The sequence below is a fragment of the Xenopus laevis genome, chromosome 4L (genome assembly GCF_017654675.1).
Source record: "Xenopus laevis strain J_2021 chromosome 4L, Xenopus_laevis_v10.1, whole genome shotgun sequence".
Classification (NCBI taxonomy): Eukaryota; Metazoa; Chordata; class Amphibia; order Anura; family Pipidae; genus Xenopus; species Xenopus laevis.
Window position 1 is genome coordinate 66388895 of NC_054377.1, and position 144179 is coordinate 66533073.

Sequence of the window (144179 nt, forward strand, 5' to 3'; positions counted from 1 at the left end):
GTATGTATGGTGTTAGGTTGCTCCATTGTCACTGCATTGTAGCAATAAATTATTAATTTTGAAATAATTCAAAATAAAATGATGCTAAAGACCTGGATTCAGTGCCTGATTGTAAGCCTTTCTTTGAAAGTTCCTGGGTGCCCTCTAAATACTGTATGTTTTATTGATGGTTTCACTTGCTCATGACATTGCTAGTTTCTGACTACTCCAATCGCTGCCTGATCTGCCCTTACCTGTTTTCTCATTAAACATTTAATGAAACCCCTTGATAATGAATTATTGGCCAGTTCTCCAGTGTCAAGCTTCTTCTTTGGACCCGTCACCCAGACATAAAAATCTGTATAATAAAAGTCCTTTTCAAATTAAATATGAAATCCAATTTATTTTTTATTTTAAAGCATTCATAGCTGTTGTAAACTCATTTAAAAATATCAGCTGTCAATCAAATGTTGCCTACCCCGCCTCTATGCCTAGGCATAGAGGCGGGGCAAACAATTACTTTCACTTTCCATTCAGCACTTCCTAGATGTCACCGCTCTCCCTGCTTTCCCCCAGCTCTCTTAACGATTTAATTGTGTAACCAGGGCATGGGGATGGACATTGGGTCACTGTCCCCTAGTGCACAAACAAGATTCTGAGATGATACAAGGCTTGTCTTAATAACAGTGTCCACAAAATGGCTCCTTCCTGGTTGATATAATTATGAGTTCCCAGACTGATGGAAACAATATTCAAATAATTTATACAGTGTAATTAAAGTTCATTTTGCTTGACTAACATGATAAAATAGGATTTGGAATAATTTTGTTTGGGTGACGGGTCCCCTTTAAGCCCTGACTTCTGCTCAAAAGGACAGGTGGCTTTGACAGCACTAAAGGGAATGCTGTCTCACTTGGAAAAAACACTTTGTGGAACAGTAACTTGCATGGAAGTCTATGAGGACTATGCCTGTCTGCTACTTGGATAATCTAGTACAATCCAGTGCAATGATATCCTTCTCTATTCTAGAGCAGTGATCCTAAGGCATGCAGTGTTTCGTGAACTAGTGTCTTATTTCAGTTTGAATTCTGACTTCATGTAATACAGTAGTATGCAAAAGTCGGCTACATTGTCTCACTGTACAGGAGCAAAGCAATGGAACGGATGCCCCCACTCTAGGAAAAGATTGATCAATGTAATGATTTCTGAAATTTCTCAAAAGAGTGTTTCATATACCAGTCTGTGTTGTGACAGCCTCCTCTTGCCTCTTGCACATCCGCCAAGTGAATCACAGAACCAGTCAGTTTGTTATTGAATCCCACACTCTTGCCTCTAAAACTGGCTGGAGCATTGAGGTTATAGTGGTGCCATATGGGCAAGATCTCTCAGATAAAGACACTGCCTTGTTTCAAGGGATCTCTCTGAACAGCTGGAGGACTTACTTGCTCTCATGACTCTCCTCCATGAGCATCATGTGGAAAAAGTACATGGCAGGCAATTACAACCCATACTGGCCTCATGTTACCAAAGACATTGATAAAGCCTCCTGCTAAACTTTCTACTTCTGGACATATGCCAGCTGGAAGAGCATGCCTCAGTTTGCCAATAGCTGTGCATTTAAGCAGGGAAACTTCAGTGCTTAGGTAAATTATAATCATCTCTGCAGTATTGAATCCTCTTATCATGAAATCATGCACCAATCCTGCTTTCTGTACTGTTCCAGCTGTGTGCAAAGATCATCGGTTTCCCATACAAATGTAGGGGGGTGGGGAATACCCTAGAGAATGACAAATATGGGGCATTATTATGAAGGAGGTAGTGTAGATAAGGAAATGCAAAAGCTCTATATCCACTATATATCATTATATATCATTATGGACACACACACAGTACATGTATATACAGAATACATATAATGAGGTGTAACACACAAATCTTTACAATGTACATAGAAATGTTCAATATTCAAAACAGGCTCAAGCTGCTTGTTGGTGAAATCAGTTGCTAAGGTTAAGCAGGCCTCAGTCCTCTTTGAGCTTACTGTACATGTCTGTCCTTGAGTGAGAAGAGCTGCGTGTGGTGCATGTGTTAATTGAGGACCAAGTAGACACATTCCAATGGGAAAATAGAGCACAGTGCAAAGGTGCTAGAGTAGCTCAATCTGTAGAGGAGAAGACTGTGTTAATTAAGGTTTGAGAGGTATTGGCACCATGTTTTGACAGTAGCGAGACTAATGAATGTTCCACTTACCCCGAATGTTCCAAATTAAAATGGTTTCCAAATGAACTGAAAGACCGGCTCTGGTTTTGTAACTTAAGAGTTGCTCTGTGTGTTATATAATAGTTGAGGCTCGTGGAGAGTGACCTTTACCAATAATCTATAATGAGTGCAATTAGCACCTGCAAAGAGATGTGTCCAATGGGTGGGACCATGGCATGTCTGCTGATGGGATATTTTTTTTTATAAAGGTAGCCAGCAGAACATGTAGCAAGTGCATTTCAGGCTACCGGTCCTTCTCTTCCCTATTCATACTGCTTGAAAAGAGCTCCTTGCTGTGATAAATATATATACTAATTACATATTTTAACATGACAGGCACAAGAAAGAAAAAGTAAGTATAGATATTCCTTGGTTATTATTTAGACACATTCTAAATATATATATTTGTATAGGGTTTTCAGGTTGGCTTGACAATGTTTTATATATATATATATATATATATATATATATATATATATATAAATAACTATATATTTTTTATGAATGAACAAATCAATGAATGATAATTTGAGATAATTTTCCTTTAATCTGTAAATTACTGACTGTACCTTAATGACATAACAACAAACCTGCAACTGGAATGCAAACATGGTCTGAACAAAAGTATTATATTTACAGACTACAGCCAGCATTAAATCTAATCTAATATACAAGTATATCCACTGTATTTAATCTCCTCACTTAACCCTGTGTTGTGACTGTTTTTTGAGCAGGAGTTCATTATGCAGGGGGATTATTTGGGCACTGGGAATCTGATTATCTAATCTGCAAGGACCAAAAATGGAGTAGCTTCAATTTCCCTATCGGCAAAATTAAAAAAACAGGCAGAAATTATGTTTAGCATAAGCCCTATTCATTGTACTCGTGTTGAACAAATGCCCATTTAGGTATTTATAGAATGGCCTTCCTTCTGTTAAAAGGAAGAAATGTAACCTTATAATTTCCTGCTATGTATTTGCATGGCAGATTGTTTTCTCCTGACCAAGAAGAAAAGGGTGCAAATAAAAAACTCCCCCATTCAGCTGTGGAAGAATATCCCATGCCATTACAGGTGAGCAACCTTTTTTTCTGAAACTCATACAAATTGTCATAGATTTGCACACCAATTTGAGTTTGAGTTTGCTTCCCATTTCATTATTGTGACTACAACTCCCAGAATACACCAACATATTTTCAGGTTTTATAGCAAGTTGGACTCCTGCGTCATCAGGGATGGATTCTTGTAGCAACTGTGCTGGATTCTTGTAGCAACTCTGGCCCGAGTTTATCGTCAGCAGCAGCCCAGTGAAACTATTGGACCCACTAGTGAAAATCCTGCATGCTCATGCTCCTTGGTTAGCTCTGCTGCCTCGCATCAATGGGGTCTTAATATTGATTTTGACTTGGATTTTCACTAAAGGGAGTTTACATGTTCTCCCTCTGTTGATGTGGGTTTCCTCCCACATAGGGTATGGCTGTTAGATTGGAAGCAGAGAATTATGAACAATTATGGTAAACAGCTGTCAGCACTATATTAAAAAGAATAATAATACTTTACATACTGTTATTATGTTACTAGTCTTGTGCTGCCAGTGTTAAAAGGAAATAGTGAGACCAAACAAAGCAGTGTGTTCTCATTTAGCCCGTAAGAGCACCTTAAAAGGATAATCTTTTGAGTATAAAAAGGCTAAAGGATTAGAAAAGCAAGTATTCCTATAGATTGTTTGAGCTCTTGACCTGCAGCACCATTATCTCAGTGGCAGGAAGCTGCAAGCAAAGAGGCAGATATTCCCCTTTATCAGAGATAAGGCAGGGAAATGGCGAGGATGCCTAGTGCGCAGTCTGATAATGACATTCCTCGGCTATCAACTAAATACTGTTGTTCTAGAACTACTGAGGCTTGAGTCCTTTTTATTTCTCAGAGGATTTTTGGCTTGTTGGGTGGCTGCCATAGGAGAAATGGGAACTTTATATCAAGGATCAACACTTCACAGGTCTATTCGACTGACGACGGGAGGATTTAGCGTCTCTGATTACATAAAGAGATTTGCGGTAATGTCTGCACCCTGAAACAGCATTGTGTTTAGCAAATTCTAGAACAAAATCAGGGGAAATGTTAGGGACCCTTCTGTGCAGGATAAGAAAGCCATCACTCATCTAGAACAATACAAAGTTCAATTTATGTGTTGTGATCAGTAGTTTCTGTTTTAAACATCTCATTGTGTCTTGTGTATTGAATCTAGGCTACTGTTTATAGAATATAGCTGTGAAATGATCCAACACTTGTCTACAAAAAAAACTGGAAAAGCAATTCAGATAATGTTATTGATTGTTGCTCAATTTTTTCTCTCTTAACTGAAATTAACTGAAATTGATGAATTGAATACAATATATTTACGTTTTTTTGGCTTTGTATATATGTCAGCTTTCAAATGTTTTTTTGTTTGCTTTCTATTCTCTATATTTTACCATTTTTCTTATAATTCAAGTTCCAATTGACAAATTAGTTAAGATATGTTTTAACAGCTGCAATAATTGCAGCCTCTACTGAGCATGTTTTAGGAGTCTGCAACAATACAATTGTTAGAGTCAATGTATTGGTTGTAGACATGTATGGGTTTGAAACCCACCCCTTCCCTACCTGTCACTAGGGTTGCCACCTGGCCAGTATTTTACCGGCCAGTAAAAATGATGCTTGGTGCCAATGTTATTAATAAGGAAAAAAGATAAATATATAGGAAAGCCGGTATTTTTTTTCCAGAAAAGGTGGCAACGCTACCTGTCACCCAAACCAACAGGTGGAGGTCATTTTCTGTCCATACTCACCTTAACCCAGGGGCCCAGCAGGATTCAGGCTGACCCACAGGTTACCCACAAGTTACTTTCTCTGGCTGAGCTTCATGGAACATTCATCAACGAAATGCAGGCGCCGAATGTAATGGGAGTGTTGGGACAGTCGTGTTGGATACATGTAGTTTATAATTGAGATTTTTCTATCACTCCCATAATATTTGGGGCCTCAGACTTGTCGCTTGCACTTCGTCGCAGCGCGACAAACCGCTCGCAATCGTTTTGTGGAGATCAGCCCTAATGCTGCTGAAAAATATATATAAAGAGCCTGAAAAAATTAAATGAATGAATTTAATTAAATTAGTAAAACATAAACACCCTCTATTTTGCATTGTATGCCCAATTGAATCCAGAGGCAGCCTGAGGGCTGTTTTGAAGGAAAAAAACCAATAACAAAACATTTTTTTTAACTCTTTTAGGCACCTGAGTAACCCCCTCCCCCAGGGTGCAGCCCTAGACATGTACAGAAAATATGGGCCTGTGTATATCTTACACAATTAAAAAGTATATTTCTGCTTTGTGTATATGGTTCTACCATATTACCACACATTCATTCTTGAAAAGACCCCTCATGACCTCTTTAGATTGGTATGGTACAACTCTTTAATAAGGAATATCAATCATCCCTAAACTCTAATACCTGTGCCCCTAGCTCACCAAAGTAGACATCCATGGCTTAATTAATTGCAAGAGGATTCTCCATTGAGACTTATGCCATCTCTCTCTGCTTGGGAGCTGAATATTTTATCAATAACAAATAAAAAGCATTCTGAATGATTCTTCCTGATCTGAAAGAAATCAATCCTCCAGAAAACTGGTAATTTGATGAAAATGGATTATCCAATTAATAGGAAGGAATATTTTTTAAAAAGATCATTTGGACAGTTTGGGTGACAAATTTGGAAGGCATTGACAATTATCAACATTGATTTATATTTATGGAATTGATTAAATTGATTGGACAGTTGGGTCGATGTTGTCAAATTTGCATTTATCAAATTCCAAATTCAAAATTAATGTAACTTTTCTGGAGTAAGCTTTTTAAATGTAATAACAGATGCAAAAGGATCTAGTAGTCTATCTCACTGTTATCTACCTATTAAGACAAGTGCAGTTTTTGCTTGCAAATATTACATTGCACTGCAGCTGCACAAGTTCTGAGATAGCACAAGCCCAGTAGTGTGGAAAATGGTCATAAATTAGGCCATGGTTCTGCAGTTATTAATTGCATGGCACTTGCCTATTGGAGTATTTCTGCCTTGCTTTTGTAGAAGTAGACACCCACATGGTAACAGGTGGAGCCCAAACAGGGAAGAGGCGTGTGTTCTCTCCCATTAAATAAACTTCAGGCAGTAAATCATACTATCCCTGAGCCAATAAAGGACACTGTCCTGACAAGGGGTATAAGTAATAGAATCAGTGAAGTAACGAGCGGCTGCTGGGTCTGGATGCAGGATGTGCATCCAGACACCCCACCCTCTGGGTTTGCCCACCCCCTGCCCTCCATACACATGCACATAAATAACTCTCCTGCCACCAGGCTGGTGATATGCCTTATCATGGCTCAGAAGGCCTCAAGGTTGTTCAGGCCTGGGTGCAATTGTACCCCCTGTCACTGGTAGTTACACCACTGAATAGAAGCACACTTACAGAGCCAGTAGGGGAATTAGCCCCTTAGGACCTTTACATTAACATGAAAGCAGAGCCTTGCTCTGATTTCTGGCATTGCACCAGTAAGGTGCTAGTAAGCTAAAGTATAGGTTGCTTTGTAGATCTGTGTAACGTCATAAAATCTTAGGCACAATATCAGACAGACACACAAGGTACATGGCTATTGTCTGCATTGTTTAATTACCTTAATCATTATATGTAATGCAGCAGAAATTACACTGAAAAGCATGTTTCAGTACAAAAGCTACGTTTATTAATTAGTAAAAATTGAACAAAAAGAAAATGAAGAGAGCTTGGTCCTCATCTTGTAATTATTATATGAACTGTCTGTTGATCATCTCTTAGATATTACTGAGCTTCAAAGAAGCATTGATCTTAACTGAGCTGAAAGACAGATTGCCATTAATATTCTTTTCCTGCAATCTAGCGACAATGTGGAACAACATTAGCCCAGCAAATGAAAAGAATCTGAAAGAAAATAATTAGAAGCACAAAGTACAAGTGCAAAAATAGAGGCAGAATTGCATCCATTCAAATTCCATTCATACAGGTACTTTAATGCATGCTTCTCTATGCTTGTGCAGGGGCATAACTACCAGGGGTGCTTGGGGTGCAATAGCACCCGAGCCCTCACCCCCCATGGGGCCCACCGGAGCCACAATAACGGTTAACGCAGGTGGCTGGGCAGAGTTTACAGCGCGCACGCCAGCATCACTCCGATACGAGATGCAGGAGGGCCTGACGGGGGCCCAGGTGCCAATCCTGTACCAGGTCCCGCTGGCAAGTAGTTACGGTACTGTTTTGTACCAACCTGCCGGATGCTTCTGTTTTGCTTAACAAGAAGCAATGTGCCAAGTGGATATCTCCTGAGTTTAATTCAATGTAAAACAACCTTTAAAAACTTACTGTAACTTGAAACTAGTTAGAATTTTCTTTAGGTTTAATGTAGGCAAGAGCAAATCTCTCCCGTCAAAAAAAATTGCAAAACCATGGAAAAAAATTAGTGAAACGGCAATAATTAGGCAAATGAAGCGCAATGAAGTCAATGGGCAGTTCCACAGCGAAATTTCTGAAGGTTTCTAGAGAATATTCCACGATGTTGAAATGTGAAATTTTTGCAGGTGAAAAATACTGCTTATCACTAGTTTAATGCGCAATTTCTCATTGGCTAAGAATCAATAAAATGTATTGATGTGCAGTTTATAAAGAAAACTAGAAGTGGGAAAAAGAGCATAGTGCACAAAAGTGAAGAATTTTTCTCTGCAGTCCAAGGATAACAAAGTTCCATAATTTACTGAACTGAATGTAGCTTTTCTGCAGCTGTGCATTCTATACATTTTCTATATATGCTTCAAGTAATTCCAGGACTAATTACTAAAAATAAGCACATGCAAGTGAATATGGTGTTCATTTTAGGACATTTTACACCGATTACTGTCTTGCATGATGTTATTCACCCGATTCAGCCGTTCTTGTGCATCGCATGCGTTTTACATATGCTCAGAGTGTTCTCCATTCTTCTGTAACTGTAATTCAATATTTATCATTAAGTTCTATTCCATTTTATCTTCTCCATTCGCTGTCATCCCTCTTACATGTGTTTTACATGCCTGACTTAAAGTTATGGTCATGATGGATAGTGCAGGTGGTATGACAGAGGATGGAGGGAGGAGCATGGGGTTAGGCTGACCATAGAAGTAGGAATGCATATAGATGAAGAATATAGGGAGGAAGTATAAAATACAACAATCTGTGCAGAGGGCTCATATGGGATACCTGAGAACTGACATTCAGAACTGACAGGTGGGATCACATGTAGAACAAAGGAATATGATGTTCTTACATTAATACCATATGTGAAACTCTTATCTAAAACAACACATGCCCCCACATGTAATAAAAGGCACTAAGTTTGCCCAGGAGCAGTAACCAGTAGCAACCAATAAGATGTTTGCGTTTAAACACATGACCAGGAAATTCTACCTGCTGATTGGTTGCTATAGGTTACTGCCTCCGGGCAAACTTAGTGTCTTTAATTACATAACCCCAATAGTATCTTATCATTGGTTCCTATACGGTGGAGCGTTTAATCACAAAAATGACTTTTGCCTACAGATATCATCAACTAAATCAACTAAATCATATAAGTGTAATCTACACACATAAGTCTCTTACAAATAATGAATTCCATGGCAGGGGACATTTTCACACATTTTCCATCCGATTACTTTCAGTTAGACAATTAATTCAAACACTATAAAGTACAAACTTCCAGGGTTGTATGGAACCCATTAACTTTTCCACTGCCCAGAACAATATTTAATTACATAAATAGAGTATACTGTAGATCTCCCATGCAGGAATGATATTGGGGAACAGAAACAATAACCCTCTGTGATAGCATGTCCTAAGAGCAACATTATCCAGGGGACAAGTAAGTATTCTATGTATATATATATATATATATCACCTGAAAGAGATAACGGTGATGTATTTCCATCAAGTTAATTCAGTGAGAGCATCTTGTCATTGTCAGATAACTGGCATGACCCAATGTCAGCATAAATAGGAAAGCATGTACAGTATGAAGCTTCTGACTTGTTTAGACACCTTTATCTAAGTTTAAAGGGGATCTAAATTCTCCATAAAAGTATCCAAATATGCCTCTTGGTTCTCGTAAAAGGTGCAACAGGATTCTCCAATGGGAACCTCTAGTACATCTTGCTGTCATGTTATATATGGATACTATTTGCATTAATTTTTGGAGATGAATATATTGCTGTTATCCTGTGATAGAAAAACTGGGTTAAAAGCCGCCAGCTCTTGTAACAAAGAACATGGAGCTAGGTGTACACAGATCAGGTGGGAATTAATGGAGCTATTGGACCTGGAGAGCTGGGGAAAATGTTATCTTTAGTGGACTACATTTTTCATCATGCTTTAATGATTGATAACATGTTAAACTATACTGGTATTTGTAGCCCCCCCCCAATCCAGGGCAGTATATATCATCAAAAATTAGGATGTGAGGCCAACTCTCCTTTGTATGAACATTCTTGTAAGGCCCTATAGGTAATTATCATGAATGTAAAACATGCAGAAATCATTGGAACTCCTGTGTATATGCAAACAGCCAAGCTGTGACAGAGTACATATATTAACAAGCACATACCCAACCCTAAAAATATTCATCATAAAAGAACAGGGCATGCCCTAATAAGAAGGCTTCATTCTTACATTGCCATGCTGTATGCCCCTTTAGGGCCAATCACTTTTCAAGACTACTAAATGAAAGAGTGACAGAAGAATGAAAGACGTCTGTAATGTCTGTCTCATCAACTGGTCAGAGCTTGTAATGACCTCTATGATTTCACATTGATGTTCTACTGATGAAAGGGTGCTATTGCCATCTGATGCCAGGAAAAAATTCTAGGCAAGTACAGCATTACAGAGAAACTGGAGCTCTTTTTATTCTAAAGTCTATGTAGGGCAGAGGTTTTCAACCTCTATTTTACTTAAGCCCCTCATTGGTGCTTACAATTTAGTCAGACACCCCCCCCCGGCAAAAAACTTGACAACCGACTACAGTGTTTCTTTTCTGATGCTCTCTCTCTCTTTGCAAATGTTTAGCACTTCTTGCAGTGTAAAATCATTTGCTGGGAAAAATTATATCGCTAAGCAAAGGTTAGTGTTAACACCTCCTCTGGAGTTTCATTAAATATATACAGTACACTGCGAATGTTCGCAAAAGTCAAACTCTGAGAGAAAGTCGTTGAGGTCTGTAATCGGTTAAAAAGCACACAACCCTGGTCATTCACAATAGTCTTTGGGAACATTTTTTTGCACTAATGAAACATATTACATAACCCCCAACAGGACTGCTATCAGAAATCACAGGGCCCCATACGACAAAATTTCCTGGGCCCCCTGAGCTGCGCCCACCGCAAGCCCCACCTACAGGTCCGCTCTCCCCACCCCACAGGTCCTCCCCCCACCACACAGTAAAAAAACAAAAAAAATATTGGTGGTTAGGGTTCCACATATTAAATAAAAAGATATCGTGGTCAGGGCCCCCCCATTAAAAAATATTGGTGGCTAGGACCCCACATGAGAAAAAAAATTGGTGGCCAGGCCCCCCCCACATTATAAGAAAATTGGTGGCCAGGGCCCCTTAAACGTCCATGCCTTCCTGAAGTCAGCAGCTCTCAGAAAGATGGGGGGCCTAGCTAATCAAGTAAGTGTGGCATGGCCGGGCCCCCCTTACCCTCGGGGCCCCCTACAAGTCTCCCCCCTGTCCCCCCCTGATGGCGGCCCTGACCCCCAATATGGAAGTCAGGAACCCTTAGTATTTTCTGAATTCAGTAGCCCCCATGTAAATTATAGACTGTCCAGCAGTATGTTGCTGCATATTATCTTATGCACTATTTTTCTTCAAGATTTGTAAAATAACCTCAATCACCTCCTAAAACTTTTTTTTTTTTTAAAGTCTGTTCTGTCCAACCCTAATCCTCAAGCACCATAAATAACTAGATATTAGATTTACCTTCACTTTAACTGCAGCAATTGTACAGTTTCCAAGTTCATACTAATTACTGCTTCTGTAAGTGAATACCAGTTTCAGCCGACTGTCTCTTAGACAATTTTTAAAGAAATATAAGTCTGGACACACTGCAGTTTATTGGTTTGAGTGCTAGAAAACGTTGGTTAATGCCTCCAGCAAGAGTCTCATGAGGTTAAGATTAAGGAGTTGGGTCTGCGTGTAAACACAAGGAAACTCAGGGATTAAAAACTGCCCTGGAGAAAATGTTACTTCTAGTCCTTCCTTTTCATGATTTGCTGGCACAGGTTGATTCATAAATGTGCCCTTAATGTGTTTTATATTAGTAAATGATTTTATTTCTCTTTTGTGAGCGTCTCCTGCACGTGTTGGACATCACTGGTCCATTTTCTGGAAAATCACTTATTATGACATCCCATCAGCTTCTTTCTATATTTAGCTTACAGGACATGTTTACTTATTTCACGTCTGTAAAGGATTAAGTGTACATTCTTGTTGGTATGCTCACCGTGTTGCTTACATTGTAGTTACAGAAGTAGCCTTATCCAATTCCACTTTGGCTAATAGCTTCTGTTCCCTCTCTCAATAATCAATGCTCAGCATGTGTGGCACAACCTATAAGTTTAAGTATTCATTAACAAGTACTTAGAGCACAAATCTGTAAGTAAGAGGAGGCAACCAGCGGAAAACAAGCTTCATAATATATTGCTGAAGGGGAGGCATGCCCAGCTAATAAAAATTGTATGGGTTTCTTTCTGCTCTCCTACCATTCCATTTGTAACCTGCACTGTAACTAGAAACCCAGTGAAAGACATGACTTTTACAATAAAAATTATTCCAAAAAGCCTCAGATAAAAACGTCAGTAGGAGATTTGAAACTTGTAATAGTCCAAATTCCCCTTACAATTGGGTATGGGGTGATCTTTATTAAAGATCTTTATTTAGAATTTGTCTTTACAGGATCAGATGAACAGCGAGCAGAAAAGCATTGGTGGACAACAGGGTTAATTGATTGCTAGTGAGAGGGAGGGATAAGTGACGTTACTTCTATATACAGGTATGGGATCTGTTATCCGGAAACCCATTACCCAGAAATTTCAAAATTACGAGTAAGCCATCTCTTATAGACTCCATTTTCAGGAGATTAGAAAATCTGCACTACTTAGGGTGGTGGCACACGGGGACATTAGTTGTCCAGGGACAAATCTTCTTTACTGTGGATGACTAATCTCCCCGAAATGCCTTCTTTGTGAGTCAACTTTGGGCAATTTCGGAAATCCGAATTGATTCGTATTCTTGCTGGCGGGAAGGCATTTGGGGGGATTAGTCTGCTTGCAGCAGCAAAGATTTGTCGCTTGGTGACTAAAAAATCCCGTACCCCCCACCCCACGTAGACCCTCCTCCCAGGCTAACTACCCCCCCAGGGGAAATGCCCCATACACCATACTTACCCCTCGTTGCAGATTCTTAAAGCGAAGTTCAACGCGTCCATCTTCTGCGTCCTCTGTAATGCACAGAAATACAGATCTCCCAGTCATCTTATCGAGGACGTGGAAGATGGATGAGTGGAACTTCACTGGAAGAATCTGTAAAGGTCAAATATATCCATCCTATTTATTTGTACCATAATATAAGCAAATAGAAAATCTAGAAAGAACTTGTTTTGTTTGTTTGTTTGTTTCCAGTATTTCTGTAAAACACTACAGACATTCTCTACTGCCCTTTACAGAGATTATCTATTACTTACATCAGACCCTGCCCTTACGATCTAGGGCTCCTATCACATTCAAATACACATTTTTGTGGGAGAAAACCAGAGAACCTGGAGGTGTGTGGGTTTTCCAAGGGAAACATACAAACTGCAAGGCAGAAATGCTACCCACTGAGCCAGCATGCTGCCCTACTCTTCTTATAATTGGTTTATAATTTCACTTTAATCCTATGATTTAGATTAATCTAAAATGCTTTAATACCCCTTGTTCTTTTGGAGTTAATTATCTGAAAAAGGAGTCACACAATGTGTGGGATTTTATTTGAGGCTTGTATTATTATTTCCAGGTTCTCGAGTTGCCTACTCAGTTTAGCATTGTACAAACAGTAGGCTGTGCTGGCAGCAAACTCTAGCTAGTTGTTTGGCCAAAATATGGGGGCGAGCCCATATGTTTTTAAAGGCAGGGGCACATTTAGAAATGTTAAATATATTCATGAAATTACTTGCTACTCAGAAAGCAGAATTTAACTGTTTTTGACTTCCAATGCCTGCAAACCTGCAAAATAACGGAGACATTTGATTATGGATTGGATCTGAAGAAACTGAGCAGGAAATCATACAAATGCAAAAAACAATAGTGCTATGCACTTGCTGTCTGCGTATGGCTGTTGTTAAAGATACAGCAGGCACCTCAAAGACACATAAACATTTAAACCAATTCTAGTTCTGAAGCACTGTGTGATATGTCAAAAACCTAAAGATAACTGCTTGATTGCACCTTGTGATGAAGCAAACCCTGATGTGTTTTTACTAAAAAAGCAAATACTGAAGCTATAGATTGAGGGGCAAATTCACTAAAGGGCGAAGTGACTAACAAAATTCACCAGCTTGACATCATTTTGGAACGCTAGTGAAGGAGATAGACTCCAGCAGCACTTCACTCCCTAACGCCAGGCGAATTTGCGCTCTGGCAAATGGGCGTGACTACGCAAATTTACTAAGATGCGGATTTTACTGAATGTTATCTCTTGCGCCAGACTTGCCTTTGCCACCTCAGACCAGGCAAAGTGCAATAGAGTAGATAGGAATTCCTCAAAAAATAGTTGAAAATCTTTCTAAGTCCCAAAAAATGCTGGCGTCTTTTCCTTTTTTCAGGATGATAGGCTGCAAAAGAGTGTAATTTTTTTTTTTGTGGTAACTGGCTTCCCCCCTACATTTGCTAACATATGGCACATAAACTATACACTCATACGCTCATGTGTAGGGCAATATAACAACATTGTAACCTTTTGGCTTGACAATATTAGACACAGGATTATCCCCCTTTCACATCATATGTGTACTGGAATAACTTTGTTTTAGATAGATAGATAGATAGATAGATAGATATTGTTTTTAAGTCTGCTAGAATAGATCATTACAGCTCCTGTTTATTTCCAGTGTTCCAATCATTCAGGTCATAAGCATGAAACGCGTTAGGCGCTCTAAGGGGTTTTTCTAATGTTTTTTAATACTTTGATGTAATAAACTATATGTTTTACTTACAAGCATGCCTTTGGAGAATTATTTAAGTATATACAATCATTCAGGTTATCAGCCAGAATTAACAATGTTAGGTGGTCATACACATGTATTGCTACCTGTATCCATATGTTGTAGCCACAGGCCTATCGGTCAATGAAGGATCGCCCAATCTATGGCCACCTTTACTCTTGATTGTGTAGGACAGAGCATTTCACTGATGGTGTCACAGCAGCCCTATGACAAACCAAAAGAAAATTGGGGAGGGGGGAATAAATACCTGATGTAAATACTAAAAACACCTATCAGACATGGCACAATGGAATAATACAGAAAACCATTTTTTTCCAGCCTTTTCGCCTCTTCTATATCTAACCCTGATAAAATAGTTGGTAACCATTCCACAATGGTATTCCTTAAAGGAGAACTAAACCCTCAAAATGATTATGGCTAAAAATGGCATATTTTATATACTGAACTTATTGCACCAGCCTAAAGTTTCAGGTTGTCAATAGCAGCAATGATCCAGGACTTCAAACTTGTCACAGGGGGTCACCATCTTGGAAAGTGTCTGTGACACTCACATGCTCAGTGTGCTCTGAGCAGCTGTTGAGAAGCTAAGCTATGGGGTTGTCGCAAATAAAATGAGGTTGGCCTGTAATAGAAGCTGATGCTGCAGGGCTGATTATTAAATTCTGATGCTAATTATACTGGTTTCTGTTCTGCCATGTAGTAATTATCTGTATTCATTACTAATCAGCCTTATATTGATAGTTGTATCCTATTTGTACTGTATATTTTGAGTCGGCCGCTAAGCACAGAGCATGTGCAGTGAATCAGCAGAAAAGAAGATGGGGAGCTACTGGGGTATCTTTGGAGACACAGAGCTTTACTGCTAAAGGGTTGTGGTTGCATTGGGCTGGTACAGAAGCACAAAACTCAATGTACAATGTTTCTAGCCTACTTCTTTAGTTGAGCTTTAGTTCTCCTTTAAGCTTTAAAATGTGTGTGTAACTGACACAAGGAAAATGTATATTGGCTCTAAAGGGCTCTTGTCATTAGCCTTTCCACGTTATTACATACCATATGTAAATGACATTAAACTTGCTAAATTTTCTTTTTATTTCTTCTTCAGTTGAGATTGTTATTTGAGAAAAGAATGGCTCGTGTAATTGTCTGGCCTTTTTAAAATGCACAGAACACAAAGGCAGTGAAACGTTTCAGTTTACAAGGATGTCCTAGCGCCAGATCTTTGTATATAGCTCATACCCTTGTCATTGTCATCTATTTTTAACCACAAGTGACAGCCAATTTGACAAGCTTTTCAATTCGAGACATAGGTTGTTCTTTCTTTAATAAGCCTGTTTCCAGTAAAAATAAGTCATTCTTTTTTCCCCTGCATCTACAGCTTGCCTAATTTGAAATGTGTATAATGTCAGTTTAACTTCTTTGTTTGTGCCATCAAGGATGGAAGGGGGTGTTAAAAACAAGATTTTAGAGCGCTTTGACTAGTTCCTCTAAACATTTTAGCTTTTAGCATTGTCAATTCTTAACATGCTTATCCATCAACAGCCTCTCAGGAAAGAATTTAAAATGTCTCAGTGACGTCAACAGATCCCCCCCCCCCAAAAAAAATGTTACATGCCAAGTTTAGCCAGTTGTTTAGAGGTCTCACAGTGCAAAGGCTGATAGCGTAACTTTAATCTGCTTGCAGTCAAAAATGTGACACCCATCCATTTATAATTTCCAGCGTATACTCACAGATTGACTATAAAGCCTCCCTATAGAACAAGAATTAGACGAAGGATTACCTGCATTAAGGCTGACACTCCGAATAGACTTGGGAGGAAAAATGAGTAAGGAAGACTCATTAGCAACTTGTTTGGCTAAAATGTATGAGAATAAATTTGAGCAATCAAAATCCATAAACAAGTCTCCAGGAGGGGTCTACAATATGGACAAAAAGTTAAATCTGCTAAATGAGAAAATGGACAAGCTTTTACATTTTCAGGAAGATGTTATGGGAAAACTGGAAAATGTGCATCACAACATGGACATGTTGGAAAAAGGAATGGACGTGCTGGTGGCATTACGTGGGCCCAGTCAACAGATTCTTCATGAAAATGTTGAGATTAGTCAGAGTCCTGGACACAGTTCTTGCTCAGAATTAATAAGACTGCTAAAATCGATACATGAGGATTCTGTCATCCATAGGGAGAAGTTGGACAGTCTAGAAAGAATGGTGTCCACGATGGACAAGGTGGTGGCGTTTGTGGGGAGTACTCTAAGGAACTCTAAAATTGTAGACTTTATTCTAAAGGGTACGGTGCCATGGAAAAAGGAGTCCAAAGATGAGGTTCGTTCGGAACATTTTTACTGATATGAAATTGGAGTCTATTGTGTGAAGCTCTCTAAATGCAAGCATGGCAGACATTTGTTATCTGCAGGTTAAAAAATCGAGTTATTTAGAACAAACATTGATATTTAGCATAATTTGTTTAAGTTTTAACTTGTTTGAGTTGATTTAAAACCTCATTCATAACATCAGTGTTTGCTGATTTTATTATTATACCAAACTACTAGGCATATTGTATGCTTATTAACCTGTACAACTACTACCTCTGTGATACAAGAAATAGCTAATACAAATCTTAAATTCTGTACATCAATGACATAATAAATTACTCTAGGCTAGGGCACAGTTATCTTTGCCAAGTAGGAGCCACTAAAAAAGCCAACTGTGTGACACGTTATCAAGCACATGGGTAATGTCGTATTTATTGACTTGTTGTTTTTGCCAGTTCATATCTTATTTGTCCCTGCAGCTTCCTTCAATCAAAAGACATGCATATTATTATATTTCTCCTTCCTTAACTTGATTTATATATAACAATGCAATGCATTTTTATTAAAATAGCTTTTTGATTTTTTCTTTCATTTGACTTCTTAAACAGTAGTTCATTCAGGAAGTATTTTTCAGTCATTGGTTTATTTATATCAATAATTTTTTATTGTGCTTGAATGAGAATAGATTTTTTAAGACTGTAATGTTTTATTATAAAACATGTTTCCTATCATTTTGAGTTAATGTATATCTGAGATCAGCAGGGTATTTATGGTTCTTGGATCTGCAGAGATAAAATTGTGTGTTGGTTAACAGGTACAGTAGTTTTCAGTTATTTTTGTTCCTAGGACTAAAAGCTTTTTCACCCATGCCAACCTATGGGGAACTAAATTGGCCCAATTAGGTCCTATTCACAATGCACTTGTGTCCACGGGAATTATGGTGCAGAGGGCAATGCTGGTGAAGCAGCACCTTGCGGAACCCAGTGTTCCAAGCTTTTATTTGAATGATGCGCAAGCTATGAGGCATTCTGACTGATCTCTACCTACCTTACCCTATGGATGCATTGTAGTAAAACGGTAGTGTAGCCAAAAATGGTCAAACATTCAAAATGCAAAAAAGGGGCACTTTGAACCTGTTGTTTGTACATTTTACATTGTCCCATCCTGGTAAATGAGTAATCAAGGGGTCCTGTTTTGTGCAGAACTCCACCTATCACTGGCCTAGCAATCAGTGTCCCCTGCTGAAGTGCATACTGGGAGCTGGAAAGACACTGGCTTGTTATACCTGCTCTAAATCATCTGAATAATATATTAGCTTATTAAACTACATAGATAGAAACACACACAAGTAGCGACAACAACATAAAGCTGTAAAATCTTTCCAATTCAAGCTATTTTTTTTTTCTTTTTCTAAAAGATCTGATCTTAAGAAAAATGTGAAAGAACTAATCCCACTGGAATTATAAAAGCCTTCACTTGCCACATTTCTTTTTGAAGTACATGTAACTTCAGAGAATAAGCACAAATGGAAATTCAAATGAATGCTATCATTGATTCTTTGTCTAATAGTTTTCAAATTTAACAGCTAACACCTTTTTTTCTCTAAAGCAATTGCTTCCAAGGGGGAAACAAAAAAAACAATCTATTTTGTTCATCAGAGGTGACATGCTTCTCTTTGAATCTCAGCTCTGAAGAACCAATCCTATAAACTCATACCACCATTTTTTAAATTAATAGATGTTAAAATGCAAAACATATGCCATAAGAAAAAAACATTAGGTATGCACATTTAAATGTTAGTTTTGGTGACATGTTAGGTTGGTGATCTGAAAGCCAAACCCTAATTTGCATATGTAAATTAAAGAACAATCATCACAACAGTATCATCAGTCAACTATGTTTCACTCTCAGTCACCCAGAGCCTTAGGGTACAGTTGAACAAAGGATTTCTAATCTAAACTTTACTGGGAGTTTGCCAAATTGTGAACTAAATCCTAAAAACTAAAACAGTAATACTGACCCAAGTGGTGGTATGTTTTCACTGGTAATTAGGCATCCAGCTGACATATAGCAGACCTTACACAGGCTATGGGGAAACCTGTTGTTGCAAAGATGTGCTGTACAACCCTTCAACCTATGTTAACAGAGTAACATTCTCCAGCTACCCAAACTTAAGCAATTAAAGCATTCTAAAAATGTTAATTTCTTTGTAGCTGTACAAAGACTGGCATCTTTAAACTAGGCATTAAACACAGCATTAAACTACCATCAATACAGAACATCTACAAAAATATTCATGTGTTGGTATATGCATGGTTGATGGTACAATGCATATTCTGTAAGTTTTATATGGTAATTTATTATCACATGGCGCAGTGAAAAGTGTAAAAAAAAAAAACCGATGTGCCCATCCAAATGCTATTCACAATGGTTCTTGTGTTCATACAGTACATTGTCTTTGATACCGGCAGGTTTACAGTTTTGAAAGACTTGCTTTTAAACAAAATTAAAGGACATTATACAGACAGTACTAACATAAAAGTAAATATTTGAATAAAATGTATATTATTGAGCATTAAGGTCCAATAACAAAGCGTAATGCTTTACTGCAGGTTGGAAAAAAAAAATTATTTGTGCTTGAAAATAATATGAAGTATTTTGAAAAGGGGAGAAAATACATTCTCTATGCTTATGTCTTCATTCTCTCACAGAGCAGCAGTTCTGCCATTCTGATTATCTTTGTAACTGAGCATTTTGACCCTAGTGGTCTAAATCAAATTTGTACATCAATGTAGCATTCTGAGCAATTAATATGTTAAGTCATTGAATAGTAATAGATAAGAAAGCCTTACAAGACAACAAACAACTTTATAGCCATTTTCAATATATTATTTTATGTTAAGTAGATATTTTTAGTGTCGCAGACTGCCCAGAGCTGCTGAATAATCCAAGATGTATAAATTCCAATACAAACATATTACAAAGGAGTTTTTTTGGGTATGATCATTTTCCATTACTGTTGTCTTTATCACTCCACTAGGCTAAAGACAAATCTGAAGAGAAAGAAGTCAATACAAAGCAGGAACTTAACAGAGGAGTGGGGCAGGCTGAGGCACAGAGATTTACTAAAGGTAAGTGCTTTTCATCCTTTAAAATCTCTTATTAACAATTAAGAAAAGAGGTGAACACTACCAGCTCTAACTGAGCTGCCAAGACAGTAGTTGTATAACTACTGTAAACGACCTTTATTTCAGAAAAGGCTAGATGGAGAAAACTTAAGAGATTCCTCTCCACTATAGGGACGCCCACTCACATTCCTATACAAAGGAACTAGTGATGTGTGGGCCAGTGCCAGCCCGATACCCGGGGGTCGGGTTGGTTCGGGCCGACCTCGCACCCCCACTTTCCGGGTCCAGGTTGAGCTCTTCTGACTGCTCTTCCCACCTGCGACCTTCCAAAAGACTTCAGGGTTGAACTTTTATAGACGCACTCCTCTCAGCCCCGCCCCTTTGTAACGTCATTTTAGGGCGGGTGGTGGCGGATGCGCGTCGGGAAAAGTTCACTAAAAGGAACCTCTGCACCACCTGTAGCAATAATTTGCTTATCTCAACCCACAATCCTTACATGCAATCACATTTTGCTTATGATGGTTTAAAAACATATAGGCACCCTAGTGGTAGACAATAGACAGACCCCATGAAGGCAGGGACAGGACATTTAGATGGTAACTTGTATTCTTATGTTGGACAGCTGGCCACTTGGGGCTGATGGAAGGTTAGCAGCTGGCTGGATACCTACTGCTTGAGTCACTGACTGGGGATGGGATCTTATCTAAAATAGCAATAATGAGGTGACAGGTTGAGCCAGTCAAAAGACTAAGACAACACATAGATGTACCCATAAGGGCAGTGATAAGTCACATGGAAATGTGCACCTACTTCTATACAACAGATCAAAAGATTCATGCAGATGGTCACACTGTAAAATGGGTTTAAAAACAGTGATGTTCTGATAAAGGGAAATAGCATAAAACATACCATGTAGTTCTTCTTAAATATAAAAAAAGACATCTGTAGTGCAGCTTGTATTTTGTATCAGGTAGAGTAAAGTTTGCGTTTTCTTCTACAGTATGTAATACATTTTAATGTTCCAGATAGCAAAAAAAGCAGCACACTTGAAGATCTGAGCCAAAACTCTGCACAGAGTCCAACCATCAAATTCGACTCCAAAGTATTGAACCAAGAAACATCTAAATATTGTGAAAATGCACAAGGCTCCAAAACATGTGTGCAGAAGACAAAGAAGGAACATTTTGGGGTGGAAGCTCAGCACAACCAGGCTTCTACCAATCAAGTCACAGAGCAGAGCACTAGGCAGAAGGACTATTATTCAGGAACTAAGGAGGAAAATCATAGTTCTGCATCCATCAACAAGTCTGGTTCACTGTCAAAACTGAAACAACCTAGTAAAGAACAAGTTCTAAGGTACCAAAATATGACTTTATATTGTGGGATTAATACATCTTACTTACTAAATATATTTCACTACATCAATTAATTTGCCAGTTAACTATACTATGTTGCCCCTGGGCAGCTCATACAATCTATTCATGGTCAGATAAAAGTTCCACTATGCTTTGTAATGCTTTGTAATGAACCCTTTTGATAAATCAACAGATGGTTCAATCATATATTATTTTTATAGTCTTCATGTGTTGTGAAGTTTCCACTGTTTGTAGCACACCAGATGCAATGAAGTGTATCATACACCCTACACTTTCTATGTACCGGTATATCTTCTGTCATGCTACAAGACAGGACAAATACAGCAACAAAATATATTCTTTTTATTAGGGCAAAGTTGTTTTTAGTATAGGTGCATGCTTTCAACTGCACTTAAAGTAGAAGGAAAGCTGCCAAAGTAATTTATTTCCAATAGATTAGCCCAATAGTGCAAGATATAACACTATATTTTTTCTGAAGAATGCTTTACCATACCTGAGTAAACATCTCTAGAAGCTCTTTCTGTTTGTTTAGGATAGCAGCTGCCATATAAGCTTGGTGTGTAACTTCCTGCCTGAGTCTCTCCCTGCTCAGATTACATCAGGGAGGGGGGGAGGGAAAAGGGAGAGAGGAGCAAACTGAGCATGCTCAAGCCCTAGCCCTAGAGGTTTATGCTGAAAACAGGAAGTCTGATACAGAAGCCCATGGGTGCACAATAAAAGGAAAGACATGTGGTGTTTGACAGAGGACTCAGAGCAGCATTACTTTGAGGGTTTACTGGTGTATTTATATACAGTAGACCTTTCTGATAAAGCTTACTTAGTTTTAACCTTTTCTTATGAACAGTCTTATTCATACAGTATACTTCTTACACAAACAAGCAGCACAGGTCTATTGATTGTTATGTTAAGAACAGTCCTATAAAGTATTATGTCAACATGTTAGAATATACTGTACATATAAAAGGGGCAGCACTTTTAGTAACTCCCTTCTGAGATTCTTCTGAATTAAACATTAAAAACACCATAGTCCAGGACTTCCATAGATTCCAAAAGTTATGCACTGGGAATGACTACTTGGCACATGCATGTTCCTAAAAATAAAGAGGTCTCTTGATAGTGACCTAGTCCGAACTTGGCTATGTTCATGCATAACAATATCCTCTAACCAACTCTTAACATTTGAAAACAACACGTGATTTCTCAGGAACTGTACACTTCTTTGTGTAACTACAAAGGCAAATTAATATTTAAATCTGTAATTATCTATTAAATGTTTCATTTAAACAGTATTTTACTAGATGTTGCTATGTCTAGCCTGCTAGCACTTCTTGCTTCTTGACAAACCCCTGTAAATTAAATAAAATACAACTACAGGAAAGTAGTACAAACATGTTACTATTTGTAATTTGTGTAATCATCACTCCAGTAAGTGGTGGCATATAATATTTTACTATCATTCTGCATCGCTAAATAATCAGTGAAGTGCAGAGAATGTGCATATGAATACATTGATCTATGGTTAATATACCACATACCACTAAGCTAAATTATATTCTACATAACAGGGACCTATATTATACTCCATGAGATGCGTTACAAAGGTTAATCAATTATACAACAGCACTTTAATTTTATTTGTTAGTGCTTTAGTCAACACCTATATGCTAACTAAAGGTCAGGTAAGGTACTTGTAGGATGCAGAAAATAAAAAAGTGCAACAGCATCTCTTATTTGGGGACTGTGCTTGCATACTCAAAATGCTCCTTTTAATGCAGACTCTTAGGGCATTATAAATGAACCAGTAAACCCCCGATTCTCTAAAGAATCGTTAATGAAAGAATGGTAACAACAGTGAGGCAGCAAAATGCGATGGGTGCTGATTCACTCTGCATCCCCAGGCAGCAACTGGCGACGCTAATTTGTGGGGATGTAGAGTGAATCTGTGCCTATTGCTTGTTATTACCTATCTGCTATTAGAATTCTTAAATTTTGAGTTTATTGGTAGTAAAGTGTTACTGAAAAATTTCTTTATAAACAACATTTTTTGTGAAAATGTTCTCCTGTCCTTGAATGAGTTCTCCCTGGTGAGCTGTACTTAAAATCTTGACTTTAACATCAGATGAACGCTGCACTCTTGAAAATGCAACATAAAGTTGACCATGACCAAACACAGGCTCAGATAGGTAAATGCCGACTTTATCCAATGTTTGTCCTTGTGATTTGTTGATTGTCATGGCAAATGCAGCCTTAATGGGGAATTGTCGTCGTTTAAGTTTAAAAGGTAATTCCTGGTCAGAACTGGTAAGGTCAATTCTGGGAATCAAAACAGTATCACCGCTATGGGATCCTGTAAGCACTTCTGCCTTGATAACATTTTGTCTCATGCTCTTCACAACCAACCGTGTACCGTTACATAAACCTTGCTTAGTGTTAGGGTAGGGGCACACGGCGCGATTTCGCCGCGATTCTGCGCTGGGCGAGTTGTCGCTGCGTTTTTTAAGCCGAAATAGCTTTGCTAACTTTGGCGCTGGCGTCAATGCAAATCGCGGCGAAATCGCTGCGCTAATTCACACGCGGCGATTCTTTTTCTACTGTCGCCCGGAAACGCTCAGCGAGGCAACTTCGGACGACAATAGAAAACGAATCGCCGCGTGTGAATTAGCGCAGCGATTTTGCCGCGATTTGCATTGACGCCAGCGCCAAAGTTAGCAAAGCTATTTCGGCTTAAAAAACGCAGCGACAACTCGCTTAGCGCAGAATCGCGGCGAAATCGCGCCGTGTGCCCCTACCCTTAAGGTTTCTTAACAGCATGACTATTGTTCCTACTTTGAGTATAAGATTGTGTTGTGGTAATCCAGCATTGTTGATAGTGTTTAAATATTCTAATGGGAAGTTAAGTTTCTCACTTTCGTCTTCAGAATCAATACAGTCAGTACTCAGAAAGACACAGCTTTGTCCAGGAAGTAATGCAATCACTTGGTTGTTTATCATGTCAACATCAATATTTTTTGGAGATAATATAGCCCGTTTTGCTAAAAATGGCCACCCACGCAGGTACGCAACCGGTTCCCCTCCTAGAGTGACGCTAGCGCCGCCATTAGACAAACTTGCAAAGGAGTAGCAAGATGGCCGACGCTTATACAGACTTTAGTGGGCGGATGACAAACTCGCAGAGGAGTAGCAAGATGGCCGACGCTTATACAGACTTTAGTGGGCGGATTTGGCAGTGGGCGGATGACAAAGTCGCAGAGGAGTAGCAAGATGGCCGACGCTTATACAGACTTTCGTGCAGGTACGCAACCGGTTCCCCTCCTAGAGTGACGCTAGCGCCGCCATTAGACAAACTTGCAAAGGAGTAGCAAGATGGCCGATGCTTATACAGACTTTAGTGGGCGGATGACAAACGCGCAGAGGAGTAGCAAGATGGCCGACGCTTATACAGACTTTAGTGGGCGGATTTGGCAGTGGGCGGATGACAAAGTCGCAGAGGAGTAGCAAGATGGCCGACGCTTATACAGACTTTCGTGCAGGTACGCAACCGGTTCCCCTAGTGTGACGGTGAGCGCATCTGCCTCCCTAGATCCTAACCTTCCAGCGGTCGCCGCCTGAGTGAGCAGGAAAGAAGAGGCGGCGGGAGGCAGAAGGAGACGGTGAGCGCATCTGCCTCCCTAGATCCTAACCTTCCAGCGCATCTGCCTCCCCGATCCTAACCTGTTCTGATCCTAACCTTCCAGCACATCTGCTAATCGAAGGCCGCATCTATGTCTTTCGGCTGAAGTTGCGCGCGCATCTCATAGATCCTAACCGAAGTTGCGTGCGCATCTGCCTCCCCTCCACTCGGGACATAGATAGGCCTTCGGTTAGTATATAGGATGTGTTTAATTAATCGTAGCCCTATAAAATGTGCAATGTATTCATTATACACAGTTATCTTTTCAGTACCAAGTATGTCCCAATTTACTACAATTTGGCATTCAGTGAATAACATATATGTTAAATGTGGAACTAAACATGTTACCACTACTGACTAAGAAGTTCTGGGATCCCCTGTATATGTCTCTTAGTGCACATGGTCCTGGTTGTTGTCACTGCCAGTAAGTCCGGCAGCTAAACGTGGTTGCTGCAACCGACAGCAGCTCTGCACTTGTGTAGGAGGTAAAGGTACCCGTGAACTTTATTTCCCATTTAATATAAAAAAACTTTGAGAATCAAGGCTGTATTGAAAGATTATGGTTAATTTTTGCAGGACAGATACTTCTGGACAACTTATAGAAAAAACAGAAATAATGACTCCAGGAATAGACACGGTGAAACAAACGTCAGCCTTTCATGGCATTGATATTTCCCAGGAAGTTATAGCGGAAGACAAACAACCCTCTCTAAGTGTAAAACTTGGAAATGTTCAGCCATCATGTAACAAAAACACTAAGTGCATGAAGAGGCAGGAGAGCTGTGATAAGAAGTCTGTCGGACAGCAAAGGTCTAGTGACATAGACCATGCACAACTAACAGAAGACCATGGAAAAGGAGCTGAAGAATATCAAATAGGAGACATAGCTGAACAGAAGTCAGATGATTCTGAGGAATCTTTTTTACATGTAATTGGTGAGTGTTCTGCTAAATGGCATTTTGGAACTGAGCCTAAGGATGGCAAAATAGAAAACCTGCAAAAATGTTTTTTTTCCCCCCCTTAAATATTTAAATGTTCTTTCAGGTTTCCAGAATGACAAGGGATCCATTCCTTTAACTGAAAAAAGAATAGATGAGTTTGGAGGTGTAAGCCATTCAGTTGTAGGCATAACATACTGTGGGGTAAATTTATCAAAGAGTGAAGTTCCGCCACTAGAGTGAAATTCCACAGCTCTCAATTAATTTCTATGGGATTTTGAAAGGCGTATTTATCAATGGGTGAAAGTGAAAGTTCACCCTTTGATAAATACGCCTATAAAAATCCCATAGAAATTAATGGAGAGTGGCGGAATTTCACTCTAGTGGCGGAACTTCACTATTAACTTCACTCTTTGATAAATATACCCCTGTATGTTGGTGCGGAGGTTCCCAGTGGTACAGGGATGTAGCTGGTGTCCTCATAATTGCAGGTGAAAGATATGTTAATACTGTTGGACTCCCATCATAGAAGAGGGTAAATGGTGCAATGAACCAGGGGTAAAGTATACTCCAGGAAGGAAAGAACCAATGGGTAAGATAGCACCACAATTGAAGATGGAAAAAAGGACCCTCATGAATAAGGGCTACTTAGGTAGTTGTCACAGGAAGCCAAGATGATGAAACATCTTTCCTCCAGCTACTATAACAGAAAAGCACTTAAAAGTGATAACAGGACTGGACACTTGGAAGAGAGGCAGAAGGGCTACAATAGCTTCTTTGGCAAGGCATTTTAGTGTTAGGCAGAATCAAGAACTGAAGGAAAGAAAGAAGAGAAGGAAAGTCAGTGAACAGGCAGAAGGTCAAACTACCGTAGGTACAGCAATACAGATGGAAATCCAAAAAACAGGCTGGGTCAATAATGATGCAGAAAACAGAGTTGAAGGCTCAGTGTCACTCTGGTGGCCTATGATCACTTTACAAAGAGTAATATGTTTAGTTGTTCATTAAGATCAGTCTTAAGCGCCACTGAGACGGGAAGGGGGTTAGCCTCATTGTTTTGATCCCCCATTGTAAGGTCTCAAATGTGGAGTTTGAGGGTTGTGGAGAATCCATTGACGTTAATCTTGGAGACCCTGGTACACTGTAGATTGTATGCCAGAGTGAGTACTACATTAGTCTGTAACTATTATCTCTCTTGCATTAACATATTGTAGAAATTTCCTTACCACTAAGTTCCATCAAATAAATTGTTTAAGAACCACAGAGACCCAGATCATTGAGTGAGTGTGCATGTGAAGCTGGATAACAGCTTTCATAAAAAAAAGATGAGGACCTGTTTGAGTGGCAAAGAGTCCTATTTAACCCTTTCTATAAAGTAGCTAGAAGGATGTCCAAATAGCATTATAGAATGAGTACATGGAACCTCTTATTTTCCTATTTCACCCGACCCTGTCTGAAAGTTTCTAGGGCATATTTTAAATAGATTCATTTAGGGCATTCCACAGCTTTACTACTGATACTGGAAAAAATGAACAACTCTATGTACATACTTGGCAGTGGGGTTGATCTGCTGTTCTCCAAACAGTGGCATTTGGGCTGCCAAAGAGATCACTGTCGCTATACTCTGGCTTTAGTTTATATGGGGAGCTTAATGACATTTCAATTCAAGTGACATCCCTGACATTAATCTTACTTATATGCAAGATAATTCAATAGCAATACATCTATTTATACACCCCTGAAGGGCAGGTAAGCAACAGCCCAACAGCTTTTCTTATTCATATATCAGTATCTCTTTAAATGCAGATAGGTGTTTTTTTTATGTAATTGGCCAAGCAATTATAGCACTAAGTAACATACACTGTACCAATATTTCTGGCAAATCCATGCAACATAACTTTGCTAAATATTTGTTTATTATCAGTTGATATCATGTTTTCATAAAAACAACAAAACAGAAAGTGACGTTGCTTATCTAATTTGTATCTATTATCTTCATTTAGATGACTGTCCTCCCCCGCCTGCACCATTCAACCATCGCATAGTGAGCATTAAGCAAGCAATCTTGTCGTCATGTTATTCTGTCAGCCAACATGAGGTCTTAGGAGGGTAAGTTATAAAATGTGCCAAATTTTGATGCCTGCCAAGAGAATCAATTGCAGCTCATTTTTCCCTTTCTTTCCCTGCAAGTGTGAAATCCATTGTAATCATTGATTTGGATATAATAATGAAACTAATATATGCACAAATGTTATTCTTGATCAATCGTGTTTAAGATATGTCCTTACTTCAGGGGCACCATTCCTTTAAAGCAGAGGTTTTTCACATTTATGGCGCCACGTTTCTGCAGGTATCTATAGCTTCTAAAAAGATGACAGATGTTTAAAAATATTGCCATAAATATCCTTCAGTGAGTATCCAGGACAGAAAATAAGCGTTTGCTCCAACTCTTACACCAACCCTGGGAAGGGGTTAATAGCTTTTCATCCATGAGCTCAGGATAACCACGACTAGTTGTTTCTGGGAACTCTAAAGATGCTCAAAAACACATTAAAAGAGTTTATGTGCAAATATTGCTAAAGTCAAGTAACACACAGCAACCAATCAACAGCAAGTTTTTACATGAATAATAAAATCAAGCTACACTCATGGTATGGATACTGCAGAATATTTTGAGAGATCAATTATAGTTTATGAAGGACAGCTGTGACTATGACATGGTTGTTTTTGGAACAGTCACATGAGGTTCTCTGTGCCTTCTTGAGACACATTAAATTGTTCTACATAAGTTGTCAAATATTAGATGCCCATAAAACATTTTAAAAATAATCATTTACTTGACTGTCAGAATACTTTCCTGCCTGCTATACATCATAGCAGTTGATTGATATGCAGTGAAATTTGCTCAGCCCTGGAGTTATTAAAGGAACAGTAATGTCAAAAAATAAAAGTGTTTTAAAGTAATGAAAATATAATGCAGTGTTGCCCTGCACTAGTAAAACTGCTGTGTTTGCTTCAGAAACACTACTATTGTTTATATAAATAAGCTGCTGTGTAGCCATGGGGACAGCCATTCAAAGGAGAAAAGTCTCAGGTTACACAGCAGATAGCAAATAAGCTCTGTCTGTCTAATGGTGGTATCTGTTATCCATTAGTTAACCTGTTCCATATAGCCGTTTTTCAATTTCCGCCATTGCTCCACACCAGCTTGTTTATATGAACTATATTAGTGTTTCTGAAGCAAACACATCAGTTTTACCAGTGCAGGGCAACACTACATGATATTTTCATTACTTTAAAACACTTATATTTTTTGGTGTTACTGTTCCTTTAAACACTCTTACAAAACCTCTAAACTGTCAATGTCTGGTGGAGCCACCAATCCATATTATTGGATTGCCCCCTGTCCCTACCAAAACAAGCATGGGAACACCAATTACTATACACCCTATGCAACTTCACTGAATGCTAGCTGTTCAAGACAAAGAGCAAAGAGCATTAGGTTTGTATGATGCACGCACCATCGTCAACCCTGCATGCAACTGCTCTGCTGTGCTGGTGTTTTGCTTGTATTTTCATAGTTACATAATTAAATCATAGTTACATAGTTAAATCGGGTTGAAAAAAGACAAAGTCCATCAAGTTCAACCCCTCCAAATGAAAACCCAGCATCCATACACACACCCCTCCATACTTTCACATAAATTCTATATACCCATACCTATACTTACTATAGAGTTTAGTATCACAATAGCCTTTAATATTATGTCTGTCCAAAAAATCATCCAAGCCACTCTTAAAGGCATTAACTGAATCAGCCATCACAACATCACCCGGCAGTGCATTCCACAACCTCACTGTCCTGACTGTGAAGAACCCCCTACCTTTGCTTCAAATGAAAGTTCTTTTCTTCTAGTCTAAAGGGGTGGCCTCTGGTACAGTGATCCACTTTGTGGATAAAAAGGTCCCCTGCTATTTGTCTATAATGTCCTCTAATGTACTTGTAAAGTGTTTTCAGAGAAAACAACCCTAAACTTGACCGTCTACCCTCATAATTTAAGTCTTCCGTCCCTCTAACCAGTTTAGTTGCACGTCTCTGCACTCTCTCCAGCTCATTTATATCCCTCTTAAGTACTGGAGTCCAAAACTGCACTGCATACTCCAGATGAGGCCTTACCAGGAACCTATAAAGAGGCATAATTATGTTTTCATCCCTTGAGTTAATGCCCTTTTTTATGCAAGACAGAACTTTATTTGCTTTAGTAGCCACAGAATGACACTGCCCAGAATTAGACAACGTGTTATCTACAAAGACCCCTAGATCCTTCTCATTTAAGGAAACTCCCAACACACTGCCATTTAGTGTATAACTTACACTTGTGGTAAAGCCACATAAGCATTTGCAGAACAATTCACCTGGTAGTGACGATACACAGAGTACGGCACCAATTTAAGTGACACATGGAAAGCTGAGGCTGGCAAAATCCTGGCTATCCCATCAGTACTGCTCTCATTTCTTTGTAAGTCTGGCACCTCTGTGGAATGTATACCCTTAATATATAAGCGTGCCTTTGTCCAAAAGATAGAGTAAATTCCAAAAGTTCATCACTCATCTCCCGGAATTAGAATGGAGTTCCTGCCTTAACTCAACTAATGGGCATAATTAATCCACTGTCAAGTTACTGAGGTAACCAGAAAATTCCAGAGTGCCACACCGATAGCTCTAGATTTATTATCTACCATTATGTACTCATCAGCCATGTCAGTGTCATTTGTAATAAACAGCAAGCTAGTCAAAATGGTATTACTAGGATAGTTTTAGACCCTCTATGCATTGGTGAATTATTTGGAAACCACACTGCTGAATGTGTTGGAAACTCCGATGTTTGACTGTATTATGGTAATTAAAGGGATTGTTCAGCTTTAAATTAATTTTTAGAATGATGTAGAGCAGGAGTGCCCATACTTTGCTAATGCAGGGTCTACTTTTAGTGATGTTGCGCTATTAGGATCTACATTCATAAAAGCATTGTTAGCATTCTGTTCCATGGAAAATGTTATTTAAATTTTGATTGATGAGAAAATGAATATTGCTATATTTAACAAACAACTATTTCTTATGTAATCTTAACATAATAAATATGTGAAGGAAAAGCATGAAGAAGGTCGGATGATTTAGACAAGCTGTTGACTCTACAGCATGTATGCGCCGATCGCAGGTAAAATGCAACATGCTGCGTCCCAACCTGCGTTTGGCGTTTACATGCGTCTTTGTGAGTACAGCCCCGAGTTTAAGAGCCATTAGACAATTTGTAATTGGTTTTTATTTTTTAATAAAATATTTTTTATTTTTTGAGTTATTTAACTTTTTATTCAGCAGCTCGTCAGTTTGCAATTTGAGAAGTTTGGTTTCTAGGGTCCAAATTACCTTAGCAACCAAGCAATGGTTTGAATAAGAGACTTGTATATGAATAGGAGAGGGCCTGAATAGACAGATGAGTAATAGCAATAACAATACATTTATAGCCTTAGTGTTTTTTTTGTTTTGTATTGTTTTTACTGTTTTTAGTTTGGGTCAGTTAGAGTTAGGTGGCAAATAATTAAAAAAAAAAAAAAAAAAAAAAAAAAGAAGGCCAGTTGAAGAGTTGCTTGGAATGAGTCACTCAGTATATAGTGTAACATACTTAGTGGCCTATTTATTATGATGTGTAAAAAACAGTGGGATAATACAACACACATCCACCAGGCTTCGTTGTGTAAAAATCAGCATAAGATGTTTTTTTGTCTTAAAGTGACTTCCGCCAAAGCAGTGTAAAATAGCAGCGGCACATCTGGCGTTCGCATGACGTAATATAACACACACCTTCATAAATTTGCCTTTTATTTTACACAGCTTTTTACGCCGTTTTTTCGGTGAATTTCGTTTTACACAGCATAATAAATATGTTACCTTAAAGGTGAACCACCCTTTTAAACAGGGTATTAAATTGTGTAAAACGGTGCTCCTTTTAGATTTCCATATTTGCTCAGTGACAAATAAATGGTAAAAGTCTTCTGCAATCATCTACTGCCACACATGTCTATATTTCCTATAAACTTGCTCAAAATGACATTTTCTTCAAAAATGGAGGCTATACATTTTATGCAGGTACTACACTATGGGAAGCAGTGATGTTGAACTAGAAACACAAGGCCACACACACACACAGCACTGGAGTTGCTATTCAGTTCCCCAGAGTCTGGTTATGAAATCTAAGTGAACAAAAGATACATAGCATGTTTGCCTTTGTGGGACAGCTGGATAAAAGGTTGCTTTTAATCCACTGTGCACAGCAAGATTTATGCCATTGGCCTTTCAGAACAATTTGCTGGGTGCCATGCTATTTTTACAATACAATGCTTTACAGAAATAGTACACAAGACCTTCCCCAAAGCATAGTAAATATAGCTGTATACTGTTACTATTTGCTTGTCACAAAGGGCTTCTGTTCCCCATGGAATCTGACAAGTCTTTTTTTTTTGTCTATATTTTAGGACCTAAATTTAGTTTTATATTTACTGTGACTTTTTTTTTTTTTACTTACACTATTTTTTTCAGCAGGGGACGCTTTGGCCAAGTTCACAGATGTGTAGAAAAAGCAACTGGGCTTCAGCTAGCGGCGAAAATAATCAGAGTCAAAGGAGCAAAGGACAGGGTAATCGATGCATGTTCAATTTATGTGTAGATTTTTCAAACAACACCATCAGTCATGTATTTCCATGGAAACCTTTTATGATAAGAGCTTAATTGTTAATTCGATTTTCTTTACATTTTATTTTCCCTCCAAACGCATAATGCAGATACTTATACACTAGTCTATTGTAGATAGCTCTGTGAGCATGCAGGTGTTTCTAAACTGTCAGCCAAGGTTTCATTTTATTTTCCCACTTATACAGAAACGTTCCCATTAAAAGTTGAAATGCTAGCTGCTAGTTTCTATTGCATGTAAATGAGTGAATTATTTCATTCTTTATCAGGATGAAGTAAAAAATGAAATCAATGTCATGAACCAACTAAATCATGTGAACTTGATACAGCTCTATGATGCGTTTGAATGCAAGAACGACCTGACCCTGATAATGGAATAGTAAGTTGGAAGATTCATTTGTTTCTGTTGCTGTCCTTGGTGCATTGGGTTTGGCATCATTAAATTTAATAATGTACTGCTTGACATTTAAAGAGTTGTTCACCTCTGAGATAACTTTTAGTATGATGTAGAGAGTGATATTCTGAGATAATTTGCAATTGGATTTCATTTTTTGTTATATGTGGTTTTTGAGTTATTTAGCTTTTTATTCAGCAGCTCTATTACAGTCAAACAGGTGGCTCTGCCCTCAAGGCCAGGTACTAGTGACCAAGGCTAGCATGAGAACAGAATCCATCCAAGTCAGGGGGGCCTCACAGGGGAATCTGCATACATAAAATTGTATTCTCTCTCTCAGAGGTATGAGGACCTTAACTCATATACTAAAAAAAGAATGGCGCAGATTGACACATAAACTCACAGTTTCATCCAGTGCCACATTTACATGAATATGTCAACAGGCTGGTCAGGAAAAGAGGGTGACATATTTGTTTAGGGAGGCTACCCTCCATAGGAGAACCTCTAATTCCATATCAATATATAATAGTTGGTATCTTTTTGGGCAGGCTAGCAGGTCTCACTAAATGTTAATTATTTTCCACCTATGAGGCTGGCACATCCAAGACAGCCTGTCGTGTACAATAGATGGCGGATCTAAAAAGAAAAGCATCCCTGTAAAGCATTATTGATCTCAAACTGGGACTAAAAGACTCTCCAGCACCGATATGCTACATTGTAAGGAGTATATCTCTAACACTTTCTATTAAGCTTTATGCTTGTAGAATATTCCTTGTTATACATAGTGAGGGACTGTGTAAAAACAGGCACTGAAACCTTTTACACACATATAAATCTGTCCCTTTTTAACCATATCTGCCTAGGGTACACAGCGTAAATGTTGGTGCAGGGCACACTGGTAAACTCACGTATTGATCAGACCAAAAAGTATTGGATAAAAAATGAAAGCTTTATTTATATTGTCATCTCTCGCCTGACGCATTTCGTGTCACTAGGACACTTAATCATAGGCTAGGGTACAACATAGGCCTAGGGCACAACTGGGTGGGGGCACAACCAGTAGAAGGCAAACTAGAGAGCAACCAGTAGCTGTATGACTTGTGAGCAGCAGCAGCAAGGGCTGTTTGATGATAGGGTTCCCAGCCTTGGGCACCAATACAACTTGGACCAGCACTGATGCCTTTCAGTGTGCACATCAGGAACAAGATGTTATATTAATTAATGATAATATCAAGAGCCACGCTTTTGCGTTCAAGTTCTATCACATTTGTACATTAGGTTGATCCTTTAGTTTAATAGAATATGGAGAAGCCGCACACCACACACTCCCAAAGGTTCTTATCCTGGTGCCCAGTGATAGAGGAATCGGCAGCCTCACAACAAGGGTAAGAAGAATTTCACCGGCACACAGGAATTGTAGTAGCAGGGCAAGCCCTTGCAATTTTATTATGCAGTAGTGCAATGTTTCGGGGTCACGCCCCTTTGCTTGACAAAGGGGCGTGACCCCGAAACATTGCACTACTGCATAATAAAATTGCAAGGGCTTGCCCTGCTACTACAATTCCTGTGTGCCGGTGAAATTCTTCTTATTCTGATCCTTTAGTTTACCTTTACAAGAAAGTTATGAATGACACTGTAGCTTAGCTTATGCATATTCACATTTAGGTGCCATATTGTTGCCCTAGACCTATATTGTGATGCCACTACGTAATGGCCAAAAAACATTCCTATACAGTAGCAGTTTATATGTGCAAATTCTAAACGTGGTTTCTTATATTTCAGTCTGGATGGTGGAGAACTATTTGACCGCATTACAGATGAAAACTACAGTCTGACAGAGCTGGATGCAATAATGTTTACCAAGCAGATCTGTGAAGGAATGTACTATTTACACCAGCAGTATATTCTGCATCTAGACCTAAAGGTCAGTTGATAAATACTGGACACTGGGGAGCATGGCATTTATCTATACAGCAGAAGAGAATATATATTGAAATGATAATTCCCCCATTTTTTTTTATTACAGCCAGAAAATATTTTGTGTGTCAATCAAACGGGTAACCAAATTAAAATTATTGACTTTGGATTAGCAAGAAGGTAAGTTTTGTACAGTTATGTTGGTTTATATTCAGACTAATAGTGACTTTTCTATCAAATCAATGGCTTGATTATTTCAGTATGATAAAGCTCATGTTAAATTTTCATTTTCGCAAAAGTTCCCCTTTAACAGCATTGTGCTGTTTTTATTCTAGGTACAAACCCAGGGAGAAGTTGAAGGTGAATTTTGGCACTCCAGAATTTCTGGCCCCTGAAGTAGTGAATTATGATTTTGTGTCTTTTCCAACGGACATGTGGAGTGTGGGAGTCATTACGTATATGCTGTGAGTCACAGAGTGGGATAAAGTACAACCTTTATTTCTATTTATCCAGTCTGAAACAGACACATTACATACCTACCTACCTCTAATTTAAATCCTGAGTGCAGAGAGAGGTCTCATGTCGTGTCAGGGTATCTAGAGTCACATAGGTACACTTAGCAACTACAAAAGAACAATATGAATGGTTTAGTGCAGGTAAGAAAAAAGAATAAACCAAGGGTATTACATGATGAAAAATGCTGTATAGGTATGGGACTAGGGATGGGCGAATTTGACCTGTTTCGCTTCGACAAAAATTTGCCGCCATTGAAATGTTGCTGTCACCCATTAAAGTCTATGGACGTCAACATTTTTTTGCAGCGAGCAAAACAAGCCGAAAGAAATTGGCTCAACAAACTGTCCTGCAAACATACGCTGAGCCGCCTAGGCATTTGTAAAGTGTCTGGCTCTCTTAGCAACACATTCCCAGCGATAGACTGAGCCCGCCCCCTATGATGTGTCTCTACTAACTGTCCAATAGCGCTGCTCTCCTGTACAAACTGCCTGCTTGTGCCCTGATACAATCCGTGCGGGAAAAGACACCTCCTCTGTCTCCTGTCAGTCTGGCAACACTCTCCATACACTCTCTCTGTTCTTGTACCGCCCAATAGGCACGAGTGTGCATGCACGAAACAAGGATTCAAATCTCTCCCTGCTTCAGTTTTCCCCGATTTTGATTTTTTTGTCAAAACTTCATTAAATACTCTACTATTGTGAGTCACATGCCGCTTTACAGCACTTGTGCTAATAACCCATCCCATGGCTAAATTCTCCAAGAGGAAGTTCTCTTGGGAATTTCTTGCCTTTGCTTATATTTAGGAATGCACCGAATTCAGGATTCAGTTCTGGATTCGGCCTTTTTCAGCAGGATTCGGATTTGGCCAAATCCTTCTGCCCAGGGGGCAGGGAGGGAAATCAGGTGACCTTTTGTCACAAAACAAGGAAATAAAAAACGGTTTCTCCTTCCCATCCCTAATTCGGTTCGGTATTCGGCCGAATCTTTTGCAAAGGATGCCGCTCCTTTTACTTTAAAAGGAAATTTTTTTACTTAAAACCGGAAATTCGGCTCTTCTAGCGCAGAGAGCGCAGTTAGGCTCTCTGCGCTAGTGCACTGGCCCTCTCTACTGCCCTGGTGGACCCCCCTGGACCCCCTCAGGCACAAAAAGGTAAGCGCATGGGGGAGGGGGCGGCAGCAACTGCTGCTGCTGCCTCGGGCAGCGGAGGTGCCAGGATAGCCCCTGCCAACTAGCGATCTCTACCTGGATCAAGCCATCTCAAACCAAACCTAACAGAATCTCACCTTTCACTCAATATTTGTAGTATTACTGGTGGCATGCTCCTACTCTGTAAGTCTGAATCTTAGGGTAATATTAGGTGCTTCCCCTTATTTCTCTAAACATGTTTATACCACTGTCATATGTTTTTTTTCTATTCCTTTGTGTGCCTTTTATATGCTGTTATTGGAAATAATAGATGTTTATTTTTTTGTATTAAATTCTTTTTTTTATAGAAATTCATTTAAAAAAAATGACTGCTAGTACTTTAGAAAAAAATCACCGAAAGTTGGCATTATAAAATCAGTATGCTGGTGGGGGGGTTTCATTTAGCAAATCAATACACAGCACAAATGTTTATATGCAGACTGCACATTATCTAACCCACCAATTTTTGTTTATTTTTAGGCTCAGTGGTTTGTCCCCCTTTCTGGGAGAAAGTGACGCAGAGACTATGAATTACATTGTAAACTGCAACTGGGACTTTGACTCTGAGACATTTGAGCAGGTGTCAGAGGAGGCCAAAGACTTTATTTCCAAACTCCTGATTAAAGAAAAGAGGTAAATTAATTTATTTATATTGTTATTATTTATATTTATTATAGCTCATTTGCTATAATGATAAAAATGTGTCAAGGTTTTAGGACACGGGACTACCCAAAGAGTTCATGAAGTGGTTACAAAATGTCTATGCCTACCCACCTTTATGTTATATTATGAAACTGATGCTAATTGATATGAGCAAGGTGTGCATGCCTGACAACCATCACCGCATGTGCTTCCCAGGATTAAATGATTTTTTAAATTTTTTAAAATGTTTTTTACCCTTGCAGCTGTAGACTTAGTGCAGGACAGTGTCTTAAACATGACTGGCTAGTCAACCTGCCAATTAAAGCCAAGCTATACAAAGTCCGCTTGAAGTCTCAGATCCTTCTTCAGAAATACATGGCACAAAAGAAATGGAAAGTAAGTTCTTATAATTTTTCCTACACTTGCCTAATAATTGGGTGCTGAAGAGAAGACATTTGTGGGCACATTGTATCTGCTATGCTATGAATACTAAATCTTCTTGTCCTACTGCCATATTAGCTGTTCACTTTTACTAGCTGCATAAAATACTGCAGCCAATAAGCCATGCTAATATCGATATCAACATTTTCTTCTCTCTTAGAAACACTTCTACGTGGTTGCTGCAGCTAATCGTCTCAAGAAGTTTCAGGCCCTTTCTCTGAAGCCTGCATAGGGGTCAGTCCATGCTAGGACATTACTGTGGCACAACCATGCTGATAACTACCTGAGTGGAAAGCAGCACTGTTGTATGAAATGGACACTGTGGGACCTGCACTGTATAGCCAGTGACTGAGAGCAGAGACTGATATCCACCCAGTACAGAACCTCTATCTGTTTATAGCTATAGTTATATAGAATGTAGAAACGTGCCTTCAGAGTGAAACTGTACAAATCAGCACACCATAAAAGAAAAAGCACTTTCACCCCCGCTTGTACTTTTTAGAACCTCAGACCGTGTCTAGTTAACAGATAACTCTTAACCAATATACTGTGAAAACCCATAACAATGCACACAAAGTATATACAGTAGCTATACATACTTACCTCCATTTAAGACAGCTGCATATCCGAATGGGCAGTGAGGGCCAGAGACAGCATAACAATCATGTTGTTGACAAGCCTATTTTAGTAGAAGAATTGGCCCTTCTGTTAATGAAGGAGTTACAGTGATATTGTTGCCAAATGATGTTGCAGGGGTGCCACAGGAATGCCATGTGGGTTTTACATTAGCGAGGCCTGTGCAATGTAACTGACACTTCATAGAATTCTATTATTATCCTTCTCACTGCAAAGCAAAGATCCTTTATAGTCACAATCCAAATGGAGAAGCAGCAGCAAGTAGTTTTTTTAGCCCATAGCAAAATGTACTGTAGGACTTTAGAAATCGTTTAGATTTTAGTAAAGATTGATAATAAAGTATCTGTTATTGGTTATAGAGTAGTAAGAAATTCAATAGAAAATGTGCACATTACAATAACTTTACACCATAGCAGGGGACTGTGTTACAATCACAGAATGTACTGTTTCATTTTATTTGGTCAGACAATTTAGTTGCTGGCTGCATGAAATCCTGGATTAGAATCCAGTTTCACTGTTGAAACAGTTTAAGCACCTGTAGCAGAGCTGCCCAGATATAAAGGAACTCTGCTGCCTGCCTGGCAAATTCAATTCTTATCCCATTAACCCAGGGTCGGATTTCAGCTTAGAATGATGTTACACTGTTAATAAGGAAGTGCAATCACAAAAGTGTTTTTTAAAAGGACATTACCAGGCCAGTTCAATAGTTTCCTTCAGTGCAGAACAGTTTTGTACAATGTGCGTGATGGTATGTAAAACATGACTTACATTTAGCTCTTGCTTTGTTACAATGGCAGGTTATAAACTGCTGTTACACAAAATACAGTTTCTTACTGAACAGCTGAAAATAAAACGTGAAATGGCAAACACGTGTAACATTATAGCAAATTAAGTGGTACTGTTCTTTTACCCCAATACTTTGCTCTGGATGAGACTAATTCTCAGGGGGTAAGCCCTCGCAACGGTGTGGAGGCAGGGTGTAGTACAACTGTAAATAGGTGCAGTGCAAAATAATTGGGTGCCAGTGGTTCTTGCAACTTAACCAGAGAACGTGTTTATTGAACAGAGTGGTCCACAAAGAAGTGTACATAAAGATCAAGCAGGAACATAGAGCAACAGTAAATATGCATATACTCACAAGCACTAGTGGTCAGTATTAGTCCCAGCAGGGAAGAGAACATACACAGCAGCAATGAAGGTACCCAAGCTTTCAGCCTTTTCCCTAAGTGGAACCTGAGGGGAATCTCTACATTCCTAAATCTGTACACTCAGTTCCAACTCTGGGCAATTAGTACCTGTAATCTTAATCCCACTCACACTTCTCGTGGTAGCCTCAGATGCTCAGCTAAATAGCCTGACTATCTGTCACTTCTAGAGTGACGTATTAAGGTGAGTAGCCTATCCTTACTAGACCTGACCTGTCTAGGTTCCACTTCACCCTTCCTGCCTGCTCAGGCAAGGGCTTAACAAAATTGAGCATGTGGCTGCTCAAGACTATATACTTTAGCACAGTGCCATCTACTGGACACTTGAACTACAGCGGTCATAGTCAAAGGCAGGATAAGGAAACAGGTCCCATTCCTAACTGTATTTTAGGTCCCAGTTTAGGAGTATAACACTAGGGTACTGCCTGTTAAATAATACTGGGAGACTAATTTACCAGCCCCCTACACATGCATTTTATTAAAATTACAAATAGGGACTGGGTTTGCACAGAATGAATTAGATTTAAGACTGTGTAATATGCATGATATGGACACCCACATACATCTCTGGCCATTAGCAGATGTGTGGCATTACTAGATATTACAGGGTCCCACAGCAAATTATTTTTCAGGCCCCCAAAATGTCTAGAGGTTGACCTGTTTTACCAATATTTATTGAAATTGTATATGAATTAGGGCCCACTGGGTCTGCTTCCTCTATAGTTACGCCCCTACTTGACGGAGTATATAAGTGTTCAAAAATATTATTTATTAGCATTTAGTTAATTTGTGAGATAAAAATATAACCTATTGCCCACTAGGTATTGTCAACAAAATATAGATGATAATTATTGGAATGTTTTACATTAAATTCACACTGGGTTAAAGTTACAATAATCACTAAGGCTGCATTGAATCTAGAATTGATTACAGGATTTGGACAAATTTCAGTATGAAATAATGCTTGGGACCTGGGGTTTTCCAGATAATTTATCTTTCCATAATTTGGATCTTCATGCCTTAAAGGGATACTGTCATGGGAAAACATGTTTTTTTCCAAAAAGCATCAGTTAATAGTGCTGCTCCAGCAGAATTCTGCACTGAAATCCATTTCAGTGCAGGCACAAGTCACATGACTTTGGGCAGCTGGGAAATTGACAAAATGTCTAGCTCCATGTCAGATTTCAAAATTGAATATAAAAAAATCTGTTTGCTCTTTTGAGAAATGGATTTCAGTACAGAATTCTGCTGGAGCAGCACTATTAAACTGATTCATTTTGAAAAAATTTTTTTTCCCATGACAGTATCCCTTTAAGTATACTAGAATATTATGTAAACATTGCATAAACCCAATAGGTTTGTTTTGCCTCCAATAAGGATTAATTATATCTTAGTTTGGAACAAGTACAAAGTACTGTTTTATTATTACAGAGAAAAATAAAATCCTTTTTAAGAAATTGGATTATTTGGATAAAATGGGGACTATGGGAGACTGTATTTCTGTTATTCTGTAATTTAGAGCTTTCTGGATAACGGATTTGATACCTGTACTTCCAAATCCTTAAATCTTGGGCCTTTACTCTGGACATCTGAATGCAAGGGGTTAAAAACCAGTGATCCGGTATGTGGCAGAAAATTAACTCATTTAAATGTCTATAAAGAAATTCTAGGATCAGAAAATACTTTCCATAGTGCTCACCTTCAATGTACATTATTCATATGCATGAACCAGTAAAAGGAGGAGCATAATCAATCAAACCCAAGATGATCAAATAAAGAACATTCACGGCCAATAATTCTAAAGAGAGTCAATCAATATGGCTATTTATAATACTGAAAAAAAGCATGTTATAATGAGTCTTGCTATTGTTGTGGTAATTTGTAAACAACGAACAGTAATACTGCACTCAAATATTTCACAAAATAGCGCCCGAATTTTATAATCGCCTTTACTTAACAATTCTTCTGTTACTTTGCCTTTGCTTTGTGAATACCATTTTGACTGATGTTAAGAGCACACATTCAACTTTGTGGATAGTTCCTGAAGTACAAAAAAACCCAAAAAAAACAATACAGATAAAAATTTTATTAGAGCAAATAATCACAGTGTCATGGTTTGCGCTCTTAAAGGGGAACTCCACAAAAACATAACTTAAGCTTTTTAAAAAGTAAACATAATTTCAACCAACTTTGCAATATACATCATTTAAAAAATATGCAGTTTTTTTCAGGTTTTTTAATGGTTTCTGACAGTTCAGAACCCCCTGCTCGTCTGCTGATCTGTCTGACTACTTTGCTGAGCTGGCTGACTACTGTTACTTTGTATCAACAGCCATCTGTCCTCAGCCTGCATCCTCCAAACCCCACAATTCCCTGCACATGTGATTTCAATAAGGAACCAAACATCACAGTGCAATGCATTGTGGGTTATGTAGTTCCTGCATGCTGTCTGTAAGCTGTGGAGTAGTTGTTACAATTTGTAACATCAGTGTTTCGTCCCCCCTTCCCTTTCAGGATTTCAAATGATGCAGAAAGAGAAGAACTGTTAAAGGAAAACTATACCCTCAAAATGAACACTTAAGCAACAGATAGGTTACATCATATTAAGTGGCATATTAAGAAATCTTATCAATCTGGAATATATATGAACCACCATTTTGTGATGGTCTGTGTGCTGCCGAAGAGATCACCTGACCAGAAATACTACAACTCTAACTGTAACAGGAAGAAGTGTGGAAGCAAAAATCAGAACTCTGTCTGTTAATTGGCTCATGTGACTTAACAAGTATAGTTTGTTGGTATGTTTGTGTGCACTGTGAATCGTATGATCCCAGGGGGCGGCCCTTATTTTTTAAAATGGCAATTTTCTATTTATGATTACCCAATGGCACATACTACTAGAAAAGTATATTATTATGAAAATGGTTTATTTACATGAAGCAGGGTTTTACATATGAGTTGTTTTATGCAATAGCTTTTTATAGAGACCTACATTGTTTGGGGATATAGTTTTCCTTTAAACAGCTGGATTTGAGCATATAAAATGGCATTTTTTCATACTTTTTGAAGAAACAGGTAACTGTGATTGATATATTAGGGGTTTCTGTGATATGTGGGCCTCTTTATCAAATTTTGATTTGGAAGCTGGAGTTCCCCTTTAAATATTTTTTTTGTTGATGTTCAGTTTAGCTCTACTAGGTTTGCCACTTATAGATGTTTTTGAAATATTTGTGTGATATCCGGATAGCACATTTTTGGAAGATAATGTATTTTTATGTAAATTTCAGTAAATAGATTAAATTATAGATTTACAGTATATCGTGCGACAGATTCATTTGTTGTCTTTGAACTGACAAAGCTATTTGCCTAATTTACTTTCTGGAAGTAGGCAATAATATCCTAAGACTTGCATTCTATAACTTTTCTGTCATTTTTTTACCTTTATCTTTGTTTTAACTATATTCCAGGAAGCAGAATAATCCGGAGGCTTGATATTTATGGGTAGATTTATCAAGGGTCGAAGTGAATTTGAGGGAATTTTCGATGTAAAAAAATTAGAAATTCTAAGTAATTTTTTGGATACTTCGACCATCGAATAGGATACTAAGACTTCGAATTTACTTAGAATTCGATTCGAAGTAAAAATCGTTTGAATATTCGATAATCAAAGTACTGTCTCTTTAAAAAAAACTTCGACTTCAATAGTTCGCCAAATTAAACCTGCCGAAGTGCTATGGGGACATTCTAATGCATTTTTCTACGTTTTTTGTAGTGAAAGTAAAATCGTTCGATCGTACGATTTTACTTTGACCGTAAAACGGTCAAATTCGGAAAAACTAACTTTGACTTCGATATTTGAAGTATAGCCATTCGATGGTCGAATTTCGAAGTATATTTTACTTCGAAATTCGACCTTTGATAAATCTGCCCCTTATTGTTATTGAAATTTTTACTCCATCAAAGCATTGCGGACATCAACGAGTTTCGTTCCTCTAGGGATTCAGGATGTGAATTCAGGAAATAGTCATAACCCTTAAATACCCCACACCCACAGTCATCCCTCCCACAAGTAAAGTATAGTACATCCACTTTCATTTTTTCTTTTTTATCTTATTTTTGGTTAGCACCCGGCAATTCAAAAAGATTAGAGGTGAGTGCCGGTAATTGTGCATTTTATATATGTCTCAGTGACCACGAGAACAAAAAGCTCCATATGGCTTAACTGTACCCTTGCTACTTTTTTTTTGTTAAATGGAATAACATATTATTTCTAATAATAATCTACTGGGATTAAGGGGCAGATTTATCAAAGGTCAAAGTGAATTTTCGAATGAAAAAAAAATCGAATTTCAAGCTATTTTTAGTGTACTTCAACTAGGGAATACTCCAAATTCAATTCGAATTTGAAAAAAAAAAAAGAAATAAAAAAATTTGAATATCGAAATTTATCATGTACTGTCTTTTTAAAAATTCGACTTCGACCATTCCCCATCTAAAATCTGCCGAATTGCTGTTTTAGCCTATGGGAGACCCCCTAGAACCCATCTGGAGTCAATTGGTGGAAAAATCTATGTTTTTTTTGGGAAAAACTCTGAGTCGAATTCGATCGAGCCATTGATTCTGGCCTGGGTGCGATCTGCAAGGAGTTTGTATTTTTCCTCCATATTTGTGTGGGCTTTCTTCCACACTCCAAAATATGACCATGGATGACCATTGTGTATGTAATAGGGGATCTTAGTCTGCAATCTGCGCTGGGGTAGAGACTGGTATGATTGATGAACAATCTCTAATGTGCTATATTAGGTGTTGATACTATGTAGATTCATACATTAAGGGGCATTTATCAAGGGTCCAATTTTGAAGTAAAAAATACTTTGAAATTCGACCATCAAATTTAAATACTTCGAATTTGAATATCGAATTCAAACTTTTTTCATCGAATTTGGGTATTCTGAGGTCAAAGTAAAATCGTTTGATTGAACGATTAAATCCTTCGAATCGAACGATTTTACCGTACGAACGAACAATATTACTTTGACTAGGGATGCACCGAATCCACTATTTTGGATTCAGCCAAACCCCCGAATCCTTTGTGAAAGATTGGCCGAATACCGAACCGAACCCTGATTTGCATATGCAAATTAGGGGTGAGAAGGTGAAAAAATGTACTTCCTTGTTTTGTGACGAAGTCACGCGATTTCCCTCCCCACCCCTAAATTGTATATGCAAATTGGGATATGGATTCGGTTCGGCCGGGCAGAAGGATTCGGCCGAATCCTGGCCGAATCCCGAACCGAATCCTGGATTCGGTGCACCCCTAACTTTGACTTCATAAAACTTAAGACAAATGCTGTAGAAGGTCCCCATAGGCTAACATAGCACTTCGGCAAGTTTAATTTGGCCAAGTATTGAAGTCGAAGTTTTTTTAAAGAGACAGTATTTCGATTATCGAATGGTCGAATATTGGAACGATTTTACTTTGAGTCGAAGTATCCTATTCAATGGTCGAAGTATCCAAAAAAATTACTTTTATTTTGAATTTTTTTACTTCGAAATTCGAATTCACTTTGACCCTTGATAAATCTGCCCCAAAGTTGGAATAAAAAGACCAAAATCCATCAAGTGTAACACCAGTGCACATACGTATACACACACCTAGCTTTACTCTCAAATATATATATATATATATATCAGTTTCAAGAATAACCGTAGAGCTTAAAGTGATACTGACAATAAAAATTCTCTTTTCAAAATATTAATCTACATTGTTACATATAGGTCACGTTGATTGTTGTTTGCGGATAGTTCTGCTTTTGTAAATTGTTTAAAGTTCATAAACCTGACTGTTTTGCGAACCTGACTGTCTCATCTCAGTCTGTCAGTTAGAGTTTCTAATGCTAACGGAATATGCTGCACAAATATGGCAGCCCCCTCATACAGAAACATGGGGGTAAGAAAAGTAATGTAAAAGCATCAATACTTTAATGGCAAAATTATCAATAGCATTCAAAGATAATGTTATGATGGGATATAAAAAAAGGTTATTTTCTGGTGTCAGGATCTCTTTAAGATCGCAATAGCCTTGGGTATTATGCTTGTTAAATAAATCATCCAAGCCACTGATATACTCTTATCACCCCGATCATTCCACAACTTCACTGCCCTCACTGTGAAGAACCCCCTACACTGCTTCGAAGAGAGCGTTCTCTTCAAGAGAGTTCCGTTTCTCTAGTCTAAAGGGTTGCCCAAGACTAGAGAAGCAGGAAAGATCACCAGCTATCTGTCTATAATGTTCTTTAATGCGCTTGTCAAGACTAATCAGGTCTCCTCGCTAGTGCTTTTCCTCTAAAGAAAACAACCCTGATGTTGACAGTCTACCCTCATAGTTTAAACCCATCTCTTTTACCAGTTTCGTTGAACATCTCTGCACTATCCCCAGCTCATGAATATCCTTCTTAAGGACTGGGGACCAAAACTGCACTGCATACTCAAGGTGAGGCCTTACCAGGGACCTATAAAGAAGAAAAAAATGAATGCCCTTTTAAGGCTTTATTTGCTTTAGAGTGATACTGTATAGAGTTACACAGCTCATTGCCCACAAAAATCCCCATATCCTTTTCAATTAAGAAAAGCCCCAACACTCTACCATTTAGTGTATACCTCGTATTTATAGAATTTCTACCAAAGTACATAACCTTGCATTTATCAACATTGAACCTCATTTTCCAGTTTTGTCAAATCTCTCTGCAAAGTGGCAGCAACCTGCATGGAACTTGGACATTTTAAAGAATTTAGTATAATCAGCAAAAATAGAGACAGACCTTACAATGCCTACCTCCAGGGTCTTTAATAAACAAGTAATTAAGAGAAGGACCAAGGACAGACCCCTGTGGTACTTCAATAACACTGATTTCATTAGAAAATGCTCCATTTACCACCACTCTTTTTAATCTATGCTTTAGCCATTTCTCTAAAGTACAGATATGATGTTTGGAATTGTTCAGTGTAAAAATTGGGTACAGTTAGACTGTGCAAAATAGAAAAGTAGGAAAAGGACATTTAGTACCCTAAAATGAATACTATCTGGTCGTGGACCTTTGTTTACCTTTACATGTTCTAGTCTTTTGAATTTCCTCAAAATCCATGCACTAATAGTTACATTATTAGAACTGGATCTACGAAAAAGGAAACCTTCATTAGGTGGTTGTCACCGTCAGTTCTGTACAGATTAAAAACTACTTCAGAATCTCTGCTTTCCCCCCACCCCCACTTTCATCAATGTACTGACCCACCCAAGCGACAACAAAGGCCCCACCCTTCTTGCTTCCTTTTTTTTTTTATTTACATATTTAAAGAAAATTCCATTTCTTTTTTAGCTTTACAATAGCTTTTATCCATGCTTTATTGGCTTCCTTGTACCTGATAAAAGCTTCAGCTGTCCTAGCTAACTTGAATGCCTTCAAAGCACATTTTTTTCTTATCTACCTCAACACCAACACTTCTATCAAACCATAAAGGTTTTGCTTTGTGACGTTCCTTGTTTACAGCAGGAATATATGGACATGTATATTTATCAAGCAGCATTTTTACTTCTACGTTTAACCCCGTTCGCCTTTCCCCATTAATATATTGTAGATGAACTTTATACTAGCAAAGTTTGCAAGTCTAAAATTAACTGTTTTAGTTACTACGAGGTGCAGCAACAGGAGGGATGTTTAAAACAAACTTTATTGATGTCGGTTAAAACACTTTAAACCCACTTTCCTCTTTTTTGGCCTTTAAACACTCAAATGGTTTTAACCGACATCAAAGTATTTTGTGGCGAAGTAGCCACTTCCGCAGAAGAGGTTTTTTGGCTTCTAGACTCTGCCTGGAAAATTTGTCTGTTTAAGTCTGAACTTTGGCCAGAATGGAATAGTAGACTCTGTAACTTTGTAGTATACAGCCAGGTAAGCTCCTTGCGACTATGCAAACTATTGCCATGTTATTTTATAGATAAAACAAATTGTGGCTACAAATTGTGCAAATATAGTTTTAGAAGATCACAATACAAAAAAATATTAATGTGAATAAGCATAAGATATAAGCATGAACCGTAGCATTTCCAGCTGGGCAGATGACCTCTCTCAAATGCTATTGGTGATCACAAGCCGAAGAGATTTTACTTTTAGTCGTCCACTTCAGCATCCATGTAAATTACATTGCTCACACAAGCATATAGGGAAATGGCTGAACAAGTTGAAAGAAAACGGTTGAATTAGCAGAGCGCGGGGCTCAGTAGGGGCATGAAAGTAATTTAGTTATTTATGGAGTGCTTTTCTGTTACACCTTTGTTATCCCATGTTACAGTATCATTTTTCTACGTGTCCTCTTTTTCTGACTCAATCTATCATGCCATATTGTATAGCCATATCACCGCAACATTGTTAAATTTTAAAGAGACAAATTTATTCATTTTAAATACAAAAAAAACCAAAACTTTACAAGATAAAAGACCATGTAGGGCTATGAGCTCTATTATCATCTGTTAAAAAGGCAGAAGTTTTTATTGCTATACACTGGAGCAAGAGTGATTCCACAGAATACTGTCTCCACACAGCTTTTATTTAATCAGCTTTGACTGCTTTGGCTGCATTCTCTAATATTTTTCTTCGCCATTCCTCATAATCAAGTCCTTTGTTTTCAGATTCGCTGTCTTGCTGTTTGCATTGTACCTCTTCGTTCGCCTCTGGAGAAAGAGGAAAAGACCATTTCAGGTAGAATGAATCCCTCATAAACATGCCACAGAAAACAGGTACAATAATGCCACATGCAGAAACTTCAGCACCATTCCTCGCACAAAGGCAATGCACTGAAAGTCTACTAGACATTTCTCTGAGCCGGGTTATAAAGGTATAGGATCACTAAATCACTACACAGGAATGGAAGTCCGACTGCACAGGCACCATCCCCAAGTCTGCGAAAGGAATACTTCAGACCAGACATTTTATATAGAGCCACCAGCTCAGGTTAAAAGTTAACTAATTTGCACAACAGGGGCCAGACTCCAGTGATTTTAACATTGCTAGTCCTTTCAAATAGTAAAATTCAGTGCCGGCCAAATCTTGGGGGAGTGGACAGTTTTGGGGTGGGTGGATGACAGTTATGGAGGGAGGATTCTGTAGTTATACAAAAGGATTTTGTTCTCTTTTTATTCCATTGTGAATCGGTGCAATGCAGCCAAAGACGATGACAAGAACTTATTCAACTACAAGCACTCCATGTTGCAAGAAGAAAAAGTACCTTTATCGTGGGCTGACAAAGGGTAAACAGAATCCAAAAATATTGCCTTATGACCAGAATAAAGATACTTTTTCATTCTGCAACACCAATTTGTCTCCTTTAAAGGGGACCTGTCACACAGACATAAAACATCTATATAATAAAAGTCCTTTTAAAATTTAAAAAGAAATTCAAATTATTTTTTTTATATAAGCATTCATAGCGGTTGTAAACTCATTAAAAAAATCTCAGTTCTCATTCAAATACTGCATGCCCCTTCTCTATGCCTTAGGCAGGCAATTACTTTCACTTTCCATTCAGACAGAGATGTCACTGCTCTGCCCACTTTCTCCCTGTTCTCTTAACCATTTAATTGTGTAGCCAGCTCATGAGGATGGACATCAGGTCCCCCATTCTGGTGCACAAACAAGATTCTGAGATGATGCAAGGATTGCCTTAATAACAGTGTCCAAAAAATGGTTCCTGTCTGTTTGCTATAATTATGAATTCCCAGACATAAGGAAACAAGATTCAAATATTTTTTTACAGTGCAATTAGAGTTCATTTTGCTTGACTAATATTATAAAATAGGATTTGGAATAATTGTTTGGGTGACAGGTCCCCTTTGAAATGAGTATTTTTGATTTTATTTTTGTGAATTTTCTGGAAAACTGTGAAATTTTAAGCAAGCTCCCATATGGAATATAACACAATCGTTATATTAAGATTACTTAACTGAACATGGGAGATGTTTGAAAGACAAAACACTTACCTGAATCTTGTTCTATGCATTCCAACAGGGTTTTTTGCCTTTTTCTTGGCTGCTCATTCACAACAGAATTTTCCTCTGCATAGATAGAAATGTGTGTAGATATTTCATACGACATACATTAAAGGGCAGCTCATGTTAGTTTATGTCCCTACTACATGCTGCTCTATAAGCCCAACAACACATCAGTCCTATGGAAGTAAAGTTATGGCACTCAGAAATTGCCCTTTGCACTACAATTTCCTTGTTCAACAATGTATCTGCTGGATCTTCAGGATTTCAGTTTTAGGTTTCAGTTTTTACTCCAAGATAAACATGTGATATGGCAGGGTTTCCAAACAACTGAATTACCCATGATAATCTACTCAAGTACAGCAACAGACATACACCGTCTACAACTAAACATTATTTACCTGGTCCTTCAGTATAGAGAAAAACCTACATAAGCCCAGCAGAATAAGCTCATGTCATAAAAGGGTATATTTTATCTTTGCCTCCCCTTCCAGTCATAAGCAGTAAATATCCTCACTTCAACCAAAAGTGTGTAAGAAATATTCTTACGGCAGAGCTGCAAGCCAATCTTTTCTAGCTGAATAGACAAGCGGTCAAAAATTCCTTTCTTGACTCCAGATGCAGCTAATAGCTTGTTCTTTTCAGCTTTTAATTTAAGACACCTGTATTATAAAAAAAAATAAGAATTAATGTAAACCACTGACATCGACCAACTATTAAGGCATTTAGAAGTTACATGAAATGTCTTCCCCAAAGAGGGGTTAACTAGTGTATCTTATAGCGTAAAATCAGATCCTTTGCAAACCAGCAGGAAATAAGTGAACATGTAGCCTAGCCATGTTTTCAAGACTTAAATCCCCATAAACTTCCATTTTGTACTTATATTTGAGAATGAGTTTTATTGAGTGTTATTAACTGTATTAGGTCAAACTTGCAATATACTGTACAATATATGGACTGCTGATTTCTGTTTTTACCCATTACCTGCATGCTGAATACAGAGCTGCTGAAATAAACAAAGGCTTGGATAAATCCAAGTCTTCTTGTTGTGCTTGAGAAAGGCTGGACTCATATCTGAAAAATAAAACATGCATAAATAAAAAAATAAAAAAAAAAATCTACAGCGACAATTGATATGCAGTTAAAATGGGCAAATTGTGATCAGCAAGATCAATGTTCTTACCGGTTTAAAATTTCAGATGCAGTGTTCACAGCTTCCATGCAACCATGTTGAACTGCAAGGTCCCGAATGCCCATCTTGGAGGTCACCCCAAGCAAGGATTCAAACGAATTCAGGCAGCTCTGGTAGACCTTCTTGTTTAATCCAGACAATCTAACTAAATAATCCTATAGAAGTACCAAAATGTAAATGACAAAATATGTATGAAAGTCTACACAAACAAACATTCATTTTACTTTATAAGCACATGAATCCCTGCACATGCTGTTTACTGCTGGGATTATTAAACACTATCCTTACAACAACACTACATTTGTAAAAACGCTGGGATACTGTCAAATGTCAGCAAGCAGTCATCTCGGTAATCTTAAACCTGATTATCTCGAGACAAAATATAACATAAAAATATTGCTGTCAAAATTGCCAAAAATCACACTATAATCCAACAATGGCTACTCAGAGAATGGAGGCTTATTAGAGAAGAAACTGCATTTCTCAGCAGAAGTATTAAAGGAAACAGATTGCATTTGAGGACTGTCTTCTCAACAACCCTTTATATTTTAGTCTTATTAGTGAGCAGGTCTATAATTTTTACAACAGGAAGGGACTTGATAAATGGAAACAGTTGCTGAACTAAAATCCTTCATAGTACATTATCACATAGCCTTCAACAATTTAAAAAAAATATCAACATAAATTTAATTGTAGAGTATATTAGACTTCCACATTTTTAAAGCTAATGCCAAACAAGGCTGGATATCTGCTCTCATCATATTCCGTATCTGCACTGACAGACACTGGGTGGGTCTGTGACATGGAGTGGATTTTAGAAAGAAAATGCATACTTTTGCTTTATTGCAGCAAAATATGCAGCCAGGCCAATAAGCAGTGCCTGTCAGTAAAGATATACATGGGAACTGATTAGAGCTGATGTGCTTTTCCCCCGCTTGCTTACAAAACGCAGCCAGAGAAAGCAAATCCCCAGCCCAATGTGATATTAGCTAAATGTGATTATTTTCTGCAACATAATAGTGTGGGAGATAAGAGAAAATGCAAAGTAGAACAGATAACTCAAAGCTCACCAGACCGAACCTATATCAGGAAGCGTATATTCTGTGTGTATGTATGTATGTATGTATGTATGTATGTATATATATATATATATATATATATATATATACACACACACACAGAATATACGCTTCCTGATATAGGTTCGGTCTATATATATATATATATATTCCCTGCTTTAAGCGTTAGACATATTCCACTGATTAATGGGAATATCTCAGTATCATTTTAAAGACCTAACTGGTAGTGTTATATAATAACACTGCCACAGATAATAATATTAAAATAAAATTCATTTTTCATACTAAAGCAAAACAATTTGTAAGGTCTCAGAATAAGTCATGTTCTTACCTTGTCAATTGGGTGGTTTAACAAAGTTGCTGCCAGTTGGAGACACATGACAGCATTACTGGTTGCTGTGGTCTGACCACAGAGTCCAGCACATTTCAGCTGGGACAAGCGCAACAGTTCCTCTGCTTTCCTAAAATTAAAGCATGGAAAAGTTTTCTCCAGTCTGTATATTCAAAATAAAGTATCTGTTCAAAAGAGTAGTACAGTGCAAACAGTAATATTCTAAAACAATTGATATTCGTTTGTTATGGCTTTTGTATTTTGTTCAGCAGCTCTCCAGTAGTTTGAATGACAGACTAGAAGATGAATAGGAGACTGCACAAACAGAAAGAAAGGTAATAAGATCAAACAAAAAAAAACAAAAAACTGTAGCTAAGAAGCAGATAAGTAGCTTCTGAATGCCAGGGTCAATGACCTCCATCAGAAAGCTCAAAAGATGCAGAATGTGGCAGCAAATCATTTATAACTATAAAAAATCAAGACAAACTAAACACTGGGTTCCCTGTTAAATTAATTATTAGTATGTTATACAATGTCCTGTTTCTAGTAACTATATTATTTGCCTTCTTTTTCTGTTTCGTTCTGCACCAGGAGGGAGCTCCCAGTATGAGCGGTCATGTTGTGTAGCACGCAATGAACTTCTAACTTAGGCGCCTCACAGGGTTTTGGGTCTAGAGGGAGGGGCACGGCTGTGCTGCACTCACTTGATTTAGCTGGGCCCCCTGCAAGCATCAGACTGGACTGCTTGCTGTTTTCTTTATGCTCCTCTACATCCTGCACAATCAAGGCCTTCAGTCATTGGATAATGCAAGAAGAACCCTCCCCCTGTCCAATCACAGCACAGCTAAGTCGGGTCCTCAGGAGGAACAGGAAACAGAAAACAGCGTGCCTGGAGACAGCATGCAAGTAAGCCACAGGGAAAGTGTGCGGAATTACATTGCACACTTCCTTGTGCTCTGGTGGAAAGGGGGGGGGGTTATTTCAATTGTTTTATTAGAGAAGAGGCAAAAAAACAAGAAGGGGGACTTGACAAGCAGAAAGAAGAGAGGACCAAATTAGAAAAATTGGAAGAAAAAAAAAAAAACTATATATATATATATATATATATATATATATATATATATATATATATATATATATATATATATATATATTTTTTTTTACTTTTTTTTTTTGCACACACACACAAATAGTGATGTGGGCGTTATAGCACATTCTTTAGTCACAAACAAGGAGCACGGTCTCCAGTTCTCCATAAAAAAAAAAAAAAATTACTTTCCAGTAAACATTTGTTAAAAAAATCCATAGTTTTCTTTTTAAATGCAATTCCCTCTTCATTCCACTAACTCTGATTACCAATTGCACAAATTTTTATACAACCCCCTGGCTGGACTAAATGATCAGGACTGCTCCGAGTTTTGAATGGAACTCAGGGCAACACTACTGGTTTCAAAGTAATACAGCCAGATTTGTGCGATCAGTATTCAGAGTGAATGGAGAATTACAGGCAAGTGATCACGATTTGTTTTTTAGCGAATGTATATTGGAAATAGGTTTATTTTTGTAATGGAAAACCTGGGACCATTAGAGCCCCTGGCCACCTATGTGTGTTTTGGGTTTTAATCATTTTATTGTGTGGGGCCCCGTGATTTCTGATGGCAGCCCTGGCGCCTCACAATCGGACATTATGCATAATGAGCAAGTTACGACACAAAAATGTTAAATGCCAAAGTCACCTAAAAGCATTGTGGGGGGAGGCAAGTTTGTATGCAACCCCCCCCCCCCAGTTTTTGTAGCTGCTCTAACTCACGTGCCCCAGGTGCTTTATGCTGAGTGCATCACTGTCATCTTTTACTGGCCTCCATGATATCCCTTGGCCTCTCTGCATGCACAGTACATAACATTTTTGTTCCGTGCATACACCTTTCCAAAATGGGCACAGGGGACATCAGAAAAATCACTGATGTGGCACTAAGCATACAGCAGGTCAGGAATTGTTTTTGAAGATGAGAAGTGCTGGCCTAGTATACAATGACTACAATCACTGGGAAAGAGTTGAAAACTTAGCAGCCCCTAGTGAATTTACATTTCACACCAATCCATCAGAACTACCCACCAATAGGCCATTTGATCCTAAAACATTTTATGGTCATGTTCACCAGTTCTTGTGAAACTACAAGGGCCAGCAACCTGAAACAACCGATTTAAAGAATGCACAGATACTGAAAATTATTGGATGATTTACCCTATTATCTTGCTTGATGTGATACCTAGCTTGGGAGCCAGCCTCTTCAGTGTCTCAGTATCCATAGTTTAGTAAATGAATGTACAGCCACTCTACAAACAAACTAAGGGGTCTCTAGATTTCACGGGAAACGATTGATTGGACACGATGCTGATTGGACACGATGCTGATTGGACACGATGCTGATTGGACACGATGCTGATTGGACACGATGCTGATTGGACACAAACTGTCTGTGCCCACAAGAATTCTTTGCAGGATTCTAAGATTTGATATGGATACGTGCTATTTCTTGTTCCAGTGTCTGGATCAAAGGGCCTCTAATGTCATTTGATGGAGAGAGATAACCTGTAGAGAATAAAGAGTAATTTGATGACACAAAGCAAAAATGAAATAAAAAAACATGGAGTATACTGCTAAAGGGGTTGTTCGCCTTTTTGCACCACTATAAGGGCGGTGGCAGATGGGGAGATTAGTCGCCCAGTGACAAATCTTCTCTACTGCCGGCGATTAATCTCCCTGAAATGCTTTCCCGCCGACAAGAAAACGAATCGCTTCGGATTTCTGAAGTTGCCCGAAGTTTCCTCGTAAGGCAACTTCGGAAATCCAAAGCAATTCGTATGCCATCCTGCCGGCGATTTTTTATTCTTTTCAGTGGGAAGGCATTTGGGGAGATTAGTCGCCTGCAGTAGAGAAGATTTGTCACTGGATGACTCATCTCCCCCTGTCTGCCACCAACCTAAAGCTCTGCACTTCATTAAAACACTTCTGAATGTGATCTCATGAAAAATCTCAACATAAGAACCCATAAACTAAAACATTAACCTTAGCTAAACCAATATGACTGGCCATTCCCTTCAGTGTCTACATGCCCATTACTACAGTTTTCAGTGCAGCATGGAGTAGTAGTGTTTGGAGAGGTAGTATGCTCCCTGTATTTGCATAGACTAGGAACTCCATATGGCCTGTGTTTTGTGTTATGACTAACAATTAACCTTTTAAAGGAGAAACAAACCCTTAATAAAAAAAAACCCTACCCTCCATGGACCCCCCTACCCCAGGCAAATGGCCCTAAATCTTTACTTACCCCTCCGTCCAGTGGAGTGTACGGTAGCCATCTTCAGCCGCTTCGGTAATCTTCGGAATGATTCTGGCGCTTCGGCAAATTTTGCGAGTTTCGGCCCATGCGCCGCTTCGCCGGTCTCATTCCGAAGATTACAGAAGAGAAGAAGATGGCTGCAGTGAACTTCGATGGACAGAATCTGCACCGAGGGGTAAGTAAAGAGTTAGGGGCATTTGCGGGGCTCTATGTAGGGTAGGGGGGTAAGATTTTTTTTATTAAGGGTTTGTTTCTCCTTTAAAGCAAACATTCATGAGTTATGGCTGTAGTACAAAGCGCTCATTCAAGCAGTGGTAAAGTGAGTTAAAGTAGGCGGCGTTATGGTATGCGCTAATGCGCATTGTGTGCAGCTAGTTGAAGCACAGTTTCCGCACCGGTAGAGCCGTATCGAGATTGGAAAGGCTTGGGGTAAATTCAAACTTTACCCTCTAATCCACAGAAACGATCAGTCCCGCTATCTCATACACAGTCCCGGGTCGCTACTTACACCTTCCGCAAAGTTGTTCACGTCAACCTTCCTCCTCCCGTCATTTACAAAATCCCGCCACACGTCTCATCACGGTAGACTGGCGTCACGTCACCACGTAAGCGCAATGACGCATCACATAGCTGTCTTGTACGAGCGCCGAATAGAGGCGGCAGTCGGTCCAGTCACACACTGTTTTATCTCTCTGCTTGCAACTCCTACTTTTGTTACACAAAAAAACTTTTCTTGCGTGTTAATTAAACCTCCGCTAACTTGGCTCCCAATATTTCCTCAGAAAGCATTTATAGCTTCTGCGCAACTGTGGCAGAAAGTTTGAAAAATAAATTTCTTTATTCAAGGTTGCCGACAGTGAGAGAAATATTTTGCCCATATGGGCTCTGGTATATAGTAACACGGAGCACCGCAGGATAAAGAAGAGGAGTTGCTAGTAAAAGTCCAAAATTGTATTTAACTAGGGATGCACCGAATCCACTATTTTGGATTCGGGCGAACCCCCGAATCCTTGTCGAAGGATTCGGCAGAATACCGAATCCGAACCCTAATTTGCATATGTAAATTAGCGGTGGGAAGGGGAAAACATTTTTACTTCATTCTTTTGTGACACGTGATTTCCCTCCCGCCCCTAATTTGCATATTTAAATTCGGATTCGGTTCAGCCGGGCAGAAGGATTCGGCCGAATCTGAATCCTGTTGAAAAAGGCCGAATCCCGAACCGAATCCTGGATTCGGTGCATCCCTATATTTAACCATTAAAATCGGCACAGAATTGTATAGACATCAGAGAACTAGGGATGTAGCGAACAGTTCGCCTGCGAACTTGTTCGCGCGAACTTCGACCGTTCGCGTCCGCCTAATGTTCGCGAAAGTTTGGGAACGTTCGCAATTTGAGTTCGCGACCATTCGACCGCTAAAATCGAACGATTTCCATTCGTTCGAACGATTTCCATTCGTTCGAACGATTTCCATTCGTTCGAACGATTTCCATTCGTTCGAACGATTAAAATCCCTCGACCGTTCGATTCGAATGAAAATCCTTCGATCGAACGATGAAAATCCTTCAAACGTTCGAATCGAACGAAAAATCCTTCGAACGTTCGAATCGAACGGCGTTCGCGAACACCAAAACGGCGGTTCGCTACATCCCTACAGAGAACCATAGGCTTGACGCACACCCTTTCATGCACAATGGATCCCACCCATAAAAACATTTAAGCCTCAAGTTACTAAGACATTGCAAGTATAACAAAACCATTTAATACAAAAGGAAGATAAAGGGGATAGAAAAACAAAAAAACTAGATATAAATATAATTAGGGATGCACCAAATCCACTATTTTGGATTCGGCCGAACCCCTGAATCCTTCGCGAAAGATTCGGCCGAATACCGAACCAAATCGGAATCCTAATTTGCATATGCAAATTAGGGGTGGGAAGGGGGAAACTTTTAACTTCCTTGTTTTGTGACTTAAAGTCCCCACTTTATTAATTAGGATTCGGCCGTGCAGAAGGATTCAGCCAAATCTGAATCCTGCTGAAAAAGGCTGAATCCCGAACTGAATCCTGGATTCGGTGCATCCCTAAATATAATGAAATTAAATCAGAAGATATGTATCAAATAAAAGGGGGCGATTGTATATCTTAAACTGAATTCAAAAATAGCATGACAATTCCCATTCTCGATTCATGCCCCCAAACTCCTCTATGGTCTTCAAATGATAGATCCAATATACTTCCCTAGCTAAGAGTCTCTTATTTATATCCCCTTTCCTAAATTCTGTGCAGGGCTTATCAATCACTTGAAACTGGAAATGTACTGTATCCGTATGTACCAAATGGATATGTCTAGCTAAGGCAGATTTCTCATCACCCCTTTCTATAGCTGAAAAATATTCCAGGATCCTAACACTAACAGGACGTGTGGTTTGCACCGGCAGTTTCCAAATACACCACCCCTTTAGACAATTAAAATATTGTGAAATCTTATATTGCTTCTTAATATGTGTACTGACGAACTCTACAGGCATTATATCTCCTTTGCCTGCATTTATAAGTTCCTTTATACTTCAGCCAAGTCTTATTTTGAAATCAAAGAGGCTATATTCCTGCCGTTACGAAACACAAACGAAGGTGCATCATCCAGAATACCATTTAAAAGAGGATCTTGCAATAAAATGGCCCAATGCTTCTTTATAATGTGCTCAATATTATACATCTGATTAGAGTATGTAGTACAGAAACATATCTTGGAGCCACTTTGTTTAGCCTGTCTGTCGTCTCTTGTTACAATTCTATGATTCCTCTCATGTACCAAGCTATTTCCATTATCGACCCTGGTCTTATTCTTACTATATTTCTTATGTTCTACCAGAGTATTGCTATCTAGACTTACATCTGTATCGAAAGCCTCCTTGATGACCGAAATCTCATAACCTCTTTCAACAAACCTATCCCAAAGCTTCATTGATTGGTTCAAAAAGTCATCCCAAGTTGAGCAAATTCGTCTCAAACGTATGAATTGTCCAGTTGGAATACCCCATATACAAGATGCGGGGTGACTACTAGTGTCATGTAACAAGGTATTCCTCATAATGGGCTTACGGAACATAGTGGTTTGAACCCGATCTCCAACTGCCTGGAAGGATATATCCAGAAAAGGGATTTCTGAGTCATGTAACTCATATGTAAATGTAAAACATTTCACCAATGTCCCCGAACTGCTTCCCACCGGCTACAATATGATTCGCCAGGGGATGGCACTCAGAACGGTTCGTTTTATCGTTTTAGCCTCACAAGGAAACGTTGAGCAACTTCGGAAAACAAAGTACTCCGAGTGCCATCCCACTGCCGATTTATATTGTAGCCAGTTTGGGGAGATTGGTTTTCTGTGTGACGGTTTTACTATACATTAGAAAGAAATCACAAAGTTAATTACGTGGGAGATATACACCGGGTGCTCCCAGGTCGCCAGGCAACTAATCTCCCCGAATATGAGCGTGTGTCCCGACTCTAATGCGTTTGGTGAATTTTTTGGCAGTTCTGCAAATTTTCCATCAAATAGATCAGATTTACCTGATGGCTGCTGCCATCAGGGCTTCTTCTCCAGAATAAATCAAAGATTTTTTTAAGCAAACTAAGGCAAGGTGAATTTAAAGGGGTTGTTCAGCTTTGAGATAACTTTTTTTAGAGTGATATTATGAGACAATTTGTTTTAATTTTTTATTATTAACGTTTTTCAAAGGTTTTAGCTTTCTATTCAGCAGCTCTTCAATTTGCATCTTAAGCAATCTGGTAATTAGGGCCCAAATTACCCTAGCAACCATGCATTGATTTGAATAAGGGACTGGATTATGAATAGGAGAGGACCTTAATAGAAGGTTCAGTAATAAAAAGTAACAATAACTATTCATTTGTAGCCTTACAGAGCATTTGCTTTTTAGAAGGGAGTCAGTGACTGCCATTTTTGAGCTGCAAAGCATCAGAAGAAAAAGGCAAATAACTATAAAAAATAAATAATGAAAACCAATTGAAAAGTTGCTTAGAATTGGCACTTCTATAACATACTAAAAGTTATCTTAAGGGTCTGGCCACATGGGCAGATTCGGGGAGATTAGCTGCCAGGCCATGAGAAAACTTCGGGCAACTTTGGAAAACGAATCTCAGCAAGTGCCATCCCGCGGGCGATATACATTTTAGCCGGTGGGAAGGCAGTTTGCGGAGATTAGTTGCAGAGCAAAAGAGATTTGTCGCCGGGTGACTAATCTCACTGAATCCGCCTGTGTGTCCTGACCCTAAAGGTGAACCACCCCTTTAAGTTGTCTTTTTAGTGTTTTTGTACTTCAACAATGGGTAATTAAAGACAACAATGGGTAATTAAACTTTTAATAGCTGCTTTAAAACAGTGGATAATAAATATAGCATATAAACAGCACCAAGATGTACAGTTAGGGGGAAATCAGAGTAAAGGTGACAGATTAAAGATGCTATTAGTCCTTTCCACTGTGCCTCCCCATAGCCTTGTACAATCCTCTTTGCTGCAACACTCACTGTCAGGCTTTAGCAAACCCCTCCCCATGTGTAGTGCTGCACCTTCCTGACAGTAGCTTTGCCCCACCATAACCCTATTTTCGAAGCTCCTCCCACTCTGAAGTGCCAGCAACAACAGCAGCCTCTTTTCCAGGCTGTCACATGGCCCTGTGCCGAAGGGAGTTCCATGAGACTGTCTAAGAACTAGACCACAAACTAGGCAGCAGTGCGCAACCGAGGACGCGCGTGCGTAATCGTGCGCAACCGAGGACGCGCGTGCGTAATCGTGCGCAACCGCGCGCAATCGAGGGCGCACGTGCGCAACCGCGCGCATTCAACTGGGGTCGTGTGTCAAGCACTTTGACTTCAGTCACCGCACTCACTTTAGACTTGGGTAGGCTGCATGAGAGGTAAGTGCCTCGCGCCCCCCAAGCTTTGTGCTCTAAGCACGTGCCTCTTGTGCCTACCCCCTAGTTCCAGCCCTGCACTTCCCCATGTGACACTGCCCTCCCTCCCACATCTTGGTCACATGGTTGTGACATCACAACTTCCTCAAAGCCGCTCCATTCTAAAGCTAGAGCAGAGTGATGATGGTGAGTACTAGAGCGTTTAACCCTTTGTGCAGTAGAATCGGTGACTGAAAAGATTTCAAAAGATAGCAGAGCCGGTGCTAAAATGCGCACAGGGCTAAATAGCGTTGATTGGGAAGAAGTGCAAACCGGTCTGTGCTGCAGCCAGGGAGTGTTTGGGCCCAGCCTGGCCTGGTTACTGGATCAGCTGCAGTAATGTGGGGAATCTGCTCTCCTCCCTCAGTCTCGTGTATGTGCTCAGTGTTCTGTATAGATTTAACTATCCGTTCCAGGTCATGTATTCCTCATCTGACAGTTGATCACACATGCCTGATACAGACTCTCATAATCACCTGGCTGCTTATCTAATTAGACTAACCAGCAGGAATATTCTGTAATCTTGCACAATTTGCTATGCTTGCTACTTACTAAGTCATAAAAACTCATGCCCCAATGAACTTATTAAAGGCGACTAAATAACATTTTGCATAGTAAGAAAAATTGTGCTCATCTTTCCATTATTATATGTTAATTACAGTCATTGAATGGCTTTAACATAATTTGAAAATGTAACTGCTATTGAAAGCTGTGTCTGCCTAAAGGTGGCCATACACAGGGAGATGTCGCCAAACGAGCGGATCTCTCCCCGATATGCACTCATTGAGGTGGGCAATATCGGGCTGATCCGATCTAGGGCCCAACAATGGGATCAGAATGGAGGCAATACTGGCGGTTGGATCGTGGGAACGCATCAACGAACAGATGCGGCCGCGATCTGATGGGATTTTTTTCTACATTTGGGCCAATAAGCTGTCGACTCGGTCTGCTGGCAGCTTTTATTGGCCCAGGTATGGGGGCCTTAACTGTTTGTATTCTCTGCACTCCTGGTTCTGACTGCTGTAACATTTAAATATCAGATAATTGAGGCCTGAGAAGATCTATGCAATGTTGGCTTCTGCTATATTGTTTCATGAGACAGAACCAGCAGTGCAGAAAAGGATAGATAAATACTTTGAATAGCAATTACAATTACAAATGACATTAAAATAATTTCTGTTTTTGATAACTGTATATGGGAAAAGTGCTAATAATTAAAATTTTTTGTTATTAGATGAAATTCTATTGTTTGGGCGCTTATATTTCTGCTCCCTGCAGAAAGCAAAGTGTTTTGCTTTCAACCTCTATAAATATGGGGATGGTGAAATTTTCAAAACTGGTTCAATTTTAATATGAATTATTAACCTGTAGCAGTTAAACAACAACCAGCTTTTTATCAATTGACTTTAGTTTACCAAAGCGAAGTTCTGATTGGATGTAACTGTGTTGCTGCTCCAAAGTCAAATGTTAAGCTCTGAACTGCCTTGTGACTGTCAATGCTGCACCCTGCACATGATACTGGATCTTTATTCTGGTACTAGGTGCAGATAGTCATGGTCCTAGACTGAAGTGCTCTGTGGATTACAGTTGTTTAATAAAAGAATTTCTCTATCTTTAACTGATTGCACTTGGGAGGAAAACTCACACTAATAAATAAAACACCCTGTTCAGCCAAATAAAGTTCCCAAGCTAACCTCACTTGAGCTATAATGTATGTCTATTTGATGTGCTTGATTTACAGATTTAAGCCAAAGTTTGGCCACATTTAACTATATTGCGTTGGGGGTGGGGGCTTTTAGACTAATAATAATGCAATCCCAGCAGATTAACAATTATCAGTCCTGACAGAATATTTTCATAGCCTGGCTAAAGGGAACTGAAGTGGAACCATAGCTCTTTCTCTGCTGTTCCGATCTTTTGAGTGGTCAGCCCAAATGAACAGAACAATACAAGGTGACCTTTAACATGTACGCCCCTTGTACTGAATCCAATCGTTTAGTCCACATGCTGATCAGTGGGACTACCGTACAGGCCAACTGCCTTAAAGTGATACAGACACTAAAAAAATAATTTTCAAAATATTAACCTACATTAAAAGTTACATATAGGTCATGCTGATCATTTTTCGCTGATAGTTCTGCTTTTGTAAGTAATTGTTACTTGAAGTTCATAATCCTGACTGTTTTGCCAACCTGACTATCTCTTCTTAAAGAAAGAGTGACATCAAAAAAGTATTTTAGTGAATAAACTGTACTGTTGCCCTGCACTGGTAAAAGTTGTGAGTTTGCTTCAGAAAGACTACTATAGTTAAAGGAGAAGGAAAGCTACGGAGGCATCTTATTGCCAATAGATTAGCTGCAATAGTGCAAGTTAGAATGCTATATTTATTCTGTAGAATGTTTTACCATACCTGAGTAAAAAGCTCTAGAAACTCTTTGGGGCTCATTTATCAACACTGGGCAAATTTGCCCATGGGCTGTTATCTATAGCAACCAATCAGTGATTAGCTTTTTAAAGCCAGCTGCAAGTAGAACAATGAATGCAGCAATCTGATTGGTTGCCATGCGTTACAGCCCATGGGCAAATTTGCCCAGTGTTGATAAATAACCCCCTGTGTGTTTAGCATAGCAGCTGCAGTATTACAATGGTGTGACATCACTTCCTGCCTGAGTCTCTCCCTGCTCTGGGCTCAGATTACAGCAGAGAAGGGGGGAGGGAAGAGGAGCAAACTGAGCATGCTCTTGCCCAGGGCAATGAGGTTTAAGCTGAAGGCAGGAAGTCTGATACAGAAACCCATGTGTACACAATAGAAGTAAAGAAATGCTGTGTTTCTTTTGACAGGGGACTCAGAGCAGCACTACTTTGAGGGTTTACTGGTATATTTAGATGGACCTTTCTGATAAGGCTTACTTAGTTTTAACCTTTCCTTCTCCTTTAAGCCCTGTGCAGCCATGATGGCAGCCATTCAGGTTGAAGCAGCAAAAAAAACCAATTGGTTTACATGGCTAATAACAGAATAGCTCTGTAATATAATGCAGTGGTATTCTACAGAATCTGCTAAAAGCTGTCACTGGCTCAGTAGATTGGATCTGTTTTATTTCACCACCTGTGTGGCTGAACGAATTACTGATATTGGACTGCCAGGCCAATTGGTTGACAGTTTTATGCCCTATTTAGGACTGATTCACAAACCATGATTATATTGGGATTCTGTGTTTTCCATGGGGACATAATAGACCATTAAATCTTGTTTCTAGTTAGCTACATATAGTTGTTAGGGTAGGACTTCACAGACGATTTCCGCGCTGCACAAAAAAGCAGGCAACAGAAATAAGGTAAGTAATGGAAATTTCGGATGAAGTCACAGCGTTGATCCGACGCTACACGACTGTCGGATGCAGATGCTGCATGCTTCGTCTGCATCCGGCAGTCATGTCGCGTCGGATCAGTGCTGCAACACCATCCGACAATGCATTCGCTTACCTTATTTCTGTCGCCTCCGATTTGACGCCTCCGTTTTTGCGCAGCGTGTCTGATCACGTTGAAATTGTCCGTGAAGTCCTACCCTTAAAAGTCTTGTTCACCTTCTGAACATTTTTTTTGTCAGTTCAGTGGTTTTCAGATTGTTCACCAGAAATAAAGACCTTTTTTCAGTTGCTTCCCATTTTTTATTTTTTACTGTTCCTTCAAAATGTACGCTTAAAGTTTAATGTTCCTATCTCTGTCTGGCAACTCCGTAATCCAAGCGCAGATTCTGAACTGTTTGAACAATTTGCTACATTAGTTGATACATTTCTCAGCAGCATCTGTGGAATATTAGCAGTTATTATATCAATTATAACAGCTGTCTTTAATGAAACTTTTTCTGTTTAGCAGGGCCAAAGATTAGCAACGTATCAACTAAATGTATCATTTACAATGTCAGCGACCCTTCTCCCCGAACTGCTTTAGAAAGACATAAAAAGGAAAGTTTAAACTTGAATATTAGAAAAATGTCTCAATTAAATAATCAGGGCTGTGGTACATAAATCCTCCTACTCCGACTCCTCATTTTATGATACCTCCAACTGGTTTTAAAGGAACAGAAACTTCCAAAACTGTATCAAAGTGTATCAAAGTAATTAAAAAATAATGTACTATTGCACTGCACTAGTAAAACTAGCGTGCTTGCTTCAGAAAGACTACTATAGTTTTTATAAACAAACTGGAAAAGGCACAGATTACATAGCACATAACAGATAAGCCCTGCCCAATACAATGGAGTTTTATCTGTTATTTGTTATGTAACCGTTTCAAACACACAGCTTTTACCAGTGCATGCTAACAGTATATTATATGTTAATTACTTTAAAGCACTTTTATTTTTTGATGTTTGATTAAACTAATGTATTTTCCATGTTGATGGAAAGAAGTTAAGTACACATCACAAGGCATTCATGTCAAAACTCAAAAATATAAGCCACATTCTTTGGTACTTCTAAACCAAAATCAAAGTTAAACTACATAAACCAAAAAAAAAATGAAAAACCTAAAAAACTTATATATTAATTGAACCTGGCATAAAGCTGTAGAATAACTATTAAATACAATCCAAAATTAACTAAACTGTTGTTCTTAGAAACAGAATTGCTTCTGCCACATCCTCATCCTTCATAGAATATCTTAAATGTAATTAGATTATTTTCAGTTATTAGTAGTCGTTACATTTTTGGCCACATTCGACTCCAGATACCCAAAATTGCTTCTGACTCCACAGCTCTGTAAATAATAGAAAGTAATTGAAAAACCATCTGAACTGAAAAAAATGTTGGGAGTTGAACAACTCATTTCATATGTGTTGGTGACCTAAGCCAACACTGACTATATCTCATACATCTTAGCATGCATCCTTTGTACATTTATGGGGAAATGTAATAAAAGTCGCAAAGAGCAAAACAATTAGCACAAATAAGAATAAAAAGTCTCATTTCGCAATGTAATACTCTTTCTTAAATTGTTATTACATTGCGAATTTTAATTGCGCATTGCTCACTTTTAAGAAGTGCTTGAAGGTGCCGTAATCTTTTGGAGAAAACAACAACTTTTTCATTAAGAATTTTTATTACATTCACTGCGCACAGGCCACTATTAAATTTGCAAACCTCCTTCCGCTGTTGGAAGTGGTTGCTAAACATTTTCCGGGTTCGCAAAAGCTATATTAAATTCGCACAAAGGCAAATTTGTTCGCACAGAGGCATAACTTTTCGCATTGCGAATATTTTTTCCGTCACCGACTTTTATTACATTCCCCCATTAGTGATTAACTGCTTTTAAAGGGGAAGTTAACTTTCAGTGTGTAATAGAATGGCTAATCTAAGTAATTTTTATTCGACCATCATTTTTTCTTTTTTTATAGTTTCTGAATTATTTGCCTTCTTCTTATGACTCTTTCCAGCTTTCAGTTAGTTTACTATTAATTCCTGTGGCCAAGCCCCTTAGTCTCTCTGAAACTCAAAATCGTAAACTTAGTGGTTCAGGCAGGGCCGCCATCATGGTGGCACAGGGGGTACTGCTGTACGGGCCCTTTAGGACCGGGCCCTCCGTGACAGTGCCAAGTCGTGCTGCCTCACATGAAGTCACGAAAACAGCCGAAGTTCAAATCCTGAATTGGCGTTAAAACCTGAAGTCACGAAAACAGCCGAAATTGAAGTCCTGAAGCGACGAAACGACCCAAAGTCACGAAAAACAGCTGAAATTGAAGTCTTGAAGCGGCCCGAAGTCATGACCCGAAGTCATTAAAACAGCCGAAATTGAAGTCCTGAAGCATGGAAAAGGCCCAAAGTCACTAAATGAGGCAACGTTAAAGTCCTGAAGCCACTGGTTCAATTCTACTGAACACCAATCTGTGTTTTTTTAATCCCCTGGCCACCAATTTATTATTTTAATAATCTATAGGCCCCTGCCACCACTGTTTTTTTAAAAAAATATTCTCTTGGGCCCTATTTTTTCAACTTATAAGGGATTCCTGACCATCAATAGCTTGTGTGTGTGTATGGGGGGGGGGTACTGTGTGTTCTTTTAACTGTGGTGTGGATCTGGGGTGAGGCTTGTGGGCCGGGGGGAGGCTTGTGGTGGGGAGTGAAGGACAAGGCAAAATTAAATAATTCCAAAAAACACCAGGTTTGCTCTGTGGTAGTGATGGTGGTGTTGCTTACAAATCTAGACTAAAACCCCTGACCCCAGGGCCGCCATTAGAAATCCCTTACAACAAAATTTTTGGGGCCCCCTGGGAGCAAACCTGGTGTTTTTTGAAATTATTTAATTTTGTCTTGTCCTTCATTCCCCACCTTTATGTTTTAAAAAAAGCCATCTTTAAATCATTAATTTTACCCACATCTGTCTTTACCTCACTGATGTCTCTAAAATACTAATACATTATTTTTAACACTCCTAAATGACCTTAACCTGGACTGTTTCAATCTGGTTTTTTTATACTTAATCATTTATTTAATGCTGCAACCACCCTCTAAACTAGTTAGCTCATTTGTGGCCTTCAAATTGCCACACATTTTCATCATCCATTATTACTATTTCTTGTCCCAACTTTAGGCCAGGGCCAGACCATGGCGGAGAAACGTAGGCAGAGAACCTTCTGCATTTTCACTCCTGGTCTGCCTGAACCCAGAATCATTGTTTATGTACAATACATTGTATTTTTTTGGCATTAATATTTTTAAATAGGTGAGTTTGTTAGGTCTTGGTTAAAAGGATGACAACTGAGGCTGTAGTGTTACATGAAACCTGCTCTTCTCATTGAGCTTTGAGTGCCTATTGCTTACTAAAGGATGCAACATTTACTGTATAGGTTTTTTCCTATAAAGTCTTTGTTAACTGCAAACTTTGACAGCTGACTACAGTATTGCATTTTAGCAGCCACTCACAACTGATAATGTCCATAGCGTGAAGCAAATTACAAAATCTACTAGATTACTAATCTATTGGAATTTTCACTGTTATAGCCCACGACCCAGCAGTCCCCCCAGGATGAACAGGAGAAGCTCCTGGATGAAGCCATTCAGGCTGTGAAGGTTCAGTCTTTCCAGATGAAAAGATGCCTGGTAAGGAGTCTCTACAAATAAGATGTCTGTGGAAATGATTTATAATTTACATTCAAAACTTAATTTTTTACAATTTCAGTCTATCGTGCTAACTATATTAAGTCAAATAGAGTATCCACTTTATTTCTTTATGAGGTCGTTTCAAAGTAATAGCTGAGAAAAAGATTCATTTCAGCTTCTATTTATCATTTTTTATTCTATGCATGTCAAAAGTTTACACGTTGACATTGCTAAAGTTGAATCAAATGCAGAGCCACCATCAGGGGGGACAGTTGTCCAGGGCCCAGACCTTTTTGGGTCTTTGGGGGCCCAGCTGCTGCACTCTGTAGCTGGCCCCCACTGTTGTCAGGGAGCTGCAGAATCGGGTGGGGAGGGTATATGTTTATGAAGTCATGGTAGAGCTGCATGTTGATTGGGTAGACTGGGAGGGAAAGTCAAATTTTACCCTTCAGCCTATCCAATCCCTGTGTTGCACTACTGGGATTTAAGAGCAAACCAGTAGTATAGAAGCTGAGGAGGGGAAAGAAACATGCAAGCACCACAACTCCACCCTCCCAACCTGATTCTGCAGCTCCCTGACAGCAGTGGGGGCCCGGCCACAGAAAGTATTTTGTCATGGTGCTGAGCAACTAAACCATCCAAGGCATGGCATTTTTACTATTATGTCCTTTACCCATGCTAAGGAATAGAGACTGATTTTCTTGAGCGAAACATAAGCTTGTGAGAAATTATTTTCTGTTATGAAAGCCGTTAACATACTATTGATTATTAGTGAACGTTAAACCACACAAAAGTATTTTAGTAGAAATAGTTAGTTAAAAGATGTTGGTGTTTAACATAAGTAAAATAGGGCTACTTAGAATTGTGTGAAAATTTTTGAGTCATCCTATATGGCTTTTTTTTTTTAAACCTGGCCACTAATGAGTGGTTTGTTTAAAAACTATTACGTCGTGGGCCAGATGATAATGTTGTACAGGCCCTGTGATTTGTGATTGCAGCCCTGATCAAATGTATAGGGTGCTTCATTGCTCGGCGAGAAATAACCTCTCCAGTGGGCAAATGTCTGACAAGACCACCCTCTCTGTTACCTACTTGTACTGCACCTCCTGCTGGATCTTTCAGACGTACAGGCACAGAGCACAGATATGACCCAGGCACATTAATGGCATTAATAAATTACCCTTTATAGGTTTTGGCCAAGAAAAGACTTGACATGAAACATGTAGTGTGACCACAACTGATTCATTCTTCCTGCCATCTGTCAAGCTCAAATTAGTGCCAGCTAAATGTAGAGACACGTTTACTGTTCATGTTAGATTTTATTCTGTAGCTTTTCTCTATTATTTTGTCACTGTTTGATTTCATCAAGTGCTTCATTCAGCGGATGCCAAAGTACTAAATTAACTTTGCACATTGTGCACATTTGAATATGGAAGCTAGCTTGCTTTCAGGTTTGTATTGCCACCTCCCTCTGTTAAAGAAAATGAGATGAGATTAGTGGGATATTTTTTCTTCTACAGTAAGAACCACTTAAAAAAAACTGCCTAGGACAATATCTGTCCTATTTAGTTGTACATGTTATATATAATAATTGTTTCCTGTGATTTAAAAATAAATAAATAACATTTTCCCGATTGGTTTTGTTAAATTATGACATCTCTTAGAGGAACAGTTCAGTGTAAAAATAAAAACAGGGTAAATTGAGCGCTCAGATTCCAGATTTTATGCAATCTGCAGTTCGCTTAGCGAAGGCAATTACACATAGGACCTATGGACTGTGTTGGGCTCTTGCAGACTGCAGTCAAGACATACCAAATTTCCATTTATCAAGATTCTAATTTGTTTTGATATATCTTTTCTACACCACATTTATATCTTTCCTACTACCTTACATGCATTTGAATATGTTCAATGGGAAGATATTATCCTCTATGTTGAAATGACAAACCATTTTCAAGGTAATTACATGGTGTTCTTTTTTTTTTATTAAACATGAGTGAAAACTGTCAAAATGGTTGTTGTTCATTAAACTTTGCTGCAGATAAAATATTAAATTCTATTTGACCTGATGGGACAAACTCATTCGTTTCTGGTGTAAATATTGCAGACCTGCTTCTCACAGTGGCAATTGTGAGAGCACCTGTGAATTGGGGGTGGTGTGGGGGTGGAATGGTTTTTCTAAATCTTTGATGAATATGCCTTTTACTTTTTGTATCTATTTTTATAATTTATGAACCATGCGGGATTATACTTTCTTGCTGATTCCAAATATACAGAGCACAAGTTAGTGTAAAGGGTCTTTATTTCACATCTTAAAATATCCCACTTTTATTTTGGCATTGATACATACTATGGTTTAAGAAAAAAAAAACATCAGCCACCTCCAGGAATTGTGTCTCTTTCCACTGCATTTGAAGACAAGTTAGTACATTAATGTGTACAGAAATGTGGAATTCATTATTTTCAGTTGATTTTTTATGTCAGAAATACAATGATACATTTTTTTTATATCAAAAGATATCTATCCCAAGGCTTTTCATTAGTAAAAATATATTATTTATTCACATTAAAAATTAGATACATACTGACCCCACATGGCCCACCATACGCGTTTCGTACCCTCCGGCACTTAGTCATAGGTGTCTCTCTTAACAGCATGTTCCATACAGAATTTAAACCCTGTTAATCCCTCCCACTTTTCCCTAAAACCAATCAAAAATCAAAGGGGATTAACCCTATTTTCTTTATACAATCCCAAAAATAAAGAAAATAGGGTTAATCCCCTTTGATTTTTGATTGGTTTTAGGGAAAAGTGGGAGGGATTAACAGGGTTTAAATTCTGTATGGAACATGCTGTTAACAGAGACACCTATGACTAAGTGCCGGAGGGTATGAAACGCGTAAGGTGGGCCATGTGGGGTCAGTAATTTTTAATGTGAATATCAATAAATTAAATAATTTATTTTTACTAATGAAAAGCCTTGGGATAGATATCTTTTGATATAAAATTTTTTATAGTATGTGATTGCCTGTGAACTGGGGCAAGTCCCTTTGACTTAATTGGGGATTAAAGAGATCAGATGTGGACTCCCGACTGATGAATGTTCTAAGAAATACAATGATCCCCATTTTCTATAATGGAATGTAGCGTTATTGCACAGTTAGGTGGTATAGCCTTTCTCGTTGCCTTCAGTGAGGACCTCCTGCAAGATGCATCTCATATTTATGTATATTATATACACTTTGTTGCCATTGTACTTGTATTTATTTGAGTTTAATGTGGCATATATTGCTGCAGTCCTTGACTGAAATTCAGCAATCTCCCTTTTTTGTTATATAGGTTTTGCATTTTCTTTGTTTTGTTTGACGTTTATTTACAGAAGTTTCTTGAATTACAGTATACAGAGCCATACATTGCCAGATTTTTGTTTGCAGTTTTTTACTCCCCTTTTTAATGGAATCTGCCATCTGTATAAATATTTTAACTACATCAGTGTGGTAGAAAAGGCAGATGGCTGAACATAGCAGAGCTGATAACAAACACGCTGCAATGAAAAACAAGACTGCTACTTCAAAGAAGAGATTGTACATGTACAAGACATATAGTATGTGAGGTCAAAAATGATTAGTTGTTAGTCCTTTGAGTCATTCTGCGTGAAGGTGATCATTGTAGGATCAAGATAACTCATGCAGCCTGACTGACTTTGGAAATGTTCAGCTACTGCCCCTGTATGTTTTTAATATGCATTTAATTACAATTACACACCTCTTTAAGACACATTTAGTTTTGCTAAATTGAAGTAAAAAACACAAAGTTATAGGCATAAAATCAACTTTCCTCTTTGAGACAAAATGTTTTTAAATAAAGGCATGAAGGAAAGGCATAGATAATGGTTACCAACCCTGGAGAGGCCTCCTTCCCAAATCTCACCACTGCACTTAATACTTCCCCATTTTCTTCCCCATTTTCCTGTGCAGAAAAGGCATAGTGCAGAGGGGTAGGGGGCAATTCCCTTGCTAATGATCTGCAGCTAATCTGGGTGATCAGTTGATCAACTGCGCATTTGCATCAGATGACTGATTACCTTTAGTACTGGTATGAGATCCCTTATCTGGAAATGTGTTATCCAAAAAGCTCAGAATTACAGGAAGACCATCTCCCATAGAGTCCATTTTAATCAAATAATTTACGTTTTTAAAATGTATTTCCTTTTAAAAATGAAAACCTTGTTCGTGATGGTCATGGGAGATGCAAAAATCCATACTGGTAGCAAAAAAATCATATTTTTGTCATACAAATGTTTGCGTTTAAATTATTTTAGCAGACTTAAGGTGTGGTGATGCAATTTACAGAATGAAAACCCAGGTCCCAAGCTTTACAGATAATAGATTCTCTACCTGTGTTAAATAACTATATAAAAACACTGCAAACAGACATTCTGCTATAACATTGTGTTGAAAAGGGTCATTATGGTTACTTTAGGCATTTTTTAATATCCCTTCATTAAGAAATGTGTTATGTTTATTTTGAATACCCTGTTTTTCTGGACTTGTATTAAAATATTTTTATATCCTTAGGATAAAAACAAACTGATGGATGCTTTGAAACATGCCTCTAACATGCTGGGTGAGCTGCGAACTTCAATGTTGTCTCCAAAGAGCTATTACGAGTTGTGTATCCTTTTCATCTAAGTGATGATGATTAGTGATGTGCGGGTCGAGTTTCCCTTGATCCGCACCTGACCCTAACCAGTCCCGTCTCAACTTGAACCCAGCACGCTTTGTCCCTTCTATTTATAGACCCACGCCCGTTCCACAGTGATGTCATGAAAGGGGCGGGCAGGCACAAATCTATAAATTCAGGGAACGGAAGCTGGAAGCCAGGAGTGTGAGGTCGTGGGTGGGGAGAGTGGAAGGGAACAATTGACCCAAACCCACCTGCGACCCGAACATTTTTTGCAGTAGACAGACCAAACAAGGGGATATTTGGGTTTCAGGCCAGCTCGCACATCACTAATAGTGATATTCTTGCAGGATTTGGCTAGTGAACCTGCAGTTGCTGGTTGTGATTAGCTTTTCTGTTTTTCCTTTTCTCTCATTTATTATTTATTTTTGCTTCCATTGAAAAGGTATGATGCTGATGCTTTTGGTTCGGTATTGCACCTAAATAAATTTGTAGCCTAGTTTTAATTCCGAAGTGGTAATGTTCGGGAGGAACTTCACGGTGTGGCTCGAGCCGACACGTCACCATGTGACGAAATGCATGCAACGTTCCTCCTTTTAGCTACAACCTGCTTCAACTTAAAGGAATAGTTCAGTGTGGAAATAAAAACTGGGTAAATAGATAGGCTGTGCAAAATAAAAAATGTTTCTAATATAGTTAGTTAGCCAAAAATGTAATATATAAAGGCTGGAGTGAGCAGATGTCTAATAAAACAGCCAGAATCCAACTTCGTGCTTTTCAGCTCTATAACTCTAGTCTAGTTAGTCAGCGACTTGAAGGGGGGCCACATGGTACATTTCTGTTCAGTGAGTTTGTAATTGATCCTCAGCATTCAGCTCAGATTCAAAAGCAACAGATATGACCCAAGTGGCCCCCCCTCAAGTCTCTGATTGGTTACTGCCTGGTAACCACGGTAACCAGTCAGTGTAAACCAAGAGAGCTTGAAAAGCAGGAAGTAGTGTCCTGACTGACCTGTTATACATAAAATCACTCCAGCCTTTATACATTACATTTTTGGCTAACTAACTATATTAGAAATATTTTTTATTTTGCACAGCCTATCTATTTACCCAGTTTTTATTTTTACACTGAACAATTCCTTTAATGAACACAAAAATTGCTAACCATGTATGTGTTTTCTTAATTAGAGCTGCAGGTGAATACTTTGTGAACTTCTTCCCCTTCCAAAGCATTTGTAAATACTTGGAGCAATGACCAGATGCCCTTTAAATGTGTTGACGCGGGTGACAAATCTCCTGAAAATTCCACCCCCTTTGCTGTCATTGAGTTATTTAGCTTTTTATTCAGCAGGTCTGCAGTTTGCAGGTTCATCTAGGGTCCAAATTACCCTAGTAATTGTGCATTCATTTGAATGAGACTGGAATATGAATAGGAGAGGGCCTAAATAGAAAGATAAGTTGCAAAAAGTAGCAATATCAATACAGTTGTAGCCTTACAGAGCATTTATTTTTATATGGGTTAGTGACCCCTATTTGAAAACTGGAAAGCGTTTAAGAAGAAGGCAAATGATTCAAAAACTATTAAAAATAAATAATGAAGACCAATTGAAAAATGTATTAGAATGCCATTCTATAACATGATAAATGTTAACTTAAAGGTGAACTACCCCTTTAATCGTGGAGAAATGGCTTCCTTCGCATTACCTGTTTGCCATCAACCTTATCCGGGTGAACAGGATGGCTGTGCCAGGCATAGCAATCATGTCCATGTCCTTGTATGAAAGATAAAACCTTCTGCATATTGGGGGAACAACACCTCTGTAGCTAAGCACTAATGGTTCTGAATATATTTACTAACCTCTTGCAGAACTTACTTGAATTGACAAATAAATAGGTCTGAACACATTTCTTGGAAAAGTTCTAGCTCTGCTATGCTTTTGTGTGAATTCTATGAATATCCTTAACAGAGAGGTAACAAGACATGGCTATATCAGATGAACTTCACTATTTAGAGGTGTACCTCACAGACGAGTTTGCAAAAGGAAGAAAAGTAGCTGATCTTTATGAGCTTGTACAATATGCTGGAAATATTATCCCCAGGCTGTAAGTATAGTTTTCTCCAATTTAATTGCAGCTTGTGATTTTCTGTTAGAGGCACAAGATCATTGTTGTGTTTGCTGGAACACCAAAACCTGACCAACACCACAACTTCAAACATAACCCAGTGGGGCTTATTTATTAAAACTGAGCGAATGTGGACAGTGACTCATAGCAAACTGTTAGTAGTTTTTCCCCCACAGCTTTAGCTAGAACAGTAAAAGCAATCATTTGATGGGTTGCTATGGGTTACTGCTCAGGTGCGAGATAGTCCAGCTTTGATAAATAAGCAAAATTCTTATTACAGGCAGTCCCCGGGTTACGTACGAGATAGGGTCTGTAGGTTTGTTCTTAAATTGAATTTGAATGCAAGTTGAAACATATACATTTACTTATTAAATGTAACAAGACAGATGTTTGTCTTAACTTAGTATTTATTTTTACCGTTCTGTGCATATGTTTTTTACCTTTCTGTGCTCTGCAGTAGACAACAAGGTATTGGGTCAGGTGGTTTATTAAAGCTAAATGCTAATAAAGGTCAAGCAAACCACAGTATGTTACTCTTAATATGTATGTAAGTACGAGTTGTATGTAAGTTGGGTGTATGTTACTCGAGGACTCCCTGTACTTATTTTTAGAATTGTGTTGAACATTGATAGTCAGTACTTACTGAAACATTCACTGGTATAAGGAATGCCTTAAAGTAATAAATTATTAAATATTATTGGATCAATGCTCCCCCCCAAAATTTGGCAATGAAAAAAGTAAGCTACCAGCACTCAAAAGGCACTTGCCAACCAGGAAATAGCCCCGTGTGTTTATTGTGTCATGTAGAAGATCAACAATTTTCGGCGTGTGTCCCCCTTATTTAGGTGCCACTTCTTCACCTAACGAAGGGGCATGCCCCCGAAACATTGTTTATCTTCTATGTGGCACAATGAACACAAGGGGCAGTTGGCAATTACCTTTTGAGTGCTGGTACTTTGTTTTTTGCCTCCATAGAAATTAACATACAAATTCAGAATGCACAAACCAAAAGCAATGAGTTACAATTACTGTAGTAATATTTATTGCGTTGTGAACATAAAATTTCAAAGGCTTTTCAAGTGGTTTCTAAAGCGTTCTTATCCCAATAAATATTACTAACTGTAGCACGTGCCATCTGATTCTGTATGTAGGTATTCTAAAACAATTTTTACAGATAGAGTAATATTCTTTTTTTCTTTGTTGATACACTGTTATATGTGCACTTTTTAGCTGTGTTAATTTAAAATGCCCTTTTATTATTATACCTGAATAAATTGGGAATGATCTAACCTCTTTGCTTTTTGTAATAACTAGTGTTTTCGTTAGAATGTGTCTGATTGGCTCTTGTATGTGGCCTTTATCAGTTACCTGCTGATCACTGTTGGAGTGGTATATGTCAAGTCTTTTTCCCAGTCGAGGAAGGACATTCTAAAAGATATGGTAGAGATGTGTCGTGGTGTGCAACATCCTTTAAGGGGACTCTTTCTCCGGAATTACCTTTTGCAATGCACCAGGAATATTTTGCCAGATGAGGGGGAGCAGACAAAGTAAGCAAACTTTTTTTTCCTTTTATGTGCTGTTTTATTCCAAAAAATATGGTATAACAGTATAGACTTTATTGTTGTTGATGACTCCTAACTAGAGTCCTGCAGCGGGTCGGGTACCCGTGTGTTACCCGGCGGGCACCTTGCGGAATGAGGGGAGGATGTTCAGTTGCGGGTATAGCCTTGGGTCGTGGGTCGGGTTGCTGGTCTCATCTAAATTTCTTATCTAGTATTGTCTATATTTTACTCCTTTTAAAGTTTTACAAAACTTGTTTCTGTCCTTGCCCACTTTTGATGATGTCACTTCCAGTTTGCAGAACCATCACTTCCTGTTGTGAATCAGAATTGCATATAATGTTTATATATATTGCAATCTGTAGCATGGTAAAAATCTTCTCAATCCCTTTCAATTTGCTCACCTTGTGTGCAAACCTAGTGATCAGGCATACATGTTGCAGTGTATATCTGTGCTTCCATCTTTTTACTTCTCTTGGTTAGATTACTCATTCAAAGGCCTAGCCAAATGTACAGTGCTTAAATGTGCTTTGTGCAAAGGAATAGGCAATTATCAATATCAGACCTTGCCTGTAGCCATTATTGTGTGGTTAAAGGTGTTTCGGAAGAGGCTTTTAGAGAGGCAGCCAACAAAATTTTAATGGTTGGGTACAGCCCTTTATCAGTTGTCTTTTATAAGGCTGATATTATTCTTGCAATAACTAAATAGCTTCATACAAATTTACAGTGAGGAAGTAACAGGAGATATCAGTGACTCAATGGATTTTGTGTTACTGAACTTTGCGGAAATGAACAAGCTGTGGGTGAGAATGCAGCACCAAGGACACAGTCGAGACAAAGAGAAGAGGGAACGGGAGAGACAGGAGCTCCGAATCTTGGTGGGAACAAACTTAGTCAGACTAAGCCAACTCGAAGGCGTCAATGTGGAGAGATACAAACAGGTACAGTTCATTATTATCTTTGTGTAAATAGAGTCTATAATTTATGTATTTATTTGTTTCGGTCTTAATATCTTATATACATACAGATGTTCATTATAAGTACAAATGCTGTAATGTAAAGAATTTCCTCATTAGGAAAATCTGAACCCAAAGAGACAAAAGAATTCTAAACAGCTTTCTAGTATACATGAATTAAACAGTTTCAATTGTTCTAAGTTTATTTGTATTTTAAAAAACATAATTGGCTAATAAAATGTCCCTGAAGAGATTGGGATGTTTATGTGGGTTTCATTTTGCACAAAATTTAACACAAGCTTTCTTGTCATTAGTAATGAAAATTGCAAAACCAGTGATGTTCCATCTAGAGTGCTAAACGCAAAGGACTTAAGGGTTTATTCTGTAAGTGCAGCACTATAAAATTGCTATCTTTTACCAACAATGCAGCATTTCCCCCCAAATTTCAGACTCCTGGGGCCTGCTTAAAAGTGTGTGTTGGACTTTGTGTTTGATTCACCAGTTTGGATGTAAAACAGTGCTGGTATCAGTTCCCGGGTTCCTGTGCACACATGCATGTCATTTATTAGAACAGGTTGAATGGATGCGCTGGCCACAAGGTACTAAGGAATGGGTAGTAGTTCAAGTAACTGTGTGAATAGCATTTAAGTAAAATCAACTTTGCATCATGTTTTACTGTATACCAAAAATCAAGTTACGTGTAGTACAATGTGCACCCCACTCCAGATACCTTGTATTGAGGTCCAGTTAAACACATGTTTAAGTCTGGAGTGCCTTCTTCTTTTATAAACCTACCAGAAAAGGTCTAATGGGCAGTGCTTGAATTGGACTTCAAAAAAAGTCCACTGTTCTAATTACTTAGACATCAAGAAAGAAGGACGGCACTCCGGTACATGGAATATGCTTTTATTCCAGGTTCATACAAGGATCCAACGCCCTACGCGTTTCGGGAATCACTCCCTTAATCATAGGCATGATGCCTATGATTAAGGGAGTGATTCCCGAAACGCGTAGGGCTAACCAGCAAGAGGGAGACCTGCACTGTAACTACAAACATAAGACAACGCATTCAAAACAGATGACACTAAATGGAACTCCTTTCTGTAAATCTGTCAGGATTATCCAATCCTAGCAGGCAAGATGCAATTTAATGCAAAAAAAGAAGTGGCGTGATGCCATTCTGCCCCAATTCAAGCACTGGGTATGTGCTAACTGTTAACAAATAATTTCAGTTCACCCTTTGGTGTACCATTTCATGTACTCAATTGGCGATCACCATTTAACCACTTCATTGCCTGAGCAATAAACCATGAATTGAAATCCACACTTGGGGCTTATAAGTGTAAAGTATTGCAATGAGAAAAGTTCAAATGATTCAGTTGCTTTTCCAATTGTGTATAGCACATATATACAAAATCTTCCAACTGGCACACCCTTGTAAAATCTTTTATCTTCTTATTAATATTGCATTGTATCCTTCAGAAAGGTCCTAATGACGACCGGCACGTTGGACTCTTATACAATGCAATATTAATAAAAAGATAAAAGATTTTACAAGCGTGTGCCAGTTGGAAGATTTTGTATGTGTGTGTGTATATATATATATATATATATATATATATATATATATATATATATATATATATATATATATATATATATATATATATATATATATATATATATACACACACACACACATTTGTTCAAAACCTTTTGTTTCATATGCAGCATTGTATATTCTTCTCCTTTGTAGTATTTTGACTTAATTTATATGTTAAAAATACCTATAATGTATAAAATAAAAAGGGACTACAACTCACCCACCCCTCCTGCTCATTCCAATTCTTAAATATTATTTGCTGCAGGACAGATATACTCTGACATGTAATAGCCTTTATTTTTTTATTTTCAAATAAGACACTCACAAGCATTGTAAAAAATTTTACTTTCAAGAGACACTTTCACAAGGTCAAGTTATTGCTCTTGTTTCTGCCCTTCTCGCGGCCTGAAGTCCTCTTGCTGGATTGACTGGAGGGTGTCTAACATTTTGGAGTACTGATTCCCAGGCCAGTGCTAACATTTCATATTTACATTCTACTGATTTACACTGCACAGTAGAGAAACATTAGAAAAGCAACGGATGCCTGTAAATAGAGCAAAATGTCAGTGTTTATTTCTGGTAGTTTTTTTTCTGTGCCAGTGCATTATTTCCTGAAGTAAAGGAGATTTTTGATAAAGTGTATTTTATATCCATTAACTTGTTAGGGGAGGTAATTTACATTTGCTACCCACAATTAATTAGACTTTTCTTGTAAAAGTTTGCATCAAGATAAGCATCACAGTGTTCTTATATGTGTATAGATGCATCTCAACCTTTTTCTGCTGGTTGTTTCAGATTGTGTTGCCTGGAATATTAGAACAAGTTGTAAACTGCAGAGATGCTCTCGCTCAAGAATACCTCATGGAGTGCATAATTCAGGTAATTCCAGGGGGGGGGGTTGTCTTAGAACAAAAAGGCTATTGAGATTTAGTTAGTGCTTGGTATCTCAAGGTACAACTCTTTTAAATCTATGTCATATCAGGTTTTTTCACTGCAGAAACTTGAAGCAGTTATCAAAAATCAACCAGGGAGTTCATTTCAGCATTAATAGTAAATCGCTGAAAGCCCATTTTGTCTGGTTCTGTAACTGTTCTACACTGACTTGGGATTCTGAATGTTCTGGGTTATGGTAGCTTGTATCATGTGATTACATGGTATCAAGTTAGGTCTGGACTGAGAATTAAAATAGGCCATGGCATTTCAGGTACCAGAGTCCCAAGAAGCCCCCACCAGCCTACTAAATACTGATTTTCTATGGCACCTTATAGCAGCCCCTCTTGCATTTTGCTGAACCCACAGATTACCAGTCCAAGCTTGTATCAAGTCCCTGTATAACATATTACAATTGATCCAAGAGACTTCCATAAGAAAAGGCAAATCCTCCTCGCTGGAAAGACCTGCAGGACTGGACATACCTCAAAAGCCGCCATGAACTACTTCAAGAGAAACAAGCTGAATGTTTTGGAATGTCCCTCACAGTCCCCTCAATTAAACATAATTGAAAATCTGTGAGTAGATCTTAAAGGGCAAATAAAAATATTGCCTAATGAAAGAAAACATGATCTAAGCCATTTTCCAGTACACATTTATTAAAAATGTTCAGTGCTTTTAGTTATTTGTAAAAACAATTGCTATTGAAAGCACCATTTGCTTTATTATTTACTTTTTAAATAATGTTGCAATAGTCTTCATTCCAAGGACAATACTGTTAATCAGCTGACTCGTCTCACATTGTATCAACAGTCTGATCCACCACTGCAGAGAATAGAAAGGGACAGACAAACACTGCTTTCAATAGCAATACACATATAAATAACTTAAAGGACCAGTAACACCATTTTTTTTCATTAAAAAAATCAAAACTACACCCTCCAAATAATACCCATATCCTATTGCTTTTTATATTAACCTTAGGTTTAGCTAAGAATTCACTTATAAAAATCACCTCCATGCTCTAATGAAATACGGCGAAACGGCGACCAGCAGCTGCAGCTTCTACCTATAAGCGCGTCCCCAACAGCTCTCCTCCTCACGTGACTTCCGGAACCAGGAAGTCCCTTAATTTTCAGAGCAGCCAGAGAGGATCCATAGAGCGACGCTGCGCACAGAGCTGGGGAGTAAAGGCACACAACGGAATGGGTGGGGAGGACCTGCACAGTGGAAGGGCTCCTTAAATGATTGGCGAGGGCTGGGAGGGAGGCACACACACGGAAGAGCTGGGGGGAGAGGCACACAAAACGGAATGGCTGGGGAGGACAGGCAAAGTAGAAGGGCTGCTTCAACGATCGGCGAGGGCTGGGAGGGAGGCACACACACGGAAGAGCTGGGGGGAGAGGCACACAAAACGGAATGGCTTGGGGGGGGACAGGCAAAGTGGAAGGGCTGCTTCAACGATCGGCGAGGGCTGGGAGGGAGGCGCACACACACACACACACACACGGAAGGGCTGGGGAGGAGAGAGGCGCACATTTCAGAGGCTCGTGGAATGGCTGGGGCTTGATGAGAGGCAGTGGAGGGGAACAGTTTGTTAGAACAGATAAGAGCATGCTCACAGCGCAACAGGTAACTAGTGGTTGCTAGGTGATGTCACTTCCGGAAGTGACATCACAAACTAGGAAGTTGGATCCCGAAGGACAGGAAGAGGCTCACAGCGGCGCGCAGGCAGAGAGAAGAGGCTTTTCTAGTGCTGCAAGATGGCGGGCCCCATTGGACTCCACAAGAAAGTTGCCGTTTCCATTTGTATCGGTTTCCTTACTAGAAAGCAGGATGCAGCTGCATATTTGATGTCACTTTTGTAAGTGCATTGATTGGGACTGGGTTCTCTAAAATGTGTTACTGGTCCTTTAAAAACCATAGAAAGTGTATTTTGCAAAGTTGCTTAGAATTATATTTTCTTTTATTTGGGGGGCGTTGACTTGCCCTTTAAACATGCAAAACAGCCCTGGATTATATGTTAGTTGTACAAAAATTGGGGGGGGGGGTTGTGGGAGCACTCTAAAGGCTAAATTAAAGTATATTTATGTATAATGGAAGGTCTACTTACAATGCACTTCCCTGGTCCCCTGTCTCATAAGTAATTCAGTATAAATGCAATCGCATTTGTTTACAAAACAGGATAACACAAGACAAACTTAACTTTCCACAGTGATGGAAGCTGCAACAGGTGAATTACAACATATCTTTTATTTGCACCTCATTATATTTTGTATAAACCTTAAAAGGAGAATGTTAGGCACCCCAAGTGATTGTATTTACTTACCTGAAACCCCGGGCCGGTGCTCCTATCAGCAGAAAACTGCACTGGCCCAGGGGTTATACCAGTGAGCACCACGGAGCGATCCTCTTCCTGTTTCTTCTTTCTTCAAATTTCCCGGGGCAGAAGCATGCGCAGTAGAACAAAATAGCCGACTTTTTAGTTACAGTCTGGCTCTACGCTGATGAAGGCGGAAGAAGATCGCTCCGTGGTGCTCGCTGGAAGAACCCTGGGCCAGTGCAGTTTTCTGCTGATAGAAGCACTGGCCCGGGGTTTCAGGTAAGTCAATACAATCACTTGGGGGTGCCTAACATTTGGCACCCCAAGTGGTAAATGACTGTCCTTCTCCTTTAAAGGTTTATACAAAATATATTGAGGTGTAAATAAAAGTTATGTTGTAATTCACCTGTTGCAGCTTTCATCATTGTGGAAAGTAAAGTTTGTCTTGTGTTATCCTTTTATAAAGACTTGGACATTGAAATGTGTTCAGAACATTTTAATTAATTGTGGAGACCGTGTTCCTTTTGAGGGTTTTCATTAGAATGTCCTTGCATAAATATTAACGTTATTCATGAATAATTCCTTTGCACAGGTTTTTCCAGATGAATTTCACCTTCAGACTCTAAACCCTTTCCTTAGAGCTTGTGCTGAGCTCCACCAAAATGTGAATGTGAAGAATATAATTATTGCTTTAATTGACAGGTAAGACCTATTGTCCTGTGCCTGGTACTTTTGTTTAAAGGCAAAGGTATCTGGGTTCATTTTCAGGCATTTGTACTCACAAAATGCTCAGGAAGGCAAATATGCTTATAGTATGTATCTGGTCTTTTTAAAAATAAAATAACAAAGCTGAATGAATTAAGTATAAAATATGGCTTGAAGGGGAACTATTGTGAAAATGAAAATTCAATGTTAGCTTCAGCATACTAAAATAAGAAACTTTCTAAATACAATCAATTAAAAATTACGTACATTTTCTAAAGTAATCGAATTTATCTTCACTATTCCTTTCTCAGCATCTGTTTCTCCTCATTCTGTTTTCATTCAAGAGTTGGGTGTAAGATGAATGATCCAATATATCTTATAGGGGGTATCCTTTTGCCTAGAAGATGTATTAGAGCTCATTCTATTAAAATTAGGGATGCACCGAATCCAAGATTCGGTTCGGGAATCGGCTAGGTTCAGCCTTTTTCAGCAGGATTCGGCCGAATCCTTCTGCCTGGCTGAACCGAATCCTAATTTCCATATGCAAATTAGGGGTGGGGAGAGAATTTACGTGACTTTTTGTCACAAAACAAGGAAGTAAATTTTTTTCCCCTTCCCACCCTTAATGTGCATATGCAAATTTGGAGTCGTTTCAGTATTCGGCCAATTCTTTTGTGAAGGATTCGGGGGTTCGGCCCAATCCAAAATAGTGGATTCGGGGCATCCCTAATTAAAATCACCAAAAATCCAATCTCTCCACATGCAGAATTTGTGCAAAAGGCAGTTATCTTGTTAGATTTTGTTTGTACTCGAATCAGTTATTTGAGTGAGCTGCATTAATGGAGAAGGAAATTCCCTGGGTGCAAAAACCCTCCCCCCTCCCCTGTGTCGCCCCCCTCCCTCCTCCCCCCTGGCCTACCTGTCCCGCCGGGCAAATGCCCCTAACTTGTTACTCACCCCTCTGCGCAGGTCCTGTCCACGGAGTTCACAGTCGCCATCTTCTCCCAAGCAGTCCTCTTCCTGCTTTGATCGGCGTTTTTGTCGCATGCGCAGTAGGAGCATTTACCGATACGGATCTACTGCACATGTGCCGAATGTCACAAAGTTTTCCGACTTCACTTCATGACATTCGGCGCATGCGCAGTAGACCCATACCGGTAAATGCTCCTACTGCACATGCGCCAGAAGATGCCGATCAAAGCAGGAAGAAGACCACTTGGGAGAAGATGGTGCCTGTGAGCTCCGTGGACAAGACCTGCGCAGAGAGGTGTAACAAGTTAAGGGCATTTGCCCGGGGGGACAGGTAGGCCAGGGTGGAGGAGGGAGGGGGGACAACACAGGGGAGGGATTTTTGCACCCAGTGGGTTTCCTTCTCCTTTAAGACAGAATAAAGAGAATCAGATGCTGAGAGAGGAACAGTGAATATAAACTTGATTATTTTAGAAACTATGCAGGATTTTTAATTGATTGTATTTAGTTTCTTGATTCAGTATGAGCAATCTTATATTAAATTATTATTTTCGCAGGCAGCAGGAATTACATATTTATCTAGCAAGTGAGTTTACTTCCCTTGTTTATGGCCACAAAACATTACTGAAAGGCAAATTCATAACCCGTATCTAGATCCACAAATACAATGTTGTGCTCTACTAAAAGATGTGTTTGCAACATCATTGATCTAGAACCACAAACATAAGGACTACGGTACACTTACCTTCTGTCGCCAGATGGCAGAAACACAAGTGGATAACTGATCTTCATACTAGTGAATGAAAAGCACTGTATTGGAGGAGCATTATTCTCCACTGGAGGACAGCAGCAGTCAAAATGTTATTGTGAGAAAAATCGGAGCACACACCATACCTAGAGCTCCATGTAAAAGTTGTCCATTACTTAAAGGGGTTTACAATATTGATCTACAGCTACAAATAAACCATTGTGAACTACAAAAATGAGGGTTTCACATCACTTTTCTAGAGCTGCTAATAAAGCACTGGGCACCGTTAAAAGATTTTTTACAGTCTCTCCTTTAATCAGGAAAATACAGCACGGTATTCAATACTGACCTAATTGACATTGTCCAGTAAACGGTAAATCTATAGCCTTGAATTCTGTGCTGTATGGTGGTAACTGTAATGTTTGTGATTAATAATTAGAATTAAGTTTTTCCTTTCTAACTCGCACAGCTTAACTACCTTGTCAGATAAATGGAGGGAGGGATTAAAATGCAGCAGTGTGTGCTGTGCAGAAGACATTTAGTTGATAGGAAGAAGACTGCATAACAAAACAGAATGAGTCATAGGCTGTTTCGGGTAGCCTTGACTTATTTGCTGATTATATTGTCGATTTTGTGCTTTAAAATCTTATGGGTATTAATAAAGGCACAAATGCTGGTGCTGAGGCATCTCTATCTTTATATAAGCTAGAGGGGATTTTTGTATTTCTTTATCTATGCAGAAAGTTGGACCATATAAAATTACCCTTGATGAGATGTAGAATCTTTTCAGTTTACTGTGCACACAGCAACTTTCTCTCTACTGCCATATAAACTATTTTGTTGGCAGTGGATGGGTTAAATAATTCTATGCTTGTTGACTTTGGTTATTTTCCTGTCTCTAAAGCAAATTGGCAAGATCTAAATATCTTTATTTTCCTTATTTATTTCTCAGGCTAGCTCTGTTTGCACATCGGGAAGATGGGCCCGGCATACCACCAGATATCAAGCTGTTTGATATTTTCTCTCAGCAGGTGGCCACAGTCATACAGGTAGGAGTCATAATATTGCACTAATGAGGTTACATTTAATGGGAGATGCACCTTGATTCTAGACAGCAATAAATTTAAAACCACCTGTGAATGGTGTTGTTTGTGACATATAACAACCAAATCTGTTTGATTTCTTCTCCACTGTGCACTGCAGTCCAGACAGGACATGCCTTCGGAAGATGTGGTTTCCTTACAAGTGTCTCTCATTAATCTTGCCATGAAATGCTATCCAGATCGTGTTGATTATGTTGATAAAGTGCTTGAAACAACTGTGGACATCTTCAACAAGCTCAACCTCGAGCAGTAAGTATGCATACAGATACTCCAGGGCCTGTCTTAGCAAGTAAAGTAAAACTCCATAGAAAACAGTTGAATGTCAGATTGACAACCCACAATTGTTGCTAGTGCAAATCATTCTTTAACCGGTACAGCCACAGTATTTCAAGCCATACCTAGAATGAAGGTATATGTTCATTTTGCCAAGGCTGTTAAGACAGAAATTGCATGCTGTTGCTTTTCTTTATAGAATTTGCAGGCGTGAAAAAAAAAAAAAGTATAGCAGCTCCTATTCATTTGCTTACAGGAATATGTAAGTAGAGATATTCGAAACATGTCACCGGAGTCCTCTCCTTTGACCACTTTTTTAAGGGGAAAATTATAGGAAATCAAACAAGAATGTTATTTTTACTCTTCATATGTATTTTAAAGGGGTTGTTCATCTTCCAAACACTTTTTCAGTTGAGTTGTTTTCTGATTGTTCTCCAGAAATAATGACTTTTTTCAATTGCTTTCCATTTTTTATTTTTTACCATATATATATATATATATATATATATATAGATATAGATATAGATATAGATATAGATATAGATATAGATATAGATAGATATATCTATAGATAGATATAGATATAGATAGATATATCTATAGATAGATATAGATAGATATAGATAATGATATAGATAGATATAGATGTAGATAGTTGATACATTTCTCAGAAGCTTCTCTGGAGTATTAGCAACTATTGTATCAATTCAGCTGTCTTTAATGAAAATCAAGGATTCTGCTCAGCAGGAGCAAATATAAGAAATGTATCAACTAAATGTATCAATTTGCAACTGTTAAGAGAGTGCTGCTTTAGAAAAGTGAAAAATTAGATTTACACTTAAATATTAGTAAATAACAGTCACACATAGAAAATAGAAAGTAATTGGAAAAAGTCTTTATTTCTGGTGATCTATCTGAAACCATCTGAACTGAAAAAAGTGTAAGATGAACAGCCCCTTTTGAGTATATTTATCCTTTTTTATCAGCTGCTGGTAAATTATTTGTTTAAAATGAATGTATTCCTGTAAATTATGTCCTTATAAACGATGCTTAGTGATATCATCAGTTACACTCTGTGCTTAATGATGTCTTTTCTGTCATATGACTTTTGTACTTTTTGGGCAGGGCCATTTTCACCTTTTGCATTGGTTACTGGTTGCTATGCATGTAATTCTGTATGTTCTTTGTGCAAACCCATTTATTGTAAATGTTGTCTTGGAGTTCCTTTACCTGTAACCTCTGACTCCTCAGTGAATTATATCAGTGTCGGACTGGCCCATAGGGATACCAGGAAAAGTCCCGGTGGGCCTAGGTGTCAGTGGGCCCTCATGCTGCTAAATATTTGGCCTATTTCATGGTCATTCCCTATTTCTATGAGAACAAAGTGGCTAAATAGATGAAATAATAGATTATAGTATGTAAAGAAAAGAGACTAGCAGAATAGAGGTTGTGTGAGGAAAGGAAGAATAATAGTACTGAGAGTGGGCCCCTGATCTAAGATTAATTAGTGGGCCCCTAGTCAAAGGTTTTTGGGTGGGCCCCTGGTGTCCCAGTCCGACACTGAATTATAATATCCTTATATTTTACAATAGTGTACATTATTCACTGTATAATTGACAGGATATTCATTGCTCTTGTGCATTATATAGTGAATAAATTAAAATATAAGGATATTATATGTTACCGAGGAGTTCAATGACCATATAAAAGCACAAGGGCAAAGGCTTTCAATACAGGTCATGGAACTCCGAGCTGACTTATAATATCCTCATATTTTGCAACAGGGGGTACTTTATTTATTATAATTAGGGATGCACCGAATCCAGGAATCCATGTGCCTGGCCGAACTGAATCCAAATCCTAATTTGCATATGTAAATTAGGGGTGTGTAGGGAAATCACATGACTTCGTCACAAAAGAAGAATTTTTTCCACTTTTTCCTTTCCTGCCCCTAATTTGCATATGCCAAGGATTCGGCATTTGGCCGAATCCCAAGTAGTGGATTCGGTGCATCCCTAATTATAATACACAAGTTTCAGTGAGCCATGTGACAGAAATGACATTACTAAGCTCTAATTATTACCAGACATCATTAAACACCGTTTATAAGGATATAATTTATAGGATATTCATGTATTCATGGTGGGTGTGTGTGTAGGACTGAACATACATACTTTACCTTTTATGATTATATTTTGTTTTATGCCCTTAAGACATGGAGTTTGTTGTAATGCACTGATGCAAAGTACAATATGTTCAGTTCTATTTTTGGAGGTGGAGAAAAGGATGACATCTGCACAGCAAGCTGTGTGGTTTGACCTAAACTTTAAGAAGCCATACCCTGAAACTGATAGACAGCAACTTTTATATGCTTGCATATACATATTAGTTGGTCTTAGGATCTTCACTGTGCTTGTGTCTGTGTTTATATTGCTCTGTATTTCGATACGTACGTATTTAGAAGCACTAACTCTTTTCATTTCTTTTGACGTAAACAGAACTACATACAAAATATTTTTGCCCTTTAACCAAACATAAATTACAGATGTTTAGCAGAGAACATTAGGAATCTCATGCTTTCAAATTTTATTATATTAATTTAAGTATTTTTTTGATCAGAACCCAATATGCCCCATAATTGTCTTTTAATTATTTGAAAGCGTACGAGATCTAAACCCAGTCAGACAAATGCTTCTTTCAGTACTTGTTGCTTAGGTAACCTTGTTTTAACGAGCAATGTTTTTTTTGTTTTTTTTAGAGTGATTCTGTTCTGTAGTTGTGCTGGCTTTGCAGATGAAAAAATAAAGGTTTTTTTTTAATTGCTAAATTGCAATAAACGTTTAGTGAAATAGGCTAATAAAAATGTTGCAAATAAAGATACCATCCTTTAAGTAATACTGAAATACCACAAACTAAATTGGGATGCACTCTTTGACTGTGGTTTGCTGAAGACGTTGGGTACAATTTAATCAGCATTGTAAATAGGACTGGCAGAACCACAGCAAAATCTCTTCACAAAGAAGACTAGTCAAAGTGAAGACATTTCCCAGCATGAGCTTGGCCCAACTGTCAAGAAGGTCTGAACTCTAAAGTAATCTTATGTATTATGGAGGATGAATATTTTATGGCTTATGTGGGCTTTAGAAAGCAAACCTCTGGCTGTTTGATTGAACTACTGAAGAGAGCGCGTTATCAAAGGAAAGTCAATTCAGATGGGCACGTTTTCTTTGACTTTGAAGATCTTTCTTGCTAGTTGACTAATGAACATCAGTAAACTGTATGCTGTCAGAAATTGCTGTCGCTCCCTTAGGTTAGGTTGCTGTATGTAAAATTGCAGCCATCAGAAAATCATTGCTTCACCTTATTGTTACTGGACTGAAACTATCTATCTATGTAATCTGTCTATCTATCCCATCCTAGGTAATGATATACAGAAGGGTAAACTGTTAATGGCCGACACCTTTGATTTTTTTTAAAATGAGGCTATATTAACACGCAATATATTGGGTCCAGTACAATTTAAAATAGGAACAGGCACATTTATTAAGCCACAGACAGATAAAGCTGATAGGGTTGCATTGGATGACTGCACTGGAGCAAATGTGCCAAGTGGTAGTAGATGAGCAGCAATTACTTAAAATTACCCGGAACTATTTTGCTTAGTAGGGGGAATTGTAATACATGTCTCAAAGTTTACACCATGGGCCATATTTACTAAAGAGCGGAAGTTTATATTTTGGCATAAATTAAAATTCCCCATTACTAAAAGATAAGTAAAGTTTTGATGAATTAAAGGTGACCTGTCCCCTCTGATGATTTAAAACTCCCAGAAAGATAAACATGTATATGCATGTATAAACATGATAAGTAAGACCTCTGCTACCTCTCTATTTAGTTCCAGTACTGCCCAAGCTGCTTCTGTTTTTCAGAGGAGCACATGTATTGAGATGGGCTCTTGTTCAGTCTGTAGAGTGATTAAACTGACACACACAAGTAAAACAAACATAAGAGATTTATTGATACTTAGCTGAGGGACCCCTCCATAAAATGGCTCAGCAGCAATTCCAACATAACCAGGCACTCTGAAGTCCAGGCAGAAGTCAAAGAGCCTCCCCCCAAATGAAGCTTTATATATGTTTCCCCCACACAGGATATAAGAAGTATATACATTTTAGCAGCTAGCATACTATATATGGTAATAATACATCATTACTGATTACATATTATCAGTTAGCACACTATATATGGTGAAAATCAAGCATTAAACAGTGTCACATTCCTTGAATTGCTAAAAGTTCTAAACGCCATCTTTAAGTTGTTGCTCTATTGAATCACTCATTTTCCTTACAGCACCGTATTGTTCCTCCATCTTTGCCACTGAAGTAAATCCAGCACTGTAAATCTAGCACATGTGTCATTGGACTTGCATATATTTTTCCTTCCAAATCAAGAAGCGGTCACACTCGGTAAAACAACATGAGGTTATTCAACTGGATTAGAGAGTAGGAGAATAGAAGAACAGTGAGTGGTAGGAGACGCCTGTATTATTTAGGCGTAAAGGCGAAGTTGCTGGACTTTGATTGACAGTGCATTCATAAGGAACAATTGCTTCTAAAATAATGTAAAAATAAACTGAGGATTCACTTTCTGTACAGTCCAGTCTGCCAGCTTAAAGTTTTGAAGGGTCCCCTTTAACTTTATACTGGTGAACATTCTATTTACACTGGGGAAAATTCAGAACTATTTCGCCAGGTAAAATTTCTCCAGTGACTCCATGCCATTGCACAAGAAATAATTAGCTCCAAGAAAAATCGCTCCAGTTTCAGCTTGGCAAACGGCCATTATAAAGCAGCCACTTTTGCATCTCGCTATCTACTCCTCTTCTTCCATGCCAATTTACAACATACCTTACTTCTTCTCTACAGAATTTCCCTACTACAATATGAAGAAAAAACACTGATGAATTTACCCAGGACAAAATTTGTCACATTTCTCTCACGAAAGTCTACTTATGATTTTAAGTAAATATGAGATGCCTTGAGAAGATTGACAAATTGAAGCAAACTTGGGTGGTTAGATAAACATTCTCCCCATAGTATACTGTATCAAAACCAACCAATCAAATGTTTATTTTTCAAACAGGTGACCAGTTAATGTGACCGAATGGTTATTAGCCCAGGTGAATCCTTTGTGACTTTTATTACTAGGGATGCACCAAATCAAGGATTAAGTTTGAGAATATCAAAAAGAGTAAAGAGTTTGGGTAGATGTCAGATTATCATATCATGTAGTTATATTTTTAACTTTCTTGACATTTGGCAATTTTAAGAGATATCTGTTCATTTTATCTTTACTTTCCATAGCTTCTGTAAAGGGATGACTGTTCATCTTGCCTAAACTGCTTTTTTGTCAGGCTGGCTTGCCCCATGTTTCCATATAATTTCCCATAGCCCTCCTATTGTGCCCTTTTAAGAAATGTCTTTGGGGCATAGCATGTTACTTATGGCTAGTAAGACAGCTAGATAGAATTCTCCTGGTTTAGCATTGTTACCTCAAACATTGAAGGGAGTAGTAAAATAAAAGTTTTTCATCATAGGTTTTCTTTATATTATTTGCACAGTCATGTTAAGAAATTGAATTGATAATACATTTTAGAATTCCTAGGCATTTATCAACACACAGCACAAACAGTTGCTGGATGTACTTCAGTAAAGATGCTTCGTTTAAGCAAATGTTTGAAAAAAGTGTATGCAAAAACTGACATTATGCCTTTGTGTCTGCAGCATCGCCACAAGCAGCGCTGTCTCCAAGGAACTTACCAGGCTTTTAAAAATACCTGTTGATACTTACAACAACATCCTAACTGTGCTCAAGCTGAAACACTTCCATCCTCTCTTTGAATATTTTGACTATGAATCTAGGAAGAGCATGAGTTGTTATGTCCTCAGCAATGGACTGGAATACAATACAGAGGTTGGCTCCCAAGAGCAGGTAATGGTCCACTTTGACTATTTTGTGTGAACCAAGTCCAATTCCAATTTCAGTGCACTCACAGCAAAAACGTTCATTTCTCAGCATTAGCGGTACATTATTTTTAGCAATAAAAAAGGAAGTGTGGTTCACCTTCAAGTTCACTTTTAGCATGTTATTGAGTGGCCAATTCTAAGCAACTTTTTAATTGGTCTTCATTATATATTTTTTTTATAGTTTTTGAATTAAATGACTTCCTCTGACTCTCTCCAGTTTTCAAATGGTATCGATTCCATATAAATGCTCTGAAATATATAGTTACTGCTACTTTTTATTACTCGTCTTTCTATTCAGACCCCCTCCTATTTATATTCCAGTCTCTCATTTAAATCAACAGGAAAAAAATACCGCTGCAGCACCTCTTTGTTGCAAACAGTTAAAATTTGAATTTATTAGGTCAAACAACCAGGCAACGTTTCAGGCTTACTTTTGCCCTTTCTCAAGCCCCCAGGAAAAAAATACCGCTGCAGCACCTCTTTGTAGCAAAAAGTTAAAATTTGAATTTATTAGGTCAAACAACCAGGCAACATTTCAGGCTTACTCTTGCCCTTTCTCAAGCCCCCAGGAAAAGAATACCGCTGCAGCACCTCTTTGATGCAAAAAGTGAAAACTTTATTAGGTCAAATAACTGGCTGTAGTGGTATTTTTTTCCTGAATGTCTATGCAAACCCCTGGCAAGGGTTTCTGGACTGCTTTGCACCCAACCTACAAGGTTAAATAAGGTGGTTAAAGCAAACATTTAAATCAATGCACAGTTGCTAGGATTATTTGGATCCTAGCAACCAGATAGCTGAAACTGCAAACTGGAGAGCTGCTGAATAAAATGCTAAATAACTCAAAAGCCACACATAATAAAAAATGAAAATGAATTCATACTAAAAGTTAATTTAAAGGTGAACTGCCCCTTTAATTATGTACAAAATGTATACACTATTGCACTGTTTGGCTGTGGTAAAAAGATTCCAGATAGTCCATATAAAAATACATGTCCTCGGTTGGAACACTCACTCTTCAAACTGCTTCCAGAAGCATTGTTAGCACAAGAACTATTTTTATGGGTGATTAGAGGCAAACAAACCTAACATCACTATGTATACTGCCAAGTCTTGAACCTCATGTAAGCCAGTCACACTTGTAATACTGAATAATTATCCATAAATCTTTGGGCAGAGACAAAGTTTTTCTAATTTTGGTTCTGTACATTACCACAATGAATTTTAAATGAAACAACTCAGATGCAGTTGAACTGCAGACTTTCAAAAAGATTGCATACAAATGTGAGGAACTAAAGCCTTTTTTAACACATTCACTTCATTTCAGGGGCTCAAAAGTAAATAGTCAAATTAAAAAACTGAAAATAAAATGTTAATTTCTAATACTTGGTTGAAAACCCTTTGCTGGCAATGACAGCCTGAAGTCTTGAACTCATGGACATCACCAGATTCTGGGTTTCCTCCTTTTTAATGCAGCGGCTTTCAGTTGCTGTTTGTTTGTGGGCCTTTCTGTCAGAAGTTTAGTCTTCAACAAGTGAAATGCATGCTCAATTTGGTTCAGATCAGGTGACTGACTAAGCAATTCAAGAATATTCCACTTCTTTGCTTTAAAAATTACATTTTCGAATTTTAATTTTTTTAATTCATTGTGGTAATGTACAGAACCAAAATTAGAAAAAAGTTGTCTCTTTTGGTTTCTTTTATTCCTTTAAAGCACAAGCAGCGTTTTGAAGTTTTGCTAATATATGCTCACAAGAAAGCATGGCTAACACAGGGGTAAGAATTGCAAAGCACCACAGCACCCAGTTAATTTATATTTTACATTTAGGTGGATGCTATCATGAACCTGGTTTCAACGCTTATACAGGATCAGCCTGATCAGCCTGCAGAGGAACCAGATCCAGAGGACTTTGCAGATGAACAAAGTCTTGTAGGCAGATTTATTCATCTGTTACGATCAGATGATCCTGACCAGCAGTACTTGGTATGTAACTAAGCATGTTGCAACAAATGGTACCCGCACAATAAACGAGCAGGTATATCCTGCAATTTGAATGCCTGTGTGCCAATCTTCTCTTGTTTTATAGTATTATATTATAGTCAGAGTCTATATTAAGGAAAGGATGAGCCCAGGTCGAATATCATATTTGCATTCTTTCCCCCAAGAAATTTGTGACAATGCTGCTTTCACTCTAATAAATGCAGCCATTTGTAATACTAATGCTAGTGAGTGTTGTATATATTTGACTGTGAGAAAATCTTGCTGTGATAAGTAATTACCTGACTAAATGGGACATTTTTCTTCTCAGATCCTCAACCAATCTCTTATAATTTCGAGGTGAATAAAAAAGCAGTTAAGTAAAAGAAAACATAATTATTGTTTTTCTTTGTGGAAGGTAATGATTAAGGCAATACCTGCGGTGACTTGTTATACAGCTAGACTAGAGCTACAGTTGTTGGAGTAAAAGTATCTGAAGACCTTTACTTTAAGGGGGAAGATGATTGTTGAAAACTTACACTAAGAAATCTCACAAGTTACCTATAAGTGATCCTAGTCTAGTCAGATTAGATCACTATAGTTTTTCCATAGTGATCCTCTAGTCAGAGGATTGTTGTCCACATGAAAAGGCCTTTATATTACATCTGCATACTGAGAATCCTTGTTAAGTTGTATTTTTCCATAAAGGGAATATAGGGATGCTAAAACAGGCAAAGACAAATAATTAGGGATGGGTGAATTTTTTCGCCTTGTGTTGCCAAAAAAAATTACGCCCATAGAGTTGTATGGCGGCGTGCGTCAAAATAAAAAGACGTGCGTCAAAAAAAAAAAAATCTCCACGCAACACATAGACTTTAATGGGCGTCAGCGACATTTCGCCAGCGGCGAAACAGGTCAAATTCGCCCATCCCTACAAATAATTAAGATAAATATATTAAAAACAATGGGGTACTTACTCTCCCATACACCAACATATATATTTCTACACTGCCTAGTGTGCTGTTTTGCAAACTGTTTTTGGACATTGTTTGGTATGTATAACTTTTTATTTTCCACTTATCTGTAGGATAGTTTTAAGGTGTTATACGTAAAAAACTCTTTAGCATACTATCTGTCTTAACTATTGATTTATTGTGCAAATCGGTTATTATTTAGAGCATGCTGATCGATTTCTGCTTCTTGGCCAACTATACCACTGTGATCTGATCATTTAAAGGAAAATTTAAATCTCATCCTCATAATAATATATATGTTAGCATATCATCTCTATACATGATAGCTGAATCCATCCTTTGTTCTTTGTGCTGACTAACATCGGCTGAGTGCAGTTCGGGCATTCAACTGTGCTTTGCATGTAGATTATAAAGTTGTCCACTTACCGAAAGGCTTGGCTAGAAAAATAAGAGGGAGGTGACAGGAATGAGAGAATAAGACAATGACAGGTGATGAAATCCACAACCTCACTGCAGAAATCATCCTGCTGGTTAAGTTTGTACCATAATGTGCTTCCTAAATGTAGGAGCGTTTTAAATCTACTGGGGAACTTTAGTTATCCTTTAAATAGATGGCCTAACATGAAAAATGTTCCATTACTCTGTACAAGGTATCCAAAATAAACAGGTCAAAAATGTTCTTGTGTATTCGTACTTCCAAGTATTAAGCGGAACAATCTCTCCACTGTTCATTGTGTGTTGCAGAAGCTTAGCAAGTATAATAATAGACATTCATGTATTGTAAAGCCATTTATTAGATGGTAGAAAGCAACTGTAAAGCTGCTTTCACTAATGACCATTTTCCTATGGAATCAAATGATGTAAAACCGGATCTTTTTTTTGCAATATATTTTGTGATATTATTTCTTGGTGAAAACTGTACAGGTGTATGTGTGGCAGAACAGAAACTCAAATTTCCATCCTTGTAAGTAACAACCGTTTTTTCCCCCTGACCTTAACAATTCTTTTAATGTTTTCCTGGACTCATGTTTTTATGTAAATCACCAGTAAAAGTTAAGTTTTAAGTTTCGATTTGTTCTGTGAGCCATCGGATCCAATGGTGGGGAGGTGCAGTCTCTAAGGTTAGCTTTTCTTTTTCCTTTACATTACTATTTTACCCTGCACACCACCTTACTGTCTCTCGTATGTGATGGATGGTGCTCCCTAAACCTGCATTTATTTCTATTGGTCATTTCTATGCTGAGAAACGACTGACAGAAACAGTAGTTAATTCTTAGAAGCGTTTGGGAAATAAATCTAAAGGAAAATGATAAGACATAAAGTTCTTAATATTTCTTCTAGATTTTAAAAAAAAAAATGTGTACAGCGGACTTTAAACATTTCAGAATACTCTGGGAAAGGATTTGGTTAGTAGCATTTCTGCTGTCTCCCTGTGCTATGTTTTTTGCCTAAACCAACTCTGACAGTAGAGAACATTATTCCCCTGTTGTGCAGTTGCATGAACACTGAAAGGCCTGGGAAATCAAGCAGTCATTCTGTATTACTTGCTACTCGCAATGGAAATGGCCTTTGCTCCTTCCATAGACAGTTTTGAGATTAGAAAGATCAGAGGTGCAGATAAAGAAACATGCAGGGCAGAATAGGCAACACTGAATATAGACTTGTGTTCACTTGTATAGCTTATAGTAGTTCTTATCTTAAAGTACATGTATAGATGTTCACCTGTGTCTCTTTTTTTCCTTTGTGCTTAAAGGAAGAGTGTAAGGGTAATAGCACACAATAGGTTTTGTAGCCACATTTAATCTCCTCCAGCATGGGCAGCAAAACATCTGAATTTCTTTCCATTGCCATCAGTATTGGCGCTGCAACACCTGCAGTGTCACCTGCACTTAAGGAGATAAAGCTATTGCCTTTCCATGCTCAGTTGGGTATATACAATAAACGGAGAGAGAGAGCCACCTAGCACTGCATTCATTTAGCAGTCATGTTCACCACCGCCCTTTACTGCAAGTGTTACAGGCAGTGAAGCAACAATGCCATGATTCCCATTACATTTAATTGATTTGTCTTTATTTGTGAACACATGCCTACACGCACAGAAAATCACAAGTACATGTATATCAAATTAGCTTGAAACATGTTTATAGAATAAGAAAAAACCTTTAGTAGTTTAGAAGTTTTTAGAAGTGCAACTTAACAGTCCTCAGTCTAGGCATACATACGGATACTAATAATTATTTCCCTGTTGGCGCTCCTTCGTCTCTGTTATCAGCTGGCTTTTCTTATTCCATTTACCCCAGAGTAAATAGTCTTCAGTCAGCTAGTTCACATGATTGCTTTGATTTATTACCCCCTCAACAATGTAGGTCTCTATAAAAATATATTGCATGAAACCGCTCATATGTAAAACCCTGCTTCATGTAAATAAACCATTTTCATATTAATATACTTTTTTAGTAGTATGTGCCATTGGGTTCACGGTGCACACAAACAACCATACATGTAAGGTCACATGAGCCAATTAACAGACAGAGTTCTGTCTTTTGCTTCCACACTTCTTCCAAGATGAATTAAAAGACACTATTTACTTAAATATGCAGTGTATACCAGTTTGGTAAGATTCTTTAATATGTCACTTAAATGATAAAATCTGTTGCTTAAATATTCATTTTGGGGCTATAGTTTTCCTTTAACTGCTTTTAAATTCGTTCATGATAATTTACCCCTTAAATGTACCCTAATATGTTCTGCAGATTGTCTAGGTAATGAAGGTGTTTATTCCTTCTATTTATTATTATTTTCCACTTCCTGCAGCTGCCAAGAGCCAAATATGTTTTTCTGATCCTCATTGTCTGTGTTCTGTTTCTCCATTCAAGCCTTTCAGTGTTTTTTTGGAAGATTTGATATATCAGTTGGCTTGTCTGTTGATCTGATATTCACCCATTACTGACTATTTTAAATATGAATTATTCAAGCTATTATAACAACTCCAGCATGGTCTATTACTGCTTGGCAGTCAGACCTCGCTAGAGACTGGTTGACAGTCTGAAGGGAGGAAAGAGATAAAATTGCAGATGCTGCCAAAATATCTGTGAGGTAAATGTTACCTGAGTAGCAGCATGAGAATGTGCTGGGCATACTTCCATTGTATTTGTAATGTAAACAAGATAAGTGCTGATACCAAGTACATGTGCAATAAATACAGCAGAATAAAGGAGCTACACAGCCGAGAATCAAGACCAAAAAACGGAGGGATATTCTTCTGTAGCATAAACCACATTAAAGGTAAACTGTCATGGCAGAACATGTTTTTTTTTTCAAAACGCATCAGTTAATAGTGCTGCTCCAGCAGAATTCTGCACTGAAATCCATTTCTCAAAAGAGCAAACAGATTTTTTTATATTCAATTTTGGAATCTGACATGGGGCTAAACATATTGTCAGTTTCCCAGCTGCCCCCAGTCATGCGACTTGTGCCCTGATAAACTTCAGTCACTGCAAGTTGGAGTGATATCACCCCCCTCCGTCCCCCCACAGCCTAACAATAGAACAATGGTAAGGTAACCAGATAGCAGCTCCCTTACACAAGATAACGGCTTCCTAACACAAGATAACAGCTCCCTGGTAGATCTAAAAACAACACTCCATAGTAAAAGCCAAGTCCCACCGAGACTGATTCAGTTACATTAAGTAGAAGAAATAACAGCCTGCAAGAAAGTAGTTCCATCCTAAGGCTAAGGCCACACTAGGCGATAGCGCCGCGATTTGACTCGCGGCGACTTTTAAGCCGCAATCGCTGGGGAAACTTTTGCGCTGGCGTCTATGGGGAATCGCGAAAAATCGCCAGCGTAAAAACACACGCGGCGATCTTTTTTCTATTGTCGCTCGAAATCGCCTAGCGAGGCAATTTCGAGCGACAGTAGAGAAAAGATCGCCGCGTGTGTTTTTACGATGGCGATTTTTCGCGATTCCCCATAGACGCCAGCGCAAAAGTTTCCCCAGCGATTGCGGCTTAAAAGTCGCGGCGAAAAGTCGCCGCGAGTCAAATCGCGGCGCTATCGCCTAGTGTGGCCTTAGCCTAAAGTGCAGGCACAAGTCACATGACTGGGACAGATTTCAAAATTGAATATAAAAATTCTGTTTGCTCTTTTGAGAATTGGATTTTCGTGCAGAAGACTGCTGGAGCAGCACTATTAACTGAAGCGTTTGGAAAAAAAAATAAGTTTTCCCCATGACAATATCCCTTTAAGCAAATAGTACCTGAATCAAGGAAGTGCCAGTTTTGACATTGTTAGATGCAGTTTATATATTGTAACATATTCAATAGTATGCCGTTTGATACTGTACTAGAACGATCCTTAAATCTAACCCCTTTTTTGTTATTTCACGTTGTGTATGACTTTTGCCAGTATTAAAGGGGAAACTAAAACTGGCACTGAGAGAGGGCATTTATTTTTTGTATGTGGGTTTGTGTGAGTTTTTAGGCTCTGTTTAAGATGTGTATTTTACGGGGGTCTAATAAAGCAAAGAAAATGTTTGGATGGTGAGAGAGACGGGGCATGGGATTTAGTGAGAAAGAGATTGAATGATTCAAGCAGGTGTTGCTTATGTTTAATATTCCATTAGAATGACTCTTACTGCCCTGTTTTATTTACTCCAATATGTAAATTACCAGTGAAAAATAATTTTCAGAAATGCCAGCTGGTACAGTGAGGTGTGAACACCCATCTGTTCTTTTTTATGTTTGTGTTTATGCCTCTGTGGTGGACAGGGATAAAGCCAAATAATATTCAATCATTTTTAGAATAATCACAATTTAATGATATACGGTCACCTCCAGTAGGAAGAGCAACAGAAGGTGTGCATCTTTAAATATTAGTCCGTTTGTCCAACTTTGTCCTCTAAATAAAGAATGGTAAAACTTACTGATTCGGTCATTTTTGCATGATGCCAGCTAATCTGGTGGTAATGGGAAGCTTATTGGCATCTGTCATCCTTAGTCGGCAAGTTTTTCCAGAATGTTTACTAACACTTAGTAGGCCTTTTGTGTACAGAAGTTATTAATTGTATTATCTGTTTTAATTTTTAGATTCTTAGCATGGCTCGGAAACATTTTGGAGCTGGTGGGAATCAGCGAATACGATTCACATTGCCGCCGTTAGTATTTGCTGCCTATAAGCTGGCATTCCTATACAAGGAAAATGCCAAAGTGGTATGTAACTTTGATTCTACCTTAGATATAATGAATTAATATTAAATACACTCTGACTGGCTTGCTTTGTAATCCAGCAATGTATGTGATCTACTGTGTTTCTATAATCAGGAGAGACTGTTTTCACATACTACATATGTATGTATGTTTGTTTTCTGGTCTTATCCATGCTCCATTTCTGTTCCTGTTAAAGCAGTATGCCATCCATATATAAGTGGATAAAGGGAAGCTGCCGTTTTTAAATTGGCACTCATTTGCTGACTTTGTCCATTCTTCAACGGTAGGGAACAGACCGATAATCTCTCATGTTCCAATACATGACCGCAATCCCAAATAATTTCTATGCAGCATTTCTGTCACAGCAGTAGAATTTTAGGTTTGGTTCAGTATTTGGCCACATCGTTTTCTGAGTTTGTCTATTTTCAAAAATGATGGATTTAATGCTCTATTGTTTGTAATATCTGCAAACCTGTCCATAAAATGGCAATCCCACCTCCTTTATCTCTATTTGTAAATATGCAAGGTTAGTATGAAAACTTCAGCTTCTAATAATATTTTGTGTTTTAGACTGGGGTATCATTTGTGCAGTGTTACAGAATTTTGGTAAAACCTTTATGAAATTAGAACAAGGGGTAGTAAAATTCTCTTACGTCTTTTTCTTCCAGTAGGACTGACTGCTGTTTATAATTAAAATATTCAAAGTTCGTGTTTAAGCCTGGTTGTTAACATTGTATGTGAGTTTTAATAAAGTAGAGGAATTAATTGGTTGTTTACAAATGTTAATGTTTTGTATTTTATATCCCTAGGATGACAAATGGGAGAAAAAGTGTCAAAAGATCTTCTCCTTTGCACATCAGACAATCAGTGCATTGATTAAAGCTGAACTGGCGGAGTTGCCCCTTAGACTTTTCCTCCAGGGTGCATTGGCAGCTGGCGAAATTGGATTTGAAAACCATGAGACAGTAGCTTATGAATTTATGTCTCAGGTAAGGACTAAACCGCTAACAACTTATCTCGTTGTCACTTTGGCAGTGACCTTGACATTCTGTTTTTCAATTATAGAACATTGCAGAGAGAAAATTGCTCCCTCATAGAACAAGACTTTCTTTTTATTGCCGAGTTTTATTCATGGCTCATGCCAAAGGCAGCATGAAATCTCTTTTTATAAGAACAAGCTAACGAGATAACACAGTTTCCCAGCTGCCGGAAGAGCAGGAGCCACTTGAGGAGAAACAAAGCAATAGTTAGAGCAACAGACACGTTTGGTGGTTGCTAATTGTAAAGATGATAGACAGCATTTCTTTGTCTTTTTATGTTCATTGCTGATGAAAAAGAAACTTTGAGGGAAGGGTATTTTGCATTAAATAACATGCACATTTCACTTCTGGAAGTATGTGAATGGAAACTGCTCAGACTCCCTTTTGAATGGCATGAACGTGAAATGAATTATACATTTATGACAGCTTAGACCAAGAGGAAAATACTGTTCCATTAATATTACAAAGAAAAGCTAATCAGTCAAAAATATATATATTTTTTTAAAAAATAGGAAGCTATTAATAAAGGGTTTCTGGTTAATAGATCCCATATACTGTATGTATGCTGATATCTATTTACTGATAACTTGCTTACATAAATCAACAAGTTGGCACTGGCTATTTTTAATACACAGAAAAAGCAACTCTATGCTTCTCTGAACTTGTTGTTTTGTTAATTATTTATTTAAAGCCTATCAAAAGGCTTTAATTAATCAAGCAAATCTTTTTTATTAGCACAAGCACTTTATAATTATCAACTCTTTGGTTCACTATATAATTTAGATAAGTTAGTTAATTCAATTGAGAATACGGGGGCTTTTACTATCTTTTTCTTTTCTTTTGAATAATTGGCAACAGTAATTCACGCCTCCGATCCTCCACAAGGTAACATTTAAACCTAAAGGACTGCCTTTCTTTCTTGTAACTTGCTTAACCATATCAGTTGTTAATATGTATTAGATTTTTTTTCTTTTTTAATGCCTACACTTTCCCATGTTCTGCAGGCATTTTCACTTTATGAAGATGAAATCAGCGATTCTAAAGCGCAGTTGGCAGCCATTACATTAATAATTGGAACTTTTGAGAAGATGAAATGCTTTAGTGAAGAGAACCATGAGCCTCTAAGAACACAGAGTGCACTTGCTGCCTCCAAGTTACTGAAGAAACCTGACCAGTGCAGAGCAGTTAGCATCTCAGCTCACCTCTTCTGGTCTGGACGCAACACAGACAAAAATGGGGAGGAGGTGAGGATTTTTTTTGGGGTGATAAAATGAATCCTTTAACAAAAATGGTAAATCATCATCCTTACAGATCCTTGCAACAGATACTGGGAGTTTCAGTTGAACAACTTCTGGAATGTCATAGGTCTCCTAGCCTACTGAGTGTAGAGCATGATCTAAAAAGTATGGTTGAATGTGTTGGTAACGACACTGGGAACACTGCCTGACAAAAAAATGTAAGCAAGTAGTTGTAAACTTTTTTTTAAAGGTTATAACAATTTCTTGTTAATGTTTTATTAGTTGTTCCAGAGAGCAGGCCTAAGGGTAAATAACTGTATTCACCTAGCTCTGTCCCTTAATTTTGCCTATTTAGATTCACAGTGGCAAGCGAGTCATGGAGTGTTTAAAGAAAGCTCTTAAAATCGCTAATCAGTGCATGGATCCCTCTCTCCAAGTCCAGCTGTTCATCGAAATTCTGAATAGATACATTTACTTCTATGAAAAGGAAAATGACGGGGTATGTAAAATGACAGTTTTTTTTTGTTGCATTTATTTATATTTGCTGCTTTTTGCTGATATAAAATGCTCAATGATTACATAGTTCTGGCAGTAGCTGTATCTTTGTTTCAGTGTGAAATAGGCAGAACAGCAATGCAGTGTAATAGATGCGCTTATTTCCTCAACACATTGCCCCACTATCTCTGCTCTAAGCTTTCTTGGTCTCTTCACACTGAGCAGGATTCCATGACATCCACATCGCTGTTAACCAATGGTATTGCAGTCCACAAGATAGCAGCTTGCACCTGTTACATGCTGTGCAGTGTTTTGTCATCAAGTAGCAATCACAGAATTGTATCTTGAAAGTTCTTGATAGTGTTTACAACCTGTATGACCCAAGTAACATGCAGGGATGGAACTAGTTATAAGGAACAATGCCTGATGGGGCCGAATTTTGGCATGAAAATCAGCCCCTATGTTATTAGCATCTTGATAAAAGAAATTATTAATTTATGAAATTATTAAACAGATACATAAGGGCCACAGTTGCAGTGCGTAAAGCAAAATTTTGAGCAACTGTTCGTTGGTAGGTATGTTAAACCCCAAGCAGCCTTTTAGACTCTCTAATATAATTAATCACCTTTGTCAAAAGCCATCATTTTTACCTTTATTTTTTAGTCAGAAGTTTCAAAAGTTGTTGTATGATTTTTGCTATTCAAAACATTTGTCCTTATCCCTCTGTTATAATTTGTGGAAAACTCCAAGGCAATTCTCTTGAACTTGTCGAGGGATTTGGCAGCTTATCTACCCTTGTGTAGGGGCTCCTGACGAGTCCTTCCGATCAATATCAGGCCAAAAATCGGGCACATCTCAATCGGTCAAGTTAGATTTTTTTCTGCGATTCAGGACCGCATCGGCTAGTTGATTCAGTCCTGTGACCCGTCGGCGCCCATTTGTAGCATTGGTATCCGATATCGCCCAGCCATTAGTGGGCATATCGGGTTAAGATACGCTCGTTTGGCAACCTCGCCAAACGAGTGGATCTAATAGTGTATGGCCACCTTTATGCAACACATCGCCAGATTGAAGCCCTTTCAGAGTCTGCTTGTAAAGTGTTATATATAGTACAGGTATGGGACCTGTTATCCAGAATGCGCAGGACCTGGGGTTATACGGATAATAGATATTTCCGTAATTTGGATATTCATACCTTAAGTCTAATAGAAAATCATGTAAACATTAATTAAACCTAATAAGCTGATTTTGCTTCTAATAATTATATCTTAGTTTGGATCAAGTACAAGGTACTGTTTTATTACTGAGAAAAAAGGAAATAATTGTAAAAATTTTGGATTATTTGATTATAATGGAGTCTATGGAAGATGACCTTTCCGTAATTCGGAGCTGTTTGGACAATGGGTTTCTGGATAATGGATCCCATACCTGTACTGCCTTTTTCACACTGGGAGCAGGACACAGAGCATGGTCTCCCTTGTGACAGTCAGAACTCACTCAATCCATTTACATACCTTTGGTGATCAGAAACATCATACATTTGTCACTTTGCCATTGAGCTCTTAAAGGGCAAGGTTAAGATTGTTTATGAAGATATAAAAATTATATATAATTACAATATATACCTTATGAGCTGCATGCAGATAATTTCAGTAAGAATTTGTGTTCATTACAGGTCACTGTCCAAGTTTTGAACCAACTCATCCAAAAAATCAAAGAGGACCTTCCAAATTTGGATGCCATTGAGGAAACTGATCAAATAAGCACCCATTTTAATAACACACTTGAACATTTACGCCTGCGGAGAGACTCACCAAATGGCGATGGTCCAATCTATGAGGGTCTTGTACTTTAAGAAATAGAACCTGCCTCCTGTTTGACCTTTTCCTTTCTTTCCATTAACACACATGTTTGTATGTTTTTGTTATGCCTTTTGACTTTCTTTCTCCATAGATTGTGCCTTTTGGAAATGCCAAGTAGACAGACCGTTCCATTTTAGAAATTCCTCTAAGCACTTGAAAGCATTTACTTATCTATGGCAAATGGAGGGACCTTCGGAATGGACCGTTAATTATATATTTGGCACTTGTTCTGATCTCATCTGTAATGCTGTAGTTGGGATTACAGATGCCTTACACAGTTATTAACTTAGTCAGGGCCAGTGTACTGGAAGGTGAAGCTGTCACACTCAAAAACATTGGAGCATTTTTCTTAGAAAAGAGCTCTATTGGAAAGAAAATATGTCTGTTCTGTCTGCTGCTGTTTTTTTCCTATATTGTACCTTTGGAGAACCAACCTTCTATCTCTTCTGTGCTGTATAATTGGCTCAAGATTATTATGGAGTATCTCACCTATGAGTCACTGTTTGTGAGCTTAAAGGAGAACTATCGTGAAAATAAAAATGTAATATAAGCTTCAGCATACTGAAATAAGAAACTTTCTAAATACAATCAATGAAACATTCTGTACTGTTTCTGAAATAATCAAGTTTGTCTTTTCTCTTTGTTTCTCCTCATTCTCTCTTCATGCAGAAGTTGGGTGTCAGATAATCATTGGCAATTAATATATCTTATAGGGGGCTCCTTTTGCCTAGAAGATGTATTAGAGCTCACTCTATTGAAATCACCAGAAATCCTGTCTTTCTACATGCAGAATTTGTGCAAAAGGCAGTTATTTTGTTAGATTTTGTTTGTACTGGAATCAGTTATTTGAATGAACTCATGATGCACAGAGAGGGATAGTGAACATTAACTTGTTTATTTCAGAAATGATGCACAATATTTAATTGATTGTATTTAGAAAATGCTGAAGCTTATATTTTCATTTTCAAGTTCCCCTTTAAGCTGTTGGTTTAACGTCAAGCAAGAACAGCTGTGCATTGTACCCTTACCCTGTTTCTGGTCATGTTTGCCTAGAAATGTTTTAAAGCAACATGTTCCAAAAAAGAGAATCTATATTTTGCATAACAAAGTTCTGTGATGTTCAGTGAAGGCCAGTACTGTGCACAGAACTTATTTATCAATAGAGTTTTGTTCTATATAGTATAAAATTGATTGCAACAGAGAAACTGTGTTATCTATGTGGTGTATGTATTCCCACTGCCATTGTAAATTTAGGGATGAATCATCACACATTTATTTAGGCTCATCATTTGCATCTGTGATATAATAAAATTGCTATTAACAGGATATGTAAAGAGGTGATTATTCCACATTATTCTGTTGCAACAGCTTTTCCTGTAGCTGGAAAAACAAATGTATTGAGCACTGAACATACTATAACATCTTGCATTTACTGACCGTGTGTATCTACAAATACAGGTGTTGTTTTTGTTTCTTTTTATTAGTAAATAACACATCCTTTGAGTAAATTGTGATGCCAGAATGTATTAGTTTAAAATAAAAAAAAATCAGTTCACAAAACATAATTCATGGTATTTATCATAGGGTGAAAGTTAGAGTTCACCATTTGATACATACGCTTCTAAAATTCCCACAGGAATGAATAGAAAGTGGGTGAGTTTTTCTGTAGTAAATTCTAATCTCACATTTTGATAAATATGCCCCTAATACAGTTAAAAGTATATGTAAAAAGACCATAATGGTACATTTGCTTAAAGGTGGCCATACATGGAGAGATCTGCTCGTTTGGCGATGTCACCAAACGAGCGGATCTCCCTCCGAGGTGGGCAATATCGGGCTGATTCGATCGTGGGCCCTAGGGCCCAACGATCGGATCCTAACGATGCCTAACGGGTGGTCGGATCGCGGGACCGCATCAACGAATTTTAAAAACAACATAGCAGTGGTTAATTGCCCTTTCCCAGTTGCTGACCACTACAATAAATTATGAAAACTACTACATAAGAGAAGGAAAAAAAGCGGTGAAATAACTGAACTCACAAATTAAGAAATCAAAAGTCTTCATCCATGTTCTTGGTCACGTGCCAGACCAGTAAGTATGTCAGCTAGTCCCTCACGGTCTTGTCGATTAATTTTCATCCTCTTTTTGTAAAAGTGCACAAAAACAGCAGGCATTAATGCCTGTTTGCAGACACACACAGTAGATTTTGGCATGAAATGTTTTTGTTTCAAGCGTATAAGTGCAGATTGGATTTTCTCCACCTGCATTGTTTGCGCACAGTGGCATAACTAAATATTGCTTTGTCCACAGAAAATTAAATTTAGGGCCCAAAACACTGGTAAGTTGACCTATTCTACCAAGACAAATTGAAGATGCTCATTATTTAAGTAAACAAAAGAAAAAGGACCCAGGATCCTGACATTATTCCTTGCCGGCTCCTAACCCACCATTGAGAACCTGCACCCGATCCTGCCCGCTGTTCTGATTCCATTGATATATATCTGTGCCTGCTTCTGACATCACAGAGTGGTGGGGCAGACGTGCGTCTATACATAGATGCCGCTAGTAGAGGAAGTGGTACACACGTCGATTGTGGGCAGGAAGGACAGCAGGAAGAGCTCAGCCTGAATCCTCCCGTGGCCCGAATTCTTTGTGGTCGTTTCAGCCCAAACCTGGCTGGCCCACACATCGCTACTGCTCATCAGAATCCATGAGTTTCATTAAAGCAGCTGTTATAATTGATCATTGCTAATATTACACAGATGCTGCTGAGAAATGTATCAACTAATGGAGAAAATTGTAACCGTTCAGAATCTGCACCTGGATTTCTGAGCTGCCAGACCACACCAGGAAACACCAGAGACAGGAACATTAAAATTTAATCTTCAATTTTGGAAAAACGGTCAAAAATAAAACATGGAAATCAGTTGAAAAAGTCTACATTTCTGGTGAACAATCTGGAAACAGCTGAACTGAAAAAAGTGTTTGGAAGGTGAATAACCACTTTAACATGGAGAAAAGAAAAGCAGAGAAATGTCTGAGACGGTGGGACAGAGAATCTTAAGGCTACAAGTCCATCTCGAAGTTCCTGTGTGCACTGTACACAATGTGATCCAGAAGTTTAGGTCCTATTATTCTGTAGGCAGTATCCACTGATGTTGATGCAAGAGAAAATTTGATTTAAAATGGCAGAGAAGGATTGTTCAGAGATCAGCTGGCAAACATCAAGCTGACCTTCAGGCACAAGGTGCAACATTTGATCATCTTGTATTGTCTGTTGCCAACTCAATAAAAGGGTATAGTAGGAGCAGGGACAGAACTAGGAGCAGGCAGAGGAGGCATGTGCCTAGGACTAAACAGTGGTGGTGGTGGGGGACTGGCCATGTACCTCTTTTTTTTCCTACCCCTAATCTGGGTCCTTGTCCTCACAGTACCCACCTGTCCTTTACCTCCCATGGCAGTCTCCAGCTTGGCCACAAGTGTGCCCTCATGCATACTGGGGAAAGTGGGTCAGCCAAATGCCTAGGGACTGGCCAGCTTGGCCCGGCGCTGAGGAGGGGATCCAGAAGTTACATTGCTAACAGGGAATTGTAAGAAAGCTCCTTGCTGATTAGTACTACTGCCTAGTGTGCTGGGGTCTCCAGTTTGTTTCTAGCTGGGGCACTATCTGCAAGTAGTTTGTATGTTATGTATGGGTACTCCCACTAAATGGCATCCAATGTAAATTGACTTGTGAAAGTGTGTGATAGGGATCATAGATTGCAAGCCTCACTGAGGCAGGGAACATTTTCTGTAAAGGATTGTGGAGTATGTACTGCAGCTGCTAAATAAATAACAGAAAATGAAGCCTGACTGGAGTTTGCTTAAACACACTTTACAAAGCCAAAATCTTTATTGGAGAATTTCCTGTGGAGAAATGAGTTAAAAGTTCAAATGAGAAAAGGCCTTACAGAACTGGCCGATATATTTCTAAAGCTGGCCATACATGCAGCGCACATGTAGCAGCCTGTTAATCCCAGCTGACATACAAGTACTATGGATTTCCATAGGTCAAGTGATTGGATATTGTAGAAAATGAATCTGCCGACACACTGTCAGTGTATGGCGCATTTGCAGATAGGAAGTGCTATTCTTATCATTTGTCCTGTCTCCCTAAATGATTGAGACAATAGAAATGCTTCCATATAGTGTATGTCTCATAATACTATGATAGCACACACAGTTATCCTTAAGGTATAAAGTCAGATCTAAGCCTGTACACAAGGAACCCTGCAATTGTTACCTGTTGTTTTCTTATAGAGATGCTGATGTGTATTCTTAAGACAGCAGAAGCCACTGACACGTGCTGCTTATGAATGGATGTGTACCTAATTCTCTACTTTATACTAACATTGGTTCCTGGTTAAAGTAAAATCTGCTGTGTTTCCCTGGTAAGTAAAATGATTTCGTTTTTTAAAGGCTCTTAAGAGTTTTTTAATAATTCATGGGGCATTTCCAATGAACTTTACTGTGTATATATATCTGTATAAGAAGTTGTGTCAGATAATTCTATAACTGTAGTCAACTTATATGGTGTGCAACAGTGAGCTTCATACTGATCAGCCATACAAGTGCATTTTTTAAGGGTTCCATTTCATGGGGGAGATCAACAACCCAACCCTCAGCTTTCCCCTTTAAATTAAGACATGAAGAGCACTTAATGTCTTAGTACTAATATCTCTGCAGAAAGAGCAGTTCATTCATTAACCTGAATTGTGCAAAGAATACATGCAGTGTGGGGTGATTAAAAGGAAACCACGCATTTAAACAATTTAAACGTACCCTGCCTATTCCATGCTTTGGATTTACACACTATCTTTCAATATGTTTTATATATTCTGTTCTATATCCTGATCTTTAATATTCCAGTAATAATAAAAATGTAAAGCATAATTCTGTTTTATCCAAATTCGAAGTCTGACGTTAGTGCCTAGAAATATAGGTTATTCGGATGTGTTTAGGAAGTGGCTGGTTTTCTTGAATACCTTCAGGACATTTCTGGGGATGAAAAATATACTCAATCAATGTTCTTCATCTGTATCATGACATCAAAAGAGGAAAATAATAAAGTAGATTTTATGCTGTTTTACGCAAGTATCGACTTCAGGTCATCCAGAGGAAATTGAAAGCTTTCTATTTCTCCAATCTCATCTGAAAGTTCATTGCAAATGACTATACTGGCAGCATATTATGGTATTTCAAGATAGCCCAAGAGAAAGATGCACAGCCATAAACAGAGGTTACTTCTACCCATTCTTGGTTTCATTATATTCCCAAATATATCCCAAGTAGTTTAATTTTTTTTGCCCACAAAGTACCTAGTAGACATTAAAGGGAAAATATACCTCCTTTTTTTGACGTAAACTTATTTAATGCATAAACACTGAACCTTCCAAAAATAATGGGTGTAAAGAAATATAACTGATTCCACAGCTTGAAAGAACTCCTGCTTCTAATAAAAACATTTTACAGCCCCTACTTAGACTCTCAGTTTAAAGGAGAACTAAACCCTAAAAATGAATGGCTAACATGGCATATTTTATATAGTGAACTTATTGCACCAGCCTAAAGTTTCAGCATCTCAATAGTAGCAATGATCCACGACTTGTCACAGGGGGTCACCATCTTGGAAAGTGTCTGCGACACTCACATGCTCGGTGGGCTCTGAGCAGCTGTTGAGAGTCAAAGCTTAGGGGTTGTCACAAATTATAAAGGAGAAAATGAGGTTTGTCTTTAATATAAGCTGATGCTACAGGGCTGAATATTCAATTCTGATGCTAATTGCACTGGTTTCTGTGCTGCCATGTAGTAATTATTTGTATTCATTACTAATCAGCCTTATATTGTGACATTTATATTCTATGTGTACTGTATATTGTGAGTGGGTCCCTAAGCTAGTAAGTGACAGCAGCACAGAGCATGTGCAGTGAATCAGCAGAAAAGAAGATGGGGAGCTACTGGGACATCTTCAGAGGCACAGATCTTTATTGGTACAGGGCTGTGGTTGCCTTGGGCTGGTACAGAAGCCCAAAACATAATGTACAACATTTCTTGCTACTTATTTAGTTAAGCTTTAGTTCTCATTTAATGCAACTCCTTCCTTACCCTTTTTGATTGTAAAGTGATGGATCCTGGGACTTCTGTAGATGGTGGTGCACTTTTTCTGGAAAGCAGAGTTGACTTAAGTCCCAGTATCACTCTGTGATAAGGGGTGGCCGGACAACTGGTCCAACACAGGCAGACTATCATGACTTTCTTTCAAAATATTGAACCAGATATGTCTGATGCATACTGCATAACCATTCTGATTCAAACAAGTGTCAACCAATGGGGAACTCGGGAGCTACTTCCACCATGAAGCATATTGAGGTCTCTTTACACCACACCGTTTGACAACCATATTCATATTTAGTATTCAGAAGAGCTATTTAGCAGACCCATGGCATTCCCATTAATGATCATTTCATTTGTGTGTGAGGTATTGCAACAAAACACAAACATATGTGCTGATCTTTGGGAATGTTTTAAAAGTGTAAGATTGATAGAGAACTCGATGGAATAAAGGTCACACACACATAGGTTGACACCTCTGTATTTGAATAATGACAATGAGGTCAGGTCTTCTAAAAACAGATTTGACCAAAATGTACCTACTACTGCCCATGTGCATCACATCATGCAGTGGGGTCCAAGTAATAAAATAATAAAAACCTAATTCATAAATACTGTATGTATTTGTGACTGTTTGTCTGTACTCACTTGCATTATGCAATTGTTGCCCAGTGCCTACTAGATGCCCATTCTGTATGTTCTATTCCTTTAAAACATACAGCCCTTTTTTTTTTTTTAATTAAAATGAGCAGACTTAAACAAGAACATATTTTCTTTCTGAATGAACAAAACTAATTACAGTTTCACTTCTACAGATCGGGACCAGGGAGAATTTCTTTAGATTTTGCCAGAACCAAATGTCCTTTTTCTGTTTGCTCTTATGTGTCATTATAAATTCACAATAGTAACTTTAATTAAAATGCTTAACAACATAAAAATATATTAAAGTATTTCTAATAGAAAATAAAAAAATGTTTTTATTCATGGCACACTGATGGCACAGAATTGTTTTATAGAAATGTATCTATACTGCACATTCTCTAGAGCATGTTCCTTTGATATATGTCATATAAGATGATTTGCTCTGCCACAGGGCTAGTAAAGCTGTGCATGAGGTGGTGGGGGCCTTTTTTTAACTAAATTTGTATTTATTGTGTCCTACATATATTTAAAGGGATTCTGTCATCATTGTTATGGTGTAGTTTTTATTTATAAATTACACTTTTTACATTGCAAATAATTCACTTACCATAAACGTACAATTGAAATCCTTAACCAACAAGTGTGTTTTTTTAGTTGTAATATTGGTAGCCATCCCAGGTCTTATTGTGCCTGATCCTTCCTTTCAGAAAGAGCCAGCACATCATGATGGAACTGCTTTCAGATAAGCTATTGGTTCTCCTACTCAATGTAACTGAAGGAGTTGTAGTGGGACATGGATTTTTACTGCTGAGTGCTATTCTCATATCTACCAGGGAGCTGTTATCTTGTTACATTTCCATTGTTCTGCTGATGGGCTGCTGGGGGTGGGTGGGTGATATCACTCAAACTTTTAACAGATATGGATTCCTTTGTTTAAAATGCCTTTATTGAGACATGGGTTTCAGACCCCAATGCACTTGGCAACGTTTCAGACCGCCATCGGTCTTTAATCAAGGCTTGATAAAAGGCCGATGGCGGTCAGAAACATTGCCAAGTGCATTGGGGTCTGAAACCCATGTCTCAATAAAGGCATTTTAAACAAAGGAATCCATGGCTGGTGCTGTCAATATCTGTAAATTGTGAGTGAACGGACACATGGTGGAAACCATTGGACGTGCATCAGGTCTTAAGAATTGGGAGGTTACAGGTGCTGACTGAGAAATCTAACTGATATCACTCAAACTTGCAATGCAGCTGTAAAGAGTGACTGACGTTTTAACAGAGCACATGGCTGGGCGCATTTGGGAAACTAAACATGTCTAGCCCCATATCAGATTTCAAAATTAAATATTAAAAATAATCTGTTTGCTCATTTGAAAAAAGGATTTCAGTGCAGGCATCTGCTTGAGCAGCACTATTAACTGACAGAATCCCTTTAAGTATTCGGATAATGTGCAGTGACTCCTATTTCTTGCAAAATAACAAAATAGAGCCTATATATGATGACTGGGGCTGATTTATGAACAGTCACCAAATTGCACAAGTACAGTTGCCAGTAGCAACAAAGTCAGAAATTAATTTTAACTAAAAGTTCCAAAAGTGAACGCAAAGGCCATATTGACTCTCATTGGTTTTAGCATTGGTGCAATTTAGCATTTATGTTTGCCAATTAACCCTGCTAGGCACTAAAATGGGCACAGAAATAAGCCCGTAAAAATGTACAAATATCATACTTGTACTGTGGAGCAATTTCCAGTTCAGAAACATTTGCACTGACCAGGTGGTAAGCAGTACAATGCCCTATATATATGTGCTCTCCATTGCGGCAGTTAAATCATAAAAAAATTGAGGGCAAGTAATGCACCACCCTTCCCCTGCAGGAGCTATTTTTGTGTATAATATAGAAGCCAGTCTTTGCTTCTCTAGTACCAATTGCACTGGAATTATCAGAAGGCATACTGCATTGTGGGTAATAATAATAAACATGTTGAATTACACCATTTTTTAAAAAGAAGTCCTTACTTTAATCTTTTTTTTGAGATGTGAGCTTTTTCCTGAATTCAAACTTTAGGTTTTATGTTTTTTTTTTTATCTGTGAAGCAATCTTGTGCAATTGAGTGAGACTTTTGGCAATGTCTGCTTGATTTCTCTTTCAGACGATGGAGGTTTGTGATGAGAGACTGACACATAAATCGAGATTCAAATTACACGCTTTGGAGTCATCTGTTGAAAAGACATCTAGCACTTTGATAAGTGAAATGTAAAAACATTGTTAATCATTGCGACTAATGATAACACATCAACCCTATTGTTGTTAGATTTTCTGGGTTTACTGTTACATTTTCTTAATAATGGTGAAAATGAGATCTTTGACCTAAACAGAACAGAAACTGGCCAAATAACTATGTTTATATATTCAAACACAGATATTAGTGGCAATTAAAATAATATACAAAATGGTTGTCAGAGATATTTTATGAATTACTTTTGTGAGTCATCTCTTTTGTTACCTTAAAGGGGACCTGTCACCTGAAAAAAAGATTCCAAATTCTATTTTATCACATTAGTCAAGCGAAATAAACTTTAATTACGCTATATAAATTATTTGAATCTTGTTTCCTTCAGTCTGGGAACTCATAATTATAACAAGCAGACAGGAGCCATTTTGTGGACACATTAATTAAGGCAAGCCTTGAATTTCATGTTTAATTTGACTTTTATTATACAGCTTTTTATGTCTTGGTGACAGGTCCACTTTAATTTGATCTAAAACAGTACCCTGTCTTTAGTTAAGTCTATTTAAAGCCTAATGAGTTCTATTAAACGTATAGTTTTGTTTTTCTCAAACACAACAGGCATTAGTGTTATACTGGAAAAACTATTGATAATAAAGGATTGTGGGCAGTGTCGAAAGTGCAATTTGTAGTGCAACTGAAAATTCAGGATCTCATCAGGAAAATTAAGTTAGAAGGGATGATTACAAAGGGAAAACAATGCAGCTGGCTCTAATCCTTCTATCCATTTAATAAGAATGTAATTTAAAAGTGCAGAACCATTTTCTGCACTTGCAAAACTATAGCTCACCAGAAGGGAGAGTTGACCTGGGTGTGGAAACCCCAGGTCCGACACTTATAACATCTCAATTCAAGTTACCCTGTATGCATTTGAAGTCAGCAATCAGTGTACTCACCGAATCCGGTAGATGGCTACGAACCCGTAGCTTGAGGCGATAATTCAATCAAAGAAAGAAAGTGCACGCACTCCTGCAGCCAGCCGGTGAGGTAAAAGAAGAAGCTTTATTCCATTCTGTTAAAAGTCAAAACGTCCTAACGCATTTCGTATCAGAGGATACGTAATCATAGGCACTATGCCTATGATTACGTATCCTTTGATCCGAAATGTATTACCACTTTTAATTTATAAATGGGTTGCATGTTGGTGTTAAGTTTAAAAGGACCAAATACGGCAGTAACTCTATACTGAGTGTGAATTCTTATACTATGAGCGGGTAGTGTTGTTAACTGATCCAGCATTCTGTGCACCCCTCCACTGCTTGTTATCCACCTTACAGCTCACCCCCCGTGTGCACTGCGTTATGTGGACACATAAAAGGTGAAGGTTAACAGTGAAGAAAGGAGGGAGATGTGGAATGTGTGCAACTCTGGATCTAGCCGCTTTCTCCTGCAGGCTGAATACAAGTTACGCCAGTCTGTGACTAGAAGCATGGCTGTTCCACAAAAACTATGTAACTACCTTTAGCAGTCTTCTGACCCACAGTCACCATGTTATAGTCTAATAAATAGTGTCTTATTCCCTCCAGGGTTTTATCTGCTCAAAAACCAGGGTGCTGTTTGCTCATCAGTATGTCTGGCCTTTCTATACTCTTTGCCCTTTTGTGTTTGGTCCACACAAAGTATATATATGCTTCAAGCAATGTGTTCAGAGTTCTGCCTTTCTATCTGTAATAAGAAGGGTCATACTATTAAAGAAAAGTTACTTATAAAATTGTAGTTAACAAATATAATTTGCTGGTTTTAAAATGAGTCTAGCCAATTAAATGTACTATACCTTTACTTTTTATGACCCATTTCTACCCCTGCCATAAACACTTCACTGACTGAGACTATATGCAAGGGTTAACTTTCTTTCAGCCTAAGCATTTTGTTAAAGTAAACCTTAAAAATAAGTGAATGTGAAATTGACGAGGGTGCTATTCTAAGCACTTTTGTAATGTACATTCATTATTTATTTTGTTTTTATTCCAAGATATTAAGGGATACATGTGCTGTTAATACAAATACTTTTCTTACAACAGTGCCTCCTGTTGGTCATTTTCCAACGAGTCGGACCACCAAGAGGCTGCTCTGATGTTCTTCTACTTAGGAAAATAATTAGAAATATTTCTCAAATCGTTCCTAAGCATCAGAGCAACCTCTTTCTTTCTCCTGACAACTTCCTTGACTATTTGGTGGTCAGACTGGAGCAGGATGCCCAGCAGGTGGCGATGTTTTAACAAAAATTATTCACAGTAACAGTACATGGATCCCTTAATATCTTGGAATGAAAAATAAATAATGAATGTACACTGCAAAAGTTCTTACAATAGCACCCTTGTCAATTTTACATTTACTTATTTTTTAGGATCACAGTATATTTCCTGGCAGACTGTAACAGGGGCCAAGCCGTTTAGTTCTTCAGTGTCACAGGATTGCTGTACCCTTGGGGGCAAATTCACTAAGATTCGTAGTTGCGCCAGCGTCCGCTTTGCCGCACTTCGCCAGGCGTATTTTTGCCAGCGCTACGCAAATTCACTAAAATCCGAAGTTGCGCTCAGGGGAAGCGTAAGGTTGCAAAGTTGCGCTAGCGTTAATTCGCCAAGTATGCAAAGTTACGCTAGCGATGGTTAATTTGCATACGGTGCAAAATTGAAGTTACAATGGAGGAAATGTAGCATCACACAAGCCTGGGAAACCTTCAAAACAGCAAATAAAATTTTTATTTTGCCCTACACATGTGCCCACTGTATAGTTAAATTGCCATGAGTTAGGAAATGTAGGGGGGAAGGAGGGTAGCCCCAAAAATTTTTTCGATCTCTTTCAGCCTATTACCCATAAAAAAAGAAAAAACGCCAGCATTTTTTGGGACTTAGAAAAACTTTTTTTGAAGCAATCCCTATCTACTCTATTGCACTTCGCCTGGTCTGAGGTGGCGAAGGAAGTCTGGCGTAAAAGGTAGCGTTCAGAAAAATGCGCGCGTCAGTGAATTTGCGTAGTTACGTCCATTGCGCAAATTCGCCAGGCGTAAGTGTGCGAAGTAACGCTAGCGAATGTACGCCAGCGTCCGTTAGTGAATCGGCAAATTAACGAAAATGCGATACGCTAGCGAATTAACGCTAGCGAATTAACGCTAGCATTAGGCGCTTCATCCTTTAGTGAATTTGCCCCTTGTACTGGTCCTGCAACTTCAATGTGCTTTGTCAGGATTTTGTTCTCCTTTTGTGCACAATATCCTTATGATTAGTAGTCCATTTACTAACCGTGAATATTCATGTTCCAATAAGAGCTACAGAGATTATTCTTTTCTTTTTTTGCACACAATGCATTAAGATAGAGTGAAATAGTAGAATAAATAAAGACTGGATAAAAGTTCTTCCATCCTCTTATTACATTAGTTCCTGTTCATTTGTATTATAATAGAAAGAGATGGAAATGACAGGAAAGGGGGCGGAAGAAATACATTCTCTTGCTCATTTGATGTTATTTTGTGTCAAAGAAAATGTAAAAGTTCTAGTTATCATTTTCAAGAGTGATTGTGCCATTTCATTATTTATGCATGAAATGTAAGAACCATGAGAGATGATTTTATCATCCAGTTTTAAAACAGGCGCATGCATACACAGGCTTGACAAGAAATGACAGGCATGAAAAGTATGAAATAACTGGGAAAAAGTTTGGTACAGTATCTGTTTATTCCCAGACATCTGATTGACTGATATAACAAAGACCCTTTTTAAATTACATTCCTTTGAGTCACACAGTTTGCACAAGGTGGACAAACCCACATTATCCAATCAGATGTTTTCTTTCAAGCAGGTAAGGAGTAAAGTCAGGAACCTTGTCAGGACCAGAACACTGCTTCTTGTACTAGTGCATTCACAGAGTAGCTGGTAATTGTATTTATAGCCAATTTTAATACATCATACAATACATACAATACATACACTTGTGAAGTTCTCTATGCAGTCACCTTACTTAAATAATTAGTCAGGAACTTCTTCTTGTTTTTAAATTGTATGTTGCTGCAAAATGCTTGTAGCACTTAATAATGTATATGGGACGCAAGGGGAAGTTCTATATTTTACCTCTGTCACTGAACAGTCACATAGACCATTTTGCCACTAGTTTATTTAAAGCCTCCCTTTGTGGCCTATGCTACTAAAATGTTTAGTGGTAGTCATACTTACGATGTGCCAGTCCTCTAGGTATTAGTTTCAGGGGCACAAGTGGTTTGTAAGGATCAGACACTGAACTTAAATAATCAGATGGGAGCCTGTATGGTGGTGAACCAAAAATAGCGGTACCGAGTCTAAGAGACATGGGGAAGGAAAATAAGGTTTAATGAGGCAAAAACAAAACAGGTGGTTGAGAAAAATCTTAAATAATATACCAGTCAGTGAAATAAGGAATCGGCAGATGAAAAGTGTCCAGTAAACAGGAGTGGTTGGGTCAGGCAGCAGGCAAACAAAGTTCGTAATCCTGACGCAGTTACCTATCTGCAGTCTTCATACTACATCAGTAGCTGTTGGTAACAACATATCCTTGTTGCGTCATAGTTTGCACAGAATTGATTAGACAAGTCTTTTTTGTGAAGCCTAGAGATTTTTCACATTTTGCAGAACTTCCTGTGCTTGTTATTTCTACAATATTGATATTTGTAATCCCTTTTGTTTCTCTCATAACAGTTGTTTGCTTGAAATATTTGAACACTATGCAACTGAAACAAACATGAGCATTTTTATTATTGTATTATTAAAGAATGGGCGCCAGTAGTTCTTGCAACTAAAGAACATAATCCACATAGACGTTCAAGGGGAGGTTTACCTTTAAGGTAACTTTTGTTATGTTATAGAACGACCAATTCTAAGCAATTTTTCAATTGGTTTTCATTATTTATTTTTTATAGTTATTTCTTTTTTAATCTGATTCTTTGCAGCTTTCAAATGGGCGTCACTGTCCCCTTCTAAAAAATAAATGCTCTGTAAGGCTACAAATGTATTGTTGTTGCTACTTTTTTTTACTGCTCCTTCTATTCAGACTCTCTCCTATTCATATTCCAGTCTCTTATTCAAATCAATGCATGGTTGCTAGGGTAATTTGGGCCCAAGTTACCAGATTGCTGAAAATGCAAATTGAAGAGCTGCTGAATAAAAAGCTAAATAACTCAAAAAACCTTCCATAATAAAAAATGGAAACAAAATGCAAATTATCTCAGAATATCACTCTCTACATCATACTAAAAGTTATCTCAAAGGTGAACAACCCCTTTCAGTGAGCAATGAGCAGGAACATAGAACATCAGTGAACAGGCATATACTCACAGCACCAATGGTCAGTATATATCCCCGCTGGGTAAAGGAGAACACAAATCATACGCAGGAGTACACCCAGTTTTCAGCCTTTACCCTAAGTGGAGCTCCAAGGGTGTCTCTCTAGACCCTAGCTTTGCCACTTATTCCCTACTCTGGTCAATTATTACTGGGGATCCTAGTCCCACTCAACACTCCTCGGTGGAGTCTATGTTGCTTATATAATTAGCCCTATCTATCACCTATAAAAGTGAGTAGCCTATCGCTAGCTACTTTGTGTAGGTTCCAAGTGCAAACCCTTCCTGCCTACTAGGCAGCTCCTGTAGCTCCTGTATAACTAAGGTGCCCTTCTGGGGACAAATTTAGGGGAATGCAATATAAATGAGGAATACATTTATCAGTCCCCTACAGAAGTTTAAACTTTCATTTTCACTTTCATATGTCTTTCTAAAGCAGGGGTGTCCAACCTGCGGCCCAGGAAGGATATGAATGCGACCCAGCTTGAAACGCTCAGTTCCTGAGGAAATGTCATAATAATATAATAATAAGTCTATTTAAAATCCAGGTGTCCCATATCCCAGTGTTTAGCTCCATTGGGTTATCCAGCTGGTATTGTAGTTATTTTCTGTGTATTTTCTTTACTTTTACAAATCAAAAGTGTTTGTGTATTTCATGTGTGGCCCCAGACAATTTTTCTTTTCCAATGTGGCCCATGGAAGCCAAAAGGTTGGACACCCTGTTCTAAAGCGTCTCTGGGAGGGGGGTCACTAACTGTAAACTATTCTAAATTGATACATTTGTTGATACATTTCTTAACTTTGGCTCTGCTGAGCAGAATTCATTTCATTAAAGGCGGCTATAATAATTGATACAATAGTTGCTAATACTCCAGATATGCTGCTGAGAAATGTATCAACTAATGTAGCAAATTGTAACAGTTCAGAATCTGCACCTGAATCACGGAGCTGCCAATACTACTTCTGAAATACTTCTTTTTGGACAGAGACAATGCAAGACATTTCTCAGGGGCATTCCTGGTGAAAATAATCAGAAAAATACTCAGAACATACATAGGCACAAACACCTTGCATACCGTGAAATAATTGAAAAATGTTTAACACACCCACACACAAATAAAAAACATTAATTCCTTTTTTTTATTTCATGAAGCATGTAGTTTATGGTAAAGAAATATATAATGCAGGAACTTAAGACCGCTGTTCCTTAGAATATTGAAAATACTGATTCATACTTATATTATAATGGCCACCGGTGGATTTCTGTGCTACAATCTATTCTATGACTTTTAAATGTCAGATATGATGTATATGTTATTATTATTGACAAATTCACTATAATTAATTTATTACATTAAAGGAATTTAAGGCAAATATAAAATGCATTAAGAACCTTTTAAGTTCTTTGTCTTTCTAACAATAACCCCATCTGTTGCCTCAGTTTTCAACACAATCCAGGAGACCTTCCTATACAATACTTGTTATTATTTTTCATTCACAATTAATATATATTTTGACCACTTAGAACAGTAAACTATCAAGTGTTAACCCTAGTACCACACAGTCATGTCTCTATAGGTCAACAAGGATAAACTTCATAAAAGATCATTTTTTTTTATGTCCCACCTTAGTTCTAAACTAACATAAACTGCAGTTGTCTATTGCTGGACCTCAGGATCAGGCAGAAGTGGGAAAAAAAAAAGATTTGTGTATTTCTCTGGTTGCTCAAGCATTTAATTAAAACAGTGATTTTCATCTTTTAATCTGGTCTACAGCCTGAAATACTGAAATTATTTTGCTTCTTCTTTGTGTTTTTTGTGATTACCATCTCCCGTCATGAAATATTTCATTTGAGAACGCAATACAATTTCAGTAGATAAACCTCTAGTCTAGACAACAAAATAATACAACGTTCCCACCTCACCTCTGCTTCTTTTATGTAAATTCAACATAATCATATTTAGTTATACATATCCCCTGTAAAGAAGACTAATTATTAAGTGCACTAATGGGTCCTTTTAGAGACAGAAAAAAACCTCATATTGTATATTCACACTGTGAGATGAGATAGCTAGGATTTCACTATCCATCTAAAATATAGAGAGGCTAAACTAACAATGTAGAACAAGAATGAGGTGAATAGGAAGTGATACATTGCACATTGAGCGCATGAGATGTTGGGAGCTAATGGTTTAGTCCAACATGAGTGAGTTATTAGGCAGAGTTAGGGGTTTTGGAAGTTAATTGGTGCAGCGGTTTAGTGGTGGGAAAGTTAGGGATATACAGTATATAGAGGCTCTGTTAGGGGTTAATTATCAATACCTCAACCTGTCACAAGTTGGTTGTCACAGATTGAATTTTAAGTGGAGGTATGAGTTTGCATGTAATGAGAATCTGAATTAATTAATCAGCCTTGTATTGTGACATATATATTATATATATTTAGCATCTTGAGTATTGGTCCCTAAGCTCAGTAAGGGACCTCAGCACAGAGCACGTGCAGGGAATTAGCAGAAAAGAAGATGGGGAGTTACAGGGGCATCTTTGGAGACATACATAGTGATGGGCAAACAAATTTGGCATTTGCGAATTTTTACATTTCACAGCGAGCGAATAAATTCAAAAATTCGCCCGCGAAAAATCGGGGACATCTAAAAATTTGGGCTCACGTCAGAATAGTCTCACACATAAAAATTGTTGTGTGTCAAACTTATTCAAACTTATTCGGACACCCATTGACTTTAATGCCTTTGGACAAAATAGGTGTGCGTATAAAAATTGTCGAGGGCATCAGAATTTTGCTGCCAATTGACTTCAATGCAATCGAGAATTTTTCGCTGTTTTGCCAATTTCGCTGTAAATTCGCAAATTTTTCGGCCAAACGAAACAGGACAAATTCGACCATCACTAGCCACAGATCTTCCTTGCTAAAGGGCTGTGGTGGCCTTGAGCTGGTATAGAAGCCCAAAAGATAATGTACATCATCTCTGCCTTACTTCTTCAGTTAAGCTTTAGTTCTCCTTCAAGTGCTGAATTTACAATTCTTATGCATTTTCAATACACAAGTTGTGGCTTTTGCACCACTAAAAGTTCAATGTGAACTGTGTCTTTATTGTGCTGGGGTTAGTTAAGCAACCTACCAAGTCCATGTAGGATCTGCAATTAAAATGTGTTACCACTGGTTTTGAGTTACTGCACAGTTTTTAGAGATAGAGAGTATTATTTAATGTATTACAGTGTTAACATAAACCACAGTTCATGAGTACATTGCAATCTACAGAACAATCCTCACTATTGTCTCCCAGGGGTGACAGAAAAACCCCATGTGGCTACCCACTTACTAAACATGCATGCATTATAGCACTTAAATGTAATATTCATCTGTGGTCTTTAAAGTTTAGAATTTCCTATGATATGCATGAGTTCTGATATGTATAACTGGGATGTTATCCAGAGGATCCACTGCTGTGTTTTATTTGAACTGAATAATTCAGCTGAGCTTTCTATTCCATGATCACACAGTAATTGGTTTTCAAACTTGTTTTTAACCTTGCTCTGTGTATTTGAGATAGGAGCCTAAAGGTTGAATGTGGAATTAACCCAGGGTTAAAATGTGTCTATCCAGCACAGACGGAAATTTAACAGTGTTTAAATGTGTAAAATCTTGTATTTTAGCTGTTATAGCAGCCTCATTTTCTTTTCTAAAATTATGAAGAGGGTTTACAAACCTCGGGCATCTTTTTCTATAAAATAAAAATGTAAAAACATGGTTGGTGCAAATTTGCCCAGTGTAGCCCATCATTGTCAGTTTATCTGAATGTATTCAAATTACATTACTATCTATGAGGTGAGACAGCGCTGAGATCTAACAGCCCACCCATGTGTTAAGCCCTATTAAATGAATGAGTAGTGTTAAAATGAATGCAATGCAAGTTAATGGAGGGGGGGGGGGCTAGTGATTCAGAAAAGCTTTTTCTACACGTTGGAATGATCCATTGCTGAAAACAGCTTGTTAAATCATAATGGATTGTTATATTTTTACTGAGTATTGACCATCTGCTCTTGTATGTTGAGGTACATTGAAAACAGATGATAGTGCTTGTTATCCTAAAGATATCTGTTTGAGCAAACAATGTTTGAAGTGTAAATTGAGAGCATTACAACAGGCACGGGAATCATGTTGTCATACAAGGTTTGTTGAGCTACAATTTTGTAACCCTCAGAAATAATAACAATAATCTGACACAGCCAACAGATGCAGCGCTGCAAGATTTTTCTGGGAGAGGTAAACTGTAACACTTTAGGCTTTTCTAGTATAGAATTGTTAAATATTTGAAAATGTGTATAAAAGAGACGCGTAATGAAAGGACTGTTGTTTTCTGAGATGTGCCTGGAGAATTGTATGGTCCAGGAAAACTTTGCCTGGACTGACCCTTGCCTGTCTATTGACTATGCTTGTTCTCTGTCTAAACCGACCATTGCCGCCCTCTTATTATGCTTCTTTCTAACCCTAGTTCCTTGTTGTCAGGGAGCCGGGAGCTCCCTCCAGGGAGGTAGTCTGGATCAAGGAGGAAGCCCTCTTGAGGGAGCAAGGTCGCGGTATCCAAAGGGTTAAGCAGAATCAGTAGTAGTGGTCACAGGCAGGAGTTAACGAGGGCAGGCAGATCAGATGCAAATATCAAGACTTCAGGCAGGGGGTCAGAACCAAGGTAGGAGCTAGAAACAGACTGGAAGCAGGATTCAGGCTGGGAGCTGGAAACAGGCTGGAAACAGGCTGGAATTAGGCTGGAATCAGGAACCAGGAAATACAAACAGGAACCCAGGATTAATGGCAGCAAATCCTATTCTTGGGCGCCGTCACAGTGTTTTGGGCACCCTTTTATGATGAGATCCCGGCACCAGTGATGACATCATCATACAGCGACGCTGCAGCCATGTGTTCAGCATGGGCGCCGCCATCTTGGATCTTCACTGTGACCGCCGGAAATGTAAACAGCGCCGTCGGATACTTCTGGGTCGGGTACGTCTGGCAGTCCTGACAGTACCCCCTCCCCCACGGGGGCCTCTGGACCACCAGGACAAGGCTTTTGGGGAAACCTGGCGTGGAAATCCCTCACAAGACGAGTAGCATGAATATCAGAGTGTCCTTCCCAGGAGCATTCTTCAGGGCCAAAGCCCTTCCACTTGATGAGGTACTGAAGAGAACCCCTGGAGATTCTGGAGTCAAGGATCTTTTACACCTCATATTCTTGTTGACCATCCACAGAGATAGTAGGAGGGGGAGACTGGTCAATAGAAAAGCGGTTGGAGGTAGCGGGTTTCACCAAGGAGACATGAAACACGGGGATTCGCATCTCAGGGGGAAGCTGAAGTCTGACAGCCACAGGATTGATAATCTCCAAGATGGGAAATGGACCCACAAACTTCGGACCCAACTTGGGAGATGGCACCTTCAGACGAATGTTTCTGGAAGAAAGCCAAACTTTATCACCAACCTTGAAGAGAGGAGAGGACCTACGTCTCCGATCCGCGAAGGTCTTGTGCACAAGAGCACTCTTCTCTAAATTAGACTTGGTTGCAGCCCAAATAGCGGACATATGGGCCGCATGGTCATCAGCGGCTGGGACATCAGTCAAAACAAAGTCTTGCGGAAAGGCTTGAGGATGTTGGCCATACACAGACATGAATGGAGATCTTCCAGTGGATGAATGACAGGCGTTGTTATGAGCAAATTCCGCCCACGGGAGAAGGTCAGACCAATCATCTTGGCAGAGGGAGACATGATTTCTCAGGAATTGTTCTAAGGCTTGATTCACTCGCTCCACTGCCCCATTCGTTTGGGGATGATAGGCAGAGGAGAATTGGAGAGCAATACCCAAGACCTTGCATAAGGAACGCCAAAACTTCGCCGTGAACTGGGAACCTCTGTCAGAGACAATCTCCGCCGGGAAGCCATGCAGGCGGAAAATGAATTGAATAAACAACTGTGACAACTCCACTGCAGATGGAAGCTTCCGTAAAGGGATGAAGTGGGCCATCTTGCTAAAACGATCTATGACGACCCAGATCACGGTGTTCCCACTGGAGGGAGGAAGTTCGACTATGAAGTCCATTGCCAAATGCGTCCAAGGACGAGAGGGGGCAGGCAAAGGCTGTAGTAACACGCTAGGGCGAGAATGGCTAGGCTTGGAAGTGGCACAAACGGTACAAGCAGCAACAAAGTCTTTGACATCTTTACGAATAGTCGGCCACCAGACTAGACGCCGTAAAAGTTCTAGAGTCTTAGCAGGACCAGGGTGTCCCGCTTGCTTGGAGCTATGAGTCTGTTGCAGGATAGGCAGACGAAGTTCAGGAGGTACGAATGCCATTCCGATGGGAGTATCAGGAGGAGCAGAAGATTGACCAGCCAGAATTTGATCAACAAATTGAGGGTATAAAGAAGCGATGATCTTGACAGGAGGAATAATTGGCTCTTGTCTTTCAGGAGTACGATCCACCGGAGTGAAACTTCGAGACAGAGCATCGGCTTTCCGATTCTTGGAGCCAGGGCGATAAGTCAAGACAAAGTTAAATCGAGAGAAGAAGAGAGCCCACCTTGCTTGTCTGGGATTCAGCCTCTTGAGAGATTGAATGAACTCAAGATTCTTATGATCTGTGTAGATCGTGACTGGGATCAAGGAACCTTCAAGGAGGTGACGCCACTCTTCTAAGGCAAGCTTGACAGCCAGGAGTTCTCGATTTCCTACATCATAATTATGTTTGGCAGGAGAGAACTTCTTAGAGAAATATGCACATGGGTGCAACTTTCCATCAGAGGGATGTCTTTGGGACAAGATAGCTCCAGCTCCAACTTCAGAAGCATCCACCTCGATGAAGAAAGGTAACTCCGGATCAGGATGGCGTAGAACCAAAGCGGAAGTGAAGGCATCCTTCAGGGATTGAAAGGCTTCAATAGCAGATGGGGGCCACAAGCTGGGTTTACCCCCTTTTCGGATGAGGGCCAGGATAGGAGCAATGCGAGAAGAGAACCCCTTAATGAATTGCCGGTAGTAATTGGCAAAACCAATGAATCTCTGAATTGCCTTAGTGCTCAGCGGTAGGGGCCACTCTTGGATTGCAGACACTTTCACAGGATCCATCTCGAAACCCTCTGGGGAGATGATATAGCCCAGAAAAGGAATCTTGGACACTTCAAACACACATTTCTCCAGTTTGGCAAAGAGAGAGTTCTTCCTCAAACGAGAGAGTACTTCCTTCACCTGGGAGCGATGGCTTGCAAGGTCCTTGGAGAAAATCAGGATGTCATCTAGGTACACGACCACAAACTTTCCCAAGAGATCCCGGAAAATGTAGTTCACGAATTCTTGAAAGACAGCGGGGGCATTGCAGAGACCAAAGGGCATTACGAGGTACTCATAGTGCCCATCACGAGTGTTGAATGCTGTCTTCCATTCGTCACCTTCACGGATGCGGATGAGGTTATACGCCCCACGGAGATCCAACTTAGTGAAGATTTTAGCCCCCATCAGTTGGTCAAAAAGTTCTGCGATCAGAGGCAAGGGATACCGGTTCTTAACGGTGATTTTATTAAGACCCCGGTAGTCAATACAAGGACGTAGGCCTCCATCCTTCTTCTCCACGAAGAAGAATCCAGCCCCTGCAGGAGAAGTAGAAGGGGCGATTAAAACCCCCGCTGGAGATTTTCTTGGATATATTCCTTCATGGCAGCGGTCTCTGCTGGGGAGAGAGGATAAGTGCGACCTCTAGGAGGCATGGTTCCAGGCAGGAGATCAACTGGACAATCGTAGTGACGATGAGGAGGGAGAAATTCTGCAGACTTTTTACAGAAGACATCAGAGAATTCCTTGTAGAAGGAGGGAAGCGTCTTCAAATCTGACGTAGAAATATTCACCCTCTGGATGGGTTCAGCAGGAAGGCAATGCTGTTGGCAGTATGGACTCCAACGGGAAACCTGCCCCGAGGACCAATCAATGATAGGGTTATGCAGGCGTAACCAGGGAAGCCCCAAGACGACTGGAACAGAAGGACAGGAAATAATCAGGAACGATAACTTTTCTTTGTGTAAAGTCCCAACTTGCACAGGCAATTCCCCAGTCGTCATAGAGATAAACTCGGATTCAAGGGGTCAGTCATCAATGGCGGTTACTCGAAGTGGAGGAGTCAATGGAAACAGGGGAACATTCATATGCTTGGCAAAGAGAGCGTCCATGAAATTTCCGGCAGCTCCAGAGTCAATAAAAGCTGAGCCAACAATGGTCTTAGTGGACAGACGGATCTGTAAAGGCAGAAAAAACCTGTGAGAGTTCTCTTGTGACTTGGGAGTAACGCCCCCTACATGAATCTTTCCAAGGTTACCTTGAAGAGAGGAACTCTGAGGCTTCACAGGACAGGAGTTGGCAAAGTGAGATTGACCCCCACAGTAGAGACAAAGTCCAGCCGTACGTCTCCAGAGTTTCTCCTGTTCAGAGAGACGAGCTCTTCCGACTTGCATAGGTTCCTCCGGAGGAATAACAGAAGGCTGCTGGGGGGTAGGAGGTAATAGAGGTCTTTGAAAGCGAGGAGCCAACATGGGTTGAAATTTCTTGACTCGGTCCCTATCAGCTTGATGTTCTCTCTGACGGGTGTCCACCTTGACAGACAAAGCAATGAGGTCTTCAACCTGCGTGGGTAATTCACGGGAGACCAGGTCATCTTTGAGGCGGATAGAGAGACCATTGTAGAAGGCAGCATGATAGGCATCATTGTTCCAACAAGTCTCTGCAGCGAGAGTACGGAATTCAATGGCATATTCTGCAACACTGCGATTTCCTTGGCGGATCTGGAACAGACGAGAAGCAACGGTCGCCACCCGACCGGGAGCATCGAACACAGTCCGGAATTCTTGAAGGAAGGCTTTGGAATCATCAATTAAAGGAGACTCCTTCTCCCAGTGCGGAGATGCCCATTCGAGCGCTTTCCCTGCCAGACGAGTGATCACGAAACCAACCTTTGCTCGCTCAGAGTTAAATTCTGCAGGTTGCAGGGCGAACCGAATCTGGCACTGATTCACAAAACCACGACAGGCTTGAGGGTCGCCACTGTAGAGAGGCGGTGCAGGAATACGTGGACCAGAAGTGAAGGACTGTGTAGCCATGTCGGCAGCAACTAGCGTGGGCGTTGTCGGTGTTGGGAGTAGTCGGCGTCAGCATAGATAACTTTTCCAAAATCGCCTCCAGCGTGCGTCCGACATAATTTTGCCGAGCTTCGTACGCCTCCATGCGAGTATGCAGACCTCGAAAGGCCCTGCCGAAATCTGGCTGAGCTTCCTCAGTGGGATCCATGGCCCAAGAATAATGTCAGGGAGCCGGGAGCTCCCTCCAGGGAGGTAGTCTGGATCAAGGAGGAAGCCCTCTTGAGGGAGCAAGGTCGCGGTTTCCAAAGGGTTAAGCAGAATCAGTAGTAGTGGTCACAGGCAGGAGTTAACGAGGGCAGGCAGATCAGATGCAAATATCAAGACTTCAGGCAGGGGGTCAGAACCAAGGTAGGAGCTAGATACAGACTGGGAGCAGGATTCAGGCTGGGAGCTGGAAACAGGCTGGAATAAGGCTGGAATCAGGAATCAGGAAATACAAACAGGAACCCAGGATTAATGGCAGCAAATCCTATTCTTGGGCGCCGTCACAGTGTTTTGGGCGCCCTTTTATGATGAGATCCCGGCACCAGTGATGACATCATCATACAGCGACGCTGCAGCCATGTGTTCAGCATGGGCGCCGCCATCTTGGATCTTCACTGTGACCGCCGGGAATGTAAACAGCGCCGTCGGATACTTCTGGGTTGGGTACATCTGGCAGTCCTGACACTTGTTAACTGGTGTTTCCTCCTGTCTTCCAATCTGCTACGAATTGGTCCCTAGGCTTGCTCAGAACTCTTATCCTGAGTCCTGAGTCTCCCCAAGCCAAAGGTGTCTGTTTTAGGCAGAAGAGTGAGCCTAGAACTAGGAGCTTGACATTTGTTCTTGGTATAGGGTGCCAATTGTGACATTACAATGGGCCAAAGATGGACGCTGAAGGTCATGCAGCTGCAGCTCCAGTTACACCCGAGATGATTCTGATAGACTCCTGTAAGGAACCTGGAATCGAACTCTGAACTATATGCTTACAAGCTCCTGCACTCACTGAGCCACTGGGGACGTTTGGGATCTCATTCTACTTAAATGATTAAGATCCTCTCATCTCCTCCTTTCTTATCAAACCCAGGTGATTGTAATCTGCCAATTAAGGGGCCTGCCTGTGTCCTGCCTGGTTCTCCACTCTGTTCCCCTGTTCCCTGCTCCAGTTCCCATTGACTATTGGATCTCCTGGTATTTGACCTTGGCCTTTTTCGTTGACCATTCTCTGCCTTCAGCCTGCCCCTGACCTCGTCCAGTTTACCTGACTCTCCTAGTTTTCCACCAATCCTGACCTTCTGCCAGTGTACCGGATCTCTCTTGTTTGCAGCCCGTCTCTGATCATTGGCCCGGTAAAAGGACTTAAAAATAAATCTTAAATAAAGTCTTCTTCTTAACAACATGTTTCCAGTTTATCAACACCTAAAATACATGCAGTATCCGTTTTACACAGCACCAAGGATTCTACCTGTTATCCATTCACCTATGGCTCAACCTGTCACTTCCTAAAGGGTCTAGATCAATACTGTCCAACTTCTGCGGTACAGAGGGCCGGAAATTTTCTGGCGTACATAGTGAAGGGCCAATAATGGAACCCAGTGTTAGTCTCTCCCTGTTTTTAACCACACCCACTTAAACCACACCCATGTGACCACAAGACCATGTCCACATTAATTGTGGTAACACACCAAATGGTTGGTGCTCACTGCAGGGATATCACTCATATGTGACAAATGTAAAGTCATAAAGACATACCCTTGAATCCATATGCCTCCTCCTCCCCTGTCAGTAACTATGGGGTGGCAGGCCTGGGTGCAGATCCCTGGTTACAAAGACACAACCCGCATATGAATTGGGTAACTGGGAACATTCTTCCAGTGGGATCTGGTTGTTTTGACTCATGTTTATGCATACCCCAAGTGGTAGCCTCAACCTCTCTTGAGGGGCTACCTTATAAAAGGCTGCTGAAGCATTACCATAGAAAATATGACTGCCCTAATGAATTGTTCAGTGTAAAAATAAAAACTGGGTAAATAGATAAAGTAGATAAATAGATAAAAAATGTTTCTAACATAGTTAGTTGGGCAAAAATGTAATGTATAAAGGCTGGAGTGACTGGATGTGTAATATAATAGCCAGAACACTACTTCCTGGTTGGGACAAAGTTGGACAGACTGTGGGAGAGAATTCCAGAGGAGGGGTGCAGCCCTTCCAAAGTCTTGAATGAGAGATGTTGGGCGGTGCAGAGTTATGAAGTGCTTTGAATGTCAGGGTCATTAATTTGAATTTGTATTCTCAAAGGAAGCAGAAGCCAGTGCAGGGAGTGGCAGAGTGGCATGGCAGAGGAGGAGCAGTTGCTGAGGTTTATAAGCCTGGTGACAGTTTTCATTGTGGACTGAAGAGGTGACAGTCTCTGGTGGGGAAGAACAATTAATAGAGAGTTACAGTAGTCTAGACGTGATATAATGAAAGGGTGAATAATAATTTTGGCTGCATCTTGGGTGATAAATGACTGTATTTTGTATATGTTCTTTAGGTGAAATTGACAATATTTAATTAGTGACTGGATATGAGGTGTAAAGAACAGGATATAATATAGGATAACTCCAAGGCACCAAGGGTTATCTACGATAGATACTTCCGGGATGTTATGTTGTTACATAATATCGTGATGTTATTACCCAATCATGATTTTCTGCGCTCCAGTTTCCCCTTCTCTCCACCAGTGCGGACTTTAGCCAGCATGAATTCCTCAACCCGGTCAGCCGGTGCAGTTTCCCCTCCTCCGAGTTCTGAAGTGTCAGTGAAGTTGTTTGTCATGGAGTATAGCTTTAGTCAGGAACAAACAGATAAATTAAACTGTTATCCTGCTTTGCTGCCCTTTCAAACTCAAAAACTCGAGTAAAGTAGCTACTGGCCGGCCGGGTTGAGGAATTTATGCAGGCTGAAGTTCCTGTGGAGAGAAGGGGGAACTGGAGCACAGAAAATCATGACTTTTATGAAAAGGGTACACAATTGTTTATTAAGGTATATTGAATATAGGCTTATATTTAGGCAGGGCCCTTTAAAGGAATTTACTTTTTGACTTTACATCTCCTTTAGGATGTTTCAGACAACTAATTTGAGTGGGCTGAACTACTCTCCTGGTTTGCAGAGTTTGCTTATAATAATTCTCTGCACGCTTCGACTGAGGAATCTCCTTTTTTTTAATTGTTTACAGATTAAATTCTAAAGCATTTTCTTATAATCGTTTATCTTCTGTACCTCCAGTCAATTCTTCTTTTGAACATTTTGCAAAGAATTGGCGTAATGTGGAATGGTGCCTTTTTTTGTCTGAGTCTTCTCAAAAGAGAGCTGCTGACAGGCACAGAAGAGAGGCACCGACATATCAGGTTGGGGACATGGTGTGGTTATCTGCTAGAAATATTAAATTCAATGTTCCATCAATTTAGTTAGGGCCTAGGTTCATTGGTCCATATCCAATTGTGGAGGTTATTAATCTCTTTAAATTAACCTCTTTAACTTCCTCGTAACCTTAATATTTCCTAATTCTTTCCATTTCTCTCTTTTGAAGCCAAGTTCATCAGCATTCTCCCCCTCCTCCAGTATTGCTTGAGGGTCAACCTGAGTTTTTAGTTCAGAGGTTTGTTGATTCCCACCTCCCGGGGTAAGTTGCAGTACTTAGGGTACTCAAAGGCTTATGGCCCAGAGGAGAGATCCTGGGTGTCTTTTCAAATGTTAGGGCTGATTTTCTTAAAGGAGAAGGAAACCCACCTCCCTCCTCCCCCCGGGCTAACTTTCCCCCCTGGGGAAATGCCCCATACTCCATACTTACCCCTCGGCGCAGATTCTTCCATGGGAGTTCCACGCATCCATCTTCCGCGTCCTCGGTAAGCTGACTAGGAGATCGTCAATTTCCGCGTAATTCTGGGAATACGCAGTTGTCGCAATCCGGCAGACAGCTCCAACTGCGCATGTGCAGAAATACCAATCTCCCAGCTTACAGAGGACGCGGAAGATGGATGTGTGGAACTCTGCTGGAAAAATCTGCGCCGAGGGGTAAATATGGAGTATGGGGCATTTATGGGTCTATCTGGGGTGGGGGGTTCGGGTTTTTTCTCCTTTAAAAAAAAGTTTCACAATAGGTTTCCAGATAAGCCTGGGGGTCCAGTTCCCCTTCCTTAAGGGTGCTGGTGGCGGTAATGTAAAATGACCTGGTGGTCTGTAAAAATGAAAGTGTAGAAATGTAAGTAATGAAAATATCATTTAGTGTTGCCCTGCACTGGTAAAACTGATCTGTTTGCTTCAGAAACACTACTATAGTTCATATAAACAAGCTGCTGAGTAGCAATGGCAGAAACTGAAAAAAGGCACAGGTTAAATAGTGGATAACACCATTATATTCTACAGAGCTTATCTGCTATCTGCTGTGTAACCTGAGCCTTTTCTCCTTTGAATGGCTGCCCCCATTGCTACACAGCTGCATTTATATAAACAATAGTAGTGTTTCTGAAGCAAACACAGCAGTTTTACCAGTGCAGGGCAGCACTGTATTATATTTTATTACTTTAAAACACTTTTATTTTTGATGTTACTGTTCCTTTAAGAGGTTCAATAATATAATAATAATAATAATAATAATAATAATAATAATAATAATAATAAAAATAATAATGACATTTTTTAAAATAAATGAAGATCATGAAAATAGGCAGTCAGCATTAAAGAACATGTTAATCACGTTAATGTTTAAGAATGTTGTAATAAGACTTCATTCTTCAAAATACCTGCTTGTGGATAATAGCTGTTCAGTACTATTTACAACCTCTTGCATGGTTTAATGACAATAGCAGACTTGATCTAAAAGGAAAACTCTCATCTAATTAACTGCGCAATAAGGCCCCCTTCTTAGACCTTGTATATCTGTGTAAAGAAATGTTGAATTCATACATCATTGCTTTCCCCTTGTTAAGCATGTTAATGAAGCTCCATTTATCAGGGTCTAAGGAAAATGAAGTGTCAGAATTATCCTGCATGTAATGCACTAAAGATAGAATAATTACAATATTGTTTGGCACAAGTAGGTGGACATTCAAAAACATGGGTATTTAGCCTATGACAAATGCATCATGACTGGTACATCCTCTTTTATTTCTTGCCAGTTCTGTTCATGCTGCCAGTTCATATTAATAAGTGAATACGCAATTCAAAGGCTTTTAAGGGCACTGTTGATTTTGGTGTGATTAAGTAATTATATGATGGGTTTCAAAAGGAGCGTAAGACATATGCAATAAAAGGCACAAAGTTTGCCCAGGAGCGGTAACCAATAGCAACCAATAAGATGTTTGCTTTTCAATAGGTGACCAGTAAATGCTACCTGCTGATTGGTTGCTATGGGTTACTGCACCTGGGCAGACTTAGTGCCTTTTATTTAAACAATATAGGATAGGATGGAGCTGACAATTTGCATACTCTGCTGCAAAATTCCTTTATTGATCACAACATGTTTCGGATCAGCATGGATCTTTTTTCAAGTGGAAAAGGATGAAAATGGACACTGGGACTTGTTTATGATGGGACATGCGCAGCCCTTAGCATCCATACATATATTGTTTGTGTCTGTCCCCATGGCAAGTGCAAGCTGCTAACACATTGTTCTTAATTCTTAGATAAATTCTAAAAAAGTCAACATTATGGAAAATGTAATCAAAGCTACAAGGAAAAAGAGTGGAACATTCCATTCCAGTAATCATAAAAAACAGAGATAAACTATAATGTTAGAACAGATTTCCTCCTTAAATGAACTCAAGTAGTGTATGACTTACAGTATAAGCAGTATACAGAGACTTGGAACGAGGGTCTTTTTTTATAATAACTCTAGCTGCTCTCACACATATGAGCTAAAATAAAAATGTAATAAATATGGCTCCCAGATAAGAATAAATGCCAATATGTAATAAAACTTGCTGAAACCCAGTTTGAAAGCAAAGTACTTTTCCTTTGTCTGAATCAAAAATACTAAGTTATTTGAAAGTACTGGAGCCAAATGGATGGAAAATGCAGTAAATATTACATGTATGGCTTTGTTCTCAGCAGAAACTCATCTGCACATTTGACCTTAGATCTAAGTATCTGCAATCGATCAGTGTGCCAGAGTGTCCACTCCTAATATATATATATATATATATATATATATATATATATATATATATATATATATATATATATATATATATATATATATATATATTTTTTTTTAAGAAACAATAATACACCCAAACTATGATTGTTATCCTGTTATTGTTTCTTCCTTTAATATTTGATTATATTGCTCTTCTACAACCTGTTTTCAGCTGTTAACTAGATATACATTGCAACTAAACATTCAGCACCGTTTTTTAGATCCAAAATACAAATATCTTTCCACCCAAATTTTCACTTTAACTTAGAGTAGTAGCAACAGCAATTGGTCTTAAACAGCCTACAATAAGTTTGAAAATGATATCCTGATTGGTTGCTACTGGCAACTGTATTTGTGCATTTTATTCCCTTTAGCAGCCCCAGAACCTTACACATGATGTTGCCTAAGTTACCATAAATCCATGTTCCTAGTAAAATGATCCTGCTGTTGTTTCATATTTTCATGTTTTTAATAGCCTTAAGGCATGGTGCTCAATATTAAGCGGATAAATCCCAAGTCCCAAGCATTGCAGATTATAGATACCATACCTCTATAACAAATAATTTAAAACTTGTCATCAGTTTTAAGCATGAGTTGCATTATTACTTCTTGACAATACACAGTGTTAACCCAATTTTCAAATGCAATTGCAATTGCATAAATGCAAGCAACATGGTGCACAAGTTACACATGATTCAGCAATGCAGAGGCTAATTTAGGTCTGCATTGGTGAATTGTGCACAACTTGCAGCATGCAATATTTAGCAGACATTCACAATGATGTTGGTTTGGGGGAAAATGCAGCATTGTGGGAACTTTTTTTTGGTCTGAATTTGGCATATTAACCTTGCTTTGTAAATTAGACCTAACATCTTAAAACATTTAGCTCATTTCTTTGGCGGCATGTATTACTTCTAGTCCAAAAAGTACCACTAAGATCAGTACTTCAAAGCCTATCAGTGTGCATGAGACAGTATGTTGGGGCAGATAAGATACTTTTTAAACAAAAAAAGCTGTAACTCCCATGAAACGTAGACATACAAATATAAAAATCAGTCATTAAGCATCACACAGAAGCCCTTATGTGCAATCAGATTTGTTCAGGCTATACAGTTTAAGCATACAGTACTTTTACACTCATGAAGTAGTGCACCATTGATACTATTACAGATAATTTTAACAAACACCCACGAAATATGTCAGTGAAGCCCTGTTTTTCTCAGGAGAGGAGTAAAAAAAGCACATCCAAATGAGCTGTATTGTTCATTATCCTGGCCCTGTTTGCAGGAAAGACTTGAAGGGATTCTGTCATGATTTTTATGATGTATTTTTTATTTCTAAATTACACTGCAAATAATTCACTGTACAATATAACATTTCATTGCTGAACCAGCAAGTGTATTTTTTTTAGTTGTAATATTGGTGTGTAGGCAGCCATCTCAGGCAGGGGTGTTTTGGTAAGTAACGCCGCCTGAGGCGGCGTTCGCAATGCCGCCCCCCCTGCCGCCGGCATGCTTACCTTTATAGCTGACGGGGGGTCTAGTGCAGGCCGCATTGATAGCGCAGAGAGCGAAATTGCGCTCTCTGTGCTAGAAAAGCCGAATTTCCAGTTTAAAAACCGGAAATTTGGCTCTTTAAGTTACCAGGAGCGGATTTTTGCCACCTCTGGTAACGTCTGCGGAGCTGCCGCCTCATATCTGAAACGCCCCTGATCTCAGGCCATTTTGCCTGGTCATGTGCTTTCAGAAAGAGCCAGTACTGGATGGAACTGCTTTCTGGCAGGCTGTTGTTTCTCCTACTCAATGCAACTGAATGTGTCGCAGCGGGACCTGGTTTTACTATTGAGTGCTGTTCTTATATCTACCAGGGAGTTGTTATCTTGTGTTAGGGAGCTGCTATCTGGTTACCTTCCTATTGTTCTGTTAGGCAGCTTAGGGGAAAGGGAGGGGGTGATATCACTCCAACTTGCAGCATAGCAATAAAGAGTGACAGACGTTTATCAGAGCACAAGTCACATGACTTGGGGCACCTGGGAGACTGACAATATGTCTAACCCCATGTCAGATTTCAAAATTAAATATAAAAAAATATGTTTGCCCTTTTGAGAGACAGATTGCAGTGCAGAATTCTGCTGGAGCAGCACTATTAACTGATGCATTTTGAAAAACATTTTTTCCCATGACATTATCCCTTTAAATAAATTGCCCCCCGAGGTTTTTTATAAATCTAACCTATAAAGTTAGGAAGTCATGATTTTGAAAATGTCACAAGGAGCTGAACATACAGTTTTCTTCCTTGTTTTGCATTCCAGAGTATGCAATTAACTTTCTCTAAGTGAGTGTTACTGAGTTTCTCACTTTTCAGTAATAGTTTGAGTAATTTTTCTGTCTTAGATGTCAATCTTCTTTTTAATCTGTTTTACATGAAAATATGTGGATGTATTTTCACCTTTGCAGGGCAAAGGAGCTTCATGAAAGCTTTTCTGAAGCTCATGTGGCAGAGAGGATAAAGTACAGGATTAATGGCAGAATTCAGCCATAACAGCCAGAATGAGATCTCATAGAGATAGTCCTGAACACAACGACCATGGCAGGCTGCCCTGATGATCATCAGCAGAGTATACGGTGCCCAGCATAGCCCAAACACACAAACAATGATGGCTAAGGATTTTGCTACTCTCTTATCTCGAGATAGCCTGAAACGGTTTGCAATGCTACTAGCCATGTCTGGTCTCATATTAGTGCAAGCATTTTCTGCTGACTTGTAAAAGCAGTCCTGGGACTTCTTGGCTGAAACCTCAACCTGAAGTGGTGGAAGGTCTTGATTTATATTCAGATCCAACATGGGGCTTTCAAGTTTCTGTGCACCATTTCCTGCAGCAGAAGGCATTGAAGGGCTTAGAGTGCCACCTTGTTTTTTAGGTTCAATATAGGCCTCGTCTGCAGACTTCACAAAAAAAATTAAGTGCTCTTTTCTCTTCCCTTGAAAAGTCAACTCACAATGTTCCTGACCTTGGGCCATCTCTTCGTTTCTCATCATAGTTCTCCTCTTGATATTAATGTAGATGCTTAGATTAAAATAGGTAACACTGATGAATGGAGTAAAGAATTCTACCGTAGAAGCTATCATCAGAAAATACCAGTTGTAGTAGAATTCTACATAACATTCCCCTTCTGGTAAGATAGTACTTCTTGCAATGTATTCCCAGGTGATAATGGCTGGGCCGTAGAGAAGAAAGGCTGCCACCCAAACAATTAGCATTTTGAACACTGCATTCCTTGTCATTCCTTTCTGTGCTCTGTAAGAAACCTACATATGCCAAAAAAAGTTTACAAATTAAAGCGATACCATCATCATTCCACAGCCAGACTTCTATTAAAATTGAGTCACTTTGGAAATCAGATTCATAAGCCGTTTGTTCTCTATTCATTTTTCAAGATCATTTCCAAGAACATTTCCAAATACCTGCTGCTAAAATCTTACTAGCGAATATGCAATAAATGTACCGACTAGGCAGTTTATTGTACTTATACTAATGCTATAATTTGCTTAAATATAGAGCTTACACAATGTAGCTTGGATCACTACAGTGTGCCACTAATTATAGATATTTTTGTTCAACTTCGTTTTTAATGCAATCTCTGTGCAAAAGAGTGATTTAAATAAATATCATAGTTGAAACCTTTCACGTGGGCATATTGCAGTAATTACAAAGTTTTGTATGCATTTGTAATGAAGACATATAATGGTCACTGCTCTCAATAAATGCAATATCTGCTGTGCCATGTTCTAATTGTAAGTGACCTTAGCTGACATAGTCCCCAGAAATGTTCTGTCGAGAGCTGCACTTCCTGTAAATAGTACGTAATTAAGCTGCACTGTAGCACTGGGGCAGACAGTCAAGGTCAATAGGGCAATAGGACAGATGTTTACAAAGCGGATCACAAATAAGGGATGTATAATTCAACAGTTTTGGTGTTTAACCAGAGAAATAAATAGGGGTCAAAAGTGAGCCGTTGATTTCCACGGAACTATTTTATGAAAAATGTTGTTGTCAATTAATTGTTTGTTTCTGGGTGCGTAGATAGTAGACACGGACAGCAGACAAAATGCTCAGATTTGTCCTCTATTCATCGCCTGCACCCAGTGCCATTTATGGGTGACTGAAAATGAATTGAGTATTACCCTGAAGATAATGTTGAACATGGTGGATTCTCCACTGGCATTTTTTCATCCCTGACCCACTTGACCGCCACCCAATGAAGTTAATGTGAGTCGTCGGAAGTAGTCAGAACAGTTCTCCACCAGGGTAAAAGTGCCAGTGAAGAATTTCCATGTGATAGTAGCCGAAATGCAATAAAAAAAAAAAAAATCACTTTATGGTGTTACAGGTCATTTAAAAGTGTATAGGACTGAAATAATGGGGATCATTTATGACTGTAAGTGAAGAGAACTAAGTGCAATTTCAAGATGCAGCTTTTTTCCTTATAATTCTAGTATCATTCTGGTTGCCAGGTGTGTGTCCTACTCTTTAGGTGCAACTGTGCTGCAGCAATTGACACAGGGTTGCTGTGGGAACCCTAAAGCTTAAACCTGATTTGGAACAATAAGCGGGAAGGACTGAGCAGTGCCAAGCACAACTATAGGGAAGTGTAAGGAGCAAATATTGATACAAGTAGTTTTAATGAACTTTTTTTATTTCAAAGGGATACTGTCATGGGAATTTTTTTTCCAAAATGAATCAGTTAATAGTGCTGCTCCAGCAGAATTCTGCCCTGAAAGAGATTTTTTTATATTCAATTTTGAAATCTGACATGGGGCTAGACATTTTGTCAATTTCCCAGCTGCCCCAAGTCATGTGACTTGTGCTCTGATAAACATCAATCACTCTTTACTGCTGTACTGCAAGTTGGAGTGATATCACCCCCTCCCTTTCCCCCCCAGCAGCCAAACAAAAGATCAATGGGAAGGTAACCAGATAGCAGCTCCCTAACACAAGATAACAGCTGCCTGGTAGATCTAAGAACAGCACTTAATAGTAAAAACCCATGTCCCACTGAGACACATTCAGTTACATTGAGAAGTAAAAACAGCAGCCTGCCAGAAAGCATTTCTCTCCTAAAGTTCTCTCCTAAAGTGCAGGCACAAGTCACATGACAGGGGCAGCTGGGAAATTGACAATATGTCTAGCCCCATGTCAGATTTCAAAATTGAATATAAAAAAATCTGTTTGCTCTTTTGAGAAATGGATTTCAGTGCAGACGTCTGCTGGAGTAGCACTATTAACTGATTCATTTTGAAAAAAACATGTTTTCTGATGACAGGATCCCTTTAACAATGTGCATCTGACTGCGGCTAATTTAGTGGCCCTGCAATTACACTCAGGGTCAAATTGGGCCGCTGCCTCGGACCAACACCATTCTAAAACGCAGTGCTGCTTCCTGATCTGAGGTGGGGGTGTCGGGTTGCGGCTGGGGTGGTGGACCAAGAGGGGGGTTGCAGCTGGGGGGGGGTCCAGAGGGGGTGTGGGGGGCCCCTGTGCCATAAGCCCTGTTTGTTGGGCCTCGGACCCTCCAGTCCAATGCTGGCTACACTTATGTTCATAAATGACCCCTTGTGTCAAGCAAATACATAAGAGTTTTTTTTTTCATTTTAACAATCTTTACAAATAGGTCACAGAAATATGGAAAACATAATTAAATTCTTAATTCATTTATAATGCCCAATTATTAGTTACATTTGTAAAATGTCAAATATGTCATAAAATGAGAAAATAATAATTCTAACATTTTCACTTTTCATACATACATCTCATACTTTCTTTGGTAAACCAATATATATATATATATATATCCATCCTTGAAAAAGGTCCAAATGTGGACCGAAACGTCGGATACTACAGAATGATAATAAAATTAATAAACTTTTAAAGGGAGTGCTGGTCTGAAGATTTTTGATACATAAACAATTACCGTGCACCCCGCCATTGACAGCAGCTTTGGAGTGCGGATACTCATTGGAATATATATATATATATATATATATATTCATATTTTATGAAAGATTACCTTCATTTTATTGGGCTAGTTGCAAATAGTAAAACTATGCAGAAGGAATATCAAATAGAAAATTCATGGTAACCCTTTATTGTCTCTGGCCAATAAAAAATCCCTGCAAATTCAGAATAATTCATCTTCAGATGATTCATGGCAGCATAGTTGAAAAGTTTGCCCTTTATTTGACTTCAGATCTGTTCAGAATGTCATAATGTTTTTATATTTATATAGCGATAGCTGTGGAGTACCGATACATAGGAAGATAGAGAGACAACAGATGGACAGATATCCAGTAATATTCTACTTTAACGGATTGCCATATGCAATTAGTACAATATTTTGATGGTATGGTACCATTTTATTACCAGCTGATGATTAACACAATATTGGCCAGGGTATTGGCGTGACATTTACATGTATTGTAAATTGGAAGGCAAATAATGTCAACTGAGATGTCAGTTTAATGATATCATGCTAGGGATTAAGATGAAATAATTAACAACTCAAACATAATCCATGCAATAATGCAAAATCTTATACCATAATCCTTTAATGAATGTACTTTCTAAAGTCAAAATGTCTACATAACAAAGGTCTTAAACAACACCTGCATAATAATCTGCATCTTTATAAGTAAAGCTAATTTCCCCTTTTTTGGGGGTATTTTATCATGTTGTGTGAATGTTTCTTTGGTGCAAGCTATCAGGAGAGAAATTTGTCTTACCGCTTTGGTGACGGAGATAAACCTGTCATAGCTGATGAGGACAATGTTAAAAACTGAAGCAGTGCATAAAAGGTAGTCCATTACTAGCCACAACTTGCACAAGCCTTTCCCAAACTTCCACTGGCCAGTCAACACATAAGGGATATAAAGTGGGATGCAGAATCCACCTGTGAAGTAGACAGACAGTAAATATAATGTTCTTCTACTGAGAATAAAACAACCTCATCAGCTAAAATCCAGCCTAAGGCTAGGGGCACACGGCGCGATTTCGCCGCGATTCTGCGCTGGGCGAGTTGTCGCTGCGTTTTTTAAGCCGAAATAGCTTTGCTAACTTTGGCGCTGGCGTCAATGCAAATCGCGGCAAAATCGCTGCGCTAATTCACACGCGGCGATTCTTTTTCTACTGTCGCCCGGAAACGCCCAGCGAGGCAACTTCGGACGACAATAGAAAACGAATCGCCGCGTGTGAATTAGCGCAGCGATTTCGCCGCGATTTGCATTGACGCCAGCGCCAAAGTTAGCAAAGCTATTTCGGCTTTAAAAACGCAGCGACAACTCGCTTAGCGCAGAATCGCGGCGAAATCGCGCCGTGTGCCCCTACCCTAAAACCTAAGGGGGGGAGGGGGTTTATAAATGAATAATAGGACATCTCCAAGGGAATCATTCCTTTGAAGTAGTGATGGGTGAATACATTTGCCAGGCATGAATTCACTGCGAATTTCTGCTCTTAAATTCACGAAACTTTGGCGAAAATTCTCTGGCAAGAAATCTGCAGCATCAAAAAATAATTGTTGCACGTCAGAATAGTTGCATGCATAAAATTGTCGCCTGTCAAAATTATATGGACGCCAATTGACTTTAATGCATTTGGACAAAAAATTACATTAAAATTGAAGCTCGCATGAAAATGATTTTGACGCCCATTGACTTCAATGCGTTTCACAAATTTTTCGCCGTTTTGCTCATTTTTCCGTGAACCATAATGACACAGATTCACCCATCACTACTTTGAAGGCATTACAGGAATCTAGGGATTATATGATAATTAGAAAAGTGATGGTGAAATGTTAATATATGTTCGGTGAAAAACTGTACACTAGGCAGACTGGATATTTTAAGATATTGTCACCAGCCTAAGATTTTTGCTGGAAGCTTTCTAACGGAAGATGCAAAGCTCTCCTTCCCCCAATAAGGTGGTTGACAAGAACATTCATGACAAACATTAGAGCTACCTAGAACTCTATTAAGCCTCAGAGGTCGCTGACCCTCCACTTACCGACTAAAAAATCAGCAATGGCTAGATTCAGGAAGAAAAAATTCCCTTGAGTACGGAGACCTTTATCCACTACAAATGCAAGGATGACCAAAGCGTTTCCCAAGACAGTAGCGAGTACCATGAGCGCCATGAGCACCGCAAGAATAATAGACACGCTGGAAGAGAACTGTCCATAGTGCTGAAACTGCTCCTCCGCCTGCCCCGCCGCCGCCGCACAGGTGTTATCGATCTGAACTTCCCCCGCGGAGCGGTTAAAGCCTGATAGATCGGCGGGCATGTCTCCTGCTGACCACTACACCGTCCAATGATCAATAAACACAGGAACAACGGCTGTCATTTACTAGTAAAGTCACATCGTTGCAAAGCCGCCAGAGTTGGAACTTCTAAACGCTGCTGGACGCTTCTCAAGACTGCACAAGCAGCGAATCCACCCAAAATTGATAGTAGCTGGTTTCCCTGAGTAGATTGGCTGCTGAAGCTTTCTGGATAGGAGTTGATTCATTGAGAGCAACTTGAAGACTGGGCGCCTTGCAACAGCTCGCATGCGCTTCATGTGGCTTGTATGAGAAATGGAGGGAGCAGCTTAAAGGCAGGATTCTGCAGGTATGTATTATATGCATACTAGTATCCTTTCACTGACAAATGCATTTACTAGACTGTATTCATTCTTACAGAGAAGGTTATTCTACTAAATAAATGGGGATATCAGACATAATAAAGGCAGATGAGGAACATTAACCCTTTGTGCTGTAGAAATAATGTTTTCTATTTCCCAAGGCAGTGTGACCTGTGATCATCCCTAAATAACCCTGGTCGATTTTATTTTATGGATTGTAATAATGTGAGGGAATATACACTTTGGTCTGCCTGTGTGCAGTATCTTCCATTGATTGTAACATCCATTTATTAATATTTAATGGATTATGAGCTGTCGCTTTTTCCAAATATTAAGATCATCGCCAGTTGCTGTGCTACAGTGTGTTACTAAAGGGCAGACTATCTGTGTTTCACATAGGGTTATTAACATGCAAGGTTCTGTCATTTTTTATTGTATCAAGCAGTACGTTTCCACGATCTCACTCTTTAATCCGTCTCAGTCTCTGGCATGGCAGAAGAAATATAGATCATTTGGTGCTCAGGAGTAGTGATGGGCAAATCAGTGCAGTTTTGATTCATCGAAAAATTCTCGAATTTACCGCAAAACAGCAAAAAATGTGCAAGACTAATTTTGATGCTTATCAATTTTGGCACAAGCGTCCATTTTTATACTCGCAACTGTTTGGTCCATGCATTAAATGCATTAAAGTTAATGGGGGTCCGAATAATTATGACAATTTTTATGCGCCAATTTTGACGCTAGTCAATTTTTTTTGACACATCGGATTTTTCTGCGGCAAATTGTAGCAGCAGTTTTGTGATTTAATTTGCTTGCGGTGAATCGTGGAAATTCGTGGCTGGCGAATTTTTTCGCCCATCACTAGTCAGGAGCAGTCAAGCTGTAGTTGACCTGGAGCACAAGTGTTTACTGAATGACCAGGAAACTGTCCATGGTGCTGAAACATGTCTCTTCACGGGAACAAAATGGCATGCCATAGCACAGTGCAGTGATCCCCAACCATTAGCTCGTGAGCAACATGTTGCTCTGCAACCCCTTGGATGTTGCTCCCAGTGGCCTCAAAGCAGGAGCTTATTTTTGAATTCCAGGCTTGGAGGCAAGTTTTGGTTTCATAAAAACCAGGTGCACTGCCAGAGTCTCAGTGTAGGCTGACAATCCACATAGGGGCTACCAAATGGCCAATCACAGCACTTATTTGGCACCCTAAGAACAGT

General features: G+C 38.9%; 4 protein-coding genes across 8 annotated transcripts; 2 read left to right on the plus strand and 2 right to left on the minus strand.

Moving 5' to 3' along the window:
- Positions 1–4049: 4049 nt before the first annotated feature.
- Positions 4050–38847, plus strand: LOC108714133 (myosin light chain kinase 3). 3 transcript variants are annotated; one of them, XM_018258052.2, is made up of 13 exons: positions 4050–4290; positions 19936–20026; positions 21049–21379; positions 25646–26004; positions 28011–28116; positions 32606–32702; positions 33025–33134; positions 34932–35073; positions 35176–35246; positions 35402–35530; positions 37249–37401; positions 37674–37806; positions 38012–38847. In XM_018258052.2, the coding sequence occupies exons 1-13, from the start codon at positions 4087–4089 to the stop codon at positions 38081–38083; spliced, it is 1998 nt and encodes a 665-aa protein (XP_018113541.1). In that variant the 5' UTR covers positions 4050–4086; the 3' UTR covers positions 38084–38847. The 3 variants fall into 3 exon arrangements, with proteins under 3 accessions (XP_018113541.1, XP_018113539.1, XP_018113540.2); XM_018258050.2 differs by lacking the exon at positions 4050–4290 and adding an exon at positions 16246–16905; XM_018258051.2 differs by lacking the exon at positions 4050–4290 and adding an exon at positions 16504–16905 and having other exon boundaries at positions 32609–32702.
- A 9271-nt stretch (positions 38848–48118) lies between these two features.
- Positions 48119–54671, minus strand: orc6.L (origin recognition complex subunit 6 L homeolog; the record flags this gene model as incomplete). The annotated part of the gene is given in 6 exon segments (NM_001093443.1): positions 48119–49800; positions 50284–50396; positions 50719–50808; positions 50918–51081; positions 52337–52466; positions 54582–54671. Coding segments are annotated over 6 exon segments (678 nt in total). The 3' UTR covers positions 48119–49684.
- A 5931-nt stretch (positions 54672–60602) lies between these two features.
- vps35.L (VPS35 retromer complex component L homeolog) lies at positions 60603–105168 on the plus strand. 3 transcript variants are annotated; one of them, XM_041589326.1, is made up of 17 exons: positions 60603–60621; positions 67656–67754; positions 72333–72429; positions 74417–74540; positions 75926–76108; positions 76848–77061; positions 79475–79558; positions 82525–82634; positions 85307–85403; positions 85558–85706; positions 91514–91721; positions 93582–93737; positions 99794–99916; positions 100723–100902; positions 101958–102197; positions 102547–102690; positions 104362–105168. In XM_041589326.1, exons 2-17 carry the CDS (start codon positions 67740–67742, stop codon positions 104539–104541), a joined length of 2304 nt encoding a protein of 767 aa, XP_041445260.1. In that variant the 5' UTR covers positions 60603–60621; positions 67656–67739; the 3' UTR covers positions 104542–105168. The 3 variants fall into 3 exon arrangements, with proteins under 3 accessions (XP_041445260.1, XP_018112254.1, NP_001086473.1); XM_018256765.2 differs by lacking the exon at positions 60603–60621 and adding an exon at positions 60652–60804; NM_001093004.1 differs by lacking the exons at positions 60603–60621; positions 99794–99916; positions 100723–100902; ... (1 more) ...; positions 102547–102690; positions 104362–105168 and adding an exon at positions 60784–60804 and having other exon boundaries at positions 93582–93808.
- Positions 105169–136711: 31543 nt separating this feature from the next.
- On the minus strand, positions 136712–142899 carry LOC108713513 (histamine H3 receptor). The gene is made up of 3 exons (XM_018257077.2): positions 142350–142899; positions 141074–141240; positions 136712–137602 (listed from the first exon to the last, which is right to left on the minus strand). The coding sequence occupies exons 1-3, from the start codon at positions 142624–142626 to the stop codon at positions 136712–136714; spliced, it is 1335 nt and encodes a 444-aa protein (XP_018112566.2). The 5' UTR covers positions 142627–142899.
- Between the last annotated feature and the right edge of the window lie 1280 nt (positions 142900–144179).

Excerpts from the sequence above, each read along its gene's own strand:
- LOC108714133 (XM_018258050.2), top strand. The coding sequence starts at position 16,402 with ATGAGTAAGGAAGACTCATTAGCAACTTGTTTGGCTAAAATGTATGAG. Across the intron at positions 26,005-28,010 it reads ATCTTTTTTACATGTAATTG|ATGACTGTCCTCCCCCGCCT; the intron begins GTGAGTGTTCTG and ends ATCTTCATTTAG. Across the intron at positions 37,807-38,011 it reads TGGCACAAAAGAAATGGAAA|AAACACTTCTACGTGGTTGC; the intron begins GTAAGTTCTTAT and ends CTTCTCTCTTAG.
- vps35.L (XM_018256765.2), top strand. Across the intron at positions 77,062-79,474 it reads ATGTGGAGAGATACAAACAG|ATTGTGTTGCCTGGAATATT; the intron begins GTACAGTTCATT and ends TGGTTGTTTCAG. Across the intron at positions 85,404-85,557 it reads AGGTGGCCACAGTCATACAG|TCCAGACAGGACATGCCTTC; the intron begins GTAGGAGTCATA and ends TGTGCACTGCAG.
- LOC108713513 (XM_018257077.2), bottom strand. The coding sequence starts at position 142,626 with ATGCCCGCCGATCTATCAGGCTTTAACCGCTCCGCGGGGGAAGTTCAG. Across the intron at positions 141,241-142,349 it reads CATTGCTGATTTTTTAGTCG|GTGGATTCTGCATCCCACTT; the intron begins GTAAGTGGAGGG and ends TCTACTTCACAG. Across the intron at positions 137,603-141,073 it reads TTATCTCCGTCACCAAAGCG|GTTTCTTACAGAGCACAGAA; the intron begins GTAAGACAAATT and ends TGGCATATGTAG.